The 125,337-nt window shown below is 35.3% G+C and overlaps 2 protein-coding genes across 13 annotated transcripts; one reads left to right on the forward strand and one right to left on the reverse strand.

Moving 5' to 3' along the window:
* Positions 1–20,768: 20,768 nt before the first annotated feature.
* Positions 20,769–55,532, forward strand: LOC143239864 (AKT-interacting protein-like). Of its 10 annotated transcripts, none has more exons than XR_013021413.1 (9): positions 20,918–21,079; positions 21,664–21,725; positions 23,312–23,418; positions 26,523–26,628; positions 33,836–33,900; positions 37,383–37,483; positions 39,089–39,961; positions 41,979–42,205; positions 46,308–55,532. XR_013021413.1 is itself a non-coding variant. In XM_076481452.1 (9 exons), the coding sequence occupies exons 5-7, from the start codon at positions 33,840–33,842 to the stop codon at positions 39,212–39,214; spliced, it is 288 nt and encodes a 95-aa protein (XP_076337567.1). In that variant the 5' UTR covers positions 20,918–21,079; positions 23,312–23,418; positions 26,523–26,628; positions 33,356–33,423; positions 33,836–33,839; the 3' UTR covers positions 39,215–39,961; positions 41,979–42,205; positions 46,308–55,532. The 10 variants fall into 10 exon arrangements, 7 of the variants coding, with proteins under 7 accessions (XP_076337567.1, XP_076337566.1, XP_076337569.1 ...); XM_076481452.1 differs by lacking the exon at positions 21,664–21,725 and adding an exon at positions 33,356–33,423; XR_013021412.1 differs by lacking the exons at positions 20,918–21,079; positions 21,664–21,725 and adding an exon at positions 20,769–20,911.
* A 156-nt stretch (positions 55,533–55,688) lies between these two features.
* On the reverse strand, positions 55,689–113,461 carry LOC143239863 (histidine--tRNA ligase-like). Of its 3 annotated transcripts, XM_076481445.1 has the most exons (13): positions 113,304–113,460; positions 106,509–106,598; positions 105,739–105,858; positions 105,029–105,250; positions 102,044–102,151; positions 99,957–100,055; positions 99,377–99,470; positions 98,734–98,858; positions 97,864–97,936; positions 96,181–96,359; positions 95,596–95,712; positions 94,212–94,358; positions 55,689–57,184 (listed from the first exon to the last, which is right to left on the reverse strand). In XM_076481445.1, the coding sequence occupies exons 1-13, from the start codon at positions 113,406–113,408 to the stop codon at positions 57,101–57,103; spliced, it is 1,563 nt and encodes a 520-aa protein (XP_076337560.1). In that variant the 5' UTR covers positions 113,409–113,460; the 3' UTR covers positions 55,689–57,100. The 3 variants fall into 3 exon arrangements, with proteins under 3 accessions (XP_076337560.1, XP_076337563.1, XP_076337562.1); XM_076481448.1 differs by lacking the exon at positions 94,212–94,358 and having other exon boundaries at positions 113,304–113,461; XM_076481447.1 differs by lacking the exons at positions 55,689–57,184; positions 94,212–94,358 and adding an exon at positions 91,674–91,865 and having other exon boundaries at positions 113,304–113,461.
* Between the last annotated feature and the right edge of the window lie 11,876 nt (positions 113,462–125,337).

Below are 125,337 nucleotides of genomic sequence, written 5' to 3' on the forward strand. Positions count from 1 at the left end.
ATTATCGCGGCTTACCGCTAATTTAAGAACGTGTAAAAACGCGGCTTACGAATTTAATCCTGATTTATAACTTCAAGGGATATTTAAAAAGGATTTGCTTTAATTTGGGAAATATATTACAATAGAAATCGACCGTTAATCTACCTTATCCGCTCTCTATGTCAGCTTTATGGAGACCGCCATTGTTACCGAATCACACCTCTCCATACATTAAAGTTAATCCGAGGTAAATCCGTGAAAAAAGTGATCAATAATTAAAGTATTATTTTTAATTCGATAATCCGATATAATGATCACGCAATGGCCCGGATGAGGCTCCTCGGCGGAGCTGTTGGCGACTTCGGCTTTTCAGTCACAAAGGTTTAAGCCGCGGTTAAGCAGGTTGACCCCCCAAATACCGCGGCTTAACGGCGCTCAACTGTACCATTATTTATCCTTAATACAAAGTTAACAGGAGTCAGTAAAGGCTAACCAGTTTAAAGTTCGACTTTAAGTTGAGTTACAAATAAAAGTGTATTTACTTAAGGCATGCAGTCGTGACTAAAGTACACAAGTAATTAAGTCAAAGAAGTTTATAACGAGAATAAAGAATGAGCTTTGAACTGGTGTTCGAAAACACAAATAGAACTTTATATTAAGATAATAAGAAAGAGAAAGAACATGTACAGGCTAGATATGATTTACTGAAGTCTTATAAAACATTTTTTGATAATGAAAGAACAAAAACAGACTAGTAATGATCTACTGAAGTCTAAAATCCTTTTACTAATTAAAGAACACGTACATACTATTTATGATCTACAAAAGTTAAAAACCCCTTTACAAATTAAAGAACATGTATAAGTTATGAACTACTAAAATCTAATACCTCTTTACTAATGAAAGAACATGTACAGAAAAGTTATGATCTATTTATTTTTGGTTTCTCGAAACTTGGCTTCTTTAGTTGAAAGCAAAACTAAACTTTGCCGAATATATTTGGCATCAGCTGTATTTTAATGATATCCTATGATTTGTTTAGCTTGTTGAAACGTCTGACGCAACGTTACTAATATATATTTGAATATCGATGTCTGTTTTAGTTAAATATATTTATAAATGTGTATAACATGGCGCTAAATGTGTGAAAATTCCTCCTACTGTTCAATGTGAATCCTCTGTAGTTAAATGGTTTATGATGTTTGAATCTATAAACGTTCCTTGTCAAATATCTGTTCCTGATATAAATTCTCCTGAACCAAACAAATTACGAACCTTAAGCTGACGTTTATGTTTTGCACGGATAAATACCGTTACCTGCTGGGTCGAGTACCTCATTTATATAAAGCAAGGAAGAACATCCCCCCTCATTTAAACGAACACGTATATTTTCTATTTTCCAAACAATATCGTTACTATTTCCACAAACATGCATGTATTATTTGTTTAATAAAATGTGTGCGTCACGTTGGTTTATATTTATTGGCGTGAGGAGAGTTTCTTAACTTTAGGCAAAAATTTGACGAAACATCAATGTTGATTTTTATAACCGACAATTTTCTACAATGTTAGTGAAGACTTGGAAATATTATTGATATAACAGTAAATTTGTTAATCTATAATAATAGACGTGTTTTTACTTGGTTTTACTTGTAACTAAGTCATAAGGTCTTAGTTGCACTAATGCATTCTAACATGACCATGATATGATACATACACACAGTCAGGAATATACAACTTCAAACTGTACTGCAGTGAGATTTAAGTGAAAGATTAAAAGTCTGATGAATCATTTTCTAGTTTGGTGTCTAAGTGAAGGTTTTGTCTTTTTTATGATGTTTTGGGTAGACAAACAAAAGTGAGTGGCAGTTGTCTTTTAAAGTATCCGTGATTGTTGATTTTTAGCGAGCATATGTGTATTATCCCTATTAAGTACCTTGGTCATCTCTACACATAGTCTACTGGCTCTATGATATTAGTCTAATAATTTCTTAATTATAGTTTAAATATCTCCACTGTCGATTTTGTAACCTACAACTAATTTGATTTGTAGTTGATTAAGATCCAGACTCGACAGCTACATTAGATAATGTGTAAGTAACGTACATTAGTGTTTAAGTGTGCATACACATCTCATATCTTCACATTGTATTTGACTATTCAAGCACTCTTGTCTGCTGGATATTGAAGTAATTACGCTGATTATGGTTCTGTTCATCAGATAAAACCAGAGTTGTTTGATGCCGGACTTGAAGGTACAGGTTATTTACGTTCATGCTTAACTAAGCTGGTACTTGTTCTTTCCATTAATATTTGCTTCATCTTGGCGACAGTTACTGGTGGTATCATTTCAAGTGCCAGAACCAAACATCGACCTTTCAGTTAACGGGGCCCGGCATGGCCAAGCAGGTTAAGGCGTGCGACTCGTGATCTGAGGGTTGCGGGTTCGCATCCGCGTCGTGCCAAACATGCTCGCCCTCCCAGCCGTGTGGACGTTATAATGTGATGGTCAATCCCACTATTCGTTGGTAAAAGAGTAGCTCAAGAGTTGGCGGTGGGTGATGATGACTAGCTGATTTCCCTCTAGTCTTACACTGTTAAATTAGGGACGGCTAGCAGGTAGTCCTCGAGTAGCTTTGTGCGAAATTTCAAAAACCAAACCAAACCAATCAGTTGACGAAAGTCGAGCAGAGATGAGGAAAGCTTCCAGTTGATCAAAATCTGTTGATAGTCTTTGTAGTGGAAGACTGATTTGAAATATTAATTTCATCACATTTAATTTTCTACTACTGTTTTTACACTTGCTTGGTTCTGGTTCTTACAGCAGTCACGTGCGCAGTTGTGGACGTTTGTTTATTCTCACTGCTTAACCTAAACTGTCTTGATACTTAGTATTGAAGTTAGGCCTTGTTTTTAATTATTTATGCTTACACTAATTTGTATATACAGAATTTATATTTACAAGTAATTACTTAACCAATATCTAAAGAGAATTAACTTTTTCCAACTTGGGTTTAGGAGCGTGCACTATTTGTTATATCCGAGTTTCGAATAATAAAAACATTCGTTGCTACTGTTTTCTCAAACTGAAACGTGATTTAAAGTAAAAAACAACAACAAAGAAACCTCTGAAATAAAGAAACGTATAAATTATCAGTTCTTAACAAGCATCAGATCCCAGAAATCGTACATAAAGCTACTCAATATGTTAAAACGGTTAGTATACAATTACTCAAACCATCAGACTTCTTTTTAAGTCTGAAACTTTTCTCAGACCGTACCATTTTCTGTTAAGGAAACTTAATTTTTGAACTGTACATTTCGTGTCGCAGTTGTTTTCCAAAATAAAATATGTAAATGGTAAATGTATTTCTACGTGCATACGCACGACAGTATAAACTGTAATCGTTTATAGTAATGTATCAATTACATAGCCATGAAAACAAAAGTATTAAGAGGGAATGCTCAGTAGCCGCGGCTGTAATCCAATCTTAAATCGGTCAAACGATGGAGTTAGTAGTTAAGTTTGTAGTTAACAATAAAAACACAAACTCGGAGCCATTCTGCGAACTTCTGAAAATAGTTTGTTACGTAATTTTTTTCTTAGCGTTAGATTTTGAATGTAACTTAAGTGGAAGATTATAATGTTCCGTGTTTCTGTGATACACGTGTGTAGAGGGAACCACATAATACTGATTGTTTAACTCGAGAGCAAATCGGAAGTAAAACAAACACAGTTATAACAATGTATAAGCTCAAAGGACAAGTTACGTACTGTGTAGCAACATGCACTTAATGAGACAATATGTACGTTAGATACAAATACGGCTAACAATAGGTATATTACGCACAAAAAGTAAATTTTAAGATACTTTGGTCAAATTATCGTAACATACAATATGAATTTTAGTACATTGTTTCTTCGGTCCTGGACGCACAATTGAATTATATTCAATATGTATTATTGAAATGCGGGAGCACAGTTTATTTAAACTCTAAATGATTGTGCTATTTAAACTGTCTTCAGAAAACAAAACCCAGGCTCTCAGTAGGACATGTTTATTAATTTACAGAAATAGGTTTCGTACTAAATTTTTCTGTTTATTTATCAGTGTATTTACTGGGTAAAGCATTGAAGTGGCTCTAATTGTTTCTTTTGAACATCGAATTACTTAAGCTATTTTTATGACTTCCTCGTGAGATGTATGGTGTGTAACTGATGGGAATAAAACTAATTATATATGCCTGCTTTTTCTTTGTGCATTCTGTCTTGTGCCTGAATAGACTAATTGGAAAAAAAACCTTTTACTATGGTATGAACTCACCAGATGAAAGCGTTCATCTAGAAAAAGCCAGTTATTTTACAGATCTTTCTGTTTATTTCGTTTTCATTTTCACAGAAGGCTTCACTAACATGTTTATTAAATATAATCTTCACAGTTGTGCTCAGTGAAAAGATTGACCTTTGTCATGAGAATTAGTTAATCTTGGAAAACGCTTGGTGGAAAGCATTTTTTTTCTCTTAAATTGACTTTCCCTGGGCAGGCTGTATTTTAAGTCATTTCGATACGGTAAAAAATGTATAGGTTACTTTTTAGTTAATTCAATTGCTAGTTTTGTTGAAATATACTTCAGAGTATTCCATGAGTACTGGCATTTTGAGGTCAAATTTGCTACTGTTTTGAGGATCTTAAATAAACATGAAATATGCAATTAAATTGTTAAAAATTATAACTGTAAAGCTATTGCTTCACATCCTGTCGAATGACAAACAAAACCCACTGTCTAATATAAAGGACAGTTACTGATCATAGCTTACAAGCCAATCAAACGCGTCATTTGGATATATTTATTTCTATTGATCAATCATACAAGGTACACAAGATGAGAAAATACTATTGGTTTAATAATAGACATCGAAAGTGCTAAGGTTCTCATGATCTTGTTGCTAACAAAAATTAATATAATGGGGTCATTCATTGGTTCGCTTGAAGACTTTCATTATTGCTTCGATTCTGAGACTGGAAGGCATGTGGGTCCAACGAGATCACGCAAGTCAAATATGCTTGTTATCAACCGACACCTATCAGGTTTAATAGAACAATAAGGAATAACATTCTATGTATGTTCATCCAGTTTCATCAAAATCGGATATATTTGTATGTAGTAAAAATATAACAAATAGCTCTCCATTTAAAAAAATGATTGGTATGTTCCATGCAATGCAAGAAAAGTGGTCAAAGTACCTTAAGTTGTTTATTACGAAACTCGAAGAAGTACAAATCTCTAAAAGTAAATATAGGCAGCTGTAAGGGCTAGATTAGGTGTTCATGTGTTGTGAACTAATTTCTACAGTAAGCTGTCTTATGATAAATGGTTTTAGGGAATAAGTTTGACATCAAAGCTGGGCGTAAGAACGTTACTGTCTAAACTATGTAAATATTACAGTAGGTGTGAAGTGTTTTTAACCGGGTGCTTATTTTGAAAGCATAAGGCTCCAAACTCCGGTTGATCTATTTACAAAGGCTGTAATTTAGGGTTAGAAAACAATTGGGCTTATATGGACGTTCAGCAAGTAATTTTGAGTATTTTTACATAGTTATAAAATTTTATTTTATTTTCAATAGCTTGCACAACTTTTCTATTATCTTGGTTTAAGATCAGTATTTGCATGAATAATTTTAGGTGTATGATTCAGAATATTTCTCTATTAGGGAATCGTAGTGTTTTGATTAGCAGAATAACAAAAGTTTCCTTTATCAGCTCTTTAGATGACAATGTATTTTTTCCAGAAAGTTTTAAGCTTTCTGCTGATATAGTTTTCTATACGTTCTTTATTTTGCATTTTCAGTTTTTCCAGCAAATACATCTAGGTTTTGTAAATACTTTTCATGGGAATTTCTCTTAAGTTTTCGAATGTTTCTTTTCCCGGCGATTCTTCGTTATCTTGTGAATTTTTCTTTGTTTTTGACCTGCGATTAGTGCTTTTGTTTTGCTTTGTTATTTGATTTATATTATTACTTTTAATCAGTTTTAATGTTAACTTTTATCTCTTTCTTTCATCACTAGGTAATAAACACAGTTGGATAAGTCTCGTCTTTATTTGTAGCATATGTTTGATTGTTGACTGATATCAGAAGAAAGTTTAACATTGTATTTATCATTAGTTTCTGAATCAAACCCTCTGAGTGTTGAATCATTCATTTCTCCAGTAGATTAGTGTACAACAAGCATTTATGAATAACATCACTGGTGATAACTTCAGCTGAGATTTCAGCCCCAATCGTGTGAATGGTTAGTCGCGAGCCGCAAATAATAGTTGTAATGGATCGAGATTGAAAGATAGGCATTCATTGTCAATTGGAGTTGCCATGTGTTCAACAAGTGTTAACTACTTTATTCCTCCAACCCAAAACCCACACATTTGTTAAACTGTTGCTTTTTTTCCTTTTGTAGAATATCCTAACATCAATTGAAGTGTGAACTGTCCATACCTTAAAAGCCAGTTTATATAAGGCTTCCTTTTAGACAGATTGTGTGGCAATTTTATTTCACAAGAGATAGACAATTATCCCTTCTAGAAACAGTGGCTTGTGGTCCACATTAGGAATATTTACAGGCTATTTTAACTTCAACGTTTTACTTTACTTGAAGTTATGGAATCTTGCAACTTATTCGATAGTTCTAAGGAGAAAATTATTTTAAAGACAAATTACTTACCAAATGTTATCTTAAGATACTTGACAGTATTGAATGAAATTAATTTGACTTGTGATCACGACATATTTATGAAAGTTCGATTATTATTCAGGTATTAACCTGCTGTGTGTTGCTTATGACTTTTTAGGACCTGAGCACTTTAAGGACCATTTTGAGAACCTTCACTTATTTGCAAAAGACCATCAACAACGTATTTTTATCCTTCTGTTACAACTTTGGTTCTTTAATCTCCTCTTTCAGCTATTTTCCGTTTATTTTTAAGTCGTAATATTTGGTTCTGTTTTTCAGGATACGTATGTTGATTAATCACAACATCACTGGAAGCTGCACATAGTAATACATTACTGACTATTCATGGTAGTAAACTTATTATCACAGATCAATAATTAGATTTGTTGGTAGAAAACGCTTGAAGTCACGGCATCACACTCTCGTGATCTTCCTTGTTTTATGAATGAATTTATTCTAGTGTTTCAGTATGTGGTGGTGTAGGGTAATATACACCATAAAAGGTAACCCATGTAATGGTTTCTGCTGTGCTGTTGCTAGAATCTAAAGACTACTTTCTGCTATGAATAATTAAAATAGTCTCAGTCAGCATTAGCGTTATACGAGTACCAGTAATTAGAGGATGTTCCATCTTCTGCAACTGTGAAATGCGACCCCATTTTTTTCTTTGTGCTAGCTATGCAGAAGTTGGATAAAGTTTCAAAGTCCTGAAATGGCTAGGATGATCAAAACTAGTATGATGGGTAGAACATGCCAGGATCTAGCTGAAATTCTATAGAAGACTTCTTCCTCTGTGATAGAACATGCGTAAATTGACAAACCCTCCTTTTAAATGAAACAAGCCCTGAAAAGTTGTTTATCGTCGTAGCTACTGAAGTGATCCAAATACTTATTGACTTTTCCCATTCCAATACTTGTTGGATTGCTATCTTCTCATGTAAATCATGTGCAAGCAGGCTCTTGTCTAAAGGATAACAGTGGGTAAATACAATTCTGTAGACTACTTTCAGCATAACAAACATTTGTGCACGCTGGAACTATATAGCATGACAGGATTCACACCGAGATTTGTGCATTCATCAAGTCACAGTAACGTACTATAAGTAAAAGGTGGTTACCTAGACTAGTTACAAGACTTGGGTGACTAATCTGAATCATCTTTTTAATTTACCACAATTAGTCATTTCAAAATAGGTAATCATTTCACCTCTGGATCGTAATATGCTCCATGTTTTTGACATTTGTATTTAAAACGTATTGATCCATTACACACCAACGTTTTTCTGCCAAACGTGTCTGGACATAGTGGTTTTATCATTGGTCGTTAAAAAACCTTCCATCTGAGAAGGTTATTGTGAGAATGAGAAGTAGTCATGTAAGTGAGACATATCGTGAGTTTTGGAAGGTTTACTTGATTGTTGTGAAAAACTACTTATCCTGCAGTATGAAACTTGGTCTTGCTGTCATTAGAGAATTTTATGCACTGCTACAAATATTTATTTCACAATTGCTAGAAATTGCATTAGGTCAAATGTTTAGGTATTGACATTTTCTTTGACACCATAGATTGTCCTTCCCATCTTAGTTACAATGTTTCATGTTTGTCCTTTCAAGATGTTTTTTCTTTCTAGTAATATTAACATATGCCTTACACTGCTACTCGTACTGGCGCCCTCTCATCTTTGTGTTTGGGATTTAGTCTTGTCTTTTTACAAACTCCATTATCAAAGTCAGTGTTCTAAGAATTTCTCTTGTACTACGAGCACTAGACAATTTCTTTGAAAATTCCCTGTGTTAATATTGTATCATTATTGACTGCTGATTTTCTCAATTTTTGGAAAATGAATGAAGAACACTTTTGATATAACGGAAAATTTTATTAGTAATATTTCAGTGAAACTACAGTTACGACAGAAAGTGTTCGTACCCCTGCGTCTCGAATGGTTTTTTGCCCATAACTTAAAAAGTATAACGATTAGGCTAAAAGAAGTGTAATATATTATATTATACTAACAAATAAACTGTTTATAAACAAATAACCAAAAATAGAAGCAGAAAGTGTTCGTTCAGTTCAGAACATGTAAAAAACTGATATTCCTGTAATAATTTTGTTTAGTTTGGCGAATAAACTACGTTATATCATTCCAGAACTAGACACTGGGTTGATAATTATTGGAATTTAGCCAACAAAAAATGTACTTCCGGCAATTAAACGCCGTCTCCGTCATTATCTGCTTGGTTATTATAGCGAACAGGAAACAAGTGTCCAGTGATTAAAAAAAAAACGAATTATTGTAAAATACAAGTCTCGTGTGTGTCTTTCCGGTATTGCTACACAACTTAATACTGTTCAAAACATAATTGCCAAGTTTAAGCTTACTGGATCAACTGCTAACTTCCTTCTTTCCGGACGCCCCACCAACATTCCAGAGAGAACCAAGAGGAAGGTTTTCAGAGAAGTTAGTAGAAACCCTTGTTTAACACGTAATGACATACAGAAACTTGTAAGGGAAACTGGGGTTGAAGTAAGCACCTCTACAGTTACGAACATGTTACGCTCTCATGGGTTCAAAGCATGCCGTTCTCGAAGAACTCCATATTTAAAGCCTGTTTATTTTGAAGCACGATTGAGGTATGCAAGAAAGCATGTAGATAAACCCTTTACCTATTGGAAGAGTATTCGTTGATCAGACGAAACTAAAATCGAGCTTTTCGGCCACAATGATGTTCTCAATATTTTCAGTTAGAAGGGGGAACGAAATCTTCCAAAGAACACCGTCCCTACAGCTAAACGTGGAGGTAGTTTGATCATGATATGGAGTTCCTTCAGTTCTTCTGGTGTAGGCAGCCTTCACCGCGTCAACGGAATCATGAAAAAAGAAGAGTACGTTGATATAATAGGCACTTGTGTCAAGAATGATGCTCGGAACTCGCGGCTTGGGCGTCGTTGGATCTTCCAGCACGACAATGGCCCTAAGCACACATCGAAATATGTGCAATCCTGGTTGCAGAGGAACCATATAAGCATTCTGGAGTGGCAATCGCAGTCACCCAATCTCAACCCAATTAAAAATGTTTGTCGTGAGTTGAAGACCAGGGCTCATCAGCGTCATCCAAAAAACTTGCAAGATTTGGAGGCCTTCTGTAAAGACGAATGGAAGAAAATACCAGTCGAGTATTGTCAAATGATCATGGAGGGCTATGAGGAGAGATTGCGCCAAGTATTTTACCTGAAAGACTACACAACTGACCATTAACGTAGACGCACAAACACTTTCTTCCCCTCCTATGTTTGGATATTTGTTTATAAACAGTTTATTTGTTGTTTAATTTACATAAAAATTTATGTAGGTGTGTGTTAGTATAATATTTATAATATACTCTACTTTCATTATTCTAATCATGATACTTTTTTTAAGTTAGAGGAAAAAACCTACTCAAGATGCAGGGGTACGAACACTTTCTGTCGTAACTGTGATTGAGAACCCAGTGTGTAATTTTCTAAACACGACCTGGAAATGCATGCAAAAATTTGCAATGATATATGACCATTGTTTGTTTGTTTGTTTTGAATTTTGCACAAAGTTACTCGAGGGCAATCTGTGCTAGCCGTCCCTAATTTAGCAGTGTAAGACCAGAGGGAAGGCAGCTAGTCATCACCACCTACCGCCAACTCTTGGGCTACTCTTTTACCAATAAATAGTGGGATTGACCGTCACATTATAATGCCGCCACGGCTGAAAGAGCGAGCATGTTTGGTGCGACGGGGATGCGAACCCGCAACCCTCAGATCACAAGTTGCACGCCTTAACACGCCTGGCCATGCCGGGCCTATGACCATTGAATCTGTAATGTCGTGATAGCCTACAATACCAAGTATTGTGTAAACAATCGTATAGTGAACTAATTCTAAATTTGCGATTTGTTAGTGAATATTTAATTTATTTGTTATCAGTAATATTTCTAACAACATTGTTCGTGTTTAGATTTTTAAAACGCCTTTTGTGGTTCAGAATTAACACACAACAACAATGTATGTACAGTATAACGGATGTACTAATATCTTTTATATCGATGTCTGTTTTATACATATATTTAGAAATGTGTGTAACGTACAAATTTAATGCATGGCTAAATTTCGCAGTACACATTTAACATTATATCAGTTTCTCAAACATACGAATTAGCAATATACATGTATGCAAATACGAGAATTGTTGCCTTAGCTACAATTTCTGGAAAATCTCTAGTATTAAAGGTAACAAATACAACGCAGAGACAGTATATATTCTTGGTTTGTTGCAGTTGGTATACTATAAACCTCTAAAGATATAACTGATTAAACCGCCCGGCATGGTCAAGCGTGTTAAGGCGTGCGACTCGTAATCTGAGGGTCGTGGGTTCGCATCCCAATCGCGCCAAACATGTTCGCCCTTTCAGTCGTGGGGCGTTATAGTGTTACGGTCAATCCCACTATTTGTTGGTAAAAGAGTAGCCCAAGAGTTGGCGGTGGGTGGTGATGACTAGCTGCCTTCCCTCTAGTCTTACACTCCTAAATTAGGGACGGCTAGCACAGATAGCCCTCGAGTAACTTTGTGCGAAATTCAAAAACAAACAAACAATAACTGATTAAACGCTTGTTAATCGGGAAACTATAGATATTTGACAAGGAACGTTTATAGATTTCTAACTTAGCTAAACATTCAGCTTCAATGGACAACAATATTTTTTACGAAAACATCACATAATTTCAGCGGTTAAAAATCAACTCGTAAATGGTGTGAGACCACTGAGAGCTGGCTAGCTACTCATTAAGTGAACTGTACAGACATCAATTCGGTTTTACTGATCGTGACCCGTCGATGAAATATTCAGTTACAGAGCAGATTAAAGACCCAATGTTTAAGTTTGTAAAACTTCTTTAAATCATTATTTATAATAAATTATTATAAAGGGTATTGTACACTAAAATGTTTGTTAAAGAAAACACAAATCAAATTTAGTATTTACTAGCAAAATTGTCAAAAATTAAATTCTAATTTGAAGTTAAAATTTCAGGGTATTTGTATTCATAATACGTAACAAATCAGTCGTCGTGGATAAATTATATGTAACGATAGTAACAAGGAATGATTTTGTTTGTTTTTTGGCATGTCATATGTTTTGAAGATCTCGTTTATATCTTTTGGACATGGTCACCACCCTGTCTGTCAGTTTTCTAAAACTACAGTTTGCGTTTGCCAGGATTTTATATTTTTTATTATTTTTAATCACACTAGATTGAATGAATAATTGACAAACTTGTAAATTTATTATGGAAAGCGAGACCTGTCAACACTGCATTAGTTGTACAGATATGAACAAAACATATCACAACAGAAAGCTGCTATTCACAAGCTTATTGACTGTAGCTTCTTCGATCAGTGCCATTTCTGATGCAGTGAGTGTTTAGTTACAGGTTTCACTGCTACAGCCAGTGAAAAAAGTTAACTATCTGAAACTAAACCGTATATCTCGCACTACCAGTGACCAGTAAATACGCGTGTGTTGAGAATGCTGGTCTCGCACAACGAATATCTTTATAAAGTGTGTACATCCAGCAATAACTTTCGAAGGTCGTCTTTTACAAGATGTTACGTGCCGCCCCAATTCTCTAACATATGCATAGGTCTAGACAGTTGTCTTTTTTATATGCTTATAAAATAAGTAAAGGGATAATAAAGATATTGTATGTCGGCTCAATATACGATCACATTTTACATGAACAAGCAAAACATACTGTGGAATTAAAAGTAGTTAAAATTTATTTAACTTATACATTTCTATCAGAAATTTCCACCAATCTGTGGGTTTGTTTATGCACTTGAATTATCTTTACTTGGAAAAGAAAAGGACAATATAAACCTACAATATTTTCAACTCTAACAAGTTTGTGTTTCGCATAAAATTAACAAATATTACCAGACGTATAAATACGGATAAGATATTTGAGCACTAGATATCGCGTCCATCTTACATTTAAATTAGTTTATAGAGATAACTTCCACATTAAACTTGTGTGGAGGTTAGGGTAAGCCTTGAGACCACCATAAATGCCGAACTAAATTCAAGGCCGTTCTTATGTAATTCGCAATTTGATCTTTGATTAGCTTTGCGAGCACCGTAATAAACCATAGGACGTTCAGCTCTAGGGAACGAGCTGTCAAGGAATAATATACTAAATGTTCATCAGAGGGCTATTGAAACTGTGGTAAGGGACGAGTCACATCCATTCAAAGAACAGTAGTTTACAGTGAACACGGTTTTATAGATCACCGTATCTGGAATGGTAATTGCGTGTACCTACGAACAAATACGTAAACACCATTTATCACAGACGAGGTCATCCTTTATATTTTTTTTGCAATTGCAGTATTAAGAACTGACCAAAAGTAAATTGAGTTAAATCGCTCATTCTGTGTAAAATAAAAGTCTCGAACAACAGTTAACCGATTCCATTCGTTACAGAGTCCCAAATAACATGACACAAAGTCATGGACTCGGTGTTTCAGTATACTTTTCAGAATATAAAATATCGAACCGTTAGATTCACTGCTCGATACGCAAATAATTGACTTTACAGTTTTTCCTCTTCCATAGTAACCGGCAATGTGCAATATCTAAAGACATTCATGTGTTTAATTTAGCTATTAAACAATGAATCAACGTATACCATTAGCGAGGGAATGACCAACTTAATGACTAGCTTTACGCTTATACTTAAAAAAAAATGAATGAAGGATAAGTCAAACCATTTGACACAATTTTATCGTGATTATTGATTGCTTATTTTGGCAGAGTTGTCTTCCCAAATAGATAAAATCTTGCTATAAATAATGCTCTTCCAAGATTGGATTCAAACAATGAGTATTTTTAAAATACGCACACTGTATTCATGTGTGTATTTACAAGTAGTATTAATTGCGGTATTCACATAATATAACAGTAACATTTAATAAGTAGAACAGTGAAGTTGCATTTTAAGATATACGAATAATACATTGGTTTGGGTTTCTTTTACACTGTACCTACTGACATTAACAGGTCACAAGTTTTGTCTAAGCTCAAACGACATTACGTCAGTCTCACCAGTCAGTCCTGTTAACCTTGTCATACTGTTTGCCAGTACTTGTCGAAAATTATGACATAAATTATTAACTTTTACTATGCTTAATTATGTCATCTGGAGGGTTGTGTGAGGATCACTTGCGGAGCAGGTTCTGGTTTTATTGACTTGTGCTAAACGAGCAGATGTTGCATTGAACATCTAGTATGTATGTGTTCATTAAAGATCAGTTACAATTAGCACCATATGGGTAATATGTTTCAAGTGTAATTTATTTTAAAAATCTATTTTTACGTTTCTTTACGATTTTTTGGCGCAGATAGCATAATTGCTTTGCGCCAATAACTGACAAACAACCAACCAGGAATCAAAACATTAGGATAAGAGTTCGTTATTTTGATGATGAATTAGCAGTTTATAAGTTAATGTGTATTAATAAGAATCGCAAATCATTTTGTATACACTTACATTAAAATACTTCGTTAAGTACCTTGTTTTTATTGCTGCGTGTTTACTATGATTTAATTTCGCGCAAAGCTACTCAAGGGTTATCTGCGCTAGCCGTCCTTAATTTAGCAGTGTAAAACTAGAGGAAAAGCAGCTAGTCATCACTACCGACCGTCAACACTCGGGCTACTCTTACCAACGAATAAGTACGTGTTTAAACAACGAGGTCAAAGGTCAGTGAGATTAAGGTTTAACTTATTATTTAAATCGAAATCGGGGAATAACAAACGAGTAGGAGGGGCCCTAGTCACCATCTGCGTCAGTGCCTTCTTTTATAATGTCTGAATGTGGAAATGTGGATATTGGCCACAGCGACATCAAAACATTGAACCATGAACAGTTAGATCCACAAATTGACACGCAACCCATTAGGATTTTCCTGGTTATATTACAAACTTAAAAAAAAATGAATGATGGATAATTTAAAACCATTTTAAACGCAGTTTGTTTTAATCATGGTTTTATGATTTCTTGTTATTTGTACAGAGTTGTATTGTCAAATACGTAAAACAATCTCCAGACTGTAAGTTGCTATAAACCCATGTGTCGATCGATAGCTTAAAATTTCAAGAAAATAATGAACCACGTACATGACGTTATACTGTGTAATTATTTGTATTATGAAAAAATATTTGACAAGGCTGCCTTTATATCTACAGACATAGTTTAAACTACATTTTATTTGTTACTTCTCCCTGTCGAAGTTATTTTAACTCCAACAAATAGGACTTGCGATGATATTGTCTTAATTTTTACACGTTTAACAGTAATTTCTGTATATGGAATCCAAAATATCAAATTTCGTTTCTCTTGCACATTTTCACAAAATTTTTGTACTTTTACATAAATGAATAATTTGCATTGAAATCTAGTCAAATATTTTGTGCTTGAAAATTACACAATCACCAGCTATAAATCTGCTTAAACCTATAGTTGAGTCTTGTCGATCGTTCTAGAACACGAGAAACCCCCCACTATTATATAAATGGTTAAGAGGCCGTATGACGTGCGTTTTCTGGATATGTTTGTGCGTGCACTTGCTACTGGCACAAGAGGATATGACCAAAACATATTCTGTTCGTGATAAATTTGTTGTTTTCTGATTTAAACTTCAGAAGCTATAATTGTGATAAACGTATATTATAGTATACTGATTGTAGCAAACTAACAATATAAAACTGTCTTTTGGCTCGCCGATTTATAAACTTTAAGGGTGCATTTCTCAAAAGTTCAGTTCGAAACAATATTCGAAGATGCGCTTGTGCTTTCGTAAAACATTGTAGATTCTTGCACTCGACAATTTTCTACATATTTGAAGAACAGATGGGACTTGCGCAAAACACGTTTAACAATATAAGTTTTATGGATTAAACTAAATTATACATATTAACGTATAACCAATGAATCCGTTACACCTCCCTCCTTGGAGAAATAAGTGTTACACAAGTTTTAACTAATTCTACATATTGATAACAATACATTAAATATAATACATTGTCAAATAATTACACATTTCAAAATCATAACGATACATAAATCAATACAAATAACCGTATTATAAAATTACCTAGCAATTGAAAGTGCTTAAACAAATGTAAAATGTTTTTACTTAACACGATCAATAATCATACGAAGGAAAGATTCTTTGAAAACTGGGATAGGTTTCAAAGGAGCAACAGAAATTTTGTGGCTAGATTTTCAAACCAATTGAAATGTAGGACAAACTTTACAAAGTGAGAAACACCTTCCCTAAATTTTGGACCAAAAAAAAATCATAATTTCGTCACTCATCTCTTTGATACCTGAATGACCAACGGGAGAGTTTATGGCTATCTTTAAATGTTTCAAAACAACATACTTTTGGAACAATGATTTTATAAACTACAGCCCAGTCCTCTAAAGCTCGTACATTTGGTGTTTTCCACTCTTTTCATGAGCACCCCATTTTTAATACTATCCATTTATAACTTTCTCCTTTTCATTTTTTGGGAGTGAATACTTAAATAGTGACGAGATCTGCTGATCCTTTTCTTTATCAGTTTTACTGCTCACAAACAAAACAACTGAACCATATTTTTAATATCCAATATTGTCGCTCAACAAAGAACTTCCTCAAGATGGATTCCTGGTGAGGGGATCTCCCAGAGAAGGTTCTATACTTTCAGTTTACCTCCTGCGATCTCAACATCCACCCACTTGTTTACTGTGCCTGGTGACTCGTGAAGGAAAGGAAAGGTTTCTAGTGGTTGAAGGGTCCAACCCTAACATGCCATATTAGCCTTGAATTCCTGCAGAAGGGCATCTTGATTGCTCCCCCAGGATCAATTTTCTGGTCCTCTTAGGCTAGGATTAACCAAGTATCAGTGTTGAACGTTTTCAAGAGGAGTTATAGACATTGTATGCTGGTGATTGCATAGTTTAGTGAGCACTATACCCAATATTCTTGTTTTGCATTGCAGTACGTACTTTCGGAGAATTTCATGGTGAGTAGGGACAGTAGCCAGTGAAATTTTAGTGTATTATAGACACCCCATTCTTAAGAGAGAAAAATAAATAAAACTGAGAAAAAAAGATAAACTGCCATGAATAGATGACTGTTCAACAATCATATCACAGCAGGTTTCTGTACCTAGACTTCTCATGTTATGCTCATTATCTAAGAAATCTCCCTTTTCTTATTCAAAAGGAATTAGCGCTGCTTGCTGGCTCTGGCTCCCTCAAGTCAATAAGAAAGCTATGCTCTGGAGGTACTTTAGAAACATCCTCAAAAACTAAGCTCCTCTTGAATTCGAAGAGCATTAGGGATATACTCATTGAGGTTATTCCACATGCTATCTTGAATGTCTCAAGTTATTGTTCAGAAAAACATCAATTTCAGACTGAGAGATCCTCGTTAGTTTTCCACTAAAGGTATTTCTGTGGTGCACTAAATCTCAACTTGCAAACACAATTATGTTGCCTACTAATGTTCTGTTTTTGACATTTTACATCACCATATCCACTTGCTACAGTCAAGGGAAACTATCTGAACTGTAAGGTACGTTCATGTGTTCCCAACCCTCTCGGGTGTTTCCAGTGCCAGCTGTTCAGTCACTCGAATAGATGCCGTGTTTTTTAACACGTGCTCGGTGTGGTGACAAAGACCACGATGCCTATGAGTAAGTCCTGAAACCACAGTGTGCTAACTGTAATTGTTTACACCCCTCTTGCTTTAGTTCTTACCGTAAGTAGGTTGTGGAGAATGAGGTGTAACGTTTGAAGACAATGAACACCTATATTCTTCCCAGAGGATCGGAAGTTGTTGTCCCCCACCCTATCACGAACATATGCTGATGCACTCTTCTACTGCTACAGGGTAAGTGCTGACAAATCTCTCCATGCCTTCATTAGAGTTGTTTGCAAAGCATCTGAAGAGTTTTTAGCACTCCATGGTTAAGAGTTGACGAGTCTGTACACTCCCATTTGTCTCTGCCACTCCTTCCAGGGAATTCCTATGGTTCTGGGTTTAAGCATTTCCTTGAATCCATCTTCCACCCTTAATAGGTGGAATCTTTGTACAGACCTCTTTCCAACAAAAAAACGTGGTCCAAAACAGAAGGGCTCTGCCCATTTCTCCTTTACATACATAAAAATGACCACTTTGATACAGAGGAACTGTCAAGGTTTTATTTAATATGGATAACATTAAGGATTCTTATAACACTGTGCCTTTTTTTACTGTAAATGTTTCTGAAACCTTCCAGTGCCATCATCCTTTGGCAATTTTATCTGTATAGATATGTCAGGTTGTGATGGATGAGTGCACAGAGGGGTGGCACTGCTGGTCGATCTGCTTGTACCCATCCTGTCTTTGCCATTTGATACACCCTTGAAGTCTGTAAACATCTGTTTCTTTGGGTTGTACCATCATTTGTTCTCTCCACCTCTCTCAATGAAAGGCCTAATGATCAACCAGACCTTTATCCCTTCATTGACCAGTTACCATCTCCCTTTTTAATGCTGTTGGATTTTAATGGATACAGCTCCCTCTGAAGTGGTGTGGATATTGATGAGAGAGGTCATTTCATACAGCATACACTCCTGGATCACAACCTTGTTTCTCTCCAGTACTAGTTCTTATACAGATTTTCTTTCACCTTGTCAATCATTTAGTGCTGTTGATCTGTGTGCTCCTTTTTACTTTTTATTTACCTTTGAGACTTGACCATGGTGGATGCACTCAATCTGCATGTATCTGGAAGCTGGACCAATTGATCCTCCTGTCAAATGTGAGCCATTGATAGATGACAGCATGGCAGCACTGACTAATTTGTATTGTACAGACAGCTATTCAATGTATTCCTAAAACCTTTATGTTTCCACACTATTTTTTCAATAGTGAAATCCTGCCTGAAATGCCTTTCGCAGGTATACCACACTTTTAAACTGCATCACTTTCCAACGGGCACGTACATGGCAGATAAGTCAAAACCAGAAGGAATCTTTGTAACTGGTAGTAAAAGAGATGCTGATTGCGTACTTAACCAAAGTCATGGGACAAGATTTGGAAGGTCAGTAGGCAGTATACTTCTTCCTCTTTTTGAAATTGTTCTCCAATGGCCAGTAAGTTCCTGATGTCCAGAGCTTTGCCAATGCTCTTGGTGAAAACATGTTCCTGCATCTATTACTTATGCTACATTCTTTATCTTAACCATCAAGAACTAGGAAGAGTGATAATATCTTTTTCTTTCAGGCTGATCGTCTCCATTGCTGCTTTTTATAGTTGTGGAACTCAAACTTTCTCTTCACCAATCTGGTAATGCATCAGTCAGACCTGATAATAATCACTTCGAAATGCTGCACAATCTTTCTCCTGCATCTTTCGCAATTCTTCTGGTTGTTTTTTCTGGCAGGAGAATGTTTTTCCTGATGCTTGGTTCTGGGCTATTATCCAACATTTTTCTGAGCTTCAGAAGGATCCCAAGATTCCTTCAAACTACCATCCAATTGCTTTGACAAGCTGCCTCTAAGATTTTGAAAAGGATATTTAAAGCTCGTTTTGTTTGGTTCTTTGAATCAAACAACCTTCTCTCCCCCATCCAGTGTAAGCTTCGACAGCAGTGTTCCACCATGTACTACCATCTGATTTGACTTGAAACATACAATCAGGAAAGCCTTTCTCAAGTGGCATCTTATTTGTTTCTTTTTACCTTAAGTTTTATGATACTGTGTGGAAGTATAGCATTTTGCGAGATCTCCACTTATGGGTTGCATGGCCATTTGTCGTTTTTTATTTTTTTTAATTAACTGGTGACTACCAGTTCTGTGGGTTTGACACTTTCATGTTCTTTCTGACAGGAACTTAAGTTTTTCAGTGTCATAATTTTCATTTATTTAAAAAAAATGAATACTGTTACTGAAACAGTAGCTAACAGACAATATATGACTTCACATCTTGTGTCATTCATTGAGCATAAGGTTAATTGATTGGCAGCTACAGACGGGCCTCAATCATCTACTGACGTGAACCGAAACTGTTTACATGCATTTTGCTACCAATGGGGTATTCGCCCAAATCCTTAGCTCTGTCAAGTGCGTTCTGTGATCCCTAAAGAATATTTCAGATTTTAATTCAGAAGTGAATTAAAAACAAGTTGTGCGTGAATTGAAAACGTCAGACTTTGTTTCTTTGTCCAATCGACAGCGACACCTTGTGGAATTTGTTCTCTCATAGTATTGAGTGGCTGTTCTGTTTAAATAACTTGAACTTGGTCAGCAGAAAACATTACAATCAGTAGCTGCTTCAACTGTTATATTATATATTACTGCAAAATCGTCTTCGGCAAAATTGATTGACTGTCTCTAATATAGAGACTAAAAATCAAAACAACTACAACCACCCATTCTCAATGACTTTCTGAACTACAAGTTTACGCTAAAACTGCATGCAAACCAAATAAACAAAACAGTTTTAAAATCTGTATAACACTATAGATTTAAAAAACATGTACCTGCATATATATTTCACCCTCACTGGAGAATGAGAGTAAAAATTCTGTTTAGAAGAATTGACTAAATTTTGTTTAAATTCACATTATTTTAAGAAAGGAAGGGTTAAAGTTTATCTTACTGAAAATAAAACACTTTCATATAAATATTTATGTTCCACTGCATGTTTCTCAGTCTCTTTTTTGGGAATATTTTTGTTGTTGTTTATTGTTTTATGTACTCTATTCCTCTCACAAAACCTTGATTCTTCGGGGTCTTGTTTTGTTCTCTGTCTTTAACTGAAAATGTGAGATACCTGGAAATCTTTAAAAACGAAAACACAGCAACATATGCATTACTCTAATGTTAGTTTATGCCACATTTTATTTATTGAATTTTGCTAGAACAAAATTTACTTTCACGTTACAGGTATTAAATAGTAATGTATAATGGTAATATAGTGTCAATTTTTTTTTTAGTTTCTTTCGCAGTTACCAAGACAGTTTGTTTGTTTGAAGTTATATACAAAGCTACACTATAAGCTATGTGCGTGCTTTGCCTATCATGGGTATCGAAACTCGGTTTCTAGCGTTGTAATTCTGCAGACATGCTGTTGTGTCACTGGTATGCTGAAAGATAAAATATTAGAAATTATATTTATGCACAACAATCCTTCTAGCGGATATTATTATAATTCAGTATTCAGATACTGTTTGGTATTAAAACGATGCTGTGGTATGATCCTTTTTATATTTTTAACTCGAAAGTTTTCTTGGAAAATATTTTAGAAAGGTAAGAGGAAAGCGGAGGTAGAATACTATTGTATATTACACAATTTTTAGACAGTTGATTAACTGAGAAACTTTACTAATGAAAGTAACTAAGCTACTTAACGTATCAGGCTAAAGTAAATGGAAAGGAAAGCAAACGAATTGCCCTAATATTAATAACTACCGTTAGTTTTCGTAAAAGCATATATTATTATAAATTCTAACGTTAGTAATTACAAGCCTTTCCTGTTTCCATCGTAGATATAAAACTATAATGTAAAATTTAAGAGCAACATGGAACTTGGTGATCTACTTAGACGATAAAACTATTTTAAAAAATAAATAAAAACCACTTATTTTCATTATTTAAAAGGCCAAACACCTTACTGGTTACAGTCATAATCATATAAAATTTAACCTGTGATAACCCAAAAATTATTTTAATTGAAGAAGAGTCATAATCTACCAAATTTGTATCAGTGTTACAAAGTCTTACCATTCTTACAATAAAATATGAAAAAAATTATACTTCCACAGTGTTCGTTTCATTTAGAAAAAAAAAAAAAATGGAGATCTTGTTTTTCTATAACAAAGTTTCCATCCTAGGTATCACTAATGCTAGTAACCCTTCTTTGGACCTTTTCTAACTGTTTAGTGTCTTTCCTAAGGTAAGATGTTCAAGACTTTGCATAATATTTCAAATAAGACCAAACAAGTACGATGAAATTACAATTTTTTTAGGCTTACATTCTATATTTCTACCTCGATATAATCTGAAGTGTTAGTCATATAAAATTTAACCTGTGATAATCCAAAAGCATTATATTGCTTTTATGATAATTAAACATGATCTGCCATTTATATGCCTGTTAGCTCTGTAGGAAGTCCAACAAACAATCAATTTATTTATTAATGAAGATGAAAATGGTTGAAAAAATATGTACAACATTTGTTTGAACAATTTGAAATAACTTGTGTAAAACTATAAACATAATTTTACAGCTGAGTTGTGTGTGAAAATTTAGAATAATTTTAGGGTTAAAACTTTGTGAATCATTAAGGTTCTTTTGTTATGCAAAATGAAAATGAAATGTACCATGTAATGTAGTCTGTGAACAATTGGGAGTGTCTAAAAGAACCAGTTATCCACTACTTAAACCCAGCCACTCACCCAGTTATGTACATTCTTAAACTACAAGTCATGATGTATCATTTAAGGATTTCTCTGTCATCACAGCAGGATCTTTAGACCCTGAATTCTATTGTTTTTAAAAAAGTCTACTATATAGCTGAAGATCACCTTAATGATTCACAAAGTTCTTTAGACCTAAAGTTGTTTTATATGTATAAACATTGGTTTATCAGTCCTTTAACTGCTTTTCTTAACTAAATAAATTAATGATGATATAATTTCAGGAACACAATTTTTAAATTTTGTTGATGATGAAATAAGTTATTTCAAAACATTCAAACTTCTAAATAAAATTTTTTGTGTTCTGTCAACTGCCTTATCTTCATTATTAAACCATCATGAATTCATTGCTAGCAGTTTATTTACCCAAAACACCAAATAATCTAAATAATTTTGTAAATCAGAAGCATCTTTCTTACAACATCCAAGACCTAGAGAAATTTGTCAATTATTTCTTTGTATGTGTCACTTTGATGTAATTCAAAATTGGTAAAGACTCTGATACTATACCCAGAGGTATGCCAATGGTGACATTAATTCAAGTTGTCTAAATTCTGTTTATAACAACCATATATATTCTTCCATCCAAAAGCTTTTCTATTAGGTAAACCAACTTATCTCCCACATATTTTTAACAAGTTTTGTATACTTTCTGAAAATCAATATACACATTCTGCACCCTCAACTATTTTAATGAACACCAAAAAATTATCCCCTAGTGAATACCCAAAATTTTTTTAAACTTTGTTGAAATAATTTACTACAAATCTTTTACCAAACTTTTAAAAACTATCCATCACAGATGTAATGCTAACAGACCTATACTTACATGAACAGTTTTTCTTATCACTTTAAAAAAATGAAACATTAGCAGACTTGTCTTCTGAAACCTGTTCATTGTTCCTGGATTTACAAGAAATAGTAGCAAGTCGCTCATGTTTGGTCTGTAACCTTCTTCAAAACACTGAAGTAATATCTAGTCCAAGAGAAGTATCATTCTTTCCAATTCCTTGTAAGGTCAAAATTAATTTGATTGTCATATTTGATTTTGTTTCTATCTAGTCAGTGGCAGAATAATGGGAGGGAAGACAGAACTGCAGCCTAGGAGACTTAAGGCAAATGTAGACCCCAAAAAATACAGGCTAGGATACTGTATTTATATTGAAAAAGTAAGAATAATTTAAAAAGAAATGAGTTTAAAAAAAATTTAATTAGTAATGCAACTTGAAATTTTACAATAACTATGAAAATTTTTTTTCTCAAGGATTCATGTTGTTAAAATAAGAATAACAATTAAAAATGTATCCTAAATAGAAATTTAATTATTTTTTCATACATTTGTAGACTAAGGTGTATATTTAATCATGAAGTAATAATTGTATAACAAAAATAATATGCTTGAATAGGCTTTGTATTATTCACTGTTCTAGACCACTGCATCTAACAGCTGTTCAGGTTGAGAGATGTCACTTAAATCTATTTGTAAATATTTAAGAAGAAATAAAATTTAAAAACTAACAAACAATAGTAATGAGTCTTTTTGTGTCATCTCTCAAATTTGAGACCCCACTCCCATCGTAACATTTTGCTTTTAATGTTTTTACAGAATTTGTTGCTCTTAGTTCATACATTTTAAGCAACTCTCTTTCTTGTATGATGTTTTTATTTCATGTCATCCTATTTAACCACCCCTCTTGGTCATCTTTCTCCTGTCACAGCAGTAATGCTCTTCTTTAAATGTATTTATTGTGCTCTTTGTGATTCATCCTGGGTTGGTACTTTTAGCCACACTTGTCTTCTTGTGTTTTTTTTTATAAGGAGCATGTGTATTTTGCACTAAAACAGTAAACAGTATTCCAAGTGACAACTATATAGTTATTTATTTTGAAAAGGAATGCCTGTTTTGACTTGTAATGAGTATGTGCTATTAGTTGTCTTAACCCTTTTGCTATGAGTTTGGTGTATGATACATGAGTTTGTTTACACATTTGCATGCATTAAGTATTTGCATTATAACTTTTGATACAGTATGTGTATCTTCACAAACTTTAGTAGACTTTTAGTAAACATTACAAGTATGCTATATAAAAAAATCAGGTGTAAGACTTTATATTTTTTAAGTTTCTTTACTCAAACTATGTAGGGTCAGTCACTTGACCAACCTCGTAAACATCATAAAAAATTAGGAAATATAAATTATGCTTTTTTGTGCTAGAATGACTACATATTATAAGATGAAAGTACAAATGTTTAAGTAGCTTAAGTCTCATAATGGTATATATTTTCATATTTTTTTGTTATTATATTGACCTTACAGTCATGTCTAATTGCATAACAAATCTTTCATTGATGTAGGGCACATGCACTTATATCCAGTAAAATATAACTGATCTTTAATTTTCCCTGTCTTGGCTGTGTTTTAGTGGACTAGTATTTTGTGATATATAGTCATATTTCAATTATTATACAATATATATATGTATATTGATTTTTCCAATTTAGAAATAAATTATTAAACTTATTTTTCTTAACATATAAAATGATAAATCAAGAAGTAAAGGAAACAATTATTTCTTTTGGCTATGAACTTTGGACTTGGTTGCTACTGGACACAAGTTGCTAAGCCTTTTAAAATTTTGCACTGGAGGATATCAAACAATTTTTTAAAATTCTTTTAGGTTTTACATATACAGTTGAATAACCAAAAAATCAGAAATAACCAAAATGATACCATTCAATTCCACTATAATATATTAATCTTAGTTATTAAGATATATTTAGATTTAAAAAAAATATGAAACTTCAAGTAGGCTAAAGATGCAACCTTTAAATCTTGAATTGAAGGAATGTGGAAGCCTTTTCAAAGATTAAAATGGTAGGTAAAACCACTCTGGGGATATTCTAAGCTGTTTATTGGTTATTCATGTCATATATTGAAGTAATTGTATATAAGGAACCATTTCCAAAAATGGAAAGAGGTGAACAATGTTTGATTCAGTATATAAGCTATATCTCAGTAAAATAAAAAGATATGAGGTTCTTATTTGATATTATAACTTGATAATGTTTGTAATTTGAGTTCTTAAATTTGTACAAAACTATAGATTTGGTACGTTGACATCACAAATGTCAAATTTTAAACAATGCTACATTTAACATACCATGCGACTCACTAATATCTATATTTGGATGTGTTCTTTTAATATTTACTTTTAAATTAAGAAATTTAAAAAAGTTTGAATTATAACCTTCAGTTTGATTCCAAACTTACTGATGTAAATTCATAAAATAGTACAATAAAATTTTTAATGCAAGGTAACAAACTTAATGATATGGTTTTTGATCTGTCATGAAAGGGTTAAATGACTTATCTGCCACATCTAAAACCATCTATATCAAATGCATAATCCAAGTTATAATAATTATTGCACTTAATATAGTTAAAAATAATTTACCAAATGTTTATCCTATTTAAAATGTGACCCTCAACATAATGAATACAGCTAGAATAATTAGTTTGTCATTGGCAAACTTGACTAATTTATTAGTTCTTCACATCAGTATCATACCACTGATCCCCTGAGTTTCTCCACTAAAAACAAGGGTCTGTTAGATTGGTTAGACTTTGTAGCAAATGTTTGCTGCTTTTTTCTTTTTTTTTTTCTTCCAGCTACTCTATAATCCCACTATCCTAACTCCTACTGGTGTGATTTACCTTGATAATCTTTTATGTGGCACCTTATCAAAAGCTTAATGAGAACCCAAGTTTATCAAGTCTACAATCTTTCTTTTGTAACAGATAAGTAAGATTCTCCATTGGTGAAAGCATATTTAATTTCTTTTATGAGATAATTTTTCCCTCAATTACTTTGTAAATCTTCTTTTACCAGACCTAGATTTTTTTTCACTGTGCAAGTAAGATTAACTGATATATAATCTCTCTCTAACTTAATATACCCTTTAAAAATAAAATAAACGTATCTCTCCACCCCTCAGGCAACACTTTCTTGATTTATCAAAGGCTAAAGAAAAAGTTTTGAATAAATATTTGTTCTAAGTGCCAAATATTTTATTTCTTCAGTACTCAAGACTTCAGTTAAAATTTTCTGGTAATCATTTCTAAGCATCAAGTATAATATTGTTACAACTACTTTGTCAGTCACTTTTTATTTTACCTAAACTTAAATATTTTAATGATTTTGTTTTAATATATATTTCTACTAAAACTAAACTTGTGTAAAATATAAAATTTCAGGTTTTATTTTGTGTTTAGTTCCATTGTATGGATTGTCTGTGAATGTGGTTGGCCAGAAAAGTAGCCCACGAAATGACCCAAGTTATGCACCATTCTTTGTGAAATACTCTTTGATGACTGAATAGTAAGTTTGTTTAATTAAATTACAGTTGCTTCTTTAAAACTATATGTAGACAGACCATGGTTTACAGTTCATTAAATTTCAGGATATCTTGATTTTTATTCAAAATTAATCTATCATTTCCTTTATTAACTTCATGAGTTGTTGTGGGTGTTGAGAATGTTGAAGAGTGCTTTATAAAAGATTCATTGAAAAAGCTTTATCCATAATCAGTTTTAAAAATTGTACATGTACATTACTTCTCTGTTTATTGATGCTAAGGCTATAATAAATCCACTAAGTTATTTCTCACATGAATCATATATTGTTTTGTTTGAAAGACCTTAGTGGTGTATTATAACATGAAATTTGTCCTTGTGTGTTACTACATAATGGTTTTATTGCTATTAGCAATTTTTATTATAAAACAAATCATAATTCCTGTCAGCATTTCTCTAGACATGAAACCCCATGTTTTTATTAACTCTGGTACATGGTAACTGCAGTAGCTTCTACAATGAAAATGTTTTGACCAACTTCATTCCTATTTCAAATAAGGCTTGTCAATAAGCCAATAAAACAAGAGTTGTGATTTTTAATATCACTACTACTTTTGCAGGTGTTGCAGTAACTAGTATCCTATTCACTGAAGTAAGAATCAAAAGATGTATTTACTGAACTGAGAAGCTAACCCACTAGTTACTTTTACAAAGAAACTTGTTTCCAAATCATACTTAAATCTGTTGATAATATAGCCATTTCTCAATCTCTAAGACTTTGACTCTTTGCCTATCTAAGCATTTAGAATGCTTGTTTCAGTCTTTTGTACTTCACTTAAGTACCTCAGGCAAAATCTCAATCTTTTTGTTTATATTTATATATTACATAAAAATGAAAAAATCTTACTGATAAGTATAAATTCTCAAGTTACAGTTCCTATTGCAGAGCTCAAGCAAACCTCTCCTCTTCTGCCTCTCGTATCTAGTGTTTGTCACCTGATGGGATGGGTCAGTCTCATTCAAACATGTCCATGATATGATCTGTTGTGATGCAAACCAAGGGTATCTCTTCAGAGGATTCTGGGGTGGCTTTTGCAAATCATTGAGGAGAATTTAGACTTGCTTTTCTGGCTGTTCCTTTTACTAAATTGACCTAAACAGAGAAACATTTTGATAAGCCACCTCCAGCCTCTTTTCTTCAGTTGTTTTCTTGGATTTTTGTGAGGTTTTGGGGAGTGTTGCAGTTCAGAGCTTTACCTTTTGGTTTTATATCAGCATCTTGTGCCTTCTTCAAAGTTTTGAAGTTTTTCTCATCACCTAAATTACATGGATCTGTGCATACATCATTATATGGAAAACTTGCTCCTTCGTATCAATTAGTAGAACAACACTCTCAGATTCTCCTTTCAGAAGCCACAAAATTGGATTTCGTTATCACACTGAAGAAATATATTTTGTCACCAATACAATATCTCATTCATCTGTGTGTATTTTTCAATACTCTCTTAAGATGTGTTCAACCACCATACATAAGGCTTCAAGCCATGGAAAGAGCTGTCAGGCTTTTACTTCTCTTGGTCATCTCTTTTTTTTTTTTGGATGTGGGCATCCATTGAGCCTATCTTTCCTTTGGGATGAATGCATATGATGTCCCTTTACTGATCACTGTGGAATCAGTAGATCATGCATCCTGATCCTTTGGATGAGCTGTCTCCTTACATAGGAGCAACATTGTCATTTGTGAAATAGTGATTGGATCGGAACAACACTTTTATTTCACCACCTCATCCCAAGATCCATTTGTTCAGACATCTTTTTAGGTATGGTGTGCTTATCTTCAAGGTTAGGAACTCCAGGGTACTTGGATGGAAGATAAGTCTATCCTTCACATCAGTGTTCTTAAACTTCATGCAGTACACTGGGCAATGGTTCAAAGCATGTTTTCCTTGAAGGGAAAAATTGATATGATACATTCTGACAATTCCATGGTGGTATCTCAGATTTCTTTTCGAGGAAGTACACATTCTCAAGACCTTTGTTTTCATACCTTGGACCTTCTGTACTGTGCATACTCTTATCCAATGAGTCATTAAGTATGTCATGTTCCAAAGGGGTTAAATTTAATTTCAGATCACTTGTCTTAACCCAACTGAATTTTCCAGCATAACTGATGCTACATCATAAGGTTTATAAGTGGATTTGCTCACATTTCAGATCTCCAATGATTAATGCCTTTGTGAATCATTGGAATCCTACACTGCAGTTGTTTTGATCTTCAATACCTTATTCTCAAGCATTGCAGTAGATGTGTTCATTTAGCACTGGACAGATTCATATCTGTATGCATTTTCTCCCAGTTTGGCTGTTTACCCAGGTTCTAACTATGGTTTGTTCTATTCCCTGTTGAGTTCTCTTGGTTACACCATATTCGCCAACTCAAGCATAGTTTTTGCTTCTTCACTACCTGCAGGAGTGTCCACCTTTATTTCTTTCATATTCTCAGTCTCTGCTGAGGCAACCTTGATCAGACATTCTCCACCCAGATATATGGAAACTCCATTTTCAAATTTGGAAATTGTGTTCCTTTGAATTTAATTAAATCTCTCTGTAGGCCAGCCATGATCATTTATTAACAAAAGTGAAACATTTATTGTCAGTTGTGTATTGAGAGGTATTTAAACCCTCTTCATTCCAAAGTATTACCATATCCTGTTTTATGACATGGGTATTTGAGAAGGGTCTTGCTTTGTCTACAATGGCTTTATGTAAGGTATCTTTATCCACTATTTTTAGGTATTCCAAATATTGGAAGGATTTTGAATCCCCAGTTCTATATGGTCTGCTAGAATTCTTTTGTATTCTTTAGCTAAAGCAAACTTTTCAAGTTACCAAATTGGGATTTTACAGTTGTTTTTCATGTCTCATCCTCCTTTTGAGGCCTTAGTTCCTTGTTCTTTTCTTCATCGTTCTCTTAAATACTGTTTTTGTTGTTGGTCAGTGTTGTTTGCAATTCATGTGCATAGGACTATTTATCATTGCCCATTTGTCCTGCTTTACCCTGATAGGTCTTTTCTTCCCAAGACTCATGCAATCAGGAAAGGAGGAGCCTTCTTACCAATCCATTTGCCAGCCATTTCTCACCTTTATGACATCCCCAATCCTGATCTGTTGGTATGTCCTGTAGAACCTTCAAGTGTTATGTGGCTTGTACTAACTCATTGACGTACTAGACTCGAGCAGAATAATTACCTCTTTCCTTTCAGGCTGATTGTCTCTATGACTATAATCGTTCCTTTACACTTGTGGAACTCAAACTGGCCCTTTGTTGGTCGGACCTAATGATATACACTTTTAAATGCTGTGCCATTCATCTCCTGCATCTCTTGCTATTCTTCTGATTGTTTTTAACTAGATCTGGCAGGAGAATGTTTTTTTGATGCCTGGCAGCAGGTTTTTTCCTACCTTACTCTAAACCTGAGAAGGATCCTAAGAATCCTTCAAATTACCATCCAGTTACTTTAACAAGCTGTCTATACAAAATCTTAGAGAGGATTGTTAATTCTCATCTTGTTTGTTTCCTCAAAGTAAACAGCCTCTTCTCACTCACCCAGTGTGGGTTTTGATGACAATGCTCCACCATGGACCACCTGATTCGCTTCAACCCTCAACCAGAGAAGTTTTTCTCAAACGACATCTTGTATCAATATTCTTTGACCTTGAGAAGACTTATGATACAATATGGAGGAATGGTATTTTGCAAGACCTCCATTTATATGGGTTACGTGACCATTTGCCCATATTTATTTTAAAATTTTTAATGGGCAGGCGATTCCAAGTTTGTGTGGGTTCAGCACTTTCCTGTTCTTTTCTACAGGAACTTGGAGTCCCTCAAGGCTGTGTTTTGAGTGTCACACTTTTCATTATAAAGATTAATGCCATCACAGAACAACTCCCTCTTACTGTTGTAAACTGGCCCTATGTCAACAACTTTCACATCCCATGTCAGCATTGAACATGTGTTATATTGAGCAGCAGCTACAGACTGCCTTCAATCATATATTGAAGTAGACCACAGCAAACAGTTTTACCTTTTCTGTCTCTACAATTGTTTGCTTGCACTTTTATCACCAACGAGGTATTCACCCTGATCCTAACTCCGTATCAGTGAAGTTGTGCTACCTGTGGTCCCTGAATCAAAGTTCTTGGAATTTATCTTTGCCCGTAAGCTTACTTTTATACCACACATCAAGCAACTAAGGGTCGAATGTACAAGAGCACTGAGCATCCTTCTTGTCATTTTTCCACCATTTTGGGAGCAGATTGATGTTCTATGCTAAAGATATATTGTTCTCTTATTCGAATGAAACTAGACTATGGATCACTGATCTATGGCTCTGCCAGGACCTTGGCCTTAAAAATGCTGAACCCCGTTCATCAACAGGGACTTTGGCTTTGTATTGGGGCTTTCTGCACTTCCCAGTTCAGAACTTACACACAAAGTCTCATGAACGTCCTTTGCACCTTTGCCATTTGCAACTGTCTACTGTGTGCTTTGAAACTTCATTCCTTACCAAAGCATCCCACCTGGGGTTGTGTTTTGTTTTTTTTTCCTTGATGGGCCATGCTTTTTCAAAACATGCAATCTGCTATTGCTCCTTTTGGCCTTGTTATCCAAGAGCAGTTGAGTGAATTGGGTTTGTCCTTGGATAGCATTACTGTATCCACCAGTCAGCCCATCCCATGTCTTATTACAGACCACAAATGTGACCTATCTGTAAATCATCTGAGAAATGCAGATACTTCCTATTGGAAATACTGTCTGTTATTTGCTGAACATCTTTCAAACCATCCTCCCCTTCCTATTTATACAAATGGTTCAAAATCAGGTGACTCTGTGGGCTCTGCCATAGTTTGTTGTGGTTCAGTGGTTGTGCACAGAATCCCCTCTACAGCTTCTGTGTTCACTGCTGAACTGTATGCCATTTCTATTGCCCTGGATCACATAGAAGATAAGCAGTACTCAAATTGCACTGTTTATACTCACTTGCTTAGTTCTCTACTGGCCCTGGAACCATTTCACGTTAGTTTATACCCTGTTCTCGCCGATATTCAAAACTGATTTGATCCAGTTTGTCCAGATACCAGTCCACGTTGCTATTTGTGGGAATGAGCTTGCAGACACTGCAGCTAAATCTGTCTGCTCTGGCACTATCACTGCTGTGCCTTTTCTATACATGGACTATGATCCTGTATTCAAGGCTCAGCTCCATAGTTTATAATTGGTTTGCCTGTTGCACTGTTTCCAGAACACTGTTCCTCAGGATTTTCCGACACGTACTACTCACCAGACTACTAAAGGAGCTTGAGAACTCCCAGTTTCAAGTCGCTGGGGTAGTTTGTTTTTTTCATCCAGGATGTTTGAGTGTGTTCCTCCAGTCTTGGAGAAGAGGGTGAAGTTGGGGCCCTCCTTTTGGGTCCCTGGATGTTTTTCCCAGATGTTAGTAGGAGTGACACGTTCTTGCTTTTGAGCCTACTTGTAATTTCAGCTGAAGTTTGACATGATGTTATCCAGTTGAGGATTGTGTGGCTCTTCTTTTTGATCAGTGTTGGTTTTGTACAAAGTTCACGAAAGGAGGTCAGCTATCTCCTTAAAATTCCAAATGCAAAATGGTTTCATCCTAGGTCATTGGTTGAGTGCAGGTTCTACGTCTTCTCCATAATTCTGGGTCAAGTGAAATACTCCTCCGTATGGTTGAGGAGTAAGGATGAGTGTTCATAATTCCAGACTGGATGAGTTCTGTTCCTTTGGTTGAGTATGGTGTACACAATACTGTCATTCTATGCCTAGTGTGTTGCCTTTTGGACTTTTTCAAGTGGAGGAGAAAGTTTGTCTATTTAGGTACTGTTTACATTTTCATCATGATGATTCCAGTGTGGTGAAGTGTATCATACTCTGGCTACAGGTTGGGATACAATCAAAACTAAGTGTGTGTGTGTGTCTATATATGTGCCACTAACATGGTACATAGGTGCCACAACTCTTTAGTTCCAATCCCAAGTTGTGGAATTTCAGCAGTCTGGTTAGGTCTGATCTCTACTGACACTTACTCGTGTTCTATTCCACCTTTGATGTCAGAGCAAAGTTACAGGTGAAGAACATATCTGTTCTGGATGTAGTGCAGTTCTCCCACTCTTATACCAATTTTTATTGTGGTACACTCTTGTTCTGTACAGATGTTTTCTGTGTGGATAATGCCTACACCAGCCTCAATGTAGAATTTTAGCCATACTTTCAGTGGATGCTTAGTACGTTTTGGAAGCTAACATTTTCCTACACTGAAAATATATTTTTAATAACACTTTCCTCTGCTGACACTATCCCATCCTACCTCCCCACTGAAAGCCATTTTATGTCTTGAATAAGGTGTTCATATATTGTACCTAAATAGAAAAAGTTTGAAAATTGGAATTCACCTAAAGCATTTGAGTGGGGTATAAAAGGCTAGAGCAAATTTTTTTAATATTAAGCTAAGATAGGCAAACAGTGGAAATGCTGGAGACTGAGAAATATGGATATTATCAGAGGAGGTATTATTGGAGATACATTTTCAGCTTAGGCAAATGTCATCTTTCAAACTACTTACTCATTAATTTTATTTACTAAGTAAAGAACTTCTGTATGTCCTATAAAGAATGTTCTATATAACATGTATCAGTAAATGTCAATATGCATGTGTATCTATTCCTTTTAGATTTCCACATTTCTTGCTCAATCAGCACCAAACTTAGCACAGTGACTTGAGGAAGGTCATGAGAGAGGGTTAGTCCCCCTTTTCTAAATTTGGAAAAACTATCAATGTTGAGTGTCCTTCAGCATTAGAATGACTATGTCACCACTGATATAATTTTTATAAATGGTGTCTTTCTTTTCAGTATTGGTACTGTTATATATTTTTATTGCATTTTTAATGTTATTATGTTTAAGAAAGAAAAATAAGGCACAATTTTCAATCTTTTGGTAGATAGGAGTTTTTGTTTCATTCATTTAATGAGCAGGTACAGTGGCTATATACGTATGCACACCTGAAAGACATAAAGTGGTTGAAATATCAAAGTAAATGCCAATTTCAAGAGATAATGCGCATTTCAAAATAATTCAATCAAATTATATTAAAAATATTATTCAAGTGGTAATGCAATAATATTAATGTAACTTTTCCCTTTTCTTACAGTGTGATGCTCCAGAGACGAAGGTTACCTGGGGTATATGTTGTTCCATCAGCTGGTTCACCACTGAGTAAGTTAGCCTCTGTATTTTAAACATCACTTTTACTTTAATACAAATGTAGTGTATCATTTTTAACATAGGAAATTGTGGTGTTTGAGCAGATTTGTTTGAGTTTATTGTGATAAAATTATCACTATTTATTTCAGAAGTTACTACAAAAATGAAATACTAGTTCAAAGCTGTTACAGAAATAGAAAAGCTTTATAAAATACGTCATTGTTTTACCCATGGTTAGTTTTGTGAGAATCAGTGACTTTTTGTAGCATAGCTACAGTTAAACAATATGTTTGTATATTTAGTTTTTCACAAAAAGAAAACTAATAATGAAGTATCTTTTGGGCTTATCTTACATTTTAATTATAAAATTGTACATGTATTTATTTCCATGAAAATGAATAGAATTCTGCATTATTGTATTGAAAACAAAGAACATTTAATTTGTTACATTAACATAAAATTTAAGGACAGCAAGGGACCTGTCAGCTCTTTCAGGCTATCCCATCCATTAAAGTAATTTTAGGTGAAACTACAAGTTTTTAAAATACTTGCCAAGTCTTTTCTTAAACTCCATTAAATTTACTACATCTATTACATCTGAAAACAATCCATTCCAAAGGCCAGTTGCTGTATCAGAAAAATAAAACTGCTTTTACTAAAGATATTCCTACCCAGTGGAAGTGAGGGAAAATATCAGTCTGGGCAAGATTTCAGAGTGCCATTCCTGAGGACTTGTGTGCTAAATTAAACACCAAGCCTAATGAAATAACTTTATTACAAATCTGGTATAAGATATTTGCAGTTAAGCAGTCACACTTGTCCTGCCAAGCATCCAGTTGTTGTTCTGATGAGATGGATCACATCTTCCTAGCCTTTAATGAGCCAGACTTCTCTATCACAGCTTTGGAGTTAATTGGATCAGCTAGTTCATGTTTGATGGAGAGGATGGCTAGGTTATTGAGCATTAATTGGCTTATTGTGGATCTCAAGTATGTCTTAATTTCAGTTTGGAAAAGCTATTTATATGTAGTATTGCTCACACACTTAGTGAAAAGGAATGTCCTCAATATGATGAGAAAGTTAGGGAAAGATTCTTCAAATCTCCACTTAACATATTTAAATATTCCACATGCCTTTTGTCTACTGTTTTTTTTTCTAGTGGCTTCATCATAGATTTTGATGTGTCAACAAAGATGATGAAATTCTTTCTGTAGTCCACTGTTGATGATATCGTAACATATCTCTATGAGATGGTAAAGGGAGGGAGCATATCTATATATGTAGTTTACAGTCTGCTTGTCCTAACCAACAGTGAGATATAAGGAACATGGCTTTTTAATTCCAATTTAGAGTAGTGAAATCTTGGCTACTTTTTTGGGTCTGGCTTGTAGTGTGATAAATTAGGTAACATTTCCACCCATATATGAAGAACATGTCTGTTCTGAATGTAGTGCACTAGGGTGTGAATTATCCATTGACTCAGTTATGATCTATACAGATAATGCTTTCATCAGTCCCTTCACTTTATCAATGTGGGATTTTAACTATAAGTGTAAGAGGGGGTGAGTATTTTTTGAAATTAACATTTTGTTAAATTAGGAATGTATTTCCACTAATACTTACCCCTCTCACACACTCCTCCCTCTCTTCCTCTCCATTGAGAGTCAGTGTTATCCTGGCAGTTGAGTAATAGTTGTAAATGTAAGTAGAGGGTAAGTACTATTGGAAATACTTTTTTGATTTAAGAATATTTTAAGTTTTAAATTATAATTCATTTATAGTTCAATAAAATGCTTAAAATTAAGAAATAGAAATGTGTTTTTTCATTTTAACTCTGTTGAATAATTCATCTTAAAATATCTTCCTTGGATCATATATATAATTTCACATCTGTTTTCAGTTATAGTTCAATTTAAATGTTTCATTTTCCTTTCCTGTTCCTTACTGTTGATTATATACATCACATGTCAACAGGAATCAGCAGGCAATAGAATGGTATGAACAGCAGAGATACCTTTATTTTTGACAAAAATAATTTAATACACTATTTTGTACTGTAAGACATGTAGAGCAAGGGCAAAGTTTGGTTATTTTGTAGCAGTTATTAAACCTTTCAAATGTGAATTTTAAAACAGAATACATAATTAACTAAAATATAAAAATGTACATACAACTTAAGTGTCTCTCTATAACCTTTATGTAAGAAACAAATGAAGTGCTGCTGTGAACAAAGTAACCAATACTAGTATAAACAGTTACATTTACTTGAGGACAACAGTTTGGTGCTAATTTCAAATAACTGTTGTTATAGTTTGAGATTAATTGTTTCTAACAGTTGTAAACATGTACATGTTAAAAGTATGTTTAACTTCTAAAGGTTAACTGTGTAAGGTGGGAGTTGCACCTGTCAGGGGTTGACAGAATGTTGTCTGTGTTTCATCTTTGAAACATACTTTTCAAAAGAGCACATCAACTAAACAGGTTAACTGTGGAAGATGGGACTTGCACCTGTGAGAGGTAGACAAAATTTAGTCTGTATTTTATCTTTGAAACATACTTTTCAAAAGAGTACATAAACTAAATTACTGTCTAGACTTGCAGACACATGACCACCTATTTATGCTTCAAACTATACTTTGCCACATTTAGCATTGCTCATAGTTTGTCACATAATACAAAAGTAAGAAGTTTCATTATTCCTTTCAATATTTCTTTTGAAATAAAGAAACAAAACTAAAATTATGTAAAACATCAAACACTAACACACTTGATAATAATTTCTTTACAATATGATTGCGAAGTTGCTTAAATTTTGAATGTAACCTTGTGATATGTAGATAGGAGTTTAAAAAGTGTCATTATGAAAAGGTTAAACTCTATCTAGATTCCCTTTATCTCTCTCCCTCTCTTTTATTTTCCAAGAGAAAGCAAGTACAGAACTTTGTCATTCTGTGGTACTGTACCTACCTTAATATGGCTAGAAATACCAAAGAATTTAATGTAAGCAGCAAACTTTATTAATGTACCAATAGCTCTATTAATACCATTAATACAAATATTTAAAAACAGAGGCCCAAATGCTGGGCATTGAGGCTTTCCACTAGTAACAAGGATCCAGTTTGATGGAACTTTAGTACTAACCATATGCTTTCTTCCATTTAATTAATTATTTTTCCCAATCCATACTGATGAGATTTTCTAAGCTAATCTCATTTTGTAGCACATTATTAAAAGGTTTTTCCAAAACTATAGTAAACAAGTCCAAATAACAAGTAATGTTTACAGAAAGATAAAGATAACAGATTTATGAAGCAAAATTAAGGTGCTGTAAAAAATTTGACCTCAAAACTTTTAAATGTATATAGTGAGTTATGTATTAGATTGATACTCTTCTTTGTTAAATGAAAATGTATTTTCCAGATTGTTTTGTTCTCAGTTTATTTTCATTGTATGTGTATATATTTTAAGCCTTATTTACTTAAACGTGTTAATAGAATGGTTTGGAGTGCTGTTCATCTGGCAAGGGCATTACCAAGGAGGAGTATTTCGTTTCACTTTGTACATGCCACACAATTATCCTGATGGGGATTGCCCAGTAGGTGATCAACCTTAATTGTTTATTTTTTGAAATTATTAGCATTATAAAGGTATACAAAAATGTTTTAAAGATGTTCTTGTGAAATTTATTACAATAATTTCAGAAATATCATAATGTTGTGCATCATTTTTTTTGTGTTATTGCTCATTGTATACTAGAACCTTATCAATCAGAAGTTAGAGTGATAGTTTGTACATTCATTCCAAGGCTGATATATCCTTAATAAAAGTTCTCAAAATTATTGTACATGATTTGACATTATTAAGAAAAATGAACTGAGGACATTTAAAAAAAAAAAATATTGTCCGATACCCTACATATGAGAACTTTGATAATTGCATTGGGTTTTAGATCCCTTGCCAAAAGGTGCTTTTTTAAATTATAAATTTATTAATTATTAAAAGATAATGTTTTTAAATACCTGGTCTTAATATGTAAAGTAATTATACAGCTTATGCAACCTAATTGAATTTTAGCATCAACTTTAATCATTAAAATTAGCACAAAATTTATGCTTTTATGAATTTTAAAAATTCTAAGAAAAATGCCTTATTCTAGCTTTTTCTACTGCATTTAATTCTTATATTATTTTACCTATTAGCATTGTTTCCTTTTATATTAATTGCATAATTTACTCTCTAAAAGGAGCATTTTCATAACTTGCAAAGAAGAGAGTTGAAGTATAATTATGAGAATGATGAATGATAAATAAATTAGAATGTATTTAGATGTTAACATCTTTGGTTTCAATGAAAATATCTTGTTATTACATAATTCTTTTATACCTTCCTTACATTATTTCCTCGTTTAAAACTACAACAAACTTAAGCACTTGTGTTGCCAAAAGTTTTGTATAAGCTAATGTTGCAAGTGATGTTAATTAACATTAATCAACTTGTAAAAAATTACTGATAAAGCTAAAACACTGGCTGGTTCATATTCTTTCTTGAGAAACTATCTACTCTCTTAACTGCCTTCTATATATGATATATTTTTGAATATTATGCAAACTGTTACATCACATCTTTAGAAATACATATATTATTAAGTCTTTTGATCTCAGTGTTATCAAAGTCTGTAGCTCCATCTTGCTAATACTTCAATTTTAACTTTACATTTTGAGCTACAGTATTTTCTTTAAAACCTCTTACAAGTTAATTAAAGACTTCTGTAAGGCATTAGCTACAAAATTACAACACTGCATTAGTGAGCATAGAAAAAGTTTAACTGTTATACCTAATTTGAAATCACTGAACATTTGTAACAAAAGGTTGTGTGTCAGGCATAACTTTCACAGCTTTAAAATTACGTTTTCTTTGTGATTTTAGAGAAAAACATAAATAATGAACATTAGTTATCCTGTAAATATCAGACTGGAAAGGAAATATTGTAGTTTTTTTTTAATACTTTAATAAACCGAACACAAATTAGTCTTCAATTACAAATTTAATCACGATAATGTTTGCCCTCACTTTCTATGACATAACTCCATCTTTTGAGTAAGTTATGGATTCCTTGTGAATAAAATTATTTTGGTTTGGATTCAAAAACAGTCGAGTCAGATTTGAGTTTCTCCTTATTTGCATACCTTTTTCCACCTAGGTAATATTGCAAGGATCTGAAAAGATGGTAATCAGATGGAGTAAGATTTGGCAAATAGGATGGATGAGGCACAACTTCCCATTTCAAGGCCTGAAGTTTTTTTTCATCATTTTTTTCAGTGTATGATGTTGCATTTTCATGGAAAATTATTACACCTTTTTGATTGAATAATGCAGCTCTTTTCTTATCAGTACTTGGTGTAAGCTCTCCGACTGACGACACTATTTTTCAGCCATGATTGTTTCATTTGGATCCAAAACTTCATAATAGATTACATCTCCCAGATTCCACCAAATACAAAGCAAAACCTTTTTTGGGTATAAACCACTTTTCAGTGTTAGAACAGATGTCTGACAGAAGTTCAACCATTGTCTCTTATGTTGATTGTGCTCATAAAAAAATCTGCTTTCCTTACCACTAATAATTCTTTGTATAAATGGTTCACTATCATCTCTTGTTCTCCAAGATGAACAAATGGTGACCCTCTGAGCACTTTGATTATTCATCAAATAATATGGAACCCATTATCCAAGTTTAAAAATTTTTCCAAGCTTTTGTAGGTGGGTAATGATTGTTGAATGGATCTGTTGAGCCATTTCTTGCATGGTCAGTTTTGAATTTGCTTCAACTATGACTTACAGGGTATCTTTATTGATTGATCTTGGCCATTTATAATGTATGGAATTGGTGAGATCAAATTCTCTTGATTGAAGCTTTGTGAACCATTGTTTGACAATTCCTGATACTCAACACATTTTCTCCATAAATTGTACATCTGTTTCTTGATGAAACTTTGTAGAATGGACAATAACTGCCTGTTGTGGAAACAAGTGTAGAGGATGACACTGAAAGTCTTCGGCCTTTTGTCTTCAGGTCAGTGTGTGTGTGTGTTTGTAGGTGTTGTTGGTTTTTTTAGATTGTTATATTATTTGTTACATTGTTTTTTTTCTTTGAAAATTAATAAATTTAAAACGTGAGACTTTCTATTTATCAATTAAAAATCACTTTCGAAGAAAGTTTTGTAAACACTCGATGTATGCCATCTAGTTACAACTATTGTAGGGTCGGCATGGCAAGGCGGGTTAAGGCGTTCGACTCGTAATCTTAGGGTCGCAGATTCGAATCCCCGTCGCACTAAACATGCTCGCCCTTTCAGCTGTGGGGGCGTTATAATGTTACAGTCAATCCCACTATTCGTTGATAAAAGAGTAGCCTAAGAGTTGGTGGTGGGTAGTGATGACTAGCTGCCTTCCCTCTAGTCTTACACTGCTAAATTAGGGACGGCTAGCGCAGATAGCTTTGCGCGAAATTCAAAAACCAAGTAATAAACCTATTGTATTCAAACTTTAAGTCTTTATTCAATACATTGTATATTTTTCCCTTGGTCCATAAGCCTATAATCAAACTAATTAAAGTATGATCTACTCTTTCTATAAATATCTATAATTACTGTAGTACTAAGAACTACCATCCTCTACTGGAATGTCTACAATATTACCCTGGTACTTAAGCTGAAGTGTGGTGATGAAACATAACCATCGCAAAGTTTTTCCAGTGTGAGTTCGGGAACTAAATGACCTGAAATTGATTTCTCATTTACTTCCATAATTGTACTGCACAGAGTGAGAGATTGTTTTTGTACCACTAAATTTTTCAAACGTTGGAGTACATCTTAACTGTTACATCTTATTTAAGGTTATCCTTCACCGATTTGATACCAGTAAAGTACACGTAAGAAATGACATTATTTTTATAGAATGTTTACATCAGTTTATCAACGTCCTTAATACCAATATCTACCCCCACACACACACACACACACAAAAAAAAGAAAAAGTGAGTGTTCGCCAGTCAACCCTTATTCTATTATACCGTTCACCGGTTGTTACATGGAAGTAATTTACTTTAAGGCTATCTCATAAATACCACTGTAATACTTCATGACTGTCCACTAGATATAACTGTAATACTTCATGACTGTCCCCCAAGATATCACTGTAACATTTAATGACTATCCCCCCCAGATATCATTGTAATATTTAATGACTGTCACCCTAGATACCACTGTAATACTTCAGGACTGTCACCTTAGATATCACTGTAATACTTCAGGACTGTCCGCCATATATCACTGGCACCAAGTGAAATGACATACTTATAATTATGTTCAGTAATGATTATATTTTATAAATAAACGTTTATGGCTAGTACGAACAAATTATTTAAACTGTCAAGAGTAACAGTATTGACTTTTAATAGGAGCTGCGGTACTTTACTAAACTTAACTGATATTTCAGTACAAGTTTCGAACTGGAGGCGAAATAAACAATTCTGTGCATGCAAACAATACATCATTTAATTCAATAAAACATTGGTGTTTGTTTCCATATTGTAAATGGTCTAAAACATCACAACTATCCACCTTCTATAGGAGAAAGAGAGAAGTGACAGGTACTCACAGTGTGAGGGTATGGTTTTATTGTTTCTTTCTTTCAATGAAAATTAAGGCTAAAAACTGTCTCGATTAAGTATTTATAATATAAGTTATAAAACGATCAGTTTTATGTTTGGTTTGTTAAGCACAAAATTACACAATATAACATTTGTGCTGGGCCCACGACAGTTTAACTTGCATCTCTTGCCTTAGCACCTTTCAGTGGAGTTTTTGACTCCTCTAATTTATTCATCTGTTGTTTTTTTCTTGGACTTAACTTTATTACACTTTAGATTATTAGTCCTAATGAACTTACGCTATTCTGTCTTCACGGTATTAGACTTATTTTATATAACTGTCGTTTTTTTTTGTTTAATATCTGTTGCATAATTTCCTGCAACTTTAACCATGACATTTCAGTGTATAAACTATTGTATAATTTTTTTTTTTTTACAGATGTATTGTCTCTCTGAAGTAGATCATATGTTGTGCTTGTGACAGCATTGCTTCCACTGAAAAATTAACAGTATCTATATGAGTGGATCTTCAAGAATGATGAATGCTAAAGCTGGACCATGACTAATATTTTTATTCAGTCTGACAATCACCAGTTGAACACAACTTGTTTAGTGCAGAGAATGACTTCAGATGATAACACAGTCTAACAACTCCTATTACCACATGTACGTTCTGAGGTGTTGGCTAATAATGAACAGATTCAGTCTGTATAACCTGTGTTTACATTCCCTAAGAAACTTGCTTTGGTTGGTCAATAATGAACAGTTTCAGCCTGTATACACTCTGGTTACATTCTTTAAGAAACTTGAATGTAATAGCCAATAATAAACAATTTCAGTTTGCAGACACTGTCCATTTACTTTCCCTAAGAAACTTGCTTGAATTGGCCAGTAATGAATAGTTTCAGTCCGTGTACATTGTCTGTTACATTTCCTTAGAAAGTTGCCTGTTTACAGAACAGGTTTTCATCTTAAAGGTCGTCTTTTCTGAAATGATTCAGGATTTTATTTCGCTCAACTCATCGGACATCTTTCCACGTGTGACCATATCACTCAAGTTGGTAAATCCACATGCAGGTGTAATGAGCTCTTAAAAATAATTGTATTTATAAAATAATGAATAAATTCGTACATACTTAAATTCACTGTTGACAAAAATAAACGTGTTTTAAGTAGCGTAGTTTCATCAAACTAGCCAGTGGTTTATTTGTGTTGTCCACCAGGGGTATCGAAACATTTTTTTTATCATGGTAAGCTTTTGTACATATTTATGAGCAAATGGGGAGATCCTTATAAGTAACTTTATTTTGCTAAATGTTACATAAATATATTCATCATTTTCACTGATAAAGCAATTACCAACTTTGTTTCCATCTTTACTTGTTTGTTAGGAGCAGAACTACACAATAGATCATCTGTACTATACCCACCACTTGAAGAAACCGATATTTAGTGTTACAAACCTATAGGTGTGGGTTTTACTTTGTGAAACATATGGTATAACTTCACCTCAAAACTAGGGTCTAGCTTAAAATAATTACATATTTGAGGTAACAAAGTGAATATCACATTGTTGCATTAGACATTGATGTATATATGTCACAGTTGATGTACATTTCGTAAAATCTTATAGTTTAATCATTTTGGATTCCCAAACTACATCATACAACTAGAAGTTTATTCCTGATGATAAAAATAAATGAAATTACAGATTTTTTAAAACAACAACAAATGCTGTATGTAAAGTTGTATCAATCCATTTGGTATTTCATTGTACTGAATGTAAAGGAAAAATAAATATTAAACAACAGAAACTTTTGATAAAATTAAAGATACTTTTATTAACACCTCTCGATCTTAATAAAGCTTACAACGCTACCTCATTTTCGATTGTGGAATCACTGGAGAAATCCGAATACACAAATAAATATATACATTCAACTGTCCATTCACAATATTTTTGATAGTTTTCTTTCTGAAGGACATGGTGTTTAAATGAGATGGTCTCTTACTCCTTGTCGTATCCTCCTGTCCTTTAGTTCCTCGGCCTGGCATGGCCAAGCGCGTAAGGCGTGCGACTCGTAATCCGAGGGTCGCGGGTTCGCACCCGCGTCGCGCTAAACATGCTCGCCCTCCCAGCCGTGGGACGTTATAATGTTTCGGTCAATCCCACTATTTGTTGGTAAAAGAGTAGCCCAAGAGTCGGCGGTGGGTGGTGATGACTAGCTGCCTTCCCTCTAGTCTTACACTGCTAAATTAGGGACAGCTAGCACAGATAGCCCTCGAGTAGCTTTGTGCGAAATTCCAAAAACAACAACAACAATCTTTAGTTCCTCTTACCTGATTAGATAGGTGGTCTAGTGAGTCTATTGTTAGTGGTTCTCTACAAAAAAAAAACCACAAAACCATAGATTATTGTTAGGTTGACTTTTAGATGGAAAACTTTTCTGTACTTACTTGGTTGACCATTCTTTCACTAATTTACTTGTAAAGTTGGTCCTGTCTTTGACAGTCTGTCCTTCTCCATCCTTCAAACCATATAATTGACTCTTTTTCAATACAATGTTTGATATTCAAATACAGATTTAATTTTTTAATTAATCCTGTCTTGAGACAAGAAATGTTCCATCATATCTTATCACCTTAAAGAGAGCGAGTATTGTAAGAGTTAACGTGACAGTGGTTTTTACATCATCGCAACTGATTTATGTTTGACAACTACATGTTGTAGTATTTGTTTCACTATGACTCAGTCACTGGATATTAATGGTATGATTCTCATACTCACTCATAGTAACTTTCAGAAATAAAGCTGATTGAGAAATAAAAGACTAACATTGGATAGCTACTTTACGTACGTCGTGGAATGTATTTAAATCCTCCAATCAAGAATCGTATTTAACTTTGTTATATAATATTTTTTTGTCATGGTGTGAATTCCCTAGTTATACATTCTTATATGTGTAGAAACATTAAAACTATTCCTGTATGGATATATGTCACATGATTTGTCTATACTATACTCATGTCAACAGTTATTACAGCTATATGTGAGTACAGAGAAGAACCTTGGTTTACTCCACATCACATACACTATAAATACTGGGATAACTTTTACGTTAAAGGTTATTATACCTATATGTGCGTATAGAGAAAAAACATGTCAGTCCATATCACACACTATAAAGTTGTGACTGTACTTTAATATTTATCACCGTAAAACTGTAAACATTGATAGTGCTCTAGTAGTTGTTACTGTGAAAGGTATATGTTGTTCTATTATGATACCCCTCGTATAGTTTAAAAAAAACTTGTGGGTATTTGTTATCCACGACTGTGTATATATAAATATGGAAGTTTATATCTATGTTTAGCAGCCGCAGTAGTATTGAAACCCGTAACATATCTCTATGGTGATTTTTAATCAGAAACTTTCCCTCGTGGTTGGAATTACTTTTAAGATTTGATATTTGTTTTGCGCACACCGCCCATTCTTAGGGTATCCTCTTTTTCTGTTGTCCTCTTTGTTTTTCATTAGACATTGTTGATAGAAAGCCACGGAACAGAACAGTCAGCATAGATAGCCCTCGAGTAGCTTTGTGCGAAATTCCGAAACAAACAAACACAGCAGTCGACATCTTCTGTTGACAAATTTATCGTCTGGTTCACAGACTTGTAATTAACGGTTTCTCCTAAATACATTTCGTAATCTTTCAGATCCGTTAGATGCTCGACAGATACTTAACCCAATGGAACACCAACGGTGGGCGAGAAATTAATCAAGAAATATTCCTCTCCCCTCCCAAGGATTTCATAACAATATCAGGTCTAGCTGTTAGATTGTATAAATATAATATAACAGCGACAGCGTGAAAAGAAAGGTTTGTATTACACCCATACATAAAGATGATGAGCCACATTTGTTAGTGACAGGATTTTGTGAAAATTTGTCGTTTTGATGGTATCAACACTGACAGTTATAACGTAGTAGTATCTAGGTTAAAAGAACTTTAGTGAAAATAACGTTATAATATGTAAACCACACTACATATGCTTTATATGTAGCACACGAGGCCTTTCGCTCAGTAGTAGGCGGCGTTTTTAATCTTTCAAAGAGCAACTCATTTCACAAACCATGGTGTGTCGTGTCAATTCAGGTTATATTCGTCTCTACTTTCAATTAGATGTTTTAAAAAGGTAAAGAACTCTTCCAGTTATATCTACGTTCGCAGTTCAATCTTTTCAAGAAAGAAAATTCTACTTAAGGTTTTTCTCTTCGTCAAGTGCTATTGGTCTTAAAATTATTAAAGAAATGAAGAAAACGTTCCATATATTGTTATCATTATTATGGATACCGTTCAGTTTCTCATCGTTTACAACAGATATATTTTTTATTATTACTATTTCACTGTTCTCTTCTTTCTAATAGCTGAAAGATTGTGTAAAAAGATGAGTTGAGAAATACACAACTAAATTTTTACCAAATGATTTTGTAAATATAACTAACATTGTACCTCTAATCATACTTTTGAATGTTCGTCCATCCTCGACAAGGAAACTCGAAATTATGAAAGTTTTAAAAAGACTTAAAGTAGGGAGATAAAAGTGTACATATTTTAACAAAAATGTCTCATAAATAAAACCATTATAACTAACATGGTGGAAAAAGCACGTTAAAATACAGCGAGAAACTTGCACCGGTAGTTTGTTCTTATGTTATACATACATTAGTGCATTAAGTTTAGTTAACAGTTTTTCTTATCTTTAGTTTTAGGTTGACCTCAACGTTGAGGGATTGACAATCCTCAACGTGGACGTGGTGATGAAACAACTGAAGGATCACCGATGTGTGTTGAGAATGAAAGACGTTACAGCCCGCAAGTTTTGTTTTGGTATTATTTTATGTATAGTTAGATTATTGATTGATATCAGTGTACTTACGGTATTGCGAAGAAAGTTATAATTCGAATTACATATAATTATGTGTTATAAGAGACCATATGTTACGGTTACAACATATACTGCTGTTTCTGAGCTGCGTACGATAGTGAAATAACAGTAATTACTGTTTTGTATATGTATAAAACAAATTTTGAAATTCATGTTAGTAAGAATAACATTTTTGGCGGACCAAGTTCATTTTCAGGATTTTACAAGGAGGACAAATGTTTCCAAAAGGGGTGGTCGTAAATCAAGAACAAAGATACAGTTAATGTGCGAAAGTTTAGGTTTATATTGAAGTGTAAAACTTATCTTATTGATGAAATAAGAAGATGATCTATTTACAATTAAATTATTTATTATTCCAAATACAAGATAAACCAGACTAAATATGAAGTGGAAATAAATATATATTTATTAAAACCTTCCAATTAAAAACTTCATCTATTTACAATTAAGTTGTTTTTTTATTCTAAATACAAAATAAACAAGATTAAATATAAAGTGCAAATAAATATATTCATTAAAACTTTCTCAAGTCATGTCAGGTTAATACTTCGGTCCAGCCAAAGAAAACTATGAACTTCATTCCTTCTTACTACATGTGCACGACTCACACGAGCAAGTTCTCCTTCTACAAAAGACGTAGGAATCGTGTTAAGTTAGTTATTAAATCACCAATTCGATTTTTTTTAGAGATATTTGTCCTTTAACTTAAGAAATTAAAGTATCAAGTCCAACGAGATATCCACAACTTAGGAGAGTTGAAGTTTAACTTTAACTATTAAACTGAAAAAAACATAGATGATAGAAAGAGACAACAAATTCTAGAAAAGTAAATGTAGCATGCACTGTAAGGGGTGGTGTGGTTACTCATTATTAATATTAAATGTCACAAGGTTAAAGGTTACCGTTCACTTTTTTCTCCAGTTACTTTAAAAAGGTAGTTATATTCGTGAACACTTGCACAGACTTGCTTTACCGTCCTTTTTGTTGCACGCAGTGTACTTGCACCCATCTTCCTTTCCGCGCTTCCACTCTTCACTGCAAGTGCACATCTTATCTTTAGTAGAAACGCATGAAATGTTTACATAGAAGAGAGCTTTAAAATTAATATCAAAAAGATAGATTTACTAATAGTGTTTACCATACGTTTGTACAATCTCACCAGACACTTACCACCACACTTTCAGGCTGGATCAGGCATGATTAAGAACTGTCGAACAAACTAACAAACAAAATTGAACAACATCCTTCCTTTTTAGGTATTATATTGAGCGTGCGAACGTTTCATGTGCAAAATAAGAAGTAGAGTAACCAATCATAGTTCACTATTTGGCACGATATATTCCTTTTGGTTCAGTAAAATATCGAACGTTTCCACTAGATATTCTCAGCTTGAAAACAGGCAAACTTCTATACACCTCCATATTTGATTTGTGTTTTAAAGTTGTTTAGTAAATAGTTTAATTCTGAGCAGAGGTAGGAAACTTATTTTCCTATATCGACACGTGTCTTAAGTACACAAGAATCGGTGTAATAAAGACGTTTTGTGAAGAAAGTGAAGAAGAAATACTATCATTGACTCGCTGGGAAAAAAACAACAACAAAACTTTACCCTGAAATATCAAATACTGAAGGTGGACATACCCAACTTGAGAAGACAAATCAAGCATTGTTAAAAACGTGTTAGATGAGTGTGTTTGTAGGGGTTGATGAGTCGAGTTTTATTACACGTTCATGGTACCCAAACAGAATATGACTTACAGAGAGACATGAAGGTTTTTGAGATCTTTAAGTTATAAAACCAGTATGAATGTCTTGAACACATATAGACTTTCTAAGTTATAAAAGTTATACTTTATATTGAGATAGCCCAATGTGTAGCTATCTTTACTCTGCTCACCACGGGTATCGAAACCTGGTTTCCAGTGCTCTACGTCCGCAGACATAACAATGTGCCACTAGGGGACATTTTGAGAGTAATTCAGTTTTGTTTAACTTTCATGATCACGATGAAGAAAACATCGTATGCAAGGTTTTCTTTAAACACGTGATACAAACCGGTGATACCAGACAGAGGTGTGAGAGACAAGTTAAAAGTTGGGGCTCGGCCCCTCTGCTTCTACGCCACTGCAAGAAATCTATAAAAATATGGTGATAGGAAAGAGTTGAATAAATTATAATATAAACTTACATTTAAACTGAAGTAAGATATTTAATAAAATAGCTTAAAACAGTTGAGTTCTTGAGGTATAACTGTTTAAATATCTGTTAAAGGTTTTCTCAGTGTAAGTACCACAAGGTTTTATCACATGAGTAGTAATATCCCAAATATACCAAGTAAAGACTTCTGTACAGATGCAATTTTCGAATCAAGATGAAGATATACTAGAAAAAAGAAAACATATCTCCAGTCTCGTTGATTTTTATCAAAAATTTTGGACCTAATGGTTTCTTATGCTTCTAAAGAAGCTCATTAAAGTAGTCTCAGTATAAATAGAAAGTTCACGATGACGTCAAGAAATTAGTAACTTAGTATATTAGTTATAAACAAGAGTAAGTAATTAGTTAAGTGAATTATTATTTTATGTGTGAATGGTCGAGCGAAGAGTGGTCAAGTTTACAATAAAAGTTAATCAGCATTTGTTATCAATCGAGGCGACATTAAAGCTTCAACCATGCATAATATGGAGCTGATAGACAGTAGAGGGAAGGCACGTAGCAAAGAGCCCTCTCCGTCACATCTTGATCCTTGGTTGATCCTTTTTACAAATGCATCATCATGAATCCGGAAAATCCGGATATTGTAATAAAATATTGCTAGAATTGATTTTTTTGTATACCTTTTAAATACTGCTAATAAAACTGTGTGGAAAAAACATAAATCAGCGTACTGGTTCTACCTTACAAACATTGTTTTTAAAATTATGTGGAAAAAAACATAAGTCAACGTACGGATCCTATCTTAGAAATATTGTTCATAAAATTATGTGGAGAAAACATAGGTGAACGCATTAGTTCTACCTTACAAATATTGTTCATAAAGAGAAAGGACATTTGGAAAAATATGTTACTTGTGGTGATATTATGTTTTGTTTTCGTGGTGAAATCTACGAGATATATTGAGAGTGGACTGAAGTCACTACTCTACAAAGTGATGGAATATTTTTAAATTATTGTAATTTCAATGTAAATTCAGATAAAATATAATAAGTGAAAATTTTTATATTTGTTATATATTTTATCTATATACATGTTATCACAATTAACCATAATGTAAAAATCAGTTAATGGGTGAAATAAACAAACACTGGGTGTAGCAAAGCTACACGAGAGCTATCGACGCTACCTGTCCCGAATTTAGTAGTGTAAGATTAGAGAGAAAATAACTAGTCATAATCACCCGCCACTAACTTTTGGACCACTCTTTTACCATTGAATAGTACGATTTATTCTCACATTAGAACGCCACCACTGCTGAAAGGGTAAGCATCTTTGGCACAACGAGGATTCTAACCCGCGACCCTCACATTCCGAGTCGATCGTTCTAACCACCTAGCCACGTCATGTTAGCTTCATGGTGACATCGTGGTTAGAAGGTCAGTTTAAATGACCTAGCCAATATTTCGACAGTTAAATGTGCACAAGAGAATCTAATTGGGTCTGTGATATGACGATCAATTAGCGTGTCTCTCGAAGTGTATGGAATGATTTCAAGTCACAAAATTACTCAGTAGCTCAGAAAGCAGGGGCTTCAACGCCCTATATTTGATTTTCCACCAAATGGCCATCTTATGACAATTTGTAAGTTATCAACTGAAATCTCGTGATTTCACAATATCTTTTTTTGTGTATCTCTCATCGATAGCTCAGAAAGCAAGGGTCATTACACCTTTTTGATCTCTTTAGTAACACGTCTAACAAGAAATCCTAGCATATAATAATTAGTAATGAGCCATTATAAATTGTCCAGCTAACGGTCGTAGCTGTCTCTCAATTTTTGACCTAGTGTATTATTATCTGGCGTATCACGAACATTCAGATAAGTGCTTTTAACTCTTTCCTTTCCTTGGCAAGCGTGGGATAAAATGGCAACATCTCGTTCCTTCGATTTGTAGGTCAGATTTCTTCTTGTTCAAGGCAGTGCGGAAAAGCTTCATCGAATTTGTACAGCTTCTAACATGTACTATAGGATTTGCACGTCTTTCAACTGACGTAACTCACATGATAATGAACAAGCGTCTTCCAGCACAAGGAAAGGTTCCATGTGCCAGAAGCAGAACTACTTCAGGACGGATTTTTTTAAACTGTTGATGTGCAAACTCAAGGGCATTAACTAATACATACTTTAACAACTATACACATCTTGAGTCATTGTGTACCGTCTGCTTTCTGTGTACTAAAAATTCTCATTCAGACATGAGTCTTTTACACCTCACATTATCATGGCTATTCCGGTTGGAATTAACAAACTTGACAAGTGTATATTTGACACCTTGTGTTAAGTGCTCAACTATACAGTAAAAGTTGGTTTGATAACGTTATGTGCTTTAGTTCACAAATTCTTGTTACTTTGGTTTATATGTACAACCCTTTGCTCACCATCCACAACTATGTGAAGCCTACATTATTAATTTGTTTAAATTTTTCAAACAGTTTTGAAACGTGGTGACTAAACAATTTCTTTACAACTGGAATAGCGAACGGAACAGCCACTACTTTATTTTTTATTCACTGAAATTACTTTTTCTTGTGAGTCAAAGTAAACTACCAGATAAATAAATACATAAAGTTACCTTATCCCTTTTTACAACTCAGAAAACATTTGACTCTTAAAATTACCTTTTTATATATGTGAATGTTTACAAAACACCTAGTTTCTGATCAATGGATAAACTAAAACTTACTACTTTAAGAGGCACTCAACGATTATTGTTAACGTAACGGTTCACTAAATGATTAGCTAGTTAGCTAATAATAATCAATATAATGGCTATAAATACTTATACTGTATCTGTCATTCTCTTCTTTGAAGATCCAATGTGCACATGCATCAAAGAGTGCACGTGTACCAAGCAAGACGGATGTAAGTGCATCACGTGCAACAACGTAAAAACAAACTGAGAATAGTTGCAAGTGCAAATATAGGAAAACTTTTCTTACGACATAAGTACCTGTTTAAAATTTTAACTTGCGGGTGTGGTTTACGTCTTTATTCTTAGTTTTAACTTTAGATATTAATATTGGCCGCTTTTAATTCATCATTATATACTTAGTATCCATGTTTAATTTGAAGGTGGGGAGACGCTGTAAGCTTGTCCCGTCTACTTACTAACACATTACTATTGTTGTTGTTACTAAAGTCTGGCTACAGAGAATGTCTCACTGGGGTTTCAACAGTCTAGACTTTATATGGATGAATGATAAAATATTTATATTAATTTAATTTATTTACTGTAACTTTGTACTCACCTGGATATTGTAAATATACTGGATTGTGAACATATTTCAACAACACTTTATATTATTATTTTACTTAATGTGGCTCACATTTGGATACAAACAAAGTTGTTTCTCGTGTTTAAGGAAGTTAATCTAAATTGCAGAACATAACTAAGGGGAACTGGTAAGTGAAACTTGATACCAGCTTCAAATTATCACAATAAACCTTCACTTCGGTAGTTCTTTTGCTTTAACGTTGTATCTCGTACGTTAAAGAATTTAGATGTAAGATAGTGTGATGAGAAATCTAAACTGATTGTTTAATTCATCTTGCGTTTTTAAAGAAAATATTGAATAACGAGTGAAGATTAACTACAGGGTTTGTGTGTCTACACGTGTTGTTTATTTATGATTTCTAAACATCAACCACAAAGTAACGTTTCTAGCAAAACTAGCTATTAATGTATGATAACATAAGTGTGTTAACTTTTGCTTAATTTATGCCACTTATATGTTAAAGTCCTACGGGCACATGTGGCAAGGGGTAATGATACTGTTTCACACTAAAATGGTAATTTTTAAGTTACTACTACTTATTAATAATTATATATAAAAAAAAGATTCACTGTTTGATACTATATCATTTCAGTGAAATTGGTTTACACTAAAGTTAACACAGGGGGTTCATCAGGGCTATCCGTTGTTCCCTTCGTTTTATGTGTTGATGATCGAATGCCTGCTCTCTCATCTCCATCACTCAGTTTCGGTGCGTGGCCTCCAGTTGCCGGGAGTGGGGGTGTGAGTATTAAGTATGTTTCCCATGTGGACGTTGTGAACTTGTTCCTCGCGAACTCAACATCTCTGGGTTCGGCGCTGGCCATCGTCCATCGTTACTCTCAGGTCAGTGCTGCCCAGCCCAACCTTGCCAAGTTTCGGGCTCGTTGGTCAGGCAAATGGGCCTCGGCTGCTGACTCCGCATTTGGACTGGATTGGACCTTTTCCACAGTCACTTGCTTTGGAGTTCGTTTTCTTACGCGCCCTGAGGCTGCCTGGGTTAAGTGGTGCTTTGTTTGTTTGTTTGTTTTTGGAATTTCGCACAAAGCTACTCGAGGGCTATCTGTGCTAGCCGTCCCTAATTTAGCAGTGTAAGACTAGAGGGAAGGCAGCTAGTCATCACCACCGCCAACTCTTGGGCTACTCTTTTACCAACGAATAGTGGGATTGACCATAACATTATTACGCCCACACGGCTGGGAGGGCGAGCATGTTTGGCGCGAACCCGCGACCCTCAGATTACGAAGCGCACGCCTTAACGCGCTAGGCCATGCCGGGCCCGTTAAGTGGTGCAGCGTGTTCGTTCGGCAATTCACGATTATTGTTACTGCCCTGCTAATATGTTTGACAGGGCCGAAATGGTGAGGAGGATACTCTCGTTGGTCTAGTACCTTGAGGCTATTCTTCCTCTGAATGATCGCACTGCGCGGACTGTCGAGCGGCATATTTTCTCCTTCCTGTGGGGTGGCAGGCCTGAGGCTGTGTCTCGGCTTTCCTTGACCCTATCGCCTCGCAGGGGAGGTCTGGGCATCCCATGTGTCCATACCCAGTGTATTCTCTTTTCCTGTCCACCAGCTTTCGTTGTTTGTCTTCTGAGGGTCATCCCTGTTACCACCTCACCAGATTCTTGGTTGGCACGGGTCTCAGGCTTTTTCGTGTTTCACCAAGCCTGCAAACACCGACGTGTTTTGACCCTCCCTCCTGGTACGTGGACGCTGCGCGGCGATTTGACACTGTCGTATCGCGTTCGATGATGTTCCGACAGATTCCCGTTCCCTCTATCGCCTGCTGGCCCCTGGATGTACCCACAGGATAGAGCAATACCACCCTACTCTTCCGTTGGACGTTATTTGAAGCCGTGTTGTGTCTCACAGATTGAAAAACAAAAAATTGTCTTGCTGGTCACTGTAGAAATGAATTTAGTGTAGAATATATACTACTTACACTCGTGCTAATTTGTGGTTTTGGAGATAAAATGGGAAGGGTTTGTGAGGAACGAATTACAGAAGCATAGAAAGAATGCATGTTGCTATTTGCAATAATTTTTTTTATTTTATTATGAACTTGTACCTTTATTGCAATACGAAGGAAGCCAATCTTTGGTGCGGTGTAATTCACTTTTATTACATGGATGACAAACAATCTTTGGTAGGTTGTAATTCATTTCTGCATGATAAAGGATATTGGTTAGTTCTACTTTTCCAGAAAGAGACAACAGAAAGGTCAGGAAATATCTGTTTACAGTAATAATTCATCGTAAAGACTAAAATATTTTGAGTTGTTTTTTTTTCAGAATGCACGAATCGTTTCCGGGTTTAAAGCGATAGGTAATAATAACAGGAGGAGTTCATTTGAAACTTTAAAGTTTCTCTGTTTTCCAATTGAATATTATCTTTCTTAATCGTCGGTCGATTTCAGTATATTTATATTCTCTTCGTAACATGGTTTGTATTCAATCTTATTATGGTTGTCTATTACATCTGCACGTATATTCTTTATTCTCAGAACTCGACTGTAGGTAACGTTTTTATTCAGTGTGAGCAGGGTAACAGCTTTTATAGTGGATAAAAAGGAGATATACTATTACTAAAGTACAAGACAATAGTATGTCACAAAAATACGTTTTAGCAGGGGCGGATTTAAGCCTAAATGACTAGTCAGCTAAAAAGGGGCCAAGTGGGCTCAATATATACCAATATTATACATCAAGTGAAAGCAAATTGAGTCCAAGTCAGCTTTAGCAGATCATTAAATCTACAGCTGCTTTTTAGTAGTAGATTTCAAGAAAGAGGAGTAAATACATAGCAGGTCAACCCATAAAGTACAATAATGCAAGACTGGTTGTCCTATAATTTATTTTATGTTAATAGAAATACTTTGTTATTTACAATAATGTGTGTTGCCCTCACAGGATATCTGCACAAAATATCTTGACTGTCAACATGTTGACACACTGGATGTACACAAATGGAAATGCAAAGATAAACTGCTTTTTAAAGATGCACCACCTAAACTTGTTTGCAAAGTACAGATTTCTATAACGATGGAGTTTCAACAATTAGTATGTTCTTGTTGAAATGAAGTTGTTAAATCTATCCTCATTGTGAAGATTTTTCCAAGTTTTTATCTTATAACAGATGTACACTGATATTATTATAAAACATGCTGTGATATGAATTTGTTCTTAGTTGAAACTTTTCTGTAAAACTCATTACACGGTTTACTTTTGTATGATACGATGTTCTGTCACATGGTTAACCCTGTGTATCTAAGGGTGGTTCATAGCATGGTTTATTCTTATGTATCATATGATCGTCCTTCAATGTAACTAGCTACAAAAGTTTCTGTAATACATATTAGTGAATAAAACACTTGACAAGAAACATTTGTACAGCAATATGCATAGTGGTAAAAGTTATAAGAACTCTGATGGAGATAAGGTGACCCAGTGGTTACTTGCCACATCTGTAATTTTAGCTATTCCTTGAGACTTAATGATTCTATTTTTGGATACCTGGTTAAAGGAAAGAAATAAAAATTCTCTTTGTCTATATTTTAAATGTTCAGAGAACACCTACTTTTAGTGTACTACCAACTGTAACTTTAAAAGTGTCAAACTTAGTAACACAGAGTACATGATAAGATCAAAATTAGCAAAACCATTTTAAGTAGGTAACTATGTATTGTCATATTCCTTTATACAAGCCCATTTGTTACCAATAAAACTTTATTAACATTTTTGGTTTCAAAGCTTACAGGATTTCAAAATAACATTACTAATCTGGTTACTGCAATTTAAACAAGCTCCGAATTAAGGTTGTTCAGTGTCATTACAATCATTTAAGTTGGAGGTTTGATAATTTTCTATAAAACATAATAAAGGTACATGAAGTAATATGTCTATCTATACCACTCCACTTGCTACAATAACTAATATTAAAGAGGTATTTATTATCTAATCTTATATAAATATAAAAACCTACAATAACTTCACTGGTCTTGATAACTTCTGATTTAACAAAGAAAGGAAGGAGCATTTAAAGTAACATACAGTAAAAGTGTTATTAGTTTAAAAATGGAGTATTTATAAAAAACAACATTAAAGCATTATCTATCCTACCAATATAACTAGAACCATTTACAATCTAAAGCTATTTCTTAATAACAAATTATAAAAAATTAGGGTCACATTAATTACAGCTTATGTAACATAATATCAAATATTTCAAGAATTATAAAAAAATTCTTATTACCATTTTCACTAGGAATGAGACATACATTAAATAAGGTCAAATACTCTAGTTGGCTGCCCAATTAGATTTACACATTTTTAAGATAGGTTACTAAATGTGGCCATATAAACTGAAAAAAAGCTGCATATACAGTGTGGTTCTAAATAGGTTATTACATAACTATTTCTTGAAAATGAGAATGATTAAAAGTACCAGAGTTCCTGCCATCTAACATCAGTGAAAATGTTAGTATAGTAGTAGTAAACATCACCAGATGGCTACCAATACAATGCCTATTATGTGCAACACACATGCACTTAGTAACATGCATACTAAATACAGACATTAAATGTTAATGAAATAGATATTTTATTCATAGCAAACCTAACATCCAGTTAGACTGGGTAGGAAAATAACTTACCAGATCATTTAATTATTCCATCCTAGTTTTCTCTAAATCGAAATTTTACTTTATTTACAAACAAAATCCAAACACTGATGTCTGCAGGACATTATGAAGTGGGCAAGATAACAAAATGGTATAACACCATAACTAGGGAAATAGAAAAATCTATAGACATTCACAAACCCAATCACTGAATTGTATAAAGCTATTACACCACTGAAGGTCATGAAACTGTTGAGTTTCTTTTCTTTCAATACAAAAATTTAAATATACCTGTAACAGATACACAACACAAGTCATCTGAAATATTTCTTTATAAAACAACCACCTGAAAGTACTGTACAAGTTACTTCTTTATTGTAAAAAATTTGTAATATTTATAAAAGGAAAAGAAACAGATTTATATAAATAACTTCTTCAAATATACAACAACTAAGTTCAACATCTATTCCACAAAGCTAGTTTTCTAAATTAATTTTGAAACTACATCAGACAGCTTTTACAAGGTACTTGATTTTGCAAAAGATCTTTGACTTCATCTGAGAGTTTGCTTCTTTCCACTTCAATCTGAAAATAAAACCATATTACATTTCACAAAACAGTACATTTCTACAGATCCATTTTACACCAAATATACTTATGCACCTCAAAACATAATTCTAAAAGATATACGTGCATGTGTGTGTTTACATATACACACACACAGTAAGACCCTACTTACTGCTGGCACCCTACTTTAAACTAATTCACTTTCTTCCAGTAAAGATATTACAGTGACTAATTTAAGTTAGATTAACCAATACCTAAATAAAGCATGTATACCTCATTCACTGGTAAGAAACAATGCCTTCAGTTATATATCTCCATACATGTACTGTTAAAATAACCTTGTTTAGAGCTCTGTTTTCAGGAACCCTTCCTAAGCATTAAACAGGGTATTACTGTGTGTATCCAAGTGTGTGTGTAACACATACATCTGGATAAACACTTTTACTAGAATACACCAGAACATTCACTTCTGGCAAGAAAAAAAAAAAATGGTAATTTCAGTTGTTTTTGCTTTTCTCTTTACAATTAAAATTATTTATTCTTTAAAACATACACAAATTAAATTCATACTGTCTAATTCACTTCACTATAGATACAGCTTTAATCAATTTTAACGTCCACCTCGGTCAAACAACTATTACACAAAGAAAGATGAGTTACAAGCAACTGATTACTGGTTAGATAATTTATACAAATAATACAAAAACAAGGATGATGATTTCAAGCATTTTTAAAATGAATTATTTCAGTATTGATTTCTAGCTACCATATAACTAATATGATCCTAGGAGCTAATGTATTTTATTAACTTCTGCATTTAAATAAGTACAGTTTTAAAAAACATTAACATATGGAAGTAACAACTGAATTATTTAATCACTTATGCCTAACTGAAAATTGTTAGTCATCTTTATAGACAAATTCATATTGTCAAAGAAGGTTTGGAAATTATCACATAATACAGAATGTAAAAATTGTCTGGACACCACCACTCAACACAGAATACAAAACTAAAAAGTCTGGACACTACCACTCAACACAAAATACAAAACTAACAAGGTCTGGACACTACCACTCAACACAAAATACAAAACTAACAAGGTCTGGACACTACCACTCAACACAGAACACAAAACTAACAAGGTCTGGACACTACCACTCAACACAGAACACAAAACTAACAAGGTCTGGACACTACCACTCAACACAGAATACAAAACTAACAAGGTCTGGACACTACTACTCAACATAGAATACAAAACTACAACGTCTCGACACTACCACTCAACACAGAATATAAACTAACAAGGTCTGGACACTACCACTCAACACAGAATACAAAACTAACAAGGTCTGGACACTACCATTCAACACAGAATATAAACTAACAAGGTCCACTCAACACAGAACACTAACAAGGTATGGACACTCAACACAGAATACAAAACTAACAAGGTCTGGACACTGTCACTCAACACAGAATACAAAACTAACAAGGTCTGGACACTGTCACTCAACACAGAATACAAAACTAACAAGGTCTGGACACTGTCACTCAACACAGAATACACAACTAACAAGGTCTGGACACTGTCTCAACACAGAACTACAAAACTAACAAGGTCTGGACACTGTCACTCAACACAGAATACAAAACTAACAAGGTATGGACACTGTCACTCAACACAGAATACAAAACTAACAAGGTCTGGACACTGTCACTCAACACAAAATACAAAACTAACAAGGTCTGGACACTGTCACTCAACACAGAATACAAAACTAACAAGGTCTGGACACTGTCACTCAACACAGAATACAAAACTAACAAGGTCTGGACACTACCACTCAACACAGAATACAAAACTAACAAGGTCTGGACACTACCACTCAACACAGAATACAAAACTAACAAGGTCTGGACACTGGTCTGGACACTGTCACTCAACACAGAATACAAAACTAACAAGGTCTGGACACTGTCACTCAACACAGAATACAAAACTAACAAGGTCTGGACACTGAATACACTCAACACAGAATACAAAACTAACAAGGTCTGGACACTACCACACAGAATACAAAACTAACAAGGTCTGGACACTACCACTCAACAAATACAAAACTAACAAGGTCTGGACACTACCACTACAAAACAACAAGGTCAACTGTCACAGAATACAAAACTAACAAGGTCTGGACACTGTCACTCAACACAGAATACAAAACTAACAAGGTCTGGACACTGTCACTCAACACAGAATACAAAACTAACAAGGTCTGGACACTGTCACTCAACACAGAATACAAAACTAACAAGGTCTGGACACTGTCACTCAACACAGAATCAACAAGGTCACACTACAAAACTACACAACAAGGTCTGGACACTGTCACTCAACACAGAATACAAAACTAACAAGGTCTGGACACTGTCACTCAACACAGAATACAAAACTAACAAGGTCTGGACACTGTCACTCAACACAGAATACAAAACTAACAAGGTCTGGACACTGTCACTCAACACAGAATACAAAACTAACAAGGTCTGGACACTGTCACTCAACACAGAATACAAAACTAACAAGGTCTGGACACTGTCACCACTCAACACAGAATACAAAACTAACAAGGTCTGGACACTACCACTCAACACAGAATACAAAACTAACAAGGTCTGGACACTGTCCACTCAAACAGAATACAAAACTAACAAGGTCTGGACACTGTCACTCAACACAGAATACAAAACTAACAAGGTCTGGACACTGTCACTCAACACAGAATACAAAACTAACAAGGTCTGGACACTACCACTCAACACAGAATACAACAAGGTCTAACAAGGTCTGGACACTGTCACTCACTCAACACAGAATACAAAACTAACAAGGTCTGGACACTGTCACTCAACACAGAATACAAAACTAACAAGGTCTGGACACTGTCACTCAACACAGAATACAAAACTAACAAGGTCTGGACACTGTCACTCAACACAGAATACAAAACTAACAAGGTCTGGACACTGTCACTCAACACAGAATACAAAACTAACAAGGTCTGGACACTACCACTCAACACAGAATACAAAACTAACAAGGTCTGGACACTGTCACTCAACACAGAATACAAAACTAACAAGGTCTGGACACTGTCACTCAACACAGAATACAAAACTAACAAGGTCTGGACACTGTCACTCAACACAGAATACAAAACTAACAAGGTCTGGACACTGTCACTCAACACAGAATACAAAACTAACAAGGTCTGGACACTACCACTCAACACAGAATACAAAACTAACAAGGTCTGGACACTACTCAACACAGAATACAAAACTAACAAGGTCTGGACACTGTCACTCAACACAGAATACAAAACTAACAAGGTCTGGACACTACCACTCAACACAGAATACAAAACTAACAAGGTCTGGACACTGTCACTCAACACAGAATACAAAACTAACAAGGTCTGGACACTGAATACACTCAACACAGAATACAAAACTAACAAGGTCTGGACACTGTCACTCAACACAGAATACAAAACTAACAAGGTCTGGACACTGTCACTCAACACAGAATACAAAACTAACAAGGTCTGGACTCAACACAGAATACAAAACTAACAAGGTCTGGACACTACCACTCAACACAGAATACAAAACTAACAAGGTCTGGACACTACCACTCAACACAGAATACAAAACTAACAAGGTCAGAATACAAAACTAACAAGGTCTGGACACTGTCACTCAACACAGAATACAAAACTAACAAGGTCTGGACACTACCACTCAACACAGAATACAAAACTAACAAGGTCTGGACACTGTCACTCAACACAGAATACAAAACTAACAAGGTCTGGACACTGTCACTCAACACAGAATACTAAAACTAACACAGGTCTGGACACTGTCACTCAACACAGAATACAAAACTAACAAGGTCTGGACACTACAACACAGAATACAAAACTAACAAGGTCTGGACACTGTCACTCAACACAGAATACAAAACTAACAAGGTCTGGACACTGTCACTCAACACAGAATACAAAACTAACAAGGTCTGGACACTGAATACACTCAAGGTCTGGACAGAATACAAAACTAACAAGGTCTGGACACTGTCACTCAACACAGAATACAAAACTAACAAGGTCTGGACACTGTCACTCAACACAGAATACAAAACTAACAAGGTCTGGACACTGTCACTCAACACAGAATACAAAACTAACAAGGTCTGGACACTGTCACTCAACACAGAATACAAAACTAACAAGGTCTGGACACTGTCACTCAACACAGAATACAAAACTAACAAGGTCTGGACACTGTCACTCAACACAGAATACAAAACTAACAAGGTCTGGACACTGTCACTCAACACAGAATACAAAACTAACAAGGTCTGGACACTGTCACTCAACACAGAATACAAAACTAACAAGGTCTGGACACTGTCACTCAACACAGAATACAAAACTAACAAGGTCTGGACACTGTCACTCAACACAGAATACAAAACTAACAAGGTCTGGACACTGTCACTCAACACAGAATACAAAACTAACAAGGTCTGGACACTACTCAACACAGAATACAAAACTAACAAGGTCTGGACACTGTCACTCAACACAGAATACAAAACTAACAAGGTCTGGACACTGTCACTCAACACAGAATACAAAACTAACAAGGTCTGGACACTGTCACTCAACACAGAATACAAAACTAACAAGGTCTGGACACTACCACTCAACACAGAATACAAAACTAACAAGGTCTGGACACTACCACTCAACACAGAATACAAAACTAACAAGGTCTGGACACTGTCACTCAACACAGAATACAAAACTAACAAGGTCTGGACACTGTCAACACAGAATACAAAACAACAAGGTCTGGACACTACAAACAGAATACAAAACTAACAAGGTCTGGACACTGTCACTCAACACAGAATACACAAGGTCTGGAACTACAAAGAATACTAACAAGGTCTGGACACTGTCACTCAACACAGAATACAAAACTAACAAGGTCTGGACACTGTCACTCAACACAGAATACAACACAAGGTCTGGACACTACACTCAAACAGAATACAAAACAAGGTCTGGACACTGTCACTCAACACAGAATACAAAACTAACAAGGTCTGGACACTGTCACTCAACACAGAATACAAAACTAACAAGGTCTGGACACTGTCACTCAACACAGAATACAAAACTAACAAGGTCTGGACACTGTCACTCAACACAGAATACAAAACTAACAAGGTCTGGACACTGTCACTCAACACAGAATACAAAACTAACAAGGTCTGGACACTGTCACTCAACACAGAATACAAAACTAACAAGGTCTGGACACTGTCACTCAACACAGAATACAAAACTAACAAGGTCTGGACACTGTCACTCAACACAGAATACAAAACTAACAAGGTCTGGACACTGTCACTCAACACAGAATACAAAACTAACAAGGTCTGGACACTACCACTCAACACAGAATACAAAACTAACAAGGTCTGGACACTGTCACTCAACACAGAATACAAAACTAACAAGGTCTGGACACTACCACTCAACACAGAATACAAAACTAACAAGGTCTGGACACTACCACTCAACACAGAATACAAAACTAACAAGGTCTGGACACTGTCACTCAACACAGAATACAAAACTAACAAGGTCTGGACACTACCACTCAACACAGAATACAAAACTAACAAGGTCTGGACACTGTCACTCAACACAGAATACAAAACTAACAAGGTCTGGACACTGTCACTCAACACAGAATACAAAACTAACAAGGTCTGGACACTACCACTCAACACAGAATACAAAACTAACAAGGTCTGGACACTGTCACTCAACACAGAATACAAAACTAACAAGGTCTGGACACTGTCACTCAACACAGAATACAAAACTAACAAGGTCTGGACACTGTCACTCAACACAGAATACAAAACTAACAAGGTCTGGACACTGTCACTCAACACAGAATACAAAACTAACAAGGTCTGGACACTGTCACTCAACACAGAATACAAAACTAACAAGGTCTGGACACTGTCACTCAACACAGAATACAAAACTAACAAGGTCTGGACACTGTCAACACAGAATACAAAACTAACAAGGTCTGGACACTACTCAACACAGAATACAAAACTAACAAGGTCTGGACACTGTCACTCAACACAGAATACAAAACTAACAAGGTCTGGACACTACTCAACACAGAATACAAAACTAACAAGGTCTGGACACTGTCACTCAACACAGAATACAAAACTAACAAGGTCTGGACACTGTCACTCAACACAGAATACAAAACTAACAAGGTCTGGACACTGTCACTCAACACAGAATACAAAACTAACAAGGTCTGGACACTGTCACTCAACACAGAATACAAAACTAACAAGGTCTGGACACTGTCACTCAACACAGAATACAAAACTAACAAGGTCTGGACACTACCACTCAACACAGAATACAAAACTAACAAGGTCTGGACACTACCACTCAACACAGAATATAAAACTAACAAGGTCTGGACACTACCACTCAACACAGAATACAAAACTAACAAGGTCTGGACACTGTCCACTCAACACAGAATACAAAACTAACAAGGTCTGGACTACCACTCAACACAGAATACAAAACTAACAAGGTCTGGACACTACCACTCAACACAGAATAAAAACTAACAGGTCTGGACACTACCACTCAACACAGAATACAAAACTAACAAGGTCTGGACACTGTCACTCAACACAGAATACAAAAACAAGGTCCGGACACTGTCAAGGTACAAAACTAACAAGGTCTGGACTACTCAACACAGAATACAAAACTAACAAGGTCTGGACACTACCACTCAACACAGAATACAAAACTAACAAGGTCTGGACACTACCACTCAACACAGAATACAAAACTAACAAGGTCTGGACACTACCACTCAACACAGAATACAAAACTAACAAGGTCTGGACACTGTCACTCAACACAGAATACAAAACTAACAAGGTCTGGACACTACCACTCAACACAGAATACAAAACTAACAAGGTCTGGACACTGTCACTCAACACAGAATACAAAACTAACAAGGTCTGGACACTGTCACTCAACACAGAATACAAAACTAACAAGGTCTGGACACTGTCACTCAACACAGAATACAAAACTAACAAGGTCTGGACACTACCACTCAACACAGAATACAAAACTAACAAGGTCTGGACACTGTCACTCAACACAGAATACAAAACTAACAAGGTCTGGACACTACCACTCAACACAGAATACAAAACTAACAAGGTCTGGACACTACCACTCAACACAGAATACAAAACTAACAAGGTCTGGACACTACCACTCAACACAGAATACAAAACTAACAAGGTCTGGACACTACCACTCAACACAGAATACAAAACTAACAAGGTCTGGACACTGTCACTCAACACAGAATACAACAAGGTCTGGACACTACACTCAACACAGAATACAAAACTGGTCTGGACACTGTCACTCAACACAGAATACAAAACTAACAAGGTCTGGACACTGAATCTAACAAGGTCTGGACACTACACTCAACACAGAATACAAAACTAACAAGGTCTGGACACTGTCACTCAACACAGAATACAAAACTAACAAGGTCTGGACACTGTCACTCAACACAGAATACAAAACTAACAAGGTCTGGACACTGTCACTCAACACAGAATACAAAACTAACAAGGTCTGGACACTGTCACTCAACACAGAATACAAAACTAACAAGGTCTGGACACTGTCACTCAACACAGAATACAAAACTAACAAGGTCTGGACACTAACAAGTCACTCAACACAGAATACAAAACTAACAAGGTCTGGACACTGTCACTCAACACAGAATACAAAACTAACAAGGTCTGGACACTGTCACTCAAGGTCTGGACACTACCACTCAACACAGAATACAAAACTAACAAGGTCTGGACACTGTCACTCAACACAGAATACAAAACTAACAAGGTCTGGACACTACCACTCAACACAGAATACAAAACTAACAAGGTCTGGACACTGTCACTCAACACAGAATACAAAACTAACAAGGTCTGGACACTGTCACTCAACACAGAATACAAAACTAACAAGGTCTGGACACTACCACTCAACACAGAATACAAAACTAACAAGGTCTGGACACTGTCACTCAACACAGAATACAAAACTAACAAGGTCTGGACACTGTCACTCAACACAGAATACAAAACTAACAAGGTCTGGACACTACCACTCAACACAGAATACAAAACTAACAAGGTCTGGACACTACCACTCAACACAGAATACAAAACTAACAAGGTCTGGACACTGTCACTCAACACAGAATACAAAACTAACAAGGTCTGGACACTGTCACTCAACACAGAATACAAAACTAACAAGGTCTGGACACTGTCACTCAACACAGAATACAAAACTAACAAGGTCTGGACACTGTCACTCAACACAGAATACAAAACTAACAAGGTCTGGACACTGTCACTCAACACAGAATACAAAACTAACAAGGTCTGGACACTGTCACTCAACACAGAATACAAAACTAACAAGGTCTGGACACTGTCACTCAACACAGAATACAAAACTAACAAGGTCTGGACACTGTCACTCAACACAGAATACAAAACTAACAAGGTCTGGACACTGTCACTCAACACAGAATACAAAACTAACAAGGTCTGGACACTGTCACTCAACACAGAATACAAAACTAACAAGGTCTGGACACTGTCACTCAACACAGAATACAAAACTAACAAGGTCTGGACACTGTCACTCAACACAGAATACAAAACTAACAAGGTCTGGACACTGTCACTCAACACAGAATACAAAACTAACAAGGTCTGGACAGAATACAAAACTAACAAGGTCTGGACACTGTCACTCAACACAGAATACAAAACTAACAAGGTCTGGACACTACCACTCAACACAGAATACAAAACTAACAAGGTCTGGACACTACCACTCAACACAGAATACAAAACTAACAAGGTCTGGACACTGTCACTCAACACAGAATACAAAACTAACAAGGTCTGGACACTACCACTCAACACAGAATACAAAACTAACAAGGTCTGGACACTGTCACTCAAAACTAACAAGGTCTGGACACTACAACACAGAATACTAACAAGGTCTGGACACTGTCACTCAACACAGAATACAAAACTAACAAGGTCTGGACACTGTCACTCAACACAGAATACAAAACTAACAAGGTCTGGACACTGTCACTCAACACAGAATACAAAACTAACAAGGTCTGGACACTGTCACTCAACACAGAATACAAAACTAACAAGGTCTGGACACTACCACTCAACACAGAATACAAAACTAACAAGGTCTGGACACTACCACTCAACACAGAATACAAAACTAACAAGGTCTGGACACTGTCACTCAACACAGAATACAAAACTAACAAGGTCTGGACACTGTCACTCACTCAAGGTCACACTGTCAGAATACAAAACTAACAAGGTCTGGACACTACCACTCAACACAGAATACAAAACTAACAAGGTCTGGACACTACCACTCAACACAGAATACAAAACTAACAAGGTCTGGACACTACCACTCAACACAGAATACAAAACTAACAAGGTCTGGACACTACCACTCAACACAGAATACAAAACTAACAAGGTCTGGACACTGTCACTCAACACAGAATACAAAACTAACAAGGTCTGGACACTGTCACTCAACACAGAATACAAAACTAACAAGGTCTGGACACTACCACTCAACACAGAATACAAAACTAACAAGGTCTGGACACTGTCACTCAACACAGAATACAAAACTAACAAGGTCTGGACACTACCACTCAACACAGAATACAAAACTAACAAGGTCTGGACACTACCACTCAACACAGAATACAAAACTAACAAGGTCTGGACACTACCACTCAACACAGAATACAAAACTAACAAGGTCTGGACACTGTCACTCAACACAGAATACAAAACAACAAGGTCTGGACACTACCACTCAACACAGAATACAAAACTAACAAGGTCTGGACACTGTCACTCAACACAGAATACAAAACTAACAAGGTCTGGACACTGTCACTCAACACAGAATACAAAACTAACAAGGTCTGGACACTGTCACTCAACACAGAATACAAAACTAACAAGGTCTGGACACTACCACTCAACACAGAATACAAAACTAACAAGGTCTGGACACTGTCACTCAACACAGAATACAAAACTAACAAGGTCTGGACACTACCACTCAACACAGAATACAAAACTAACAAGGTCTGGACACTACCACTCAACACAGAATACAAAACTAACAAGGTCTGGACACTGTCACTCAACACAGAATACAAAACTAACAAGGTCTGGACACTGTCACTCAACACAGAATACAAAACTAACAAGGTCTGGACACTGTCACTCAACACAGAATACAAAACTAACAAGGTCTGGACACTACCACTCAACACAGAATACAAAACTAACAAGGTCTGGACACTGAATACAAAACTAACAAGGTCTGGACACTACCACTCAACACAGAATACAAAACTAACAAGGTCTGGACACTACCACTCAACACAGAATACAAAACTAACAAGGTCTGGACACTGTCACTCAACACAGAATACAAAACTAACAAGGTCTGGACACTGTCACTCAACACAGAATACAAAACTAACAAGGTCTGGACACTGTCACTCAACACAGAATACAAAACTAACAAGGTCTGGACACTACCACTCAACACAGAATACAAAACTAACAAGGTCTGGACACTGTCCTCACACAGAATACAAAACAACAAGAATACAAAACTAACAAGGTCTGGACACTACCACTCAACACAGAATACAAAACTAACAAGGTCTGGACACTGTCACTCAACACAGAATACAAAACTAACAAGGTCTGGACACTGTCACTCAACACAGAATACAAAACTAACAAGGTCTGGACACTGTCACTCAACACAGAATACAAAACTAACAAGGTCTGGACACTGTCACTCAACACAGAATACAAAACTAACAAGGTCTGGACACTACCACTCAACACAGAATACAAAACTAACAAGGTCTGGACACTGTCACTCAACACAGAATACAAAACTAACAAGGTCTGGACACTGTCACTCAACACAGAATACAAAACTAACAAGGTCTGGACACTGTCACTCAACACAGAATACAAAACTAACAAGGTCTGGACACTGTCACTCAACACAGAATACAAAACTAACAAGGTCCACTCACTCAACACAGGACACTACCACTCAACACAGAATACAAAACTAACAAGGTCTGGACACTGTCACTCAACACAGAATACAAAACTAACAAGGTCTGGACACTGTCACTCAACACAGAATACAAAACTAACAAGGTCTGGACACTGTCACTCAACACAGAATACAAAACTAACAAGGTCTGGACACTGTCACTCACTACAAAACTAACAAGGTCTGGACACTACACTCAACACAGAATACAAAACTAACAAGGTCTGGACACTGTCACTCAACACAGAATACAAAACTAACAAGGTCTGGACACTGTCACTCAACACAGAATACAAAACTAACAAGGTCTGGACACTGTCACTCAACACAGAATACAAAACTAACAAGGTCTGGACACTGTCACTCAACACAGAATATAAAACTAACAAGGTCTGGACACTACCACTCAACACAGAATACAAAACTAACAAGGTCTGGACACTGTCACTCAACACAGAATACAAAACTAACAAGGTCTGGACACTGTCACTCAACACAGAATACAAAACTAACAAGGTCTGGACACTACCACTCAACACAGAATACAAAACTAACAAGGTCTGGACACTGTCACTCAACACAGAATACAAAACTAACAAGGTCTGGACACTGTCACTCAACACAGAATACAAAACTAACAAGGTCTGGACACTGTCACTCAACACAGAATACAAAACTAACAAGGTCTGGACACTGTCACTCAACACAGAATACAAAACTAACAAGGTCTGGACACTGTCACTCAACACAGAATATAAACTAACAAGGTCTGGACACTGTCACTCAACACAGAATACAAAACTAACAAGGTCTGGACACTACCACTCAACACAGAATACAAAACTAACAAGGTCTGGACACTGTCACTCAACACAGAATACAAAACTAACAAGGTCTGGACACTGTCACTCAACACAGAATACAAAACTAACAAGGTCTGGACACTGTCACTCAACACAGAATACTAACAACTAACTCAACAGGTACTAACAAGGTCTGGACACTGTCACTCAACACAGAATACAAAACTAACAAGGTCTGGACACTGTCACTCAACACAGAATACAAAACTAACAAGGTCTGGACACTGTCACTCAACACAGAATACAAAACTAACAAGGTCTGGACACTGTCACTCAACACAGAATACAAAACTAACAAGGTCTGGACACTCAACACAGAATACAAAACTAACAAGGTCTGGACAGAATACAAAACTAACAAGGTCTGGACACTGTCACTCAACACAGAATACAAAACTAACAAGGTCTGGACACTGTCACTCAACACAGAATACAAAACTAACAAGGTCTGGACACTGTCACTCAACACAGAATACAAAACTAACAAGGTCTGGACACTGTCACTCAACACAGAATACAAAACTAACAAGGTCTGGACACTGTCACTCAACACAGAATACAAAACTAACAAGGTCTGGACACTGTCACTCAACACAGAATACAAAACTAACAAGGTCTGGACACTACCACTCAACACAGAATACAAAAAGGTCTAACAAGGTCTGGACACTGTCACTCAACACAGAATACAAAACTAACAAGGTCTGGACACTGTCACTCAACACAGAATACAAAACTAACAAGGTCTGGACACTGTCACTCAACACAGAATACAAAACTAACAAGGTCTGGACACTGTCACTCAACACAGAATACAAAACTAACAAGGTCTGGACACTACACACTCAACACAGAATACAAAACTAACAAGGTCTGGACACTGTCACTCAACACAGAATACAAAACTAACAAGGTCTGGACACTACCACTCAACACAGAATACAAAACTAACAAGGTCCGGACACTACCACTCAACACAGAATACAAAACTAACAAGGTCTGGACACTGTCACTCAACACAGAATACAAAACTAACAAGGTCTGGACACTGTCACTCAACACAGAATACAAAACTAACAAGGTCTGGACACTACCACTCAACACAGAATACAAAACTAACAAGGTCTGGACACTGTCACTCACACAGAATACAAAACTAACAAGGTCTGGACACTACCACTCAACACAGAATACAAAACTAACAAGGTCTGGACACTGTCCACTCAACACAGAATACAAAACTAACAAGGTCTGGACACTGTCACTCAACACAGAATACAAAACTAACAAGGTCTGGACACTGTCACTCAACACAGAATACAAAACTAACAAGGTCTGGACACTGTCACTCAACACAGAATACAAAACTAACAAGGTCTGGACACTGTCACTCAACACAGAATACAAAACTAACAAGGTCTGGACACTGTCACTCAACACAGAATACAAAACTAACAAGGTCTGGACACTGTCACTCAACACAGAATACAAAACTAACAAGGTCTGGACACTGTCACTCAACACAGAATACAAAACTAACAAGGTCTGGACACTACCACTCAACACAGAATATAAAACTAACAAGGTCTGGACACTACCACTCAACACAGAATACAAAACTAACAAGGTCTGGACACTACCACTCAACACAGAATACAAAACTAACAAGGTCTGGACACTGTCACTCAACACAGAATACAAAACTAACAAGGTCTGGACACTGTCACTCAACACAGAATACAAAACTAACAAGGTCTGGACACTACCACTCAACACAGAATACAAAACTAACAAGTCTGGACACTCACTCAACACAGAATACAAAACTAACAAGGTCTGGACACTGTCACTCAACACAGAATACAAAACTAACAAGGTCTGGACACTACCACTCAACACAGAATACAAAACTAACAAGGTCTGGACACTGTCACTCAACACAGAATACAAAACTAACAAGGTCCGAACACTACCATTCAACACAGAATATAAACTAACAAGGTCTGGACACTACCACTCAACACAGAATACAAAACTAACAAGGTCTGGACACTACCACTCAACACAGAATACAAAACTAACAAGGTCTGGACACTACCACTCAACACAGAATACAAAACTAACAAGGTCTAACAACAGAATACAAAACTAACAAGGTCTGGACACTGTCACTCAACACAGAATACTCAAAACAAAACTAACAAGGTCTGGACACTGTCACTCAACACAGAATACAAAACTAACAAGGTCTGGAATACCAAAACTAACAAGGTCTGGACACTGTCACTCAACACAGAATACAAAACTAACAAGGTCTGGACACTACCAACTCAACACAGAATACCAAAACTAACAAGGTCTGGACACTACCACTCAACACAGAATATACTCAAGGTCTGGACACAGAATACAAAACTAACAAGGTCTGGACACTGTCACTCAACACAGAATACAAAACTAACAAGGTCTGGACACTACCACTCAACACAGAATACAAAACTAACAAGGTCTGGACACTACCACTCAACACAGAATATAAAACTAACAAGGTCTGGACACTACCACTCAACACAGAATACAAAACTAACAAGGTCTGGACACTACCACTCAACACAGAATACAAAACTAACAAGGTCTGGACACTACCACTCAACACAGAATATAAAACTAACAAGGTCTGGACACTACCACTCAACACAGAATACAAAACTAACAAGGTCTGGACACTACACTCAACACAGAATACAAAACTAACAAGGTCTGGACACTACCACTCAACACAGAATATAAAAAACTAACAAGGTCTGGACACTACCACTCAACACAGAATACAAAACTAACAAGGTCTGGACACTACCACTCAACACAGAATACAAAACTAACAAGGTCTGGACACTACCACTCAACACAGAATACAAAACTAACAAGGTCTGGACACTACCACTCAACACAGAATACAAAACTAACAAGGTCTGGACACTACCACTCAACACAGAATACAAAACTAACAAGGTCTGGACACTACCACTCAACACAGAATATAAAACTAACAAGGTCTGGACACTACCACTCAACACAGAATACAAAACTAACAAGGTCTGGACACTACCACTCAGCACAGAATACAAAACTAACAAGGTCTGGAACACTAGAACACAGAATACAAAACTAACAAGGTCTGGACACTGTCACTCAGCACAGAATACAAAACAACAAGGTCTGGACACTACCACTCAACACAGAATACAAAACTAACAAGGTCTGGACACTACCACTCAAGCACAGAATACAAAACTAACAAGGGGCCAGGACACTACCACTCAGCACAGAATACAAAACTAACAAGGTCTGGACACTGTCACTCAACACAGAATACAAAACTAACAATTCAACACAGAATACAAAACAGTCTGGACACTATATAAACAACAAGGTCAACACAGAATACAAAACTAACAAGGTCGGACACTACCACCAACACACAGAATACAAAACTAACAAGGTCTGGACACTGTCACTCAACACAGAATACAAAACTAACAAGGTCTGGACACTATCACTCAACACAGAATACAAAACAACAGGCCTGGACACTACTACTCAACACAGAATACAAAACAACAAGGTCTGGACACTACCACTCAACATAGAATACAAAACTAACAAGGGCCTGGACACCACTCAACACAGAATACAAAACTAATAGGGTCTGGACACTATCACTCAACATAGAATACCAAATGGACACTACCACTCAACACAGAATACAAAACTAACAAGGTCTGGACACTACCACTCAACACAGAATACAAAACTAACAAGGTCTGGACACTGTCACTCAACACAGAATACAAAACTAACAAGGTCTGGACACTACCACTCAACACAGAATACAAAACTAACAAGGTCTGGACACTGTCACTCAACACAGAATACAAAACTAACAAGGTCTGGACACTGTCACTCAACACAGAATATAAACTAACAAGGTCCGGACACTACCACTCAACACAGAATACAAAACTAACAAGGTCTGGACACTACCACTCAACACAGAATACAAAACTAACAAGGTCTGGACACTGTCACTCAACACAGAATACAAAACTAACAAGGTCTGGACACTGTCACTCAACACAGAATACAAAACTAACAAGGTCTGGACACTGTCACTCAACACAGAATACAAAACTAACAAGGTCTGGACACTGTCATTCAACACAGAATACAAAACTAACAAGGTCTGGACACTGTCACTCAACACAGAATACAAAACTAACAAGGTCTGGACACTGTCACTCAACACAGAATACAAAACTAACAAGGTCTGGACACTGTCACTCAACACAGAATACAAAACTAACAAGGTCTGGACACTACCACTCAACACAGAATACAAAACTAACAAGGTCTGGACACTGTCACTCAACACAGAATACAAAACTAACAAGGTCTGGACACTACCACTCAACACAGAATACAAAACTAACAAGGTCTGGACACTACCACTCAACACAGAATACAAAACTAACAAGGTCTGGACACTGTCACTCAACACAGAATATAAACTAACAAGGTCCGGACACTACCACTCAACACAGAATACAAAACTAACAAGGTCTGGACACTGTCACTCAACACAGAATACAAAACTAACAAGGTCTGGACACTGTCACTCAACACAGAATACAAAACTAACAAGGTCTGGACACTGTCACTCAACACAGAATACAAAACTAACAAGGTCTGGACACTGTCACTCAACACAGAATACAAAACTAACAAGGTCTGGACACTGTCACTCAACACAGAATACAAAACTAACAAGGTCCGAACACTACCATTCAACACAGAATATAAACTAACAAGGTCCGAACACTACCACTCAACACAGAATACAAAACTAACAAGGTCTGGACACTGTCACTCAACACAGAATACAAAACTAACAAGGTCTGGACACTGTCACTCAACACAGAATACAAAACTAACAAGGTCTGGACACTGTCACTCAACACAGAATACAAAACTAACAAGGTCTGGACACTGTCACTCAACACAGAATACAAAACTAACAAGGTCTGGACACTGTCACTCAACACAGAATACAAAACTAACAAGGTCTGGACACTGTCACTCAACACAGAATACAAAACTAACAAGGTCTGGACACTACCACTCAACACAGAATACAAAACTAACAAGGTCTGGACACTACCACTCAACACAGAATACAAAACTAACAAGGTCTGGACACTACCACTCAACACAGAATACAAAACTAACAAGGTCTGGACACTACCACTCAACACAGAATACAAAACTAACAAGGTCTGGACACTGTCACTCAACACAGAATACAAAACTAACAAGGTCTGGACACTGTCACTCAACACAGAATACAAAACTAACAAGGTCTGGACACTGTCACTCAACACAGAATACAAAACTAACAAGGTCTGGACACTACCACTCAAAACTAACAAGGTCTGGACACTACCAAACACAGAATAACAACAAGGTCTGGACACTGTCACTCAACACAGAATACAAAACTAACAAGGTCCGAACACTACCACTCAACACAGAATACAAAACTAACAAGGTCTGGACACTGTCACTCAACACAGAATACAAAACTAACAAGGTCTGGACACTGTCACTCAACACAGAATACAAAACTAACAAGGTCTGGACACTACCACTCAACACAGAATACAAAACTAACAAGGTCTGGACACTACCACTCAACACAGAATACAAAACTAACAAGGTCTGGACACTGTCACTCAACACAGAATACAAAACTAACAAGGTCTGGACACTGTCACTCAACACAGAATACAAAACTAACAAGGTCTGGACACTGTCACTCAACACAGAATACAAAAAACTAACAAGGTCCGGACACTACCACTCAACACAGAATACAAAACTAACAAGGTCTGGACACTGTCACTCAACACAGAATACAAAACTAACAAGGTCTGGACACTGTCACTCAACACAGAATACAAAACTAACAAGGTCTGGACACTACCACTCAACACAGAATACAAAACTAACAAGGTCTGGAACAAGGTCTGGACACTGTCACTCAACACAGAATACAAAACTAACAAGGTCTGGACACTGTCACTCAACACAGAATACAAAACTAACAAGGTCTGGACACTGTCACTCAACACAGAATACAAAACTAACAAGGTCTGGACACTACCACTCAACACAGAATATAAAACTAACAAGGTCTGGACACTGTCACTCAACACAGAATACAAAACTAACAAGGTCCGAACACTACCATTCAACACAGAATACAAAACTAAAAAAAGTCTGGACACTACCACTCAACACAAAATACAAAACTAACAAGGTCTCACAACTACCACTCAACACAAATACAAAACTAACAAGGTCTGGACACTACCACTCAACACAGAACACAAAACTAACAAGGTCTGGACACTACCACTCAACACAGAATACAAAACTAACAAGGTCTGGACACTACCACTCAACACAGAATACAAAACAACAAGGTCTGAATACTACCACTCAACACAGAATACAAAACTAACAAGGTCTGGACATTACCATTCAACACAGAATACAAAACTAACAGGTCTGGACACTACCATTCAACACAGAATATAAACTAACAAGAACCAACATTCAGCACTCAACACAGAATACAAAACTAACAAGGTCTGGACACTGTCACACTGACCATTGGTATCAATAAAACTAACAAGGTCTGGACACTGTCTCAACACAAAATACAAAACTAACAAGGTCTGGACACTACCACTCAACACAGAACACAAAACTAACAAGGTCTGGACACTACCACTCAACACAGAACACAAAACTAACATCAAGCACCTTTAAAACTACCACTTCAACACAGAACACAAAACTAACAAGGTCTGGACACTATCACTCAACACAGAATACAAACTAACAAGGTCTGGACCACCAAACACAGAACACAAAACTAACAAGGTCTGGACACTGCCACCAACACAGAATACAAAACTAACAAGGTCTGGACACTACCACTCAACACAGAACACAAAACTAACAAGGTCTGGACACTACCACTCAACACAGAACACAAAACTAACAAGGTCTGGACACTATCACTCAACACAGAACACAAAATCCAACAAGGTCTGGACACTACCACTCAACACAGAACACAAAACTAACAAGGTCTGAATACTAACACACCTTCAACACAGAATACAAAACTAACAGGGTCTGGACACTTGCATTCAGCACAAAATACAAAAAACTAACAAGGTCTGGACACTACCACTCAACACAAAATACACAAAACTAACAAGGTCTGGACATTACCACCATCAACACAGAACACAAAACTAACAAGGTCTGGACACTACCACTCAACACAAGAATACAAAACTAACAAGGTCTGGACACACACCACTCAACACAGAACACAAAAACTAACAAGGTCTGAATACTACCACTCAACACAGAATACAAAACTAACAAGGTCTGGACACTACCACTCAACACAGAATACAAAACCCAACAAGGTCTGAACACCACTCAACACAGAATATAAACTAACAAGGTCTGGACACTACCACTCAACACAGAATACAAAACTAACAAGGTCTGGACACTACTCACTCAACACAGAATACAAAACTAACAAGGTCCCAACACTAGCACTCAACACAAAATACAAAACTAACAAGGTCTGGACACTACCAACACAGAACACAAAACTAACAAGGTCTGGACACTACCACAACACAAAAATACACAAAACTAACAAGGTCTGGACACTACCATTCAACACAGAATATAAAACTAACAAGGTCTGGACACTACCACTCAACACAGAATTTCACAAAACTAACAAGGTCTGGACACTACCACTCAACACAGAATACAAAACTAACAAGGTCTGGACACTACCACCAACACAGAAATACAAAACTAACAAGGTCTGGACACTACCACTCAACACAGAACACAAAACTAACAAGGTCTGGACACTACCACTCAACACAGAATACAAAACTAACAAGGTCTGAAACTACCACTCAACACAGAATACAAAAACTAACAAGGTCTGGACACTACCACTCAACACAGAATACAAAACTAACAAGGTCTGGACACTACCACTCAACACAGAATACAAAACTAACAAGGTCTGGACACTACCACTCAACACAGAATACAAAACTAACAAGGTCTGGACACTACCACTCAACACAGAATACAAAACTAACAAGGTCTGGACACTACCACTCAACACAGAATACAAAACTAACAAGGTCTGGACACTACCACTCAACACAGAATACAAAACTAACAAGGTCTGGACACTGTCACTCAACACAGAATACAAAACTAACAAGGTCTGGACACTGACACTCACACAGAATACAAAACCCAACAAGGTCTGAACTACCACAACACAGAATACAAAACTAACAAGGTCTGGACACTAGCACTCAACACAGAATACAAAACAACAGACACTACACAAACAGAATACAAAACTAACAAGGTCACCAACACAGAATACAAAACTAACAAGGTCTTGGACACTGTCAACACAGAATACAAAACTAACAAGGTCTGGACACTGTCACTCAAACAGAATACAAAACTAACAAGGTCTGGACACTACCACTCAACACAGAATACAAAACTAACAAGGTCTGGACACTGTCACTCAACACAGAATACAAAACTAACAAGGTCCGGACACTGTCACTCAACACAGAATACAAAACTAACAAGGTCTGGACACTGTCACTCAACACAGAATACAAAACTAACAAGGTCTGGACACTGTCACTCAACACAGAATACAAAACTAACAAGGTCTGGACACTGTCACTCAACACAGAATACAAAACTAACAAGGTCTGGACACTGTCACTCAACACAGAATACAAAACTAACAAGGTCAGGACACTGTCACTCAACACAGAATACAAAACTAACAAGGTCTGGACACTGTCCACTCAACACAGAATACAAAACTAACAAGGTCCGGACACTGTCACTCAACACAGAATACAAAACTAACAAGGTCCGGACACTGTTCAACACAGAATACAAAACACACAAGGTACACTGTCACTGAACACAGAATACAAAACTAACAAGGTCTGGACACTGTCACTCAACACAGAATACAAAACTAACAAGGTCTGGACACTGTCACTCAACACAGAATACAAAACTAACAAGGTCTGGACACTACCACTCAACACAGAATACAAAACTAACAAGGTCTGGACACTACCACTCAACACAGAATACAAAACTAACAAGGTCTGGACACTACCACTCAACACAGAATACAAAACTAACAAGGTCTGGACACTGTCACTCAACACAGAATACAAAACTAACAAGGTCTGGACACTGTCACTCAACACAGAATACAAAACTAACAAGGTCTGGACACTGTCACTCAACACAGAATACAAAACTAACAAGGTCTGGACACTACCACTCAACACAGAATACAAAACTAACAAGGTCCTGGACACTACCATCAACACAGAATACAAAACTAACAAGGTCTGGACACTACCACTCAACACAGAATACAAAACTAACAAGGTCTGGACACTGTCACTCAACACAGAATACAAAACTAACAAGGTCCGAACACTACCACTCAACACAGAATACAAAACTAACAAGGTCCTGGACACTGCTCAAGGTACAAAACTAACAAGGTCTGGACACTGTCACTCAACACAGAATACAAACTAACAAGGTCCGAACACTACCACTCAACACAGAATACAAAACTAACAAGGTCTGGACACTGTCACTCAACACAGAATACAAAACTAACAAGGTCTGGACACTGTCACTCAACACAGAATACAAAACTAACAAGGTCTGGACACTACCACTCAACACAGAATACAAAACTAACAAGGTCTGGACACCACCACCCAACACAGAATACAAAACTAACAAGGTCTGGACACTGTCACTCAACACAGAATATAAACTAACAAGGTCCGGACACTACCACTCAACACAGAATACAAAACTAACAAGGTCTGGACACTGTCACTCAACACAGAATATAAACTAACAAGGTCCGGACACTGTCACTCAACGCAGAATACAAAACTAACAAGGTCTGGACACTGTCACTCAACACAGAATACAAAAGGTCCCGAATGACTAACAAGGTCTGGACACTGTCACTCAACACAGAATACAAAACTAACAAGGTATGGACACTAATACAAAACTAACAAGGTCTGGACACTGTCACTCAACACAGAATACAAAACTAACAAGGTCTGGACACTGTCACTCAACACAGAATACAAAACTAACAAGGTCTGGACACTGTCACTCAACACAGAACACTAACAAGGTCTGGACACTGTCACTCAACACAGAATACAAAACTGAGACACTGGACACTGTCACTCAACACAGAACACAAAACTAACAAGGTCTGGACACTACCACTCAACACAGAACACAAAACTAACAAGGTCTGGACACTACCACTCAACACAGAATACAAAACTAACAAGGTCTGGACACTACCACTCAACACAGAATACAAAACTAACAAGGTCTGGACACTACCACTCAACACAGAATACAAAACTAACAAGGTCTGAATACTACCACTCAACACAGAATACAAAACTAACAACACTACCATTCAGCACAGAATACAAAACTAACAAGGTCTGGACACTGCACCATTCAACACAGAATACAAAACTAACAAGGTCTGGACACTACCATTCAACACAGAATACAAAACTAACAAGGTCTGGAGCACTGTCGCCCTCAACAAGGTAGTAAAACTAACAAGGTCTGGACACTGTCACTCAACACAAAATACAAAACTAACAAGGTCTGGACACTACCACTCAACACAGAACACAAAACTAACAAGGTCTGGACACTACCACTCAACACAGAACACAAAACAACAAGGTCTGGACACTATCACTCAACACAGAATACAAAACTAACAAGGTCTGGACACTACCACTCAACACAGAATACAAAACTAACAAGGTCTGGACACTACCACTCAACACAGAACACAAAACTAACAAGGTCTGGACACTACCACTCAACACAGAACACAAAACTAACAAGGTCTGGACACTATCACTCAACACAGAATACAAAACTAACAAGGTCTGGACACTACCACTCAACACAGAATACAAAACTAACAAGGTCTGAATACTACCACTCAACACAGAATACAAAACTAACAAGGTCTGGACACTACCATTCAACACAGAATACAAAACTAACAAGGTCTGGACACTACCATTCAACACAGAATACAAACTAACAAGGTCCGGACACTACCACTCAACACAGAATACAAAACTAACAAGGTCTGGACACTACCACTCAACACAGAATACAAAACTAACAAGGTCTGGACACTGTCACTCAACACAGAATACAAAACTAACAAGGTCTGGACACTGTCACTCAACACAGAATACAAAACTAACAAGGTCTGGACACTGTCACTCAACACAGAATACAAAACTAACAAGGTCTGGACACTACCACTCAACACAGAATACAAAACTAACAAGGTCTGGACACTGTCCACTCAACACAGAATACAAAACTAACAAGGTCTGGACACTACCACTCAACACAGAATACAAAACTAACAAGGTCTGGACACTGTCACTCAACACAGAATACAAAACTAACAAGGTCTGGACACTACCACTCAACACAGAATACAAAACTAACAAGGTCTGGACACTGTCACTCAACACAGAATACAAAACTAACAAGGTCTGGACACTGTCACTCAACACAGAATACAAAACTAACAAGGTCTGGACACTGTCACTCAACACAGAATACAAAACTAACAAGGTCCGGACACTACCACTCAACACAGAATACAAAACTAACAAGGTCTGGACACTGTCACTCAACACAGAATACAAAACTAACAAGGTCTGGACACTGTCACTCAACACAGAATACAAAACTAACAAGGTCTGTCACTCAACACAGAATACAAAACTAACAAGGTCTGGACACTGTCACTCAACACAGAATACAAAACTAACAAGGTCTGGACACTACCACTCAACACAGAATACAAAACTAACAAGGTCTGGACACTGTCCACTCAACACAGAATACAAAACTAACAAGGTCTGGACACTGTCACTCAACACAGAATACAAAACTAACAAGGTCTGGACACTGTCACTCAACACAGAATACAAAACTAACAAGGTCTGGACACTGTCACCAACTCAACACAAGAATACAAACAGAATATAAACTAACAAGGTCCGGACACTACCACTCAACACAGAATACAAAACTAACAAGGTCTGGACACTGTCACTCAACACAGAATACAAAACTAACAAGGTCTGGACACTGTCACTCAACACAGAATACAAAACTAACAAGGTCTGGACACTGTCACTCAACACAGAATACAAAACTAACAAGGTCTGGACACTACCACTCAACACAGAATACAAAACTAACAAGGTCTGGACACTACCACTCAACACAGAATACAAAACTAACAAGGTCTGGACACTACCACTCAACACAGAATACAAAACTAACAAGGTCTGGACACTGTCACTCAACACAGAATACAAACTAACAAGGTCCGGACACTACCACTCAACACAGAATACAAAACTAACAAGGTCTGGACACTGTCACTCAACACAGAATACAAAACTAACAAGGTCTGGACACTGTCACTCAACACAGAATACAAAACTAACAAGGTCTGGACACTGTCACTCAACACAGAATACAAAACTAACAAGGTCTGGACACTGTCACTCAACACAGAATACAAAACTAACAAGGTCTGGACACTGTCACTCAACACAGAATACAAAACTAACAACACTGTCACTCAACACAGAATACAAAACTAACAAGGTCTGGACACTGTCACTCAACACAGAATACAAAACTAACAAGGTCTCAACACAGAATACAAAACTAACAAGGTCTGGACAGAATACAAAACTAACAAGGTCTGGACACTCACTCAACACAGAATACAAAACTAACAAGGTCTGGACACTGTCACTCAACACAGAATACAAAACTAACAAGGTCTGGACACTGTCACTCAACACAGAATACAAAACTAACAAGGTCTGGACACTGTCACTCAACACAGAATACAAAACTAACAAGGTCTGGACACTACCACTCAACACAGAATACAAAACTAACAAGGTCTGGACACTGTCACTCAACACAGAATACAAAACTAACAAGGTCTGGACACTGTCACTCAACACAGAATACAAAACTAACAAGGTCTGGACACTGTCACTCAACACAGAATACAAAACTAACAAGGTCTGGACACTGTCAGAAATACAAAACTAACAAGGTCTGGACACTGTCACTCAACACAGAATACAAAACTAACAAGGTCTGGACACTATCACTCAACACAGAATACAAAACTAACAAGGTCTGGACACTGTCACTCAACACAGAATACAAAACTAACAAGGTCTGGACACTGTCACTCAACACAGAATACAAAACTAACAAGGTCTGGACACTGTCACTCAACACAGAATACAAAACTAACAAGGTCTGGACACTGAATACAAAACTAACAAGGTCTGGACACTGTCACTCAACACAGAATACAAAACTAACAAGGTCTGGACACTGTCACTCAACACAGAATACAAAACTAACAAGGTCTGGACACTGTCACTCAACACAGAATACAAAACTAACAAGGTCTGGACACTCTCAACACAGAATACAAAACTAACAAGGTCTGGACACTGTCACTCAACACAGAATACAAAACTAACAAGGTCTGGACACTGTCACTCAACACAGAATACAAAACTAACAAGGTCTGGACACTGTCACTCAACACAGAATACAAAACTAACAAGGTCTGGACACTGTCACTCAACACAGAATACAAAACTAACAAGGTCTGGACACTACTGGACACTGTCACTCAACACAGAATACAAAACTAACAAGGTCTGGACACTACCACTCAACACAGAACTACAAACACAAAACTAACAAGGTCTGGACACTGTCACTCAACACAGGGTCTGGACACTGTCACTCAACACAGAATACAAAACTAACAAGGTCTGGACACTGTCACTCAACACAGAATACAAAACTAACAAGGTCTGGGTCTGGACACTGTCACTCAACACAGAATACAAAACTAACAAGGTCTGGACACTGTCACTCAACACAGAATACAAAACTAACAAGGTCTGGACACTGTCACTCAACACAGAATACAAAACTAACAAGGTCTGGACACTGTACACTCAACACACTACCACTCAATACAAAACTAACAAGGTCTGGACACTGTCACTCAACACAGAATACAAAACTAACAAGGTCTGGACACTGTCACTCAACACAGAATACAAAACTAACAAGGTCTGGACACTGTCACTCAACACAGAATACAAAACTAACAAGGTCTGGACACTGTCACTCAACACAGAATACAAAACTAACAAGGTCTGGACACTGTCACTCAACACAGAATACAAAACTAACAAGGTCTGGACACTGTCACTCAACACAGAATACAAAACTAACAAGGTCTGGACACTGTCACTCAACACAGAATACAAAACTAACAAGGTCTGGACACTGTCACTCAACACAGAATACAAAACTAACAAGGTCTGGACACTGTCACTCAACACAGAATACAAAACTAACAAGGTCTGGACACTACCACTCAACACAGAATACAAAACTAACAAGGTCTGGACACTGTCACTCAACACAGAATACAAAACTAACTCAACACAGAATACAAAACTAACAAGGTCTGGACACTGTCACTCAACACAGAATACAAAACTAACAAGGTCTGGACACTACCACTCAACACAGAATACAAAACTAACAAGGTCTGGACACTACCACTCAACACAGAATACAAAACTAACAAGGTCTGGACACTGTCACTCAACACAGAATACAAAACTAACAAGGTCTGGACACTACCACTCAACACAGAATACAAAACTAACAAGGTCTGGACACTACCACTCAACAGAATACAAAACTAACAAGGTCTGGACACTACTCAAACAGAATACTAACAAGGTCTGGACACTGTCACTCAACACAGAATACAAAACTAACAAGGTCTGGACACTACCACTCAACACAGAATACAAAACTAACAAGGTCTGGACACTACCACTCAACACAGAATACAAAACACAGAATACAAACAAGGTCTGGACACTGTATAAACAAGAATACAAAACTAACAAGGTCTGGACACTGTCACTCAACACAGAATACAAAACTAACAAGGTCTGGACACTGTCACTCAACACAGAATACAAAACTAACAAGGTCTGGACACTGTCACTCAACACAGAATACAAAACTAACAAGGTCTGGACACTGTCACTCAACACAGAATACAAAACTAACAAGGTCTGGACACTGTCACTCAACACAGAATACAAAACTAACAAGGTCTGGACACTACCACTCAACACAGAATACAAAACTAACAAGGTCTGGACACTGTCACTCAACACAGAATACTAACAAGGTCTACACACTCAGGTCAAGGTCTGGACACTACCACTCAACACAGAATATAAAACTAACAAGGTCTGGACACTGTCACTCAACACAGAATACAAAACTAACAAGGTCTGGTCTGGACACTGTCACTCAACACAGAATACAAAACTAACAAGGTCTGGACACTGTCACTCAACACAGAATACAAAACTAACAAGGTCTGGACACTGTCACTCAACACAGAATACAAAACTAACAAGGTCTGGACACTGTCACTCAACACAGAATACAAAACTAACAAGGTCTGGACACTGTCACTCAACACAGAATACAAAACTAACAAGGTCTGGACACTGTCACTCAACACAGAATACAAAACTAACAAGGTCTGGACACTGTCACTCAACACAGAATACAAAACTAACAAGGTCTGGACACTGTCACTCAACACAGAATACAAAACTAACAAGGTCTGGACACTGTCACTCAACACAGAATACAAAACTAACAAGGTCTGGACACTGTCACTCAAAAACTAACAAGGTCAGGTCTGGACACTGTCACTCAACACAGAATACAAAACTAACAAGGTCTGGACACTGTCACTCAACACAGAATACAAAACTAACAAGGTCTGGACACTGTCACTCAACACAGAATACAAAACTAACAAGGTCTGGACACTGTCACTCAACACAGAATACAAAACTAACAAGGTCTGGACACTGTCACTCAACACAGAATACAAAACTAACAAGGTCTGGACACTGTCAACACAGAATACAAAACTAACAAGGTCTGGACACTGTCACTCAACACAGAATACAAAACTAACAAGGTCTGGACACTGTCACTCAACACAGAATACAAAACTAACAAGGTCTGGACACTGTCACTCAACACAGAATACAAAACTAACAAGGTCTGGACACTGTCACTCAACACAGAATACAAAACTAACAAGGTCTGGACACTGGAATACAAAACTAACAAGGTCTGGACACTGTCACTCAACACAGAATACAAAACTAACAAGGTCTGGACACTGTCACTCAACACAGAATACAAAACTAACAAGGTCTGGACACTGTCACTCAACACAGAATACAAAACTAACAAGGTCTGGACACTGTCACTCAACACAGAATACAAAACTAACAAGGTCTGGACACTGTCACTCAACACAGAATACAAAACTAACAAGGTCTGGACACTGTCACTCAACACAGAATACAAAACTAACAAGGTCTGGACACTACCACTCAACACAGAATACAAAACTAACAAGGTCTGGACACTGTCACTCAACACAGAATACAAAACTAACAAGGTCTGGACACTGTCACTCAACACAGAATACAAAACTAACAAGGTCTGGACACTGTCACTCAACACAGAATACAAAACTAACAAGGTCTGGACACTGTCACTCAACACAGAATACAAAACTAACAAGGTCTGGACACTGTCACTCAACACAGAATACAAAACTAACAAGGTCTGGACACTGTCACTCAACACAGAATACAAAACTAACAAGGTCTGGACACTGTCACTCAACACAGAATACAAAACTAACAAGGTCTGGACACTGTCACTCAACACAGAATACAAAACTAACAAGGTCTGGACACTGTCACTCAACACAGAATACAAAACTAACAAGGTCTGGACACTGTCACTCAACACAGAATACAAAACTAACAAGGTCTGGACACTGTCACTCAACACAGAATACAAAACTAACAAGGTCTGGACACTGTCACTCAACACAGAATACAAAACTAACAAGGTCTGGACACTGTCACTCAACACAGAATACAAAACTAACAAGGTCTGGACACTGTCACTCAACACAGAATACAAAACTAACAAGGTCTGGACACTGTCACTCAACACAGAATACAAAACTAACAAGGTCTGGACACTGTCACTCAACACAGAATACAAAACTAACAAGGTCTGGACACTGTCACTCAACACAGAATACAAAACTAACAAGGTCTGGACACTGTCACTCAACACAGAATACAAAACTAACAAGGTCTGGACACTGTCACCAACACAGAATACAACAACAAGGTCACACTACCACTCAACACAGAATACAAAACTAACAAGGTCTGGACACTGTCACTCAACACAGAATACAAAACTAACAAGGTCTGGACACTGTCACTCAACACAGAATACAAAACTAACAAGGTCTGGACACTGTCACTCAACACAGAATACAAAACTAACAAGGTCTGGACACTGTCACTCAACACAGAATACAAAACTAACAAGGTCTGGACACTGTCACTCAACACAGAATACAAAACTAACAAGGTCTGGACACTACCACTCAACACAGAATACAAAACTAACAAGGTCTGGACACTGTCACTCAACACAGAATACAAAACTAACAAGGTCTGGACACTACCACTCAACACAGAATACAAAACTAACAAGGTCTGGACACTGTCACTCAACACAGAATACAAAACTAACAAGGTCTGGACACTGTCACTCAACACAGAATACAAAACTAACAAGGTCTGGACACTGTCACTCAACACAGAATACAAAACTAACAAGGTCTGGACACTACCACTCAACACAGAATACAAAACTAACAAGGTCTGGACACTACCACTCAACACAGAATACAAAACTAACAAGGTCTGGACACTGTCACTCAACACAGAATACAAAACTAACAAGGTCTGGACACTGTCACTCAACACAGAATACAAAACTAACAAGGTCTGGACACTACCACTCAACACAGAATACAAAACTAACAAGGTCTGGACACTACCACTCAACACAGAATACAAAACTAACAAGGTCTGGACACTACCACTCAACACAGAATACAAAACTAACAAGGTCTGGACACTACCACTCAACACAGAATACAAAACTAACAAGGTCTGGACACTACCACTCAACACAGAATACAAAACTAACAAGGTCTGGACACTACCACTCAACACAGAATACAAAACTAACAAGGTCTGGACACTGTCACTCAACACAGAATACAAAACTAACAAGGTCTGGACACTGAAACACAGAATACAAAACTAACAAGGTCTGGACACTACCACTCAACACAGAATACAAAACTAACAAGGTCTGGACACTGTCACTCAACACAGAATACAAAAGGTCTGGACTAACAAGGTCTGGACACTGTCACTCAACACAGAATACAAAACTAACAAGGTCTGGACACTGTCACTCAACACAGAATACAAAACTAACAAGGTCTGGACACTACCACTCAACACAGAATACAAAAGGTCTAACAAGGTCTGGACACTGTCACTCAACACAGAATACAAAACTAACAAGGTCTGGACACTAACAAGGTCACTCAACACAGAATACAAAACTAACAAGGTCTGGACACTACCACTCAACACAGAATACAAAACTAACAAGGTCTGGACACTGTCACTCAACACAGAATACAAAACTAACAAGGTCTGGACACTGTCACTCAACACAGAATACAAAACTAACAAGGTCTGGACACTGTCACTCAACACAGAATACAAAACTAACAAGGTCTGGACACTGTCACTCAACACAGAATACAAAACTAACAAGGTCTGGACACTACCACTCAACACAGAATACAAAACTAACAAGGTCTGGACACTGTCACTCAACACAGAATACAAAACTAACAAGGTCTGGACACTGTCACTCAACACAGAATACAAAACTAACAAGGTCTGGACACTGTCACTCAACACAGAATACAAAACTAACAAGGTCTGGACACTGTCACTCAACACAGAATACAAAACTAACAAGGTCTGGACACTGTCACTCAACACAGAATACAAAACTAACAAGGTCTGGACACTGTCACTCAACACAGAATACAAAACTAACAAGGTCTGGACACAAAACTAACAAGGTCTGGACACTCACTCAACACAGAATACAAAACTAACAAGGTCTGGACACTGTCACTCAACACAGAATACAACAAGGTCTGGACACTGTCACTCAACACAGAATAAAAACTCAACAAGGTCTGGACACTGTCACTCAACACAGAATACAAACACTAACAAGGTCTGGACACTGTCACTCAACACAGAATACAAAACTAACAAGGTCTGGACACTGTCACTCAACACAGAATACAAAACTAACAAGGTCTGGACACTCAACACAGTCACTCAACACAGAATACAAAACTAACAAGGTCTGGACACTACTCAACACAGAATACAAAACTAACAAGGTCTGGACACTACCACTCAACACAGAATATAAAACTAACAAGGTCTGGACACTACCACTCAACACAGAATACAAAACTAACAAGGTCTGGACACTGTCACTCAACACAGAATACAAAACTAACAAGGTCTGGACACTACCACTCAACACAGAATACAAAACTAACAAGGTCTGGACACTACCACTCAACACAGAATACAAAACTAACAAGGTCTGGACACTGTCACTCAACACAGAATACAAAACTAACAAGGTCTGGACACTACCACTCAACACAGAATATAAAACTAACAAGGTCTGGACACTACCACTCAACACAGAATACAAAACTAACAAGGTCTGGACACTGTCACTCAACACAGAATATAAAACTAACAAGGTCTGGACACTACCACTCAACACAGAATATAAAACTAACAAGGTCTGGACACTACCACTCAACACAGAATACAAAACTAACAAGGTCTGGACACTACCACTCAACACAGAATACAAAACTAACAAGGTCTGGACACTGTCACTAACAAGGTCTGGAACACAGAATACAAAACTAACAAGGTCTGGACACTGTCACTCAACACAGAATACAAAACTAACAAGGTCTGGACACTGTCACTCAACACAGAATACAAAACTAACAAGGTCTGGACACTACCACTCAACACAGAATACAAAACTAACAAGGTCTGGACACTGTCACTCAACACAGAATACAAAACTAACAAGGTCTGGACACTACCAACACAGAATATAAAACTAACAAGGTCTGGACAACACTACAAACACAGAATATAAACTAACAAGGTCCGGACACTACCACTCAACACAGAATACAAAACTAACAAGGTCTGGACACTGTCACTCAACACAGAATACAAAACTAACAAGGTCTGGACACTGTCACTCAACACAGAATACAAAACTAACAAGGTCTGGACACTGTCACTCAACACAGAATACAAAACTAACAAGGTCTGGACACTGTCACTCAACACAGAATACAAAACTAACAAGGTCTGGACACTACCACTCAACACAGAATACAAAACTAACAAGGTCTGGACACTATCACTCAACACAGAATACAAAACTAACAAGGTCTGGACACTGTCACTCAACACAGAATACAAAACTAACAAGGTCTGGACACTACCACTCAACACAGAATACAAAACTAACAAGGTCTGGACACTACCACTCAACACAGAATACAAAACTAACAAGGCCTGGACACTACCAATCAACACAGAATACAAAACTAACAAGGTCTGGACACTACCACTCAACACAGAATACAAACTAACAAAGTATTGCCACTATCACTCAACACAGAATACAAAACTAACAAGGTCTGGACACTGTCACTCAACACAGAATACAAAACTAACAAGGTCTGGACACTACCATTCAACACAGAATATAAACTAACAAAGTATTGCCACTATCACTCAACATAGAATACAAAACTAACAAGGTTTATAGAATACTACTCAATATTAAATAAACTGTCCAGATTGTTTGAAGACACATGATCAACTAAATGCAACAAACAGTCCAGATGGTGTGGAGACAAATGAATAACTAAATGTAGTTAACAAAACTGTCCAGAGTGTTTGGAGACTATCACTAACCGTTATACAGAATGTTTGTGGCTATATTTCTCTTCCACTACATTCTTATATTAAACCACTCACTTAACATCTAACTTTAAATTGACAGAAGCAAGAAAGTCAAATATCTGTCTTCAAAATTGTGAATATTTTCACTACATATTAACCTTTCCTAATAGAACCACAATTTTCATTCACTTATCTCCTACAAGCTGTAAAGTGTCAGGAAAGGTTTCCAAAATATTTATTATTGTTTATCACCCTCTACATAGATGCAACACTTTGTTTTTATAGTAGTTTTAATTTCAATTAAAAAGAATCCTTATATAAACGAAGCAGTATGTTACTAAAACAACACATTTATGTGTTAATTATACTGATAATTCTAATTAAGGGTTGAGTCTGTTTTAAACTTGGTGTACTTGGACATTTACAGTGTACATGTTGTAACTAATTATCAACATACAGAAGAACCTCAATTAATGTGCACTAAACCATGAAGGACAAACCTTCTATATCTCTTCCTTTTTTCTTCTATTTGTAACCAAAATAAATCTTACAATAATGAGCATCTGGGTATTCAAGATTAAAGGCAGTGTCTTTAGTCTCATTCTCTATACAAAAACTCAATATAGTGGGCAGTTATTTTTGTATGCCTTTACAGTATACTACTAAATTTTAAACATCCCAGAATGATGACCAATATTCACTCTCTTGCAGTATTTATTTCACTGGCTCAAAACTGTATACTATAATAAACTTACAGCTTATTTCTGTGCACATTTGCATTAGTGTTATGTAAAAAGTCTAATGACACAAGCAGTGCTTGATGACTGACTTGAGATGTGGAAATCGTCAACATAGTCCATTTGCAACTGTAAGAGGGAGTGGTCCACTGATGGCATTAATCTTTATAATGAACAGTGTGACACTCAAGACACAGCACTGAGGGTCTCCAAGTTCCTGTGAGAAAGAATGGGAATGTGTTGAACTCACACAAACTTAGAATTGCTTGTCCATTAAAAAATAGGTAAATAGTCATGCAACCCATATGAGTGGAAATCTTAAAGCATGCCATACCTCCATGTAGTATTACAAGCCTTCTCTAGGTAAAAAAAATGCAGAACCAAAATGTTGTTGCTTGAGAAAGGCTTCCGTGATTGATGCTTCAAGTCAAATCAGGTGGTACATGGTGAATCACTGTCATTAGAACCCACACTAGGTGGGCGGGAGGAGGTTGTTTGATTTGAGAAACCAAAGAAAGCAAGCATTAACCATCCTCTCTAAGATCTTACAGGGACAGAATGTCAAAGTGACTGGATGATAGTTTGAAGGAATCTTGGGATCCTTCCCAGGTTTAAAAAAGGGAGGACAATAATATGGCACCAAGCATCAGAAAAAGCATTCTCATAATAGGCCTGGTTAAATACAACCATAAGAATAGCAAAAGAGGCAGAAGTGAGATGGGGCAGCATCTCACAGTGAATATCATCTGGTCCAACCAATGTACTGCTTGACCGATGAAAAGCAAGCTTAAGTTCCAAAAATGTAAAGGTGCAATTATATTCATAGAGATGATCAGCCCAAAAGAAAAGAGGCAATTGCTTTGCCGAGTCTTGATGGCTAAAAATGTGGAGGGATGAAGCAGAAGTGCTATATGCAAAAGAAAAACTTTTGCTAAGAGTAGCAGCAATTTCCTGTCCATCGGAGAGTAAGATCAAGAGGGAGGGGGTTTGTAGTATACTGCCCACTGACCTACTGAATTTTGTCCCATATGACTTTGGAACCAGTGGTGGAAGAGATGCTGGTTGTGAATTTAATTCAAGATTCCTTCATACATATCCCAGGCCTGTTTTCAAGGCTTCTGTGGCATCAGGCAGGATTCCACCACCAATGAGGATACAGGGAAAAAAGTCAAAGTTTTAGCAATAGAATGAACAGTTGCTTGGGCAATACAGTCAGTTACTGCTGCCACACAGTCATCTATCCATGACTTACAAGCAATGGCAGGATCAAGTTCTGAGAGAACAATAAATGAGGGCCAGTTGGCCTGGCCCAGCTTCCACCGAGGGAGACAGCTCAGGTGGTATTGACCACAGCAAGTCTCTCTTAAAATGATCACTGCCCCGTGGGTCACAAGTGAAGGAAAAATGGAGGGTAGCAGACAGAGATCAACAGCAGTAAAAGACTGAGCAGGTGCATGAAAATAAGTATAAACACCTGTACTAGAAAGAGAGAGGTTGTGATCCGAGAGTATACATTCTACAGAGTAACCCCTCCCAGAGGGGATTATTTCCATTAAAGTTCCCCAGAATTAAAAATGGAGACAGCAACTCTTCAATGAGAGCATCAATGTCTGATTGATCATAGGTTTCTCCAGAAGACAGGTAGAGAGAACAGACAGTGATGGTATGACTCAAGAAAACACAGATGGCTATGGCCTCCAAGGGAGTATCGAGTGGAAAAGAAAGAGAAGGCATATGCTGGTCAACCAACAGTGCCACACCTCCACGCACTTGTCTTTCATACAACCTGTCATTGGTGTATAAAGAAAACTGCCAAAAGGTGACTATGTTAGCAGGTTTCAGAAATATTTCCTGTAAGGAAAGACACAGGATGATAAAAATCAATCAGTGACTTGATGTCATCTAAATTAGAAGAGAAACCTCAATAGTTCCACTGTATCAACGTGGCCATTATTTATTTACGTGGAGGAGAACTGGGTAGATAACCCTCCTGTTTTCAACCATGTGTTTTACATTTATTCTCTTTAGTATAGGAAGGAGGAGGAGGAAAGAGGACCTACAGGAATTCAAAGCCAAAGTGGTGTGTTAGGGTTGGAATCCTCAACCACCAGGATCCTCTCCTCCCCTTCACAGGTCCCTATGCACGGCAAACACGTGGATGGATGTTAAGATTCCAGAGGAGGTAAAATGAAAGAACCTTCTCTAGAAAATCCCCACACTATAGGACCATCTTTGATATTAAAATACAAAATCTTACACTGTCAAGTTTTACCATTCAGCTATATCAACTAATTAAACTACATCATGTGACAAGTTTTATCATTCATTGAACTAGCTACAGAGATCAGCTAGATACAGTCACAATGGTGCCCTTAATGTTCAAGTTCTACTGTACTCTTAGGTTAACTTGTGTGACTTTATTTGGAACAAACTTTTTACAGTTTCGTATCTCTACTAGCTCCACTCTTTTTCAATATTTTTTATTATTCCATTCATCTTCATTTAAATTCATTCTTACAGTCAGACCTGATCCCTAAGAAACTTCTGTACGTTTCTAACTTACCTCTTTCCGAGTCTCCACAAATCTAAGTTTTACCACCCCCTTCTCAAGTTCAGACTGACCAATTACAACAGCAAGTGGAATGGATTTTTCTTCACAGTACTGTAACTGAGCTAGTAACTTCGGGTTTGATTTATATGATTGCTCTGTCTGAAAGTGAGGTTTGAGGAAACTAAATGAACTCATTTCTTTTTCACAAATATATATTCTGTAAAACAGATTTGCACACAAACTCCACCTATGTCTCTAATACAATCTAAACATACTTACAAATCTTCAGTTATATCAACTATGACTTCTTGTTTAAAAAAAGTAATTTTTAAGTTAATGATACCAAATGACAAACCTGTTGCAATTAAGAAAATACAGGTATAAATTAACTTTCATTACAGCCATTTAAGCAACTAGTAACTAACTTTTTTTATTATTTTTATAAACCTTTCACATTGGTATCATATCAAATACAATGTAGAAAGGCATTGAGAAAAAATGTTACAACTTACTTTTTACACACTTATTCATGATTCTGATAAAAAAAATATATAAATTGACAGTAAAATAATTTATACAGGTCACAATTAAAACAAAGTAGATACATTGATATTTATATATATGTAACAATAATTAAAACAGATAAAGGACTGAAGTAAAAATTCAGTCCAGTATTCCTACTGACAGTATTTTCATGTTTTTGCATATAAATTTCTCAACAAGTGGATTTCTCGACATCACTGATTAGTATTTTCATGTGACAAGATTCATCATTGATCTACTTCAACCAATAAAACTAATTCAGAAGATGACTGGCTTAACCTTTCACATACCTTGACTAATAAAACTGCTTCATATCGCTGGCCTCATAACACTCTAACATGCTGTTTTATCTAATCATAATTTTTAATTTATTTATCCAATATGACAAACATGCTTCATATCTGTAGTTTAACCTGAACTCTTTCTGTAACAAAGAGTCAATGTGCACATGTTAAACTTAAATTTTATTATCATCACTGTAGAACAATAAATTTGACATGAAAACAGTTTATAATATCTTAACTGTATGAGGAAAGATATAAAAACTCTCCACCTTCACTTCTATGTTATAACACTTTACACAGTGAATTATTTTTAGATTTTATACCTTTCAAGTTGAACTTTAATCAATCTGATTTTTAATTTAGTCCCAAGTTACTCATTACATAAAGGTTAAGATTTCATACCATTCTTCACACACGGGTTACTAGTATCAAACTTTTCAAAATTATTTCTTTCAATTGTGCATGGAGCAATGTTAATGATGAATAGAATATCTGGATAATATATTGTAACATCACCTGCACAGCTACACAAACTTGTATGTTATCAGATATAACAATGATAATTCCACCTTAATTCCAGCATCCCATAGTTCCCTGCACAATTTCATTCTTTCTTCCACCATATTCTTCTGGGCCGAAGCAACAAAGAGTTCAGTCTCAGTGGTTCTCACCTTCTTAGATCCCGTCTAAACAAACAAGTCTCTTAATCATTAACAGATTCCATAACACTGATCATTGGATATAACTAACAAACCTGTATAAAACAATTATATTTTAATAACTAACATTACATACAAATCCAGGCCTGACTTATTTTACAACATCCATTAGTGTTTCTTTCAGTTTATTTACTACTACAGTTAGAGATTTCATAAAACATTTAATAAATCTATTTTCTGTTTCTTTTTTATTATTCTTTTGTGTTAAGAGACAAAAACTACACTATTTCTATACTAGTCAGCACTGTTGCTTATATTAATATACATATGTAAGCTGTATACCTCAAGCCAAAGCACAAAAGTTTAATCTCACCAATAAAGGATATATTATCAAGTAAATGGGCTTAAAAAACAACTAAGTTTTAGCTGCTGATGAATAAATAAATACAAAAAATTAAATGTTTAATTTCTAGTAAACAAAGAAAACAGACTTTCCTGCACAAGAGCTTCCATGATTGAAAATATTCGTTCTACTCCAATGCTCACTCCTACACAGGGTACATTCCTATGCTTAGAATCAAACATTCCAACTAGATTGTCATAGCGTCCTCCACCGGCAATGCTTCCTACACTGACAACCTCTCCATTGTCAGCACTTGTTGAACTACTACAACCTGAAATACGTTATTCTTGCCTTGAGAAAATATCTATATATCAACTGCAAAAAACAAATTGTTGTACAATATGACTGAGAACAGAGAACATCCAGCTCAGAATAGGAGAAGGAATTCTCAAAATCTTAAGTTTACTTTCATCATATCTATGCACAACACAGCAAACGTTTGGCAAAATGTACATGTCTGTTTTACAGAAAAAGTTAAATGTGTATATTAATTGCCAGTATCAAACTCTGACAGTTATAAATACAAAGAAATCCTGATATACACATGAATTGTTTTCTTGAGAGTCTCTGTATTTTGAATCTATTATTTACAAACTGTCACTAAATCACAGAGTAAAATGACATCAAGCACATAATATCATATGAAATGACACTCTGCTAAGTCTTGAAATGTACATTTTGACCCCACTTCTGGATACAGGGTCAATTTCAAGTCTGAACGTTTTAAACAATGAATCACAAACAAGAAGTGAAGAAAGGCAGGAAAACTAAAAAAATGGTAATCCAAGATCATCTAAGACCCCAATAGTCATGCTGACTATTCAAAACAAATACTTGATATATTCATGGACGAATCTTTTAATTTATTAAAAATACTTCACTGAAAAGTATATTTTTTTGTATGTGAGAGGCAATGTTAACTAAATTTTGAAAGATAGAAATATTAAAATGAGTACAAAGAGGCCATGTGGTTGGTCAGAATGACCAAGCCCATGTTGAAACTTAACTGTTTCAACTGATTTTAACTAATCAAAATTACTTTTCATGTTTGACAATCAACATTTGAAGAGACATGATGTATAAGCTAATTCTTAATTAAAAAATTTAAAACCTGATATTCTGTGAAATAAATACTTGTAATGTTTACTAATAATGAAAAATTTTGTAAAGATACTCTTACAGAGTTAAGTTATAATATGAAAACTATAACACTCATCAAATGGTTATGAGGTCATTCCCTGGGACCAAACCTGTAGAGTGAAATATTTAACTGTAAAGATCTATACAAACTGTTTCCAGGAAGTAAAGTTACACAATAAATCGTATGTAATGACACACCCATCCACCTCCTACATCAGTAACTGTTCTCTCAGTAAGTTGGATCAACCTCAAATTCTATAAACACACTACAAAGACCAACAACCCTGAGGCTTACAAATTTATATAACACCACAAAAACAATCACCTCAAAACTCAAATTTATATATACAAAGGCCAACAACCCAGAAACTCATAATTTAAATATACACTAAAGACCAACAACCCTGAAACTCGTACATTTATATATACACCACAAAGACCAACAACACAAAAAATGTGGGTTGATGAATATGCTAAAAACCAAAAGCCATTTAAAAATGTCCCATTTTGAGTATTGTACCCTAAGTAGGAGTTCCTGTATGAATGTAAACATAACAGTTCATTAACTTCAAAGTTATATTACTTATTATAAAAATTAATTTTTATCTGGTTCATTATAGAACGTTTCTCTTTACCTTTCAAGATAGCCTCATATATGATTCCAGTATAATAGTCCAGTCCTCGAGCAAGACTCAGGTCAAACAGAATCTACAAGTAGATAATAAATAAACCTTACTTAAAATATCATATACCAAAGTAATTATTAAAAGTATCAGAGAGAACCTACACCAAGAGAACCAAAATAATTTAAATGCTAGACAGAACTTAAACTTAGAGAAATAAAGTAATAATTTAAAATATTAGACAAACCTAGACCCAGAGAACTTAATTTAAAACATCACACAATCTACAAATAGAGAGTCAAAGTGATTGCTTAACCCTTTCACGACAGACTCAGTATAAAATACACAAGTTCATATACATGTTAAGTATTTATAAGGATGTGTATTGTAGTAGAAAACATCTGCAACACAGATCTTGTCTGTAGGTGTTTATTAATCAGATTGAATATCAGCAAGTTGTCACCTCAGGTCCCCCACAAGCACAGTTTAGTGTAACAGTTCTTCTACAGTTAATAAAAAAAAACCAAAAAACTTGAATATTATGAACAATGAAATGCCAATGAAAGCCTCTGCATTTCTGGTACTTACTATTAAAGGCAACATTTAGAAAGTATAAAAGAATATTCACTTTGATGTAACTTAAGTAATACAGCAGAAAGCTCTTTTTACAAGTTACAAAGACTAACTACAGAAAACCTGTTTATTTTACCTTGACTTAGATCTCCTTCTAGGTAGTGTGTTTGAGAGAAACTTCTGTTATTACTTTATACTAATTACTATAAAATAGGACTAAGTCAAAATGTTAGTAAATTGAAATAAATGTCGAGTGACTTTTAACTTGTAAAAAGTACTCATTTTTTCAACCAGTAGTAGAAAGATTACCTTATCTGATATTCCATAGAGATCACAGTATCTAAAGAAAAGTTTCATAGCCTCTAGACCTTCTTTTGCTCGCTTATTTTGTGCCAGCTGTCCACCAAGGAGTTCGTCAATTAGATTAGATCCACCTAACAGAAACAAATCTTTTAATTTCAGAAAACACAAAGTAATACAATATTTTAGTATTTGCAAACCTACTTAAAACTTTGTGAAAAATACGTCTTCAAGTCTTACTAATATAAATAATTACATAAAAATCTCAAATTATTTATTCAGCTATCTGTTACAATTTATTACAATCATACTTACTGTATAAAATAAAAATACCTCTTCCAACACTAAACAAAAGTCTGAACACTTCCAGTTATTAACCTCCTGTTAAGTAGATATGATATACAATGGCTGAAGACTAACAGTATGAAAATCAAAGTTCTTAGTTATACACATACAGAAAATCCTCACTTTCAGAATATCTAATAAGTGGTTCTAAATTCATCACTAGATTATCTTCAGTCTCATTTCTAAGTGAAAGAATGTTGTGTAAGCACACAATTTCCAACTATCCATTCTTAGACAAATAACATTTTTATGACAAGAAAAGAAGAAAGTGAACTTATTTCAAATACAAGTTTTAAACTTTATTTACCATTGCATTTGACATATTCATTGATATTATCTGCAACTTCTGGTGCTAGTCCCTTCTCTTGGACCATTTCTGACCTGACTTCATTCCAAGGGCTCTTTCAAAAATAAACAAAAATATCACCAGTTTTACTCAAAGTTTTATCAACTTTAAAGTATGAGTGTTTTTTTTTTTCACTTATTTGAAAATCTGAAGAAAAACGTACTTTCAGAAACTTATTTGCTTCAGTAACCGAATTTATGAAAAATATTCCACAAAATCTGTTCCCCTTTTAAACAAATATGAAAATAAAAATTGGAAGTTTAGATCTCTGACTCTCAGAGACAAGTTTGTTTTCTTACACAAGGAAAAGCAAACTGATCCTTCTCAAAACATTTTGGAAATCTGAAGATTTTGTTTTCAAGTAATAACTTTGCATGAAAAAGCTAAATACTCTTAAAACTAACATTTTGAAAGTACTTCCAGACCATGTTTATAGACAAACTATGAAATAAACATTTAAATGCTTCATTTACTGAAGGGTAACAGAACCCCCTTCAGTTCTGGTGTCTTATATTCCAAGTGAAAATCAATCCCTACAAACCTTGTCCAGTTTATCTACAGAGGAACAGATGGTTCTGAACATTTCAGATGGAACTCCACAAACTTCAAATAATCCATCAAGAATCTGCCTGTGGTTAACCTGTTGAAAGTCAACTCAACATTAAAGACGCTAATTTGTTTTTACAACTTAAGCAGAACTTACCTAAACCTGCTATATAAACTATAAATAAACGTTTTGACATGAAATATGCATCTAGTTACCTTTCTTTTAGTTACATTCCAGTACTGTATTGAACTTAAAAACTGTGTTTGATTTGAAAGATATGGAACTACTTTTTGACAGCTGTGACGCGTATTCTGCATGTCTTTGTTCACCTGTTACACGTTTACATTTTTCTATTTGTTTTTAATACAAACTACAAAATGTGATACTTCCACCCATGTTTATAAAACCATATTTATCCTTATGTTCTTAATGCATCAAATTTGGATAAGCATCTTAGAACTTGTAAATCAGAACTCCGTCAACTAATATAATACCTGTTATACAGGAACCTGTACTGCCAACTAGTTACCTTCCACCTGGATGGCAGTTTAACCCTTTTGCCCTGGTAGGTTAAAATGCATATGTACAAATATTAATTAAAAATACTTCATTAAAAAAATCTGATTTTGTGTTTAAAAGCCTTGTATTATTTAGTAAAAGTCTACCAAATTTTGTGAAGATACACTTACATTTGATATATTAGAAGTTACTGGTACGTAAACTGTAACAAGTACTAATGGTTACGAGTCAGGTTCGATGGGCCTAGGCAGTGTCCATATATTTATTAAAAAGGTAACAGATGTCGTCTTCCCATTAGTTAGCACTTCAAAAATACAAGAACAAAACCAAAAGTAGGTGCCAGTAAATGACCCAGCTCTGTTGTCAAGAAGCACAGTTGTCTTAAAAGCTTTTGGAGTTGAAGAAAAATTGTATATCATCGACTATTCAGGTAACATAAAGAAAATCTATACTTCTCATCATTTGATTGGTTCAAGGTGAATTGGTATTCATAAATGCCTTGAGATTTGACTAAGAAATCAAAGCCATAGTTCCCTAGTCCAATCATGTCATAAATGTATCTGAGTCAGAAATCAAGGTTAGTACCTTAACACCACATGTCAAGTACCATTGTTTCAAAAACAACTATTACAGCATGAATAACAGCTTTCAATTACTGATTGTGTCTATTGTCCATCTGTGCATGTCCAAGTAGGTGATACAAATTCAGACACTGTACTGATGACATCATTGTCCAATAGAAAGATGTATCATCTGACAGTATTGTGTTCATCATCAAGACAACAGGTCCTTTGTATATTGTAACAAAGAGTGCAAAAATGTATCTTAGCAACAGTTCTAAAATCATATCCATACATCATGACAAGCTTTCACAGGAAAATGTTAAGTGTTCAGTTAAAGAAAAACAACCAAAGTTGGTGTTATAAAAGATACATAATTCCTAGCATTAAGATACTGTGAATATTAATGAACAATAGCAACAATGATAAAGAATGAAAATGTTAAGACCAAATGAAAATGCTGAGTTTAATCTCCATGAGATTTCTGTATCAGATCTACAATACACTTGCCACAATTATCATCTCATCAGCTTTTCAAAAGAATCCTTAAACATCCATTAAATCAAAGTATTCTAGGGATATATTTTAAGTTGTTTTCTATTTTAATCAGACTATACTGTAAAAGCTATAACTGGTAATAAAATTCTCAGTATGTCCTTTATTTCCTCACGAAGAAGAAGAGATCCAGGACCTGGTTGTGGTATACTCTATCAATGCTGATATGTGTGCCTTTATGTATTTTCTTTTGTTTAATGTAATTTTCAATTAAGGTGCTTGCAGGGTTTGGAAGAAATATTGTTTCACACGACACAATACCTTCTCATCTTTTGTTTTTTACAATATCAACAAGGATTTATATTTCCTAAACATTACATAAATGTACATTTTTAAACCTTTCAACAGCCAGAACCATTTCTTAGCTTGAGAGTTAAAATAACTTTGAATTGCATCTAAATTTATCTGTTATTTTATGTTAATTAAAGATAATAACAAATATCAAACCTTGATAATAAAGTCTCCAAGATTCAGATCTGATAAAATTTCAACTACAATCTTCACACACTCAGAATCAGGTAACATTAAGTCATATTGCCCAGCTATGTCAAAATCCTGAAATAAAAACATTTACTACACTAACTCATGTGGTAAAGATTTAAGATATTCCAAAATTTTAAATAAAAGTACTTCAGGATAGGACATTTTGTTTAATTACTGCTAACATACTAACTTTGTAACTACTTTAACACACCATTACAAAAGTTACTACATGTAATCTTAAAATAAACACAAGTGAACATAGTTTAGGTTTAAGATTTTATTCATTCTATAGAAACAAAATCTGGTTTGATGATGTTGGGCATTTTCTTAAGTTGTTTGCCTGAAGTTAAAACTACTTTGGACTACTAAAAATGCACACTGTGAAGTGAAAGAAAACCATAATGAAATTGCAAATAATTTGGTTTGATTTGTCTGTGTATTCAAACAAAGTTAGTTAACCATGAGCTAGCTGCATGAGACTTCATTTCAAACTTAAAGGATAAAAAGAAGGAAATTAGGCAAGAGCACTCTCCATTACCTACTGGATTAATGTAAAATGAACAGTGGGATTTCACTACCACTCTTATAGCACACTAAATTACCCATCACACAAAAGAAAAGAAAATCAATCTAACAACACTACAAAAGACTTGAAACTCAGAATTAACAATTAAACAAATGAAAAATTTTATCAAATAATTTTAAAAGATTTACTAACATTATAAAAGTGACTTGTTTTCACAAAAACAAAACAAACTCCTTTAAATAAAATGATCAGAAACCTTTCCTTGTCAAAATTCACCAGCGCAGATTAAACAAACAGAACTTTCTATTCAATAAATATTCCAATTTTACACTAAGCAAAGGAATTAATTTCATCATAACCCCCTATAAATAACCTACCCTTGATATACAAATACACTTTGATGATCTAAATAGAAAAATAATTCTGAAACAATCATATGCAAGAAAAAAAAGAAACAAAAAAACTAAACTTCCAAATGGAAGCCCAAATAGATCAAATCCTAGCAAATAAAACAGTACAATATTATAACTTTTAATGTTCTAAACATATCTTTCTCAAAAATTGCCTTTTGTTATGACTGAATCCATATCCTCAGGAAAATCTCTAATAAAAATACTTAAAAAGAAAACTGATTTTCATCTTAAGATTAAAATTTAATTGACACAACCTCTACAAATCTCCTGAATGAAGATTGATGTTTTTTTCAGCAAAAATTTATACTTTGTGTAATTTTCTCTATCCCAACACCATATATGATTGATTTGACTGACCTTGTATGCATCACGAAATAAATCTCATTTACCCATTTTTTTCATTCTATCATAGCCTGCAGACAGTGAGAGAGAATTATAATTGTTTACACTACATAGCTTAAAGCTCGTAGCAGTTCATATCCATCTATACTTAGTTTATTTGTTCTCTGAACTGTTTTTAACTCATAACACCAAAATACAAGACATAAAACACACTGTGAAAAGGTTGCTAGGTTACAGTATTGAATGACAATGTATAAGCTGCTTGTGAGCATATCTTATGGAGAAGTTTATCTTTTTCATTATCTTACCTAATCTAACCTAACAAGTTTCTAATTTTTACAGTTGAATTACTTCTGTGACAATAAATAAGAAAACTACATTATGAAAAAAAAATTCAGTACTGAAATTCAGCCTCTTGTTTTCATGCCTGCCAGCCAATAAACTTCAAACCTGTACTTTGTAACAACGTTTGAGTGTATTAAATAATAATTCCAAATATACTTTTTAGGACATATAGTAATATTATGCACAAAACAATGTGCTATATATGTATTGCAATCCAACTGGTTTTCTAAAAAAAAAAGGAGATAAGTGCCTTAAAATAATTCCCTTAGAAGCTCGATCTGAAATCTGCAATAGCAACTTTTAACCTGCAGGCGGAATATCTAAAAATTTCTTCTGAACACGTGGTTGCATTATACTACATTCAGTAATATCAAAACTTTATCCTTCTGTGAGTTATGACACATCAGAGAGAATTATTGGCAATATGTATGGATATGACATATGAGTGAAGCAAGTGGATTTGATTTTCTGGTCATACTTTCATAAACAAAGATTGAAGACTATTGCAATTAGATTATGCCTGAGAAATTACATTAAACTGAGGATATCACAGAGAGTGATAAATTTAAAATGAGCATGTCAGAGAGAACAAATGTCACATCACACAAGAAAGAAGAAATTGTGAATTTGAATATTTCCTCTTGAAATTAAAATGTTTTTATTAACTATTATTTCATGATTATCTTGATAATAAAGTAGTTAAAATAGATTGTGACATGCATTTTAACTCACAAGACTAACAATTTATTTACAATTATGATATGAAACTAATACAGACACAAGATAAACTGAAGAAGCTATACTGAACAAATGTTTACTTTTAACATCCTGGAATTACTCTCCATTTCTATTAATATTACATATTCAAGAAATTATTTGAAATGCATTTCATTATACTTAAAATAATTTCTTCCACCTACATTATATATTTACAATTCAACACTTGCACTGCTGAGAATAGTCCATCCACTTTTTGATACAATTATTGCCTGCTCACACGGACTGAAATGCCAGTTTTAATCGCTTTAAAAACACTTCCATTTTAAAAGTATTAAAAATATCAATTTGTTGGTCAAACTTTTCTTGACCATATCCTACCATATTTCTTTGTGCTGGACAATGCTCCATTTGGTCATGTTGAAACAAAATGACCAAACAAGCATACATGATTTACAGTATTCTATACCAATGTGACAAAATATACAACCAGAATAATCAACCTTAGGATAAAAACAGATGCTGATATAACCAAGCTCCTGTAATACTCCCTTCATAAAATTAACAATGTCTACAATATTCTTTTACAATAGTGTTATAACTTACACATTGATAGAATTCTCTGTAACGACCTCGAGCTATAGAAGGATTATCTCTCCTGTAAACCTTTCCAATGTGATATCTTTTTAAGTTAGTAACTTTGTTCATAGCTAAGTAACGTGCAAATGGAACCGTAAGATCATATCGAAGTGACAGAATCTCTCCTCCCTGGTCAGCTAAGTCATATATCAGCTTGCTGTCTTCTCCATATTTACCAGTTAATGTTTCCTGTTAATACAAAGTTTAGTTTTCTATAAAATTGTCAATTTCAATAATTCATCTAATAATTTAAATTAACAAACTTAGAGTAAAAAACTGAGAGTAAAAACAGAAAACATTTTTTTTATATGTAAATATTCTGAAAGCTGAAAATCCATCAACTTGAAAACTGCCAGAAAACATTCTAGCTTTAAAACAACAAAACCACCAGGTTTAAAACTAGTAAAATAAATTCTAACTTTACATTTTAAAAATCACCAGGTTAAAATAGAGAACACATTCTGATTATAAGACTCAAATAACAGGATAAAAAAAAATTTACAAATATATATATATTGTAACTTCAAGGCAATACTTTACACAAAAAATGACAAGTTTAATACGTGTAAAAAGAGTACTAAATCTTGTTACAAATGTGTGACTTTGCCAAAAAAGAAAAATATCTTTTTCTTTAGAATGATGATCTTTTCACTTTTTGTACAAGTATCAAAACTAACCTTTAGTTCAAAAACAGGTGTGTCAATAGTTTCTGCTCCATGTCTCTTGAAACAAGATACAATCGTATTAAACATGTGTTCTCTGATACTCATCTGCTGGGGACCATAGTCCTTTGTTCCCTGAGGTTAAAACACTAAAGATTAACTTCATTAATTATTAGCATTGTTTAATTTTATGTTTCAAGTTATTAGTTACCTAAGGATAAAAATAACTACAAAGATGTCTCATAAGAAATCAAAACAGAAATATTTGTAAACAACTAATGACAAATATATGTTAAAACTACAAGGACATCTCAGAAGAAGAAAGGCAACACAGAGGAATCTGTAAACATCATAAAAAATGGTCTGCTTTACAACTTAAGTTATTAACGTAAAGTGTGCAACAACAAAGAACTAGATCAAAATGTCTCTGCAAACATACAATTAAGTATAAAAGTCTGGAAAATATAAATACATTGTAGACTACGTAGGAAGCAATAACAATACCTTGACAAAGAATCATCCACTCAAATACCCAGTGTCTTTTCTGGACACATTTTCTCTAGCTTTTGGTGCCAATACCTTAGTCAGCAAATCTTTAAGAAATTATGAACTTTATACTGCACTAATAGCTACTTCAACTTTTTCAGGATACTTACAACTTTATACAGTAGTTTTAGGCATCATTTATGTATTAAGTTCTAAAGATATTTGCACATGCAGCCTTAAGCTCTATAGGTATTCCCACAAGAAGCCTTAAGTTCTATAGCTGTTTCTTAAATTTTTACCTTTGGAGTTTTTAATGTGAATTTTTGTGGTCCTCCCTCCTCACCTAACATAGCTTTCATCTCTAAAAGCTTAGCTACTTCTCTGTCAATCTGAAAAACAAGAAATCTAATAATTAACAGAAAAGGATATATGTGTTTGGTAAAACAAGGTATCATGACAAGGCTTGTTGGTTACTGAGTTTATAACCATTAATAAATATCCATAACTAATTTTTCTACTTTAACACTATTTTTATGTTATTAATGTTAAAGTGAGCTCAAAACAATACAAGTTATTCAACTGATATGTTTCTATAAAAATATTTTATAACCTGAATGTTTATATAAAAATCATTTTATATTTTAGGGAACAGTATTTACAAATTACATTTAATAGTTTATACAAATTCAAAATCATTTGCTGAAAAACTCCAAGCCTAACACAATTACTTATTTTCAAAACCAGTAATTAAATTCAAAGCAAGTTGTCTACATACATCAAAAATACAACCAACTACAACTCATTCCACAAACCACTTAGTACATTGGAAAAAAAACTGTCTAAACTGGAGCCCAACCTTTATTTCATATGTTAAGCTTATGTTGTCTTATAATCTTCAAAATACAGCACACCCTTTCACTATCCTGGATAATCTTTTAAACTACTTTTTACCCAAAACTTCTAAAGTTATTATACTAGATATTATAATATCTTTTTCCAACAAGTCAATATCCATCCTTAGATAATGAAACCAAAACTGTATACACTGTTCCAAATGAGGCCTAGCTAGTGATTTGTGGAAGACAATTATTCCTAAACTTCTGTTGTGGTTAGCACTAGCAACAGAGCAATGCTTTGATGGCTTATTCACATTAGCCTTATATGTATGTGTGTCCAGGTGTGTATTAAATGTAGTATTATATACTCGATGTCAGAGTTGTCAGCTATTCTTTTCACCCTACATAATGGATTTAGTGACATTTCATGGTATAGAAGTTCTAGGGGCTATGCAAATACAATGTGCAAACTGTACAACAGAGAAAAATATTCTCAATCTTTACCTGAACATCATGTTGTACTCGACTTCTCTGGGTACAAGTTACAGGTGATGTACTCAATTCACACATCTCTAGTACATATACTGTATTAAGATATCTGATTTTTTGTGTACAATATTTTTGTACCTTTTACTGAAAACTTGCTATATTTTGTGAAGATATACACAGTAATTTTAAAATTATAGTCAATGTTACTTCAATCAAATGAACCAAGTCTGAACATACTGGATTAACTCCTACAGTATTCCATTAGCAACTGTTCACTTCCTCTCCTAACCTACTATCCAACTAAATCTTTCCACAATCCAAGGTAAGGGATTTTCTTATATAATTTGTTGCATAACACCTTTTCACAAGCTTTAAGAAAATCTAGCTGTTCTATAATTTCCATAGCAACTCTTATCACCTCCTGTAAAAACAAACAACCCTGAGGCCATTCTCTACTGACCTGCCAGAAATGAAAGGGAAAGGCTCATTTATCTGATCATTCAGCACTCAGCTAGGTGCACCTGTTGCCCAAAAAACAAACTTTCAAAAATGTATAAATAAACTTTTAGTAGTTCTTCCATACAAACACTTGTATTTCAAATACAGGAAGGAATACTCAATAACTGTGGCACTTGAAATTATTTTTAGACAGGATTAGACTGACCTACAAGACCCTTTTCCTTTTTATTACAAATACTTTTTTTGTGCCAAGAATACCAAGTGTGAGATGTGTATACCAGATTCAATTTATTACTCATCAAGATCTCTACCAGCTTAACCTCCAATTGAAATTCTTTTAAGCAAGATTACAGTAAATTAATCTATGAGACCATGGACAGAGTCAAATATGTAAATTGAAAGGGTTTGCCCTCCTGAGTCCAAAACTATAATTAAATCTCAAATCAGTCAAGAGATGATGGCATTATGAGCTAAAGGTTTGTACTTGAAAAAAACTGACTTGGAGCTGTATAACATTCCACTATGTCTCAGTCAAACATTTTAAATGTTATACATTTGTATTTCTAGTTATTTCAGTAAGTTCTGAATGAAACCATTAATGGCTGAACTTTTTTTCTCAGCATAATATGCCACTTACACATCCCAATAAGGAAGGTCAGTAAGATTTTAAATAAAATGTAACCAATATAAGCCTTGTAACTAATTTCAGTCTTGTTTGTCAATGTTTTGTACACTGCCTATAGTGACTAAACATCTTATAAACGTTTTCTTTTTTGAATATTTATAAGCCAATAGTTTTCAGTTCAGCAGACTGATGTAGAGAATATAACCAATTGGAAAAAGCTCAACTTTATATGTTCATGAACAAGTTCTACCAAAATTAGTGTCAATTTGTTTCAAAGTTTACTTTATCATCCTATATTTTATTTAAATTATAATAATGCAGTATGATAAGTGCCTTTGTAGAACAAGATAAAGGTTAAGAAAATTAACAAAAATATTAGTAAAAAATGTATATAAAACTGAATACAACATATATTTGCAACTTAGTAGGAAGACAAAAAAAAATCACTTACTGAAATTATATTAAAGGTTTGCATTTTAATCACTTCTTTAAAATAAAACTTCCAAAATATTTTGGAATTCCTAAAGCAAAAAATGCATAATCACATATATAAATAATTTTATGATGTTAGAAAAACATTTAGGTTTAAGAAGTCATTAAAACAAAACCCAACAAACACTCAATGCTTTTGAAAGCTTGACATTTATTCTTCATGGACATGTGATAATAAAAATACTTCACTTTACATAATCTAGGTGATGTAGAGAAAGTTTACCAGTTTTTAAATACTTTTTTCTTTTTTTTTTGAGATGTGTGAAACAAACCATGCAACAAGCGCACTGGATCAACTTAAAGACAATTTAACTATTCTTCTGGTCCTGCTGTTTTACCTACCACTAAGTTCTCACTTTTTATAGTTACCACTACCAGATTAGTATATATATATAATTCAGATAAATTCCAATATTCCCATGAGATGCTCAGGGTTACAATCACTGCTACTACAGTATTTATTTAATACTTTCATTTCACAAGAATAATACTAATCAATGAGTGAGATACCTTCACAAAATGGTTAATATATATAGCTGCCAAGTTGCAAAAATGTATAATATTTAAGACTTTGGTTTAGCAAGTAGTAGAGTAGGAAATAATATTTTTGCTTGGTCAGTACTTACATAATCGATAACATTCTACATTTCACATGACTGAAATCATATTCACCTACAGTTCTGCATGTTGTAGGCCAATCATATGATATTTTGTGGCAGACCTTTAAGCACAAAGTTGAAAAAGAACTACACTGTTGAAACACACAACATTGTATAAATTTATGAATTCTGTATGCAATGGAAACAAGTAAAATTAACTTTATCCCACATGATAATACCTTATTTTTTTATCTTATTTATATTTCATCATTTTATGTTTATCTTATTCTTATTTTAACTTGGGAGAGCAGTCACCTTCCCACAACTGTCTGCAGCCAGTGAAGGGTGATACAGATGTGGGACATTGTGGGCAGCTTGAACACCTGCATCTTGCTCTCCTAATTTCTATTCTTATGTGGGACTAGTAAGTTGAAGGTTATGACTGTATCCTCACTGCAATGTGCATCCTACTTCTTCAGTCAACTCCAAAACTTAGGATACATTTTATAATCCCACGTTGTAGCTCATACCCTAGGATCTTTTTTTTAAATATGCAGTGTATTTTATTTAATTTTAATATGTTTTGTCTATGGCTTAAAAATTTATGGTTATAATATATATGTACTACATTGCCAGTAGTTTCAAATAATATGCCTAAGCACTTCGCGGAACAAGAGAAACAATGGAAACCAGAAAGAACATGCAACTATTTGAAAAAATATAACACTGTAAACAGGTGAAGTGACTCATTAATTGTCAATTTCTGTCTGAACTTCTGTCCTCAGTAAATACAAGCATATTTTTACATTCAGAGTAAATGAGGTAAGGGTTAAACTTTCACAGTAATTTACCATTTACTGTGCCAGTCTTTGTTCAAATTATGGATTGGGTAAAATTTTCTTTACTTAAAGAATGTACTGCTATCTGTCATTCTCCATAATAATTCAAACTTTCTTCCTAGAAACAGTATTTTTGTTTTTGCAAGACTATGCATGTTTGTTAACAGCAGAACCAGTACCACTTCATGTGCTGGTTCACTTACTTTCCTCTATGAAAAACTGTATAATAAAAAAACAAAGGCATAAAATAAGTTCTGTTTTTCAGATCTTATTGAAAATGTTACCCTGTCTTAGAGGTGATTATGATGAAAAAAACCTAGAAGTTAGCTAAACATTTACATTAAACATTTTGCTTCCATTCTTAGGTACATTGACTTGACCCAATACTTTTAAACCAAGTATTTTTCAATAACCTTACTCATTCCCAATCAATGGATGACTAAACACAGAAACTTAAATCCTTTAAGGAAAGAAGTGGAACAATTCTATTTTATTTATGAGGCTTGTGTAGGTTTACATTTTGTAATGCAAGTAAAATGCTACATATTCTTACAGCAAGCACAAGTTAAAATTGTTCAGATAAAAATATCAGCTGTCTCACAACCTTCAACCCCAGCATCCTTTAACCTGTTGACTACCAAGTATTTCAGCTGTTACAATACAACTCTAATGCTTTTTCATTTTGTAACTTTTTTTGCAATGCCATTTTGGATTGAAAGCGAAACAATTTGTGAGTAGGTCAAATGCATACATGGTGCTGACATCTAGCGTTGAAGTTAAGTATTACTGAGAACGAATTAACTCGCCTGTGGCACTGTGTTACCGATTGGCTTGGACGAGTTATCTCCTCTACGGCACTGAACAGGTTAAGGGTTCAATTCTCATTTTAATATACTTATTTAAAATAAAAAGTCCTAGTTATATTTAATGTTGTCACGCAACTGTTACCCCTTTATCATTTCCTAATTTCTTTTATTAATCAAACCCATAACTTTCATATGGTTCTGTAAATCTTCCATCATATCTGTCAGCCAATTGGATTTAATCTTTCTTTTCCAAAGTTGGCAAGTTGGGTGATTTACTTATCAACTGGCCACTTACTTTATGGTAAATCAAATAATTTAAAACATGCAATAAAACCATAAACAGTCATGTATTACCCAAAGGATTTTTTATTCATTTAAGGCTCCATATTACACCACCTCTTATAATGCTACTAAGAGACTTCAAAGTGATTTAGTGTACAATTTAAACAATAAGAAACTTTATTGTAAAAAGACTAGCATTTTTTGTTTTTACTTAACATATTTCACACATATTTTCCTATAATGTACATGTTTTATTGATTCCTGCTCTTCAACTGCTGAAACCACATAAATCAGTGATAATATACCAAAATATCACAATATCTTCCTGTTATATGCAGTCAACAGGTGGTATAATTTTTAAAGTTGCAATATAACTTTATAATAATGACATGTTATTAAAAAGAACAAACTTATTTGGCTTAATAACTGGTAATAGTATTTATTTATGACATACAGTGTAAAAATGACAATACCATATGCAACACTGGCCTTACTACTGCCAGAAAGCTGAAGACAAACTATTAACTGTTTTTTTCTTTAGTTTACTTTCACATAACTTACATTACTTAAATAAAATCATATCCGAAATATACAGTTAATATAAAAAAAAAAAAAATACTTAAACATTATTTGAGTGAAAAATTCAACAATTTATTTTGGCCACTAAAATCCTTAACTCTGTTCTTTTCCTCTTTTTTAAAGAATACGTCTACCCTGAATTAAAAGCAGTCGACTTCTAAAAATTTCCAAAATCTGTTCTATATTGTATATTAACTCCTTCTTCCAATCTATCAATAATAAATCTTGTACCATGGCTTTATGAAAATCAATAACTAAATATTTACAACACTTTATCTCAACACATAACAAAACATTAGAAATGAGTATGCAATGGCCACTTCACTGAATGTTCCCTCACTCCAACTCCTGCTATCATATCCTCATTAATTGTTAACTGTCATCCACTCAGAGTTATTGATTATTTGGTATATAAAACCATCTAAATCACTAGAAGAAACTTTCAAACTGCTACATAAATGCAATATTTAAAAGCAACATAGATATATATATTTATTGAACGCTTTAATCAGTACTGCTGATGAAGCTAATGACAGAATGCCTTACAAAACACAACTATGGGTTGCTTCAACAAACACTGTCACCGATTTCTTTCCCTTTCTATTATAAAAACGCGACACCATAAAACTTATAATAAGGTTCAAATATGAAAACAATGAAATTAAAAATATTAGACTAAAATTTAAGCTGCTGTGACCAATAAACTTTTATTTAAAAATAGTTAGGCCCAGCTCTCAGGACCTTCACAAATACCTTACGTAAATTCTACTTTTATAGCGTATATCATTCAGTTAAACAAAAAACCAATCCGAGTTAAACTTTACACATTTTACGAATATCAGTTCTACCCAATTGCAAGACTCCGCAGCATAACTATAGCCAATATTAAGTCAAATAAACTTGTAAAAATTTCGAAGTTCGATTCGTTCAAGAACCTTAAACACAAAGTTAATAATTGATCTTAAATTAACAACACCTTGTGAAATATAATTCGAATACCTAACATATAGACTAAAAAGTAGCCAATCTAATTACAAATAAAGAACTTTTTTGTTACACAATTAATTTAAACGTTCTATCTTATTTACTTTTTCTTTTTCGGCTTTCTGGGTTTTCATATTTCTAATAACATCTCCCTGCTGTTTAATAGATTCAAGCAACACAGCCCTATCACAGTCAGCCATCTTGACCATGTGGCGAATTACACTTAAAGTTACTCATGTTGAGTCATAATACGGCTCCACCTTCTTGCCAACTCCATTTAACCAATCACATTTTTACAGAGATATTCTACCGTCGCATAGCGCAAGATAATTGCTTTTTTAAAGAATATTAATAAAAGTTGTTTATCTGTTATGATTATAAACACAGGATTATTTTCTGCAAATATCTTTACTGTAATTTCATGTTCAAATGTGATATCAAAAGTGCCTTACCGATTGTTGAAATGAAAAAGATGTATTGCAAAAACTTATTTTATCTATTTTTTAACTATTACGTTTGTGAAAATAGTCTGCTTTTGTTTTGTTTGCTGAAGAAAGGCTGTCATGACAGAGTGAGTGAATTAATCAATGAATAATTCATTGAAGCAGCTAATCAGTTCAGTTATCAAGAACATTCTACAAGTAAATTTATATATAAAGTTTTGACATTCCTCTATTGTTCGGCGAGTTCTCTTGAATAATATTCAGCCCACCTAACGACAACAAATATATTTATTTTTCAATAAAAGTTTACAACAAACACATTTACTTGTCGGATTAATTTACAAATAAAGTTTCAAGGTAGAGGAGGTTGTGGATCATGACAATGGTGTTAAAATCAATATGTTTAATAAGATAAGCCAAAAACACTTAGAAAGTTATTATTGTGTGACGTAAAATATTTTACTTTTAGCATATTCGATTTTATTTGGTTTATTTTGAATTTCGCGCAAACCTACATGATGGTTATCTGCGCTAGTCCCCAATTTAGCAGTGTAAGACTAGAGGGAATGCAGCTAGTCATCACCACCCACAGCCAACTTTTGGGATACTATTTTACCAACGAATAGTGGGATTGGCCGCCACCATATAATGCCCCACGTTTGGTGTGACGGGGATTCGTACCTCGAATAACGAGTCGAGTGTCTTAACCACCTGGCCATGCCGAGCCTATATGATAAATGAAGTGTGTAGCGTGAGTAGAACGACAATCCAGGAAGTAGTACTGTGAATTATTTCGAGGTAGTTGAGTTAATCAGTCATTGTGATAGCTACAGCGATTACTTTGTGTAAATAAATAACGAGTCGAGCGTCTTAACCACCCGGCCATGCCGGGCCTAACATCATTTCTGAGGTAAGCTTACTACAGTTTATGAAAGTGAAAATGTTAAAGTTTTTAAAAATGTTAAGAGGGGAAATAAACTGACTTTTGATCGTTATATGAATTGGACTTTGAGCTATTTTCACCAAATAACTTAAAATAAGTCATCAAAGAAAAGCCAACGTTACAAGTTTCATTACAAAGCCCTTAAAATAAATGTAAATGTAACTTAGCTTAACTGGTTTTGATAGATAAACAAATACGTAACCATTCCCTTGCATTAAACTAAAACACTCATAAATACTCATAGAATATATCACAATTTGGTACTAAACTCGTATTAATAATGTACTGCTATTTCTAAATATTAGATGAAGTTTCTCATTATTTACATCATCACAAACTCGAGTAGCAGTTTTTTTCAGCGAACAACTAAATTATAATATTAAAAATTTAGATAAGAACAATAAGTTAGGCATACACTAGTTTTAAAGTTTCTGTCGAAATGTTTGTGAATTTAGACCTATTGGTGAACGTAGCCTGTAGCAAATGTTATTGATGAAATAATATAAAATGGAAGATTTGGAAAGGCTTGCCTAGTTATCTTACTTTTATGTTTCATGTGAAATGATGAATTCATTGCTACATGAATAATTTATAAATGTCGTAAGATATTAGGTTATACGGATTACAAGGAAGCAAAGTAGTTGTACATCTTTAAAGAATCTTTCCCATTGGTGACAGAACGTGAAATTATTAAAGTGACAGCTAAGCAACTAAAGTTACCATCTAGAAGTTAAGGGATTATCAAGTCGAATATCATTGAAATACGAAATGATAAGAGCTAGTGAAGACTAATGAAGACTAATGAAAATAAAGCTATTCTGAGTTCGTGTAAATTATACTAAATCTGAGCAAACAGGCTGGAAGAAAACAACCCAGTACAGTTAAAATTATAACACTAATAAACAGTCTAAACTTTAAATTACCTTGATGAAATACAAGTTCTGCTTCATTTCACTACATCTACTTTATTTCAGAAACAGTCCTTTTCTAAGCATGGAGCAAGAACTATACTAGAATCTAGTTAATACTCAACATGAAATAACATTGTGCTATTTCACTTGAAACAAATAGAAACAAAAGTAAAGTACACTCCTAAAAACAGAGATAAATTAAATTTTACCGACATAGCATTCAAGAAGTCAAAATAACTCGTTCATCTTCCATAAATTCATCTACCCAGCAATAATTAAAATAAACACAATGAAACAAAAGCTCTTCAAAACAAAGTACAACACGTTAAATTTCTCACCCACTCACATCAGGAGGAAGTGACCTAACTTACCATGCTCACAATTAATAGAATACATGTGAAATAATAAATAATGCAGAAAGCCTCTCTACTTTTTTGAGCGGGTATTCCAACGTACTATTCATCAAAACATAAATAAAAAAACACTTTAACAAAGAAATTGGAGATAACTATACCCTTTAAAAAAAAAGAACCATGCTTTAAATTTCGATATACAAGAAAGCAACATTTTAACATGAATAACTAAGCCATACTTAACCCCTAACACAAAGAAATGCAAATAGCACTCACTACAGTACTCATTAATAAGAAAAGGCAGTTTACATAAACTAAATCTTTTGAAGGACCTAATCTTTAAATCTAATCATATGTACACTACTTGTGTAACATTTCACTGTACAACCGAAACATTTATATTCACACTTTAACGAAACCAGCATTCTTGCTACTTTTTGTTATTAATGCCTATCTGGGGCAGATTGGCATACCGACGATGAGCCATTGCATTTGACACATACTTGTAAACTGAATTTAAAATTTAATTATTCAGCCAGTATGCAGTAAGTAATCTTCCTCAGGCTGGTCCTTTAACACTAGTCCACCTCTAACCACCATTCATAGTTACTTACGCCGTTCGTTATGACAAGAAACCCACTTGAAGTAAAAAATGTATTCTCAGGACGGCTGGTATGGATATTAAAACTTTAATTGAAAATAAAGTACAGAACAACATTTCGACCTTCTTAGGTCATTTTCAGGTTAACAAAGAGGGTTTGAAATAATTTTACTTTATTTTAATTAAAGTTTTAATACCCATACCAACCATCTCTAGAATATATTTTAAGAACACCTTGATCAAACTTTTGTTTTATCTATCACAGATTTCCCGCTTTTTATGCTCATTAATGTCTGTATCTGTTATCTAGTGAACGCAGTTAGCAACAAGGTAAAGAAAAATAACTACAACTTTCACTGAGAGGTTACATCTCTCCTATGCCATTTCAGCCTACGTTTTTATGTTTCGGATATACAAGACTGCTTAATAGTTATTACATGGTTTATTTAGTGACTCATTATTTAACAATTATGTTGTTTTCATAACAAGTGTATTCAAAGTTAATTATTTTAAAAGTAATAGTTATGACAAGTTCGTTACGTAACTCGGTAAGAGTAGTACATAATGTGTCTAGTTCAACTGTTATAATTTTACGTCAAGTTACTCAAACCTATATTTTTCTAGTATTGTTACATCATAGTGTTTTGTAGTTTATAGAAAGTTCGAGCCTTAGAGAGAGAAAAGACTGGAGAGAATAAGAGTACAAATTGAAATAACCAAGCTTACCCTACAAAAGGTTTTACCTGAAGTTCTCACAAATCTTATCTATCTACACAAGGTTTATCTACGCTAGCCATCCCTGATTTAGCAGTGAAAGACTGCTAAGCAGGGAAGGCAGCTAGTCATCACTTCCCAATGCCAACTTTTGGACTTATCTTTTATCAACTAATAGTGGGATTGATTGTTATGTTTTAACACTCCATGACTGAAAGGGTGAGCATATTTGGTAGGATGAGGATTCGAACCCGTGACCCTCAGATTGCGAGTCAAGCGCCCTAACCACCTGGCCATGCCCAACAGAAAGAAACAGCTTGTTTGTCATAATTGGAATCTGTTTCCCAGATGACTCAACAGGCTAAAATACAGTCTTTATTGAAATACTCTAACGTACAACGAACGAAGGTAGAACAGAATGGAAGTAGGACTGAACTTTACAATGTATTTAAGTCGAACGCACGAACCTCACAGTGACTACCGAGCCGACTGACCTCCTGGGCATCGCTGGGACAATAATGTGTGCTAGTTACAACACAAATAATTACAAGTTTCTCGAAAAATACTTAAACAAGCACAAATATATTATATTCCTGTTAAAGCTCATCAAAAGGCAAACACGTTGTGTTATAATGTCTATAAGCACGTCTATTAAATAAAAACACCTAAACAAAAACTAGCAATACGATTCGAGTAGAGGCTTCAGGCCTTTGAAATCGTTCCTTTTGTGTTCTAATTATACAAGAAAATACAATATTTTTACTATCTATGATAAGAGAACATATTGTTCTTTTGCCATAAAGTACCAGCACTTTATTAGAGGGCGGTGATAATCTGAAATTTCATGGATTAATGAGGACCACGAACACAGGTCTAATGAGCTCTGTTGTAAAATCGAGGCTCAGACTAAAGGGAGCGGAGGGGGGTGATGTAGGGCGCGTCTGGATCCAAGCGGCCGAACCTGTTGTTAACTCTACACTAAACGTACACTGTGGTCAGTGGCTTCGGCAACTAAAGAGAGTAAGACGTTCGACAATAAAAACGGCTAGACATGCATAAGAACAAATGGCGTAGGAAAACCGCACAATATACACATAAGATTGATGCAGCTACAAGCTACAAATGGTCTGCCAGATCTAGATCACAGGAGTTTACGCTTAGGAGTAATATTTTCGAATTTCATGCTCTGTTTAATCTGTTGTGATGAAAATTTTACTTAATCTTACACTACGTACAAGACGTAGGTAGATTATGTGATAGCGCTTGCAAGCCTTGCATGTACACTTAGGCCTACTGACTGATACTTACGAACTATTGCTTAGATCGAAAAGCTTAGAAGCACACCTATGTTAAAGATGTACATTTCAGCTACTCAAAAAGCCTACATCTAGGCCTAATCATGTAATTCGATTGGTAAGAACACGAGAATCACAAGATTTGTTTGTTTTGGAATTTCGCACAAAGCTACTCGAGGGCTATCTGTGCTAGCCGTCCCTAATTTAGCAGTGTAAGACTAGAGGGAAGGCAGCTAGTCATCACCACCCACCGCCAACTCTTGGGCTACTATTTTATCAACGAATAGTGGGATTGACCGTCACATTATACACCCCCACGGCTGGGAGGGCGAGCATGTTTAGCGCGACGCGGGCGCGAACCCGCGACCCTCGGTTTACGAGTCGCACGCCTTACGCGCTTGGCCATGAAATCACAAGAACAAGCACACAATTTGTAGGCCTGTGATGCAATAAAACAATTCAACAGACCATACCCCCCACCTAAAATGAACGGGGGTTTATCCCTCATCTACGCCCCTGCTTTTACCTAATAATTGTAACTGGAGTCGAATATATTTATATATATCGTGTAAATACTAAATTATTAAATATACGTTTAACACCAACAATACCGTAAAAGGTTTTTATAGAGCAATAATATTAAATAATTAGAGGGACTAACATCTAATCGCTCCCAATGTTGAACTGACAGGCTGAAAGGAAAGCAGCTGTAAACAATATTCTCGTTCAGTTCTTGGACTACTTTAACCTTCTCGCGCACCCATGGACCTAAACTGCGAAGGGCGACATTTGTTTATTTTTGTGGCAATGGGACACAGACCATTGAACTTGGGTTCCACAGTCCGGTATTTTACCCATTAGGCTATACCGAGCTCCAGATGTCAGAATTACAGACTTCGTAAAGAGTAACAATGCTGCTGGGCATCTGCTCGACTTTTACTTAAGGTTTTACACACACACACACAAATAAAACCAACTAACTTTTAGGACTTCAGACTTCAATAACTAAAGGAAGGAAGTGATGATCATTGATACAAGATTTTCTATCGAAGAGGAAGGCAGATATCTTTTAGGACCATAGATATTCTAATGGAAAACAGCAATGGGGTGACGGCTTTTAGGCTAATAATAACAGTAACAGGAACAGAACGTTTTTAGCAGAAACTTTTCTATCAAACATGAAACCAGCTAGCTTTTTGAGACTCCAGACTTTAATAGTGAGTTGCGAGTTAAAATAAAAGTGGACAGTATTTTACTAATAGGAATTATTCCATTATATATGGGCCCGGCATGGCCAAGCGTGTTAAGGCGTGCGACTCGTAATCTGAGGGTGGCGGGTTCGCATCCCCGTCCCACCAAACATGCTTGCCCTCTTAGCCGTGGGGGTGTTATAATGTGACGGTCAATCCCACTATTCGTTGGTAAAAGAGTAGCCCAAGAGTTGGCGGTGGGTGGTGATGACTAGTTTCCTTCCCTCTAGTCTTACACTGCTAAATTAGAGACGGCTAGCACAGATAGCCCTCGAGTAGCTTTGTGCGAAATTCACAACACACACAAACCATTATATATGAAATCACATAGCTCTTAGAACTTACGTTTTATGGTGAATAAACGTGATAATGAATGACACTTGCTGGTAGAAAGATTCCCAGCGAAGGGAAAACGAAGTAGCTCTTTGTACTCTACACTAATTTTTATAAAATAGAAATAATGTTTTTCAACAGCTTGCTTGTAGCAAGTTTTCTACGCAAGGGAGGGTTAGCTAGTTTTTAAGGAATTCGTACTTCATGGTGAGTAAAATTAATAGTGGACAAACAGCTTCCTTGTGAAATATTTTCCATCAAAGAGAAAAAAAAGCATTTACTTTCTAGAGTTTCATTATCGTGAATAAAAGTAATGCGGACAGAATCTTGCTAGTGAAAGTTTTACAAGAGAGGAAAAACCATCAAGATTTTAGGACTCGAGATTTTATATTGAGTAAAAATTAATAGTGGAAAGTAGCTCAGTAGTAAAACGTTTTTCTTCAAAGAGGAAACCAGTTATATTGTAGGGATCCAATAAATAACTGTTTAAATGAATATTCTATTTATTTGAAATCTGCTGTGGTCTACTTCCAACTTTTCAGTTGTAGATTACAAGTAAAAAATCACAGCTGGCACGAGGTTCATCACAGAGTTTTGTTGTTCTCTTGAATTATTCCGAATCTTTAAAGGTAGTGTAAGAACAGAATGATAATTTTCAGCGTGTTGTAAATTTCTTACAAGTAACTTGTTCGTCAAGTTTTATGTCGCTTCTTCAGAGACTAAATATGGAATAGTTCGTTCTTGTGAAGTTAAAAGCTTCATCCAGCTGTAACAAGAAAAAAAAAAAAACACATCACATCCCAGCCTTCAAAGACATGTTATCTTTGGTATGATATAATGAATTAGAATAGAGAGGAATTGGATAAAAAGAGATCTGTGGCTTAGTAAATAAATTACACTGCAGAATGACATAGGCTTAAACTATTACAACCTCCATGTGTAGCCTGTTCTTCCTTCTCTTTCGAAAATCTCAAATAATGCGAAGAATGTATGCCAACTAAGGTTAGTTCGGAGATACACATGTGGGTGGCACGTGACCTCCTGGAAATTTGTCATCCAAACGCATCGGAACGCTGCAACCAAGAGCCTGTCTACTCCAACAAAATGTAAATACGAGTGTGGATTTCCTGCGTTTATGCATCTTAAGGCTATTTCATCATGAACGTTGCTTCTTTCTTCGAATTTTACGTTGCTGGTTTAACAAGAATTAAGAACAGGTGATGCAAAGGGTGAACTTAATATTGTCTGCTTCTGCTATCTGTTTGGGACATAATATGTTCTATATTCCATGTGTTTTTATAGTAAACGTCTACTCTATCGACATTAACTGAAACCGTAACCAAACGTTGCTTTCTTAAAGCATTTTTAATTTTTCTTACCTGTGTAACAGATCACGTCTTCTAAAATCGTTATTATTTTGTTTTGTTTGGAATTTCGCGCAAAGCTACACGAGGGCTGTCTGCGCTAGCCGTCCCTAATTTAGTAATGTAAGACTAGAAGGAAGGCAGCTAGTCATCACCACCCACAGCCAACTCTTAGGGCTACTCTTTTACCAAGGTATAATGGGATTGGCTGTAACATTATAACACCCTCCCTGTTAAGAGGGCAAGCATGTTTGGTGTGACAGGGAATCGATTATGAGTTGAGTGCCTTAACCACCTGGGCATGCCAGCCCATTTTAGGTATACTCCACAATTAGTTGTACATTTATATGCATGTATATATATACACAAGACTGTTATTTAGCTGATTTATTCTTACAAAAGATTCTCAAATGTCAAATGACTATAACTATAGATGTCGCCTCACAGTAATCGTCATCATTATATTCACAACTTTAGACTTAGAAATTCGAATACGTATCCTTTTCCCGTGAAGAAAATTAACCGTTCGATAGGTGGCACCAATTAGCATTAATTTATACACATAAAAATATTAAATAAATAATTACCTACAGTTAAAATCTGAACATCATAAATGAAAATTGCACGAAAAACCATCTACATATTATCACTTCAATTTAACTTTCTCCTCCGAGGAACATTAAGACATGTGGTTTCAAACTATTTGTGGAACGTTTCTAGTGCGTGTATTGGAAATGATATCACAAAGTTTTGATATGTGGTGATACGTCAATAGACTATAAACATTCTAGGATAAAATATGTATAACAATGTGGTATTTAGAGCTCTTTGCAATATAAACTTCAAATAGCATTAACCAGATGCCGCAATGAAAGAACAAAAAAACTGCAATCAGTTTTCTTTGCACGTTATCAAGGACAAGTATTTCAAACAACGCAAGTTATGTTATGTACCCAAAGATTGCTTGAAATGAGCTGTTGTTATCATACTTAGAGGTATGTTGTGTTAACCATGGGTTTGCTGTACTGTATAAAACCACCAATTTTCACACTGCAAATAAACTGCAATATGTAATCATAGTGTGTTTGTTGTTATTTTACTTGAAAACTGATAAATGATATGTTTAGCGTAATTTTGGTTAGTACAAGGTTTAAAGATGTTTCCTTAATTTAAAAACATAATTCAAAATCAAGTATTCAGTGATATGGATTTCAGTTACTTAATATTTCAATAGATCAGCATAAACTCTGCATATATATACGCCGCCCATGAAGTATATATATAGTGCGTAGGTGTCATAGTTGTTTTAGCATTAAAAAATTATAGGACTTCGTAATTCAAGTCCAAGAAAAAGTGCAATATTTCAGTATAAATGATCATTTTAAAGGTTTTTCTTGAGGGAACAAAAAACAGATCATATTTTTAACGTAATATACAGTCAACGTTGCAACGTGGATGGAATTGTGTATGAAACCTATTTAAGATTTTGTTGAAAATGCTTCAAACAAGAGCAGATAAAGTATGCTTGTTCTCTTAAACTTTGAAAAAGCTACTCGACTGCTATCTGTGCTAGTCGTCCCTAATGTTGACTAAAGGGAAGGAAACTAGTCAACACACTCACCATCAGCGCTTGGGATACTCTTTACCAAAGAGAAGTGGGACTGACTGTCGTATTATAATGCCCTCACGATTTTCGAGCTCGCGATCCACAGACTGCAGGTGCAGTGCCCGAGTCAAGATAAAGTAAGAGTATAACCCTATATATAAATATAAACATGTACATTATAAATCAAATACTGCAGGACAGCCAAGCACAGCTTACGAGCGAACTCGCTTTTGTTTATTTTGTTGTTGTTATTGTATATTTCACGTAATTCATCACTTTTCCGTTTGAATAGCATTAGTTACTAACTTTTATCTTTATAGTTGAATGCGGAACACTGATCTAACGACAAAGACCTTCATATTTATCTTGTGTATGGCAGGTTTATAACGTGAAATGCTCGAAGATCCTGGGAACGTGGATTCTGTAGAGCAGCTGTATTCTCTCCACCATAGGCCTAATGTATCCCTTCCCTCCCAGCTTTTTCAGCTACCCTCTACGCACCCTCCCTCAAAATTCAGGTACACTTGTACTTTAGCTTCTTAGAAATAAGACAATAATGTCGCGACGGGGATGCGAACCCGCGACCCTCAGATTACGAGTCGCACGCCTTAACCCACCTGGCCATGCCGGACCGTTAACACAAGCTATTCACTGGTTGGCGTAACTTTCAAACAGTATTTCAACAGAAATTCTGAATTTAATATACCCTAACTTACTTGCAGGTTTATTCACTGATTAGCCAATAGCACACTGACTGAAACTAAAACCTAGGTACATTCCAACCTTAGAAATAAAAACATGTTTAGAAAATCTAGCCAGGAGACTTGTGATACTTTCCACAGAAAACAAAAACAAGAAAACAACCAACAGAAAAAAGACAATTTAGACAATTTTATTGACATCCAAAGGCCAAACTTCCCAGGTATAATATAAAATTTATATTTTCCAGAAACACCAAAAAACAACATCTTAAACGATTTTTTCAAAGATTTTTCTCACAAAACCATCAACGTAATTTCACAAAACAGAAAGTTAAAAAATAATCTTACAAAAAGAGACATTAATTCCATTAAAAACCTAAAACAAGACAAAGACATTAAAATTCTAAAAGCAGATAAAGGAAACGCTATAGTCATAATGAACACGAAGGAATACATCCAAAAAATGGAGAACATCCTATCAAACACTAACAAATTTAAACCAATACACATAAATCTAACAAAGACACACGAAACGCAACTAAACAAAATACTACTCAAAATGAAAAAAGCCAACACAATTTCACAAACACTTTATTCCTACCTACGTAAAACCGACTCATGCACACCACAAATATACGGCATCCCCAAACCTCATAAACCAGATTGTCCATTACGACCAATAATGTCCACATATGAATCATTTAATTACAATTTGGTAAATACATAGCATGGGCATTCTCCAAATGTGTGACATCAGCTAGCTCATTCTTCAAAGACTCTTTTAATTTCAAGTCTAATCTTAATCAACTTAATCATAAAGCCTTAACGGCCAGTTTCGATGTTATATCCCTCTTTACAGAAGTTCCAACCACTGAAGCCTGCAAGATAGCCTTAGAACTCTATATCCGAGACCCTAACCCATTTACAGACATTTTCAGTAACCAATTAGCAACCCTCATAGAATTCACCACGATGAAGACAAACTTCATGTTCAACAATCACAACTATATACAAACAAATGGCCTAACCATGGGCAACCCAGTATCACCAGTTCTAGCCAAAATTTTTATGACACAAGTTGAAACACAAGCAATTAACACAGCATTACATCCACCACTATTCTGGTACAGATATGTAGACGACACGATTGCGGGATTCGCATCTACAGAACACACACTTAATTTTTTCAATCACACTAATGCTATAAATCCTAACAGTAACTTCACATGTGAACAAGAAGTAAGCAATCAAATATCATTTCTTAACCTCAAAATTACAAGAACCGACACACAATTCAAAACAGAAATCCACCGAAATATCACCCATACTGGACTATATATTCCTTGGGACTCAGCACATGAAACAAAACAAAAACTCAACATACTAAGAAACCAAATAAACACAGCCATAAAACTATGCTCACCAGATAAAATTAACGATGAATTAGACAAAATAAAACAATACTTCATAAACATCAATAAGTTTCCTCCACAAACCGTAGAAAACATTATTCGCACACACCTAGACATAAAGCAAAATCAACCAACAAAATTAAATATATCTCACGAATCAAAAAATCACAGAACCATATACTGCTACATACCATATATTCCCGACATCAGCA

The sequence above is a fragment of the Tachypleus tridentatus genome, chromosome 13 (genome assembly GCF_004210375.1).
Source record: "Tachypleus tridentatus isolate NWPU-2018 chromosome 13, ASM421037v1, whole genome shotgun sequence".
Lineage (NCBI taxonomy): Eukaryota > Metazoa > Arthropoda > Merostomata > Xiphosura > Limulidae > Tachypleus > Tachypleus tridentatus.

Bases quoted from the DNA above. Each gene is read 5' to 3' on its own strand.
- LOC143239863 (XM_076481445.1), bottom strand. From the start codon at position 113,408: ATGGTCAAGATGGCTGACTGTGATAGGGCTGTGTTGCTTGAATCTATT. The intron at 105,859-106,508 runs GTAAAAATTTAA...TTTTAACCTCAG, and splicing joins TCACATTAAAAACTCCAAAG to GGAACAAAGGACTATGGTCC. The intron at 98,859-99,376 runs GTAAATAAAGTT...TGTTTCTGTTAG, and splicing joins TGAATATGTCAAATGCAATG to GTGGATCTAATCTAATTGAC.
- LOC143239864 (XM_076481451.1), top strand. The intron at 33,901-37,382 runs GTAAGTTAGCCT...ACGTGTTAATAG, and splicing joins ATCAGCTGGTTCACCACTGA to AATGGTTTGGAGTGCTGTTC. The intron at 37,484-39,088 runs GTAGGTGATCAA...TTTTCCACCTAG, and splicing joins ATCCTGATGGGGATTGCCCA to GTAATATTGCAAGGATCTGA.